Source organism: Apium graveolens, chromosome 10 (assembly GCF_009905375.1).
Source record: "Apium graveolens cultivar Ventura chromosome 10, ASM990537v1, whole genome shotgun sequence".
NCBI classification, from domain to species: domain Eukaryota; kingdom Viridiplantae; phylum Streptophyta; class Magnoliopsida; order Apiales; family Apiaceae; genus Apium; species Apium graveolens.
The window spans coordinates 135982718-136111225 of record NC_133656.1 but is presented as its reverse complement, the minus strand read 5'-3'; the positions used below and the strand labels follow the sequence as shown (position 1 = coordinate 136111225).

General features: G+C 35.1%; 3 protein-coding genes across 3 annotated transcripts; 2 read left to right on the top strand and 1 right to left on the bottom strand.

Moving 5' to 3' along the window:
• Positions 1-15589: 15589 nt before the first annotated feature.
• Positions 15590-56141, top strand: LOC141691038 (uncharacterized). The gene is made up of 9 exons (XM_074495784.1): positions 15590-15722; positions 16109-16606; positions 16676-16970; positions 17300-17480; positions 17688-17843; positions 54550-54790; positions 54839-54987; positions 55099-55395; positions 55452-56141. Exons 1-9 carry the CDS (start codon positions 15590-15592, stop codon positions 56139-56141), a joined length of 2640 nt encoding a protein of 879 aa, XP_074351885.1.
• A 1904-nt stretch (positions 56142-58045) lies between these two features.
• Positions 58046-59779, top strand: LOC141692442 (trans-anol O-methyltransferase 1-like). Its single transcript, XM_074497281.1, has 4 exons — positions 58046-58447; positions 58547-58860; positions 59148-59212; positions 59290-59779. Exons 1-4 carry the CDS (start codon positions 58053-58055, stop codon positions 59590-59592), a joined length of 1077 nt encoding a protein of 358 aa, XP_074353382.1. The 5' UTR covers positions 58046-58052; the 3' UTR covers positions 59593-59779.
• A 223-nt stretch (positions 59780-60002) lies between these two features.
• On the bottom strand, positions 60003-66615 carry LOC141692441 (transcriptional corepressor LEUNIG_HOMOLOG-like). Its single transcript, XM_074497279.1, has 18 exons — positions 66465-66615; positions 65987-66078; positions 65391-65488; positions 65197-65306; positions 64753-65030; positions 64598-64667; positions 64377-64476; positions 63780-63829; positions 63500-63697; positions 62853-62924; positions 62468-62686; positions 62093-62213; positions 61898-62004; positions 61628-61777; positions 61333-61488; positions 61118-61237; positions 60777-60974; positions 60003-60389 (listed from the first exon to the last, which is right to left on the bottom strand). The coding sequence occupies exons 2-18, from the start codon at positions 66016-66018 to the stop codon at positions 60246-60248; spliced, it is 2223 nt and encodes a 740-aa protein (XP_074353380.1). The 5' UTR covers positions 66019-66078; positions 66465-66615; the 3' UTR covers positions 60003-60245.
• Between the last annotated feature and the right edge of the window lie 61893 nt (positions 66616-128508).

Genomic DNA, 128508 nt, shown 5'->3' with positions numbered 1-128508 from the left:
GAATAGTTAATTTAAATTATGGATTTAAATTAATTGATGATTATTTGAATTTTATTATAATTAAGTAAGACTTAATTGAGATAATATAAATTCGAATTAAAAGGAATGTTTTTGCCCATAATAATTAAGTATGACTTAGTTATTAATTAAATAATAGAAATTCGTTTTTATTATTTAATCCAATACCTACTAGGGTTGGGCTTTGCTATTATGGGCCTTTTTAATCAGTCATTATAAATAGATAATGAGAGGTTAAAGAGGCTTGAACGTTTTTTAAGAAAACCCTAGCAGCAAAGAGAGGCAGAGGCAATTCAGATCGTCAAGAAGGAGGCTAGTACATCCATTCCGTAGTCAAGTTCGTGAGACGTTCTTGAAGGTGCTCGTGTGGATACCATAGAGGTGTTTCTCCGAGAGGTAGACACAAAGCGTGATAGCTAGGATCTCCGTTGAGTTCGTAAAAGTTAATCTCTTGAAAGGTATGATTCGTTATCTCCATAATCTGCCCATAATTATACATGGATCCTGTTTTTGGGTTTCGAATTTTTGTTTTATTTACGTTTATCCGCTGCGTTTTATGCCTTCGGAACCCAACAGTAGGCTTCACAGTAGGTGCTGAAGAAGAAGGTTGAGCAGTCTGTGAAGTGGAGAGATAGGATTTGAGATAAGTTCTGAGGGTAGGTTGAGTAGAATGAGAGGTAGGTACTGAGGTTGATGGATTTTGGGTGGTTGGGGGTGGTTGAACATCAGACTAAACAGATCTATAGGTATCAGGATCAGCATTTACCAGGATCTGTTTTACAGACTTAGGAATCTGTAAAGGGCTAACCATTTTCTTCTTAGTATCAGCATTTACCAGATCATTAAAGTACCTTTTTGCAACCTTAAAAGGTGGGGTTTGGGTGCTGACTAACTGAGGTTCATCAGTACAATAAGTGTAAATAAGTTGACAGAATCTAGCAAAATAAACAACATCTCGATCCTCTGTCATCCTATCCCCAATAAAACCAATTAAAGCAGTTGCAAAATCAAAATGAGTTTGATTGATAATTGCATACCCGATGTGCTGACTCATAATGGGAATAGCATCAAAATTCGAACATTTATTTCCAAAAGCTTTGGTGATGCAATCAAAGAAGAAACTCCATTCTCTTCTGATATGAGCCCGTTTCAACTGTCCAAGTTTCGTCAGACTCTTTTCATATCCCAATGTAGCCATAAACTCCCTAAGGGCTGAGTCCTCTGGAACTGAGAAAGTACAATCCTCTGGAAGATGTAAAGCCCTGCGTAATGTACCAGGAGTGACTACAAAAGATGAATCACCCACTTGGAAGATAATACTGGGAGTTCCACGGTTACCACCATCATCAAAAACGCCAGTCCTCCAGAACCTCAGAACTTGTTGACTTGAAAATAATTCAGGCTGAGTTAAGGCGTACCCAACCTCACTATGTGCAAGAAGATCTTGTACAAAGTGCAATTCAGATGGAGCTTCAGCGTGATCAAGAATTGCAGCATAGTTGTTTGGAACAAACTTAGCTCCATCAATGATTAAATCCTTTGGTGCCATGTGAAAAAATTTAGAGTTAAGTATGCCTGATAGGTGTTTGATATAATATCTGTATGAAAACAATGGAAATAGTAAAGTGAAGGAGAGTAAAAGTAAGAAGAGAGATAGAAGATGAAGAAATTAAAAAGATTAAAGAAATCTTCTCTCTGCTGTACTTATACAAAAAAATATTACCGTTGGACACCTGTCAGATATGCAGTAATAACGGATAGTTACTGGGCTCGAGAAAACAGTAATCATGACTTACCCATTTGCCGAGTTTCAAGGAAAAACTGTTCCATTTATCAAGGGAAATAATTCAAATTTTAACCCGTTATCACTGATTGAATTATTTGTCACTGCAACATTAATATTCTAAAAATAAATCATGTTAAAAATGACCGATATAATGTCGATGAATAAGTGCTGACAGAGAATCAGAACTTAACTAAAAGTACAATTTAAATGGTCATCAGAATATCAATCAGGATTTATCAACTCAAGATAAAATAACTCAGAGACACAATCTTGAAGTAAAAACAGTTTTCATTAATATATCAAGTCAATACATTTATGAAATGGAAATTACATCAATACTTATACAAGATTTTCCCTAAGCTTCTAATCCTAACATCAACAGCTTTAGTCCTGGCTAAGAAGCCTGAGATGAAGAAGAACAGGAAGAAGACAAGATTAAGTCATCTTCCTTTTCCTATCTTCGACGAACAAGATGGCGAGTCGTATGATTCGCTCTTACTGACGGATAGCTTCCCGCCTTTCCTCCTCCAGGCGCTCCAGATGGCGATGGTAATCCATCTCGAAGAATAGAAGGTGAGCCAGCACCTCCTGTGGGACAGAGTCCCAGATCTCCTCAGAAATGGCTGTTATATGCCACTCCTGCTGCCACTCGGCACAACTGAGCTCCATTGTGAAGGTTTGTGTGTTCAAAAACATGTTGTATCGAACCATTGTGTTTTTGACAGAAGAAGGAGGATAAGTGTGTGAGAAGAATGTGATGGAAAGACTGATGTGAAGTGGTTGCTTATATAGGCAAGAGAATGTCAGGAGACGCAAAGAAATTGAATGCTGACAGGTAGAATTAATTCGACCTCGTCTCCCTAGACTTTGAAAAAGAATAACAGTCATTGGAAAGAGGAATCATGGTCTAGACCGCACAAGACACAAGAAACAGTGGACTGTTCAAGTAAAAAACCATTAATCCTAATCATAGTGACTATTAATCTTCCACTTCAACATATTTGAGTACAAACTGAGACTGTTATCAAATTTTATTTAAAGATAAGCCAAGTAAAGGATTAGACTGAGAAATCAGAACTTAGACCTATACCAGAACTTAACAGTCATCAGAACATAATTTCTTAACTCGAAAAAGGAATGCCCATCTTAGTAAATCCTCATACAAGTTCTGAGTTATGGACGTCAGAATTTAATCATCAGAACGTGTAACTTAGAACTTTTCCTCAGAATTTGTGCAATAAGGACACACTGTCTGTTTATCGAAAATAACATAGACCACCACAGAAATTTTCATCATTCAGATGGAGTGATTAGTGTGTGCATTAAGCTAAAAACAGACAAAGAGTAAAGTCTGATTCACTGCAGTACATCTTAGAAATAAGGCATAACTAAAATTTTCTAAAGATCTGTCATTGTCCTGAAACCGACTGAAGAATGAGTTTATGCTTGAGTCCACCTCAACTATTTTGTGCTAATTTTATGCATCTTCTGAAATTCTATTTTACAGCGGCTTCTCAGTGTAAGTGAGTCACGACTGTTTATCAAAATTTATGCTATTTTCAGAGTATTTCTCCAGTAATCATAGAGTGTGAAAAGTCACCAAGAAAATATTTTGCTTTTCTGATGCATATTTACTTAATACCAGCAATGCACTTGGGTCGTCCCTTCCACATTTTTACTCTAGATCTCAAAGGAGTACCTGATTTTATTCTTTGATCTTTTTGCTTTTTCTTTTGATAAGAGAGGTCTATCAGCACTTAGTGCATTCAGCAGTTTTACTAGTATCAGAACTTAACAGATGAGTAGCATTATTCTAATTTGTGACTTAGTAATAAGATATACAAAGTGAACTTAACTAAGCTCAATTATCAGAATTTGCTAGTGTCATAAGATTTCCACTGAAATAATTACTTCTTCCATGGAATCATTTGTTTATTGAAGACTACTAGGTCAGTATCTAGCACAGTTATCCTTATAGGATTGAATAATTACTGAAACAGACATATCACTTATCAGAGTTGAGAAATATATATCAGACAACAGTCAGTACTTAAAAATATTTAGCAATTAAGCATAGAATACACAATGAGATTAATTCTGTAAATACTGAGCATAAAGTCTGATAACACAGAACAAGTCTAAGCAGATTTAGAGAAGGAACCTGAAACCATTCCAAGTTCATTTACCAATCTTGTAAAAGTAGCTTCACATAATGGTTTTGTGAAGATATCTGCCAACTGTTGATCTGTGGGAACAAAATGCAATTCCACTGTACCTTCATCCACATGTTCCCTGATGAAGTGGTACCTGATGCTGATGTGCTTTGTCATAGAGTGTTGAACTGGATTACCTGTCATAGCAATAGCACTTTGATTATCACAGTAAATAGGGATTTTGAAATATGTTAACCCATAATCCAGTAACTGATTCTTCATCCAAAGAATCTGTGCACAACAGCTTCCTGCAACAATATACTCTGCTTCTGCAGTTGATGTGGAAATTGACTTTTGTTTCTTGCTGTACCAAGAAACCAATCTGCCTCCAAGAAATTGGCAGCTTCCACTTGTGCTTTTCCTGTCAATTTTGCAACCTGCAAAATCTGCATCTGAGTAACCTATTAGTTTAAAATCTGATTCTCTAGGATACCATAATCCCAGAGCAGCTGTTCCTTTAAGATACTTAAAGATTCTTTTTACAGCTGTTAAGTGAGGTTCTCTTGGATCGGCTTGAAATCTTGCACAAAGACAGGTAGCATACATGATATCAGGTCTACTAGCAGTTAGATAGAGTAGAGAGCCAATCATACCTCTGTAGTCAGTAATATCTACTGATTTACCGGTATCCTTATCCAGTTTTGTTGCAGTGGCCATTGGAGTGGATGCACTTGAACAATCTTGCATTCCAAATTTCTTTAGCAAGTTTCTGGTGTACTTGGTTTGACAAATAAAAGTGCCTTCCTCATTCTGCTTGACTTGAAGGCCCAGAAAATAGCTAAGTTCCCCCATCATACTCATCTGATATCTTGACTGCATTAGTTTGGCAAACTTCTTGCAAAGTTTGTCATTTGTAGATCCAAAAATGATATCATCAACATAAATCTGGACCAGAAGTAAGTCCTTTCCATGGTTGAGGTAGAATAGTGTTTTGTCTATTGTCCCTCTGTTGAATCCACTTTCCAGAAGAAACTGAGCTAAAGTCTCATACTATACTCTAGGAGCTTGCTTAAGTCCATAAAGTGCTTTATCAAGCCTGTAGACATAATCTGGATGTTTGGTATCTACAAAACCTGGAGGTTGTTCAACATATACCTCTTCCTCCAAATATCCATTGAGAAAAGCACTTTTCACATCCATTTGAAAGACAGTAAACTTTTTGTGAGCAGCATAAGCCAAAAATATCCTTATGGCTTCTAACCTAGCAACTGGTGCAAATGTTTCATCATAATCAATTCCCTCCTGTTGAGAATATCCTTTTGCAACCAGCCTTGCCTTATTCCTTGTAATTATGCCATCACTGTCAGTTTTGTTTCTGAATACCCACTTTATACCAACAACAGATCTATTCTTTGGTCTTGGCACTAGGGTCCAGACTTTGTTTCTTTCAAATTCATTCAACTCTTCCTGCATTGCTTGCACCCAATCAACATCTTGAAGAGCTTCTTCTACTTTCTTTGGCTCAGTCTGAGAGAGAAAAGAATTGTATAAACACTCATTTGAAGTACCTGTTCTAGTTCTGACACCTGCATCAGGATTTCCAATTATCAAATCAGGTGTATGTGATTTTGTCCACTTCCTTGCAGATGGAATGTTTTCTCTAGAACTGGATGCTCCCCCATGATCCATGCTATCTTCATTTTCATTTTCTGATGCTCCCCCTGAAACTATGCTCTCTGAGTTGGATTCTTCAGAATTAAGATTTTCAGCATTATCAGAACTTGGCTTATCAGAACTTGACGAATCAGAACTTGAAGAGCCAGATGCATGTTCTGATGTTTCTTGAGATGTGGTAGGATCTTGAGTATGCTCCCCCTGCATAGGTGCATCTTCCTTTAACGTAGTCACCACAGTTTCAATAACATCAGAGTTTAATCCGTCAGAGTTTGTAGTATCAGGACTTAGACTGTCAGGATTTTCAGTATCAGAATATGAGTCTTCATTTTCAAATCTCAGCTGATCATGGTCAACGAAATCTTTAAGACCATCTTCTTGTCATCAAAAGAGACATTGATAGATTCCATGACCACTTTTGTTCTCAAATTATAGACTCTGAAGGCTTTTGTGGAAAGTGGATATCCAACAAAGATTCCTTCATCAGCTTTTAGATCAAACTTTGATAGCTGTTCAGGATGAGACTTGAGAACAAAACACTTGCATCCAAATACATGAAAATATTTCAGATTTGGCTTCTTTTTCTTCACCATCTCATATGGTGTTTTTCCATGCTTGTTAATGAGTGTTGCATTTTGAGTAAAACAAGCAGTCTGCACAGCTTCAGCCCAGAAATAGGTTGGAAGCTTTGCTTCTTCAAGCATTGTACGTGCAGCTTCAATGAGAGTTCTATTCTTCCTTTCAACAACTCCATTTTGCTGTGGAGTTCCAGGAGCAGAAAATTCCTGCTTTATTCCATGGCTTTTGCAGAACTCTTCCATTATCAAATTCTTGAACTCAGTGCCATCATCACTCCTTAAAATTTTCACAGAATCTTTGACCATTTTATCCAGCTGTTTGACATGATCAATCAAGATAGATGCAATTTCACTTTTTGTGTGCAAGAAATACATTTGTGTGCAAGAAATACACCCATGTGTATCTGGTGAACTCATCCACTATGACCAACGCATACTTCTTTTTTGCAATAGTCATGACATTTACTGGACCAAATAGATCAACATGTATAAGATGATAAGGCTCAAGAATTGATGATTCAGTCTTGCTCTTGAATGAAGATTTTCTTTGTTTGGCTTTCTGACATGAATCACAAAGACCATCAGGAGCAAATACTGTGTTTGGCAATCCTCTCACAAGATCTTTCTTGACCAGTTCATTTATATTGTTGAAATTTAAATGAGAGAGTTTCTTATGCCAATTCCAGCTTTCTTCAATTGATGCTCTACTTAACAGACAGATTGCAGAGCCATCAGTACTTGTTGAAAGCTTAGCTTCATAAATGTTACCACGTCTATATCCTTTCAGAACAACTTTGCCTTTAGATTTACTCACAATTTCACAATGTTCTTCAAAGAAATCAACATGATAACCTCTATCACAGATTTGACTTATACTCAGAAGGTTGTGTTTAAGTCCTGAGACCAGAGCTACTTCTTTAATGATGACATTCCCAAGATTGATATTGCCATATCCCAATGTTTTTCCAATGTTGCCATCTCCATAAGAAACACTTGGGCCAGCTTTCTCCACAAAGTCTGATAGCAGGGCCTTATTTCCAGTCATATGACCTGAACATCCACTGTCCAGAACTAGAATATTTTTCCTGTTGCCCTGCAATCATAAAGACCACTAATTATTAGTTTTAAGGACCCAGACTTGCTTGGATCCTTTGGCCTTATTAAGTTTGTTAACATTTGCAGCGGATTTAGCATCAGAGTTCATGTTAACATTTTTCTTATCAGAATTTACATTATCAGACTTTGAATCAGAATTTATACTAGAAGGAACAATGGAAACTTTCTTCAAAGAAGGTTTTATTTGATAATAATCATAGTACAAACTATGATATTCCTTACAAGTATAAATGGAATGCCATAAACTACCACAATGAAAACAAGGATTTTGTGGTTTGTATCTAACTGACTGACTCTTAACTCCTGATTTTGAAGGTAAGGAGTTAATATTCTTATTTTTCCTGCAAAAAGAAGCCAGATGGTTAGAACTTCCACAGTTATGACATGTTTTCCTAGGAGCATCAGGAACAGGTTTATAATCATTGCTTTTATTCACACCTTCCTTTCCATTCCTATTTTTCCTAGGTGATTTTACCTTGTTTGCATTCTTGACATCTTTCAGCTTATGCTTAAGCTGCTTCTTTGTCATTAAGCCTATGTTTACTTCAGCTGTCTTTTCCTGTTTTAGTTTGTCAGAAGTTAATTCCTCTTTAACTTCTGATTTCTTATTATCAGACTTTACAGTTACAAACTTAACAGGTTTTAACTTTGGCTTTTGCTTAACAACGGGCTTAATTTCTTCAGTTCCTTTATCATTCTTATTTTCTCCATAACCTAAGCCCTCTTTCCAATTTTCACTACTTAGCAAATTTTGAGTTGTTCTGCCAGAGTTAGTCCAAGTCCTGATTATCTCTCTTTCCTTTTCTAACTCAGTTTTTAGAGATTCATTCATTTTTAGCACTTCATCCCTAACATAAAAAGCATCATCTCTATCCTTCTGAGTTTGATGGAATATAACTAACTCTTTTTCTAAGAAATCATTTCTTTTCTTAAAAACAAGATTTTCAGAAGTTAATCTTTCACATGTTAAGGTTTGATCTCTATAACTAACAAACATGGTTTTAAGATATCTTCTCAACTCATTAATATCATCAGTATGAAAAGCATAAGTAGTCTGAGGTACCTTTGTTTCAGCAGCTTCAGGACTGCTCTCAGCACTTTCTTTATCAGCATTTGCCATCAATGCATAGTTCTCCTCACTTTCAGAGTCTGAAGTGTCTGTCCAGCTTTTCTGTTTTGTGACAAGAGCCTTGCCTCTGTCACCCTTTACCTTCTTGTAGTCAGGAGATATGTGGCCTTTCTCACCACAGTTATAGCATTTAACATTGGTGTAATCTCCTCTGTCAGACTTTCCTCCTCTGCCTTCAGATCTTCTGAAATTCTTCTTATCAGAACTTATGCTTTTCCTGGAAAACTTCTTTCCCTTCCTGAACTTCCTGTATGCAATCTTTGTGATTCCTTTCACCATAAGAGCACACAGTTTCATCATCTCCTCATCAGCATCAGTCTCAGGCAAGCTTCAGAATCTGAGTCATCATCACTCTCAGAACTTGATGACTCAGTATCAGACTTTATGAAAAGAGCTTTACCCTTGTCTTTCTTTGAGGAAGCTGCTTTGGGGAATTCTTCTTCAGCCTTAAGAGCAACTGTCCTTGACTTTCCTCCTTTCCTCTTGCTTCTTTGTTCCATCTCCAGCTTGTGTGTCTTAAGCATTCCATAGATTTCGTCAAGAGTTGTTTCATCAAGATTGTAGTTGTCTCTTATTGTCGTTGCCTTCAAATCCCAGCATTCAGGAAGAGCTAACAGGAACTTAAGGTTTGAATCTTCAAGATCATACTCTTTATCAACCAATGACAAATCATTCAAAAGTTTGACAAATCTATCATATAAATCATTCAATGACTCATTAGTCTTTGAGTCAAAGTGTTCATACTCTTGAGTGAGTATTGTCTTCCTGTTCTTCTTAATTGTGTCAGTTCCCTGACATCTTGTTTCCAGAGCATCCCATATCTCCTTAGCAGTCTTGCAGTTGATTACCCTGTTTGACATTACATTATCAATGGCACTATGCAGTAAGTGTCGTACCTTAGCATCCTTAGCAATTGATGCTATGTCCTCAGCAGTATAATCACTCTTCTCCTTTGGTACGGTCATTGTTGCTTCACCTGCAACTGCAACAGCGAGTTTGGTTGGTTTTTGAGGACCTTCCTTGATTCTATCAAGGTATTCTGGATCTGTTACTTCCAGGAACATGGTCATCCTTACCTTCCATATGGGATATTCAGATGGTCTCAGTATGGGGACTCTGATGGTCTCATACCGACTCTGAATTTGTGTCTTCGGTGGTTCCTCAGTTTTAGTAGGCTTAGTTGGAGTTTCTGTGTCCGACATGATTGTGTTTGGATCTTTAACTGTATGTATGTTAACAGATAGGCTCTGATACCAATTGTTAGGTCACACACACACTGTAGAGGGGGTGAATACAGTGTATAGTACACTCAAATCGAACTTAAAGAACTTACGTAACAGAAAACAAACTTTATTGAAACAATAAACTCTGTTACAATATGGAACTGTTACCTCTCAGTGATGAACAAATATCACGAGAGCTGCTAGGGTTATATAGAATAATAACTTCGATAATGATAACACTTATAGTGTAAACCCTATGCCTGTGTTTATATACTACACAGTTACAAGATAATCGCTAATTGATATGGAATATAATTCAGCTTCCTAAAATATATCAATCAGATATCTTCTATTCCAAGTATTCCATTCTTCACGGAATTCCTTCTTCATGCATATCTCTTCTTATGTTTATCTCGATCTTCTTTCCTTTAATCAGCTACTGTCCTTATCTGATTGTCCTTCAGCACTTAAGTTCTGATATCTATCTTCTGATGATTATCTCCTGATAATACAAGTACTGATATCCTTAAGTCCTGACTTCCAGTATAAGTACTGATCAACAGTTAAGTACTGATCTATCCTGTTCACACAAGATCTGAAAGCTAAACATAAAACATATTAGCCATGACATTATCAAATATATCTAACAGATTTAATTACATTGAAGGGAGTGCTTCATGTACCTGACTTTCATTTTAATTTAATATCTGTCAAAAGGATTTGTGATGACATGAATTGTCATGTTATATTTTCTGATAACAACTGTTTCTTTTAGGCCCCTTCTCTGAACATGCCTCCAATTCTTCTTGGTAGCATTATCAATGGACTATACAGTACAAAGTGGAGAGTTGCTGGAAATCTTGAAGATCAAATTCATTTTGTACTACAACTAAACTTAATAAAGTGGATCAACCAAAACTTTGGCATCTTAGACTTTGTCATCTTCCTTTTGCTCAATTGCCATCTATTGCTCCAGTGAATTCTATTAAAGAATGTGTCGAATCAACTGTTTGTCAAATCTGCCCAGCCATTAAACAAACAAGACAATTATTTCCTGTAAGCCATATCAAAACCACTGCTGTTTTTTAATTACTGCATATAGACATACAGGGCCCTTATAAACATAAAATGATTACTAGTTGTACCCAATTTCTCACCATTGCGGATGATTTTACTCGTTTTACTTGGATACATTTGATGAAATATCAATATGAAGTTTTTGGTATTCTAGAGAATTTTTTGGTTCATGTCAATACACAGTTTAATGCTAAAGTTTTGAGCATTAGATCTGATAATGTCTTAGAAATAGGTATTGGGCTGACTAAGCTTTTATATACCAAATATGGTATCACTCACCAAACTACTTGTGCTTATACTTCACAACAAAATGGTGTTGTGGAGAGAAAGCACAGACGTCTTCTTGAAACAGCTAGGGTATTGAATCTTTAAGCTAAACTTCCATCCAAATTTTGGGGTGATGGTGTTTATGTGCAACTTACCTCATAAATAGAATGACTTTAAAAAGTCTTGACTTTCATACTCCCTATTTTAAACTCTATAAAGAATCCTCAATCATTGATCACTTAAGGACTTTTGGATGTCTTTGTTTTATCTCTACAAACAAAGTCAATAGAATAAATTTTGATCCTAGAGCTATTGTTGGTGTTTTCATAGGCTACTGTAATAATACTAAAGGTTACAGAGTTTATGATATGCTCAATCAAACTATTCTTATTTCTAGATATATGACTTTTCATGAGTTCACTTTTCCCTTCTCTGTTATCTCTAATAAAAATTACACTCAAAAACAATATCTTGATCATATTTTCTTACCTTTAATGCCATAAATTCCATGTACAGAGGATAATATTGTTCATTCAAATATTTTTTTTGTATCTCACCATTATCAGACTTCTACTCAGTCAGATGTACTTGACTTTACTAATAACGCTAATAGCACATCATCTGAAAGTGTTGGCATTGCACAAATTTCTCAGAATCATGATACACCAGAGGTTGTACAACAACCTATCCATAGAAAATCTTCTAGAACTGTTACTCAGCCTTCTTATTTATAAGATTATCTCTGTAACTCTGTCCAATATCCTCTTCACTGATGTAATTTAATTACTCCATCTTCTTTACCAATTGCTCATCATGCATTGGTTTCCAGTCAGTCTCATATTACAAAACCTACTAGTTATAAACAGGCTGCTAGTAATCCACTTTGGGTTCAAGCAATGGAAAAGGAAATTCAGGATCTTAAAGCAAATAAAATATAGGAATTAGTTCCACTACCTGAAGGGAAGAAAGCTATAGGTAGTAAATGGGTTTATAAAGTAAAGCTGAATGCAGATGGATCTTTAGAGAGGTGTAAAGTTAGGTTAGTTTTCAAAGGCTATAACCAGAAATATGGAGTTAATTTTGAAGAGACCTTTTCTCCAGTAGTAAAAATGAGCATAGTTAGGAGTATATTGGCTTTGGCTGCTAAAAAGGAATGGAAACTTTTTCAATTAGATGTGAATAATACATTTTTACATGAAGATCTGATAGAGGAGGTATACATGAGTGTTCCTGAAGGTTATCCAAATCCTTATAATCTGGTTTGTAGATTGCGGAAATCAATTTATGGTTTGAGGCAGTCTTCTCGACAATGGTCTGCTAAGTTGGCTAATGAATTGATTGATCAGGATTATATTCAATCTAAAAATGATTACAACATGTTTATTCACAAGACAAGATCAACTATCACTATCATTGTTGTATATGTAGATGATATTATCATCACTGGTAGTGATGAATCTTATATTCAGCAGATTAAGAAGCATTTGGATGATACTTTCAGTATTAAAGATTTGGGGTTACTGCATTATTTTTTGGGGATTGAGATTACTTATCTACAAGAAGGAATAATCCTTACACACAGAAAAATACTAAAGAATTATTGGACTCTTGTTCTGATCTTTCTCTGCCCTTGAAAGTTGTCACTCTTTTACCTATCAATATCAAGCTTTCTGTTGATCAAGGAGAATTGTATGAAGATCCAGCTCAGTATGGATCACTAGTTGGTAAACTGAATTACCTAACACATACTCGACCTAATTTGAGCTATACAGTTCAACTTCTTAACCAGTATATACATTTACTTAGAGTACCTCATGTTGCAGCATTGACACATACTCTGAGTTACGTTTCTCACACAGCAGGTCAAGGTATTATGCTTAATGGTTATACTAGTCTAACTTTACAGGCATTTTCAGACTCTGATTGGGCTTTCTGCCCGGACTCTAGAAGCTCTGTTACTGGATATGTTCTCATGCTAGGTAATTCTCCAATTTCTTGGAAATTCAAGAAGCAACATACTGTCTCCAGGTCTAGTTCTGAGGCTAAATATAGAGCAATGACAGCTGCTGCTACTGAGCTTACTTGTCTTGTTCGGTTGTTACAGGAATTAGGGGTCAATGATCTTACTCCAGTTATATTACACTACATTGTGACAACCAGTTTGATATTCACATAGTAAAAAATCCGATTTTCCATTAACGTACAAAGCATATTAAGTTTTTTATTTTATTTTTAATAGGTGAGGCATGCGGGTTCCAATTTATTTACAAGCAAGAAAAGAATCAATAATTAATTGACACATCAGTTTTGAAAAATGACATAGGAGTTCTAGCATTTTTCTTTAATATTTACACACTATTTTTTTAATATAATGACTACAAAATATTTCAAAGTACAACACAACTTGATAAAAGCAATGTTCTACGACTCGCACCAAGTACTCGAATCCAGACCTATTTCTGATTCCATTTTGGTATATTTGGTCATAACTCGATTTCTTACTTTACTTTGGTCAAACTCGGACAAAATTCGAATTGCTCGAAAAAAACTCGGTTTTAGGAGAAAAAAATTGAAAAAAAAAGAGTTATGTTCCGGGAAAAAACTCATAAATGAGTACTAGTTTCTAGTAAATAAATACAATTTTAAAATATTCTTAGTGTTAAAATGATTGTAAAAGGTTAGCCAAAAAAATATAATTATATTGCATATCATATATAAATATATACCAAGTTAAATTTATACTAAATTAAAAGCTAACGTGCACTTAGAATTTTGGAGTTTATATCGATTACTCTTTCGAGGTACTCAAAAATATAATTAATTATCTTATATATTATTTATTAATAAAATATTATAAGTTAAATAAATATTAAAAATTAAAAATTAATATTTTATGTTTTTCGAGTTTTTAATCAAATACTCTTTCTAAGTATTGTAAGAGTACTCTGACTCTCCGAATAGTTATTGCTCCATAACTTCGCAGAATAGAACTGAGTATATCGATTTACAAGAGGCATGCCTTCGTATAAGGACCACATGAATAAGTACTTCTAAATATTGCTATTATAGAATTGACAACTAGCGCACACAAATGTGGAGAAAAGGAGTGTTTTACTACTAATTAAACAAACAAGATAACCTTAAGTCTTGACTTTTGTCATAGTGTGTATGTCATAGTCATTTTGTTAAGTTTTGTTTTTCTTTCCAAAGTTTCTGTCTGACAAAGTTAATCAGTATGGCAAATCAGAATAGTGCAATCCGTGTTATGGAGGAAAGCTTCGCTAACATTCGTTTAGAGGAGGAGAAGCAGGGGGGTTGACATATGATGGGGTTACAGAGGATCCTCTTTCAGAAGTTGATGTCCGATGGTGTTTGGTAGGAAAGTTTTTGACGGATTCCCCGATAGATTTCCAGGCCATGCAACATAAAATGACATCTCTCTGGAAGCCAGGAAGATGTGTGTATGTGAAAGCTCTTGAAAGTAACCGTTTTTTTTCAATTCTATCATGAAATTGATATTAGAGTCATCGAGGGTAGCCCTTGGACCTTTGGCAGGTTTCCATTGGTTTTTAAAAGGTTGAAAGAAGGTGATGACCCACGTTCGATAATCATCAATAAGATAGATCTCTGGGTACAACTGCATAATATGAGCCCTGGGTTTATGTCTCAAAGAGTTGTGCAAGATGTTGGTAACTACATTGGCTCTTATATTGAATCTGATGCTAATAATTTCACAGGGGTTTGGCGTGAGTATCTGAGAGTCAGAGTGTCGATTCCACTGGATAGACCACTGAAGAGAAGAATGAAGTTGAAGAAATCGGAGGAAAGCTAGTGCTGGGTGAATTTCAAGTACGAAGCAGTACCCACATTTTGTTTTATTTGTGGTCTTATGGGACAAAATGAGAAATTTTGCGATAGAATCTTCGATACACCAATTGAGAACATTGAGAAGCCTTATGGGATTTGGATGAAGGCGGATCCAAGGAGAAGGAATAATACAATCGGATCAAAATGGTTGAGACAAGGACATCAGTTTTCGGGAACTAACACGGCGGCGGACATGGAAGCATGGACGGGAAGCAGTGGTGGAACGGAGGTTGCCAAGGATAAATTAAATCCCTTAATTTCAGCAAGTGATAAGATAACGGTTGGAATCAGTAGCTTGAAAGGTGGGATTGGGATAGAAGGAGGAGATAAGACGGAAGTTACAGGATACTTGAATAATTCAAATGACAAGCTGATGCCAAATAATGTGGTGTTAATTAGGCCCAATGAAAATATGGACCACGATTTTAATATAGTGGACCCAAAACGCAGAAGAGTAGAGGATGTCACAAAAATTAGCCCAAATTCAGGAAATAGACATGGTGATACAATGATGATAGAAACACGGGAGGTCTCACAGAACCAAAAAAATGAGCTAAAGGCGGGTGCTCCACTGCAGGCCCCCTTAGAATATGAGTGTTCTCAGCTGGAACTGTCGGGGAATTGGTCTCCCCTCGAATATTCAGTTCCTTAAAGACGTAGTATGTCAAGAAAGATTGGATTTTATTTTTTTATGCGAGACCATGGATAACAGAGGAAAAATGGAGAAGGTGAGAAGAATGCTGCAGTTTGATGGCTTGATTGTGGTTGATTCTGTTGGGAAGAGCGGGGGACTAGCACTGTTGTGGAAACTTAAAGAGCAAGTTAAGCTACGGAGTTTATCTAAGCACCATATTGATGTGGAGATTTATGAAGATGGAAAGGATACTTGGAGATTAACGGGAGTGTACAGAGAGCCAGATAGACAACATCGGAAAAAACATGGGACTTATTGAGGACTTTGGCTAGAGATGTTAATCTACCGTGGTGCGTCATAGGTGACTTAAATAATGTCCTGTCTCAAAAAGATAAATTCGGTGGAACACCTTATCCAAATTGGCTGGTTGAGGGCTTCAATGAGGTCGTGAATGAGATAGGCTTGATTGACTTGGAGATAGTGGGATATCAGTATACGTGAGAGAGGGGGAGAGGTACAGATGCATGGACTGAAATTCGACTTGACAGAGCTTTAACATCTAAGTATTAGCTTTGTTTATTTCCAGGGGTCAAATTATACAATGTGGAGGGCACTACTTCAGATCATAGTCCAATTCTGTTGGTTCCGGGCGAGGTTAAAAGGATAACGGGTAAAAGAATATTTTGTTTTGAAAATGCTTTGCTGACGGAGCCGATATGTAAGCAGTTGGTAACGGAAAGTTGGGAGCTAGGAGTTAATGCAGATATCCAAGCAAAAATCAAACATGTTAGTGACAATCTGTTTCAATGGGGTCAAGAGATAACGGGTAAATTTAGTAGTCGCATTAAGAGTTGTAAGGTGGAGATGAGAAAGCTAAGGAAATATCGTGATACTGAGTCTTTATGTAAATATGATGAGTTGAAAAATATGCTACATCTTATTCTTGATCAACGGGAGATTTTCTGGAGGCAGAGGTCAAAACAGCTGTGGTTTCACTCTGGTGATAAAAATGGTAAATACTTCCCTGTTTCAGCAAGTGTCAGAAGGAGGAATAACCAGATTTCATGCTTAAAAGATGGGGAAGGTAGCTGGGTCGACTGGGAAAGTGGTTTAGCATAGCATATTATAGAACAATTCTCTCATCTATTTACAGCAACCCGAACTGATTGGCTGGAGGTAGTAGATTGTATGGAGTCGAAGATCACAGCAGAGCAAAATGTAGAATTATTTCAACAAGTGTCTGAATTGGAGGTTAGAACAGCTATATTCCAGATGGATCCTGATAAATCTCCAGGGCCAGATGGAATGACCCCGGCTTTTTACCAAAAACATTGGTCGATAGTGGGGCCAGATGTGGTTCACTTGGTGAGGGAGTTCTTTAATAAAGGCACTCTTCCAGATGGTTTAAATGACATCAATGTAGTGGTCATCCCAAGAAGAATAGTCTGGTAAGTGTAAGTGATTTAAGACAGATCTCTCTATGCAATGTGCTAATGAAAATTGTGACCAAAGTTATGGCTAATCGGTTGAAAGTCTTGCTAGATGGTGTAATTTCTGAAAATTAGAGTGCATTTATTCCAGGAAGGTTGATAACGGATAACATTATGGTTGGGTATGAGATGATCCACTTCTTGAAAAGAAAATGTCGAGGTAAGAAAGGGTATATGGCTCTTTAAATAAACATGAGCAAGGCATACGATAGAATTGAATGGGACTTTCTTCGAGAAATTTTGTGCAAATTAGGTTTTGATGATTGGTGGGTTCGCTTAATCCTCAGGTGTGTGACTTCTGTGAAATATACTATCACGCATGGTGCAAAAGAAATGGGCCCAGTAATGCCTTCTCGGGGGCTTAGACAGGGGGATCCCTTGTCCCCGTATCTTTTCATTTTATGTGTGAAAGGGTTGTCTGCGCTTCTACATAAATATGAGAGTCAGAGGTTTATTCAAGGAGTTCAAGTTTGCCGGAATGCTCCTTAAATAAATCATATGTTGTTCGCTGATGACATCTATTTGTTTAGTAATGCAACTGAATCAGGAGCGTTGAAGATGACAGATTTATTGCAGAGTTACGAAGAGGCGTCGGGACAAAGAATAAACTTTTTAAAATCTTCAGTGGTGTTTAGTAAAAACGTGGACAATGATAGAAAAAATAAAATATGACAGGTGCTTCAAATGAGAGAAGCAGATGAGTCTGTAAAATATATGGGTCTGCCTAATCTTATTGGCCGTAATAAATCTGGTGTATTGGGTTTTTTGAAGGATAAAATGAAGAATCGCGTTTCTTCTGAAGGGTTTTTAGCTCATAAACGCAACGAAAACGTAAATTTAAATCTTAAAAAAAACCGAAACCCTCCGCAGGATCCATGTGAAAAATAATATTTAATTCGTAGTTCAGTATGTTTACCTTAAGAAGCTTTACGTTAATGGAAAGATGGAGATCTTTAATAGCGATCCAAGAATGATGAACGGAAATCCCTAGCAGCTGCTCCTCAAGTGTGAAGCACTCCACCGGTATCCACCAAGAGTACAATGTGATGGAGGAGGAAGAGGTTGAGAGAATTAGTTGTCTCCCTCTTGTTCTACTTTAGAATTAGGGTTAATTATTTGGGTTCACACAAATAGGGTTTATAATAGTATATTTATAGGCAAAATTTTCAGCTTAAAATTTTCCATAAAATATTATTATTATTAACCCTTTAATTGATTATTATTATTAACCAATTAACTAATAATTAAAACACCTTTTAATCATTAATCCCTTTTCTAAACACTTTAGAAAAATAATTCTCTCACTTAATCTAACTTCCAAAATTAAATTCTTAATTAATAATATTAAGAATTAATTAAATCTCATTTAATCAATTATTAAATCTGCTAATTAATTATTTATTTCACAAATAAATAATTACCAGCTATTATTAATTAATTCCTCCACCATTAAATCATTCTCCTTTATGGTGTGACCCTGTAGGTTCAATATTAAGCCGGTAGTAGAAATAAATAATAATAAAACTATTTTATCATTATTTATATAAATTCTCTAATTCATTAAATATGATTAATTAATAAATTAATCATATTTATTCTACATCGTGAGGGATACTTCTCAGCATATCGCGACTATCCGGATAATACGAATTCACTGCTTAGAATACCAAGAACCTATTCAGTGAGTAGTTACCGTACAATCAATTCCTTCTACCCTGCAATGTCACGATTAAATACAAGGCATGAAACGTGTGTCAATCCTATCTTATTTAATCATTTGCTTTCTCATTCACTATGCTTAGTTCTATTTAATGTAAATTAGAAACTCCTTTCTAATTTCATTCACTCTGGCCAGAGATTCCTGAACTAGCATAAGTGGATCAGCATTGAACATTCTCTTCCTTCACTTGAAGGGGTAGATCCTTAATTGATCATACACTATCTTCGTGTACAAATTCCTATACCCAGTAGAGCCCTTATAATTGTCCCTGGAGACTAAGAACTAAACCAAAGCATAATTCAGTGTACACAAGATGACTATGATGACCTCAAGTCTAAGGATACTTGTACAACTATCACTATGTGAACAACTGCTGACACGTGAGTGAACTCCATCAGTTGTTCAGCTGTGTGAGTCATGTTCAGTGAACTTATTCTATAATAAGCACCTACATACTAGCTATAGTGTCACCACACAAATGTCTATGAGAAGAGACATCCTTCATAATGAAGCAAGCATAGTATGTACCAATCTTTGTGGATTACTAATTACCAGTTAGTAATCCTACGACCAGGAAATATTTAAGTTTAGAGTTATCATCTTTTAGGTCTCATTATTATGATCTCATCATAATCCATAAAAAGCTTTACTTTAAACTATGGTATATCTTATTTAAACACTTAAATAGATAAAGCCCGCAATAAAACCAAAACAAGTCTTTTATTAATATCAATGAAATCAAAACATATTACATAAAAGTTATTCCTAAATCATCATACATGATTGGACTTAGGACACATCTCTTTCAATCTCCCACTTGTACTAAAGCCAATCACTCTGGTATCTAATACCCATCTTGTCTTTATGACGATCAAAGTGACTTTGAGAAAGTGGCTTTGTGAGTGGGTCTGCTACGTTGTTATGTGTGTCAACTCTCTTGACGTCTCCTCTTTCAATACAATACAAGAAATGTTACCGTGCTCCCACTAACATTTTTGTAGACGCATGGTTCATTTATGTTTCTGATAAAACCAAACTCTTTGATTGTCTCATCAAAACGGATGTTCCATCTACGAGAAGCTTGCTTTAAACCATATATGGTTTGTAGCAGCTTATACACTAGGTGTTCATTTCCCATGGAAAGAAAACCCTCTGGCTGTGTCATATACACTTCCTCTTCAAGTTTCCCATTAAGGAAGGCTGTTTTCACGTCCATTTGCCAGATCTCATAGTCGTAGTAAGTAGCAATTGCAAGCAAAATCTGAATTGATTTTAACAGGGCTACATGCAAAAAAAGTTTCATCAAAGTCAATCCCTTGCCTTTGTCTGAATCCTTTTGCCACGAGCCTGGCCTTATAGGTCTCCACCTGCCCATCTGCTCCAATCTTTCTTTTGTATACCCACTTGCACCCAATAGGCTTAACACCTTCAGGCGCCTCAACCAGAGTCCATACTTGGTTGGTATACATAGATTCCATTTCGGATTTCATGGCACTATGCCATTTCTCTGAGTCAACACTACTCATAGCCTCATTATAGGTCACAGGGTTGTCATCATCAATGATTGACAACTCATTATCATTCTCAATGACAAGGCCATAATACCTCTCAGGTTGGAAAGACACTCTCCCTGACCTACGAATGGGCTGTTCCACAGAAGGTTGTTCAGTCTGAACAGGTGTTTCCACTTGATTCGTAGTAGTTTGTGCTTCTTGAACTTCATCAAGTTCAATTTTGCTCACACTATTTCCTTCAAGGATAAACTGATTTTCCAAGAAGGTAGCATGTCTGGAGACAAACACCCGATGATCGGTATAAAAGTAATACCCTAAAGTCTCTTTAGGATATCCCACAAGATTACATTTTACGGATCGAGATTCCAGCTTATCTGGGTCAACTTTCTTGACATAAGCTGGACATCCCCAAATCTTAACGTGTTTAAGACTCAGTTTCCTTTCTTTCCATATCTCATACGGAGTTTGAGGAACAGATTTGGAGGGCACCTTATTCAGTAAATATGTTGAGGTTTCCAATGCATAACCCCATAGGAATACTGGAAGATTCGCATAGCTCATCATGGACCGAACCATGTCTAACAAAGTTCGATTTCTCCTTTCAGATACTCCATTCAACTGTGGAGTATATGGAGGAGTCCACTGGGACACTATACCATTTTCTTTGAGATAAGCTAGAAACTCTCCATTCAAGTATTCACCACCTCGATCTGATTGAAGAGTTATAATACTATATTTGGTTTGTTTCTCCACTTCATACTTATATTCTTTGAACTTTTCAAAGGCTTCAGACTTGTGTTTCATCAAATACACATATCTGAATCTAGATCGATCATTTATGAAAGCAATGAAGTATGAAAATCCACCCATGGCTTGCGTAGATATTGGTCCACATACATCTGTGTGTACCAATCCTAGCATATCTGCAGCCCTCTCTCCATGTCCACTAAATGGAGATTTGGTCATTTTACCCAATAGACAAGACTTGCATGTAGGATATGATTCAAAATCAAAGGGGTCAAGTAACCTTTCCTTATGCAATGTCCGCAGTCTATTTTCACTAATATGACCAAGTCCGCAGTGCCACAAGAAAGTGAGATTTTCATCATCCCTTTTTCTTTTATTAGTATGTTCAATTTGTAGTAAATTATGCTCTACGTCACATACATACAGACCATTGTTTTGTTAGTGTAGGTGCCCTAGAGGCAATACATTATTCTTTTAAATCTTTATGTCAGTTGATCATTCAATAAATGTATTTATTATGACCTTAATTACTGCGATATTTTGTTAGCATAATAAATGTCCTTAGAATCATGATACACGTTGTATAGTTTAAGTACATGACTTGAACTTGAGATTATATAATATATCATATTCTTAAAGGTCCCTAGTCGAGTATTATTATATAGGACAATAATAATACATAGATAGACTAATATGTTGTTTGACAAGATAACCACATCTCATTGGTTATAAGTATGGGGATACTAAAGTCAATACATAAGTACATGTGAGAGTACATGGTACTGGACAGACCCACAGTGAGATTCTTCAGGTTTAATAAAGTCATAAGAAAGACTCACAGTGATAATGGTGTAATGATCCTTTGACTTGAAATCATTATATTTCTATACGAGGATTGATATACTTTGACTACATTAAAAGTTACTTTTGATCGGGTGATGATAAAAGTGGACATCGGGTATATCATGAGTCGTATGAGAAATATGAATGATAGATAAAGGATTTAACCCTCCTATAATTAGGAGAGATATTATTGGCCTCTTGATTGAGTGAGATTATAAAAGCATGGCCATGCTCAAATAATGATTTGTCTTGATAGTCTACTCATGGATCAAGTAAACCCGGATTAAATGTTGAAGAGGATGACTAAATACATGCCTCGAGTTTAATCTATAATATGTATGGTTAAAGGGATTATATTACATGAAAAACATTAATCACGAAAGGTTTTATCTAATCACGATTTAATTATTATTTAATTGGGTAACAATAATGTATTACTAGATACCGCTCATTGTTTATAATTTTATTAGAGAATAAAATTATTGCCAATTAAATAATAGCCTATAGGGTCGCACAAATAGAGCACTTAATGAAATAGTTAATTTAAATTAATTGATGATTATTCGAATTTTATTATAATTAAGTAAGACTTAATTGAGATAATATAAATTCAAATTAAAAGGAATGTTTTGCCCATAATAATTAAGTATGACTTAGTTATTAATTAAATAATAGAAATTCATTTTATTATTTAATCCAATACCTACTAGGGTTGGGCTTTGCTGTTATGGGCCTTTTTAATCAGTCATTATAAATAGATAATGATAGGTTAAAGAGTGTGTACGTTTTTTAGAAATCCCTAGTAGCAAAGAGAGGCAGAGGCAATTCGGATCGTCAAGAAGGAGGCTAGTACATCCATTCCGTAGCCAAGTTCGTGAGACGTTCTTGGAGGTGCTCGTGTGGATACCATAGAGGTGTTTCTCCGAGAGATAGACACAAAGCGTGATAGCTAGGATCTCTGTTGAGTTCGTGAAAGTTAAGCTCTTGAAAGGTATGATTCATTATCTCCATAATCTGCCCACGATTATACATGGATCCTGTTTTTGGGTTTTGAAATTTTTGGTTTTATTTACGTTTATCCGCTGCGTTTTATGCCTCGAAACCCAACATGTTTAAAATACCACTTCCATAAAGAACGTTATCTCTAAGAATTGAACATTTATTATTCTGAATAACAAACGAAAATCCAGCCAAGTCTAACGTGGAATAGAAATAATATTCCTCACAATTGAGGGAACAAAATAACAATTATTTAGAACAATAGTCTTGCCCGTAGGCATATGTAAATAAAATGATCCTACAGCTTCAGCAGCAACTCTTGCTCCATTTCCCATCCGTAGAATCACCTCCTCTTTTTCAAGAGTCCTACTTCTCCTTAGTCCCTGCAATGAATTGCAAATATGAGAACCACAGGCGGTATCTAATACCCAAATAGAAATTTGACTTAGTGACATATTAACTTCGATCATGAACATACCTGAATCAGAAGCGGTAGTCTCACTACCCTTCTTCTTCTTCAATTTTGTAGGGTAAACCTTGCAGTTCCTCTTCCAGTGCCCCGCCTTGTTATAGTGAAAGCAAACAACTTTGCTCTTGGGGTCTTCAGCTTTTGGTGGAACCGGCTTTTTCTAACCTACTTTCTTCTTCTTGGAAGGGTTCTTCTTCCTTTTCTTAGGATTGGAACCTTCACCAATAAAAAGAACAGAACTCTTCTTAGGGGGGAAATTCGATTCCGCAGTCTTCAACATGTTGTGGAGTTCAGGCAGGCTGACATCCAGCTTATTCATGTGAAAGTTCACAACAAACTGCGAGAACGAACTCGGAAGTGATTGCAAGACCAAGTCTTGGCTCAGCTCCCAATCCATGGCAAAACCAAGTTGTCCAAGACGTTCAATCAAATTGATCATCTTAAGTACATGGTCATTCACAGATGATCCCTCATACATCCGACAACCGAACAGTTCCTTCGATATCTCATATCGAGCTGTCCTCCCTGCCACATCATACAACTCTTGTAGATGCATAAGGATAGTGTGAGCATCCATATGCTCATGTTGCTTCTGTAGCTCAATATTCATGGAAGCTAGCATGATACATTGAGCAACATTTGCATCATCTATCCACTTACGATACACAATATGTTCATCATTATGTGCATCGCTAACAGGTTCAGTAGGATTAGGTGAGTCAAGCACATATTCCAGCTTCTCAACCCTGAGAACAATTCTCAAGTTTCGAAGCCAGTCAGCAAAATTTGGACCAGTCAACTTGTGAGCATCTAGTATACTCCAGAGTGATAGTGCAGAAGACATAACGAATATAGTAAATCTGTAAATGATGAACACATAACAACACTTAGCAAATATTCAATTTCATTTCAAAACACTATATGAATCGGGTCTTTATTCATAAGTGGCTCCCACTAGTTTATCTAATTTATACAACCCCTAAGTGAAAATTAAGTATTCATAATGCTAGTGGGAATAGGGATCCTACATTCCATCACACAACCTCGGCTGTAACACGAAATGTCATGTGATGTTCAATAGGCAGACAACTCTTGTCAATTACATCTTATGTTATTCCCTAATAAAACTTTAGCCTCTTGAATAATTGAGTCACGGCTGTAGCATGACAAACTCAATATTCTAAGTCAAGTCTAACCCAACATTTTGTACAATTGAATCAGTCTCCAATGGCCCACGGTTGTAGCACGTAACGACCTTTAGATTCTAATTCAATGTACACATCTCTATGTAACAGACAAGTATTTCTTATTTCAAAATCAAAGCCCTCGGCTGTAGCACGAAACGACAATGATTTAAAAATAAGAACCACTTTCTACCATGTTGGAAGGCTATGACCGACACAAGCCCGTTATGTCATTAGCCAATTACTACTTGATATTATTTAATTTTAGAGGGATTATATTATGTTACAATCATAATCATATTATAAAGAGATTCTTCCTTTTAAATTAAATATTTCAAATCAATAATCGATAATCAGATGATTCCCAGATCGGGGGGAGCATTGTCAAGAGGCGTCACTTAATACCCCTTTCTTACAGATAGAAATCTGCTTTTGACAGAATCATCCTTTCTCTCAATATTGAAAATTCATATTTAATTACGTGTTTCATAAATACAAGAATCTCATGATTGTATTCATAATATTATTGTTAAGGCAAGAAACGATTCCTATTCTAGATTTTCTAGAGCACGCCTTATATTGATTTAAGTTCACCTAAATCTATCATCGCATGGTAAACATAGGCATATATCTCATATATAAAATTAAATAAACAAGTAAATGTAAAGTGTAATAAAGTAAATGTGTTTGGTTATGGCCCCATCCTATGTGATCTTTATCAAGCTCATGATAAAGATTAAGGTCAATCTAATATGGTGATGGAAATAAATATAACTACTTATTAGATAAGTCTTCTTCTTTGTTTAGACTTCTTGTATGCCTCATCTTCTTCTTTGTATCACCTCCATTGGATAGCCTTCTTGAGTCTTCAATTACATTACATAGATTGAAAGTAAAACTAATCTAATGAACTTACAAGAATAACTCGAGTTACATTCGAGATTTATGATTACAAAGATTGACGACATGCAAGTCGTATTTAAAACCAAAACCAAAACCATTACACTAAGATCGAAAGGTCATAACCATCCACCATGCTCATACAACACATAAAAGCATGTTAAAACACATAATTCGATCTTAACATATCATATTATCCATGATCTAATCATAAAAAAAATATGACAAAAATCAGAAAAATATGAAAAATCAGAATCAAATCAGAAAAACAAGAATCACTGTTTATGGTCAGTAAACGACGTCAAACGCCTTACAGACGAGTCGTTGATAGCTTTGTTCAGACGCTCGTTTACCTATGGAATAGGGTATTCTTTTGCGTAAATCGGACACCAGTCCCAGATTTCAGCAAATCTGCAGCAGCAAATTCAGAATCTGTATCTAATATGATTCTCATAATTAGAACAAACATAAATCATGTGTGACGCCCTCAATCTCGGGGTTAGGAAATGAGGACTCACACACCTTTAATCTAATAATTAAATATGCATAACCCCGATTAACAACTAACATGATAAACATGATTAAGTATGAGACAAGATTACAACTACCAATCATAAAATATAACTTACAAGCCCAAAATATTATTAAATAAACAATATCAATTCCGGCTGGGAACTGACAGATAACCCATTGTATATTTATACACTTCTTTCTAAGCACGAGCTCACTCATAATTACCACTACCTGCTCTGGCAACCGGAAGCCCTCAACACGGTAGGGACCACCAGGTACGCTCTTACGAGCAGTGCACCTAAGCCTGACCATCTTCTTGCTTAACTGCCATGGTTAGATTAAAACAACACAAATGAGTATAAAACTCAGCAAGTAACTGTAATAACCCCAATTTTTGGGAATTTTTGAAACCCTTATGAATAGTGTTTTTGCTGAACGAGAAAACTTTTCATGCCACGCTATGTAGGGGTTCTGTTATTGATCTTATGGGATATTATTAGTACTCTATGTGGTATATAAGTGTATGTAAAGATCGTCAGAATCCAATTCCGAACACTTTGGTTTTTCCCGGAAATCCATAAGATACGGAGAGAATTGAGTATAAGGTAACAGAATAAAAAGGATTTAAATTAAAGGATTATAATAGAGGATCATAAAAAGGAATATAATGTATTGAGAAAGGTTAAGGGAACCTAAGTAATAAGATCCCGGGTATGATCCTTCAAACGATAAACGAGAACGAAAGTTAAGCGAACCGTACAACAGATCAGCGGTCATTAGGCAAACGATTAGGAAGTTAATCAAAGGGATTAATGGGAGTGATGTCATCCAACCAATAGAAAGGAGACAAGGAAGGGAGGATGACATCATAAGGGTGACATAAGCATGACATGGAAGGAAGGAGGTGTGGTTGATTTAGGACCACACAAATTCAAGGGCAAGGTGGTAATTTGCTAAATCAAAAACAAAACCAAGCCAACCAACTAGCAAATCATTTCATCAAAAATCAAAAAAAAATCAGCCAAGGCATTGTTCTTCATATTAGCTCTCGGCTTTTTGCCTTTTTCAAAGAAAAAAATTTCCAAAATCAAGATCCAAGCATCCTTAATTGGTAAGAAAATTCCCTAACCATCTTTATGCTTAGTTATGGCTATATCATGAGTTTAAGCCATTAATTCTTTCTCTAGCTTCTTCATTTAATCAATGAAGAAGACAATGAATAGTGTTTTCAAGTTTTTAACTTGAACTTTTCTTGTTTTTCTTGAAGATCCAAGCTTCCCTAAGGCTTCTCCAAGCTTATTAAGGCTTCCTAGCTCAACCCACCACTCCAAGGAAGGTATACCATTTTCAAACCCTAGGTTCATATATATTATAAGTGATTTTGATGAGTAGGATGTTATGGTATCTTATTGTTATGATTAGAGTTTGAGGTTTGGTATGGTAGTGAAATGAGATGGTAATTTTGTGGTTTTGATTTAAAGAAACTTAAGTATGATTAAAGTTAGGTTTAAGCATATGTATGAATGATTAAAATTGAATTGGTTGGGATTGTTATGATGTGATAAGGATGGGTGTTTGTTGTGTGTTGGATTTGAGGATGGTTTGTGTTGATTGTGGATAGTTTAAAAAATGGGAAATCGCGTAAACATAGCCGTCGTAACGTCCGATTTTCTTTAGACTGTTTTTGTGCATAGCATTAGGACCCGAGAACCCCCTGCTAAATTGTGACCACTGCCATGTTTAGATAGCTCATGTTACGAGCTTCGTTTTGATATGTAGTTCGTTCGATTCCGATTTACGGTTTAGGAGAAACGACCGTTTCAAGTAACGGCGTTTCACGAACGAAACTTTTTCCCTCGCCTTACTTTGAAATGTAGGTTAAAGACCAAAAAGGGTTAATTAATGTATGAAACATTTATGGTAAGTGTGTTAGGCAGTTGGTAAGACACTCGCGAAGGAATCGCTTTAAAACTCGTAAAGGTTAAATTATTAAAAATGGTGGAGCCGAGGGTACCCGAGTGACTTAAGCGAATCAGTGAGCGCAAAACAAGCGTTAGAGTCTAAGTTAGTTAAAGTATAGATTTACAAGTGACTTTGGTTTAATTCCAACTTACTTGTTGTTTATAGGTTACCAGACTCGTCCCGAGCCATTCGTAACCCCCAGTCGCTCAGGCAAGTTTTCTACCCGTTATACTGTTGTTGTGATATATATATGTATATGCATTATCTTGCGATAGATGCATGATGTTTATATTAGCAAATGTTGCAATATATTGAAGCATGCTGCTATGGTATATATATGCATGCCTGTTTCATATTCTTTCAATATATATCTGTTGGTTCAGTTAATAATACCTATGCTAGAGGATAGCGGTAACTTGCATATACCCTTAGTATAGGGACCCAAAGGTGAAAATATTTTCTAAAACCGGGAGTCGAGGATCCCGAGTAGATTTTGTATATATATGGATATGGATATATATATATATATTTATTTATATATGGTTATAGTTTTCCAAACTATTAATCGAATAAGGTTTATTCGATAACTTTAAACTTTATTTATTATTGAATATTATTTCGAATATCATTCGAGGTATTATGACTCAGCGTATTTTATTTATTGAATATTATTTGAATATTCATTTGAGGATCTATGACTCCGATTATTTGCTGAGGTATATTCTTTATTTTATTAAAGAGTAAGGTGTTAATAATCAAACTTATTTTCGATTATTCAAATAAAGATAATACTTTCATATAAGTATATCTTTGGTTATTTAATGTTTATTTCAAGTATAAATTTTAATACTTCTACTTCAATTATTTTTATAAAGACTATTCTTTATGGGAATATTATTTAAGTAATAATATTCAGTCATTTTCTAAATATTCAGGGGACTGATTTACTTCATTAAATCAGCCTTACTCCAAACACTCTTTAAAGTGTTTTCGAGTCTTCAAAATGATTTTTAAAAGTCAGAGCGGATCCCAAAACTCATTTTTTTTATATTTAAGATCTTCCTTTTTAAGGGGATTTAAATACTCGCTCAAAACCTGGGGAATCAGGTTCTGTGGTGTATTTTATATTCGCAACGAGGTTGCAGATTTGGTAAGTGAATTGATTACTTGCCCAACGTTCGGGAAGTAAGCCCATCTCATTGAGTCGGCATAAGCGACAGGCCGGGGTACGGTCTATTATTGTGTAAGTGGCTGGGTGGCAGTCCATCAACGCGTGAGGGGCCGGGGTACGGTCTAGCGCGAGGTCCTAATGCGGCCAGGGTGATGACCGGTGAGGAATTCATCCATCTACAGTAGAAAAGGTTACTTATTGGTATCTTTGCCTGATCAGCGAGATATCGGGTTTATGCCAAAATTCTTTTCCTTTCCAAAATTCATTGGATGTTTCAAACTCTGTTCATACTTTACATAACAGAGGTTCCAGGAAATGTTTAAGAGATATATATATGTGGATATATATATATATCGGGACTAAATAAAGTATCTCGTAACTTTATTTCATTCAATAATATTTCAAAGATTGAATCTATTTAAATCTTGTCTTGTAGTCTCATCTATGTGATGAACTTTTGAAGTTAATTATAACTTGAACGGTGGTAGTTCAAGTAGTATTTGGAAAAAGATATAAGTATATTGGAGTATCTTGTAACTTCATCTTTTAAACTTATATCTAGTAAATGATTATCTTATGTATGACAAAGATTTTCAGAAAAACGTTGAGACAAGGTTAGATATATTAGATCACCTTGCAACGATATTTTTATACAGTTATAAACTGGAACTTTGTGTATATTATGCATGGAAGAGGACTTCCAAGATTTTGAAAAGTATATATGTATATATACTAAATATTTTGCGACTTCATCGCATTAAAATATCAAACTTGGTTCATTTCTTTTTACCAAGACTTTCATGAGTATTATGAGTAGACTCATATACTGTAAATAATTATGCATATTATTTTGGTGGGCTTGCTGCTCACCCTTGCTTTCTTCTTTCATCACACAACAACAGTTAGGAAAGATGACCAGACTCCAGCAGACCCAGCGCAAGCGCGTGGAAAGCGTTCCGCGTCTTCCCGTTGATGTCGTAGCTGCTATAGCTGCAGAGGTAGATCTATTGTAGATTAGACCATCTGCTTTTGAGAATCAATTATGTATAATTATAACTTGTGGCAGATAATGGCAATTAACTGTAAATTTATCAAGTAATCGTTTTGGGTTGTAATAACTTTTAAATTGTGGATTCAAAGACTTGTACTTATTTGAATTTCATCTCTGAGACTATAACGGGTTGTGGTGTATGTTAGTGTGGGGTCACAGCATAAGGTTGGTTATTATTAATTAAGTGAAGTGATATTGTGGAAAGAAAGACCATGACGACCCGGATCCCCGACCCCGGATCTGGGGGTGTTACAGAAATGGTATCAGAGCCAAGCGTTATAAACCTCAGAGATGATGTGACGTTAAGATAATAAGTTCACTAAGATAATAAGAACTCTTGCCAAGTTCATAGTCGGGCTACCTAACGTAGTACTGACAGTTAAAACCCTTATGGGAACCCTTATAAATATCGTGATAGAAGCGTAGTTCGTTATCGTAGACGGTAGCGGGCTTCCGAACCCTGAGGTTGAGGAGCAACATCGCGATGATATTTTATTACTAATTGGAGATCGAATTGTGGATCCGATAGAGTGTCCTAATGCAGGACCGGATGATGTTGATATTGAGGATGTAGCGGTTGAGGATGTTGTCCTAGAAGGGATAGTTGTTGAGGAGGATCCCATGGAGGATCCTGACAGGATTGGATAAAGGACCACTGATGAATTGATGACCATGGTTTGGTCGACTACCAGAGGTAGGATTGGCCGGTCACTACCGGAGGTTCGTTCAAGTTGTAAAGATAGTAGCCCCTTTAACGCGGCTTACTCGTAAGACTGAGAAGTTCGAATGGACAGAGAAATGCGAGAACAGCTTTTAAGAACTGAAGCAGCGGTTGGTGATGGCCCTTATGCTGGCATTGCCGGATGGAAAAGGAGATTTTGTGAAGTGTAGTGACGCTTCGCACAAGGGCTTAGGGTGCGTGCTTATGCAGCACGGTAAGGTAATCGCGTACATGTGAAGACAATTAAGGTAATATGAAATTTGATATCCCCGCTCATGAGCTTAGGCTCGTGGCAATAGTTTTAACCTAAAGATTGGAGGCACTACTTGTATGGAGAGAAGTGCGAGAATTACCTAAGCCATAAGTGCTCTAGTACATTTTCGCGTAGAAAGATCTCAACATATGCCAGAGGAGGCAGTTAGAGCTAATCAAGAATAATGATTGGGAGATTCTTTATCATTCGGGGAAAGCCAATGTGGTGGCTGATGCCCTTAGTAAAAAGGAGAGACTCAAGATGATAATGTCTTTGGGAGAGTTTATAAGAGATTTTGGAAATAGTAGTGAAGGTAACCGGAGCCGGTACCGAAAAGCTGTTTGAGATTGCAATAGAGACCGAATTATTGGAAAAGAGCATACGGTGCCAGAGAAAGATGATAAGGGAATAATGAGGTATTCCTATAGAATTTGGGTTCCGAAAGTTCAAGAGCGTAAGGATGAGAACTTAGATGAGAGCCATAGTTTGAGGAATAAGATTTAGAGCAAACCCTGAACGTGATAGTCAGGGAGGGCGCCATCAAGATAGAAGGAACCCATGACATAATGGAGTGGAAAATGAGGATTTTAACGTATAAGATAACCCCAAGTATGGGAGAAGGATGAAACATTTCATACTAAGGAAACAGAAAGTCGAGTAAGGAAAGGAGACCCGAGACGGTACTCCTATACGGAAATTCATGGACCTGTCTAAAAAGAACTTAGACTACTATCCCCAACCACCACCTTGAGGAAACAATGCGGTGAGAAATTCTTTCAGGGCCTTTAAGTCGCTAAGCCCTTAGAGTTCCAAGGAACAAGTTGAACCAGCCGAGGCAAGAGCCTGGCTAAAGGAAATATAGGAATCATTTGAGATTCTAAATGATTGACGAATCTCAAAAGGACTGTTTTTGTCACTTACCCTCCCAAGAGAGAGACCACCCGCTGGTGAAAGACCAAGAAAGGCACGGAGCCAGAGGTTAGAATAAACTGATTTAAGTTCAGTCAATTATTTTCGGGAAAGTAATTCCCAAAGATAAGGAGATAGTGTAAAAGCTTTGGAGCTAGAACAAAAGTGGACGAGTATGATGAATTATGAATCTAAAGTGTAAAAGTTGTCAAGATTCGTTTTGAGGACACGAATCCAGAATGACGGGATGTTTGAAATCAATGCTTATATTGTGATTGGTTTGTGAAATAATGATAAGAGAAAGGAAAATAAAAAGAAACTGAAGTGGAAAGGAATATAAAGGCAATAGAGTTTGAGGTATGATAAGGGAGTTGGGTATGAGGAAACCCTAAAGACTCGTAGCAATAGAAATAGAAAAGTATGTAATCGTCAGGATGATGATCCACCATGAGTTAAAATTGATGGTTGAAGGCATAAGAGATACATATATTGTACCCCCTTTAAGTTGGGAGGATTCGAGGAAACCTTGAAATAGTTCGAGGGATAAATAATGAGACGCGGATAGACTGAGGAGACAAGAAAGTAAGAAATTAAGAAAATTGGGTGAAGGAAGTGACCTTCAAGAAGGTAAAGTGTAAGACCGGTGGCATGATACCCAGAAAGGGAGACGCCAGATATGAAAGATATCCCAACATTGAGATGACTGTTGAGATAAACAACAAAAGTAAATAAGGAATTATTAAGAAGAAGTTCACGTTGAACATGACCAATATCTTCCAGAACATCCATGTTATCATTACCAAATCAAGAAAGAAAAGTGGATGACCATTGTTATCTTTTGGAGGCCATATGGATTGACCTCAATTTGAATAAGGATGCTATTATGAAGTTAGGTATAGACTATCGAGGTGGGAATGATTGAATAAGACACCCTTATCAGGGATATATGACTTGATTTATCCATGGAAAGATGCAGGTACCTTTTAAAGGTGGAATTAAGGATAGAACATCGGTAACTTAAAATGAATCCTAGGGGAATGCATAAAGGTTGGCATTTCACCCTTAATAGGGATAGTATGAGTTTTGACAGTATGAATTGGAAAGGATTAAGGTAATAACAACCTTTAAGTATCAGTGGAGAAAATTTTTCAGAAACATATAGATAATGGTTCTAGTATTAGTAAATGGTATTTTGATATGCCCTGTATATAGGGAATACAGGAGGAATGATTGAAGGATAACCTTAGAGGTTTTACAAGGAGAAAGGAAATATTCGAAATTCTCAAGAATAAAAATGTTGATAAAGGAAATATGACATAATTATAATGATGCCAAGTGGGGCACGTGTTAAACCACGAGAAAGTATGGATCGAACCAGTAAAGGTCGAAATTGTTCAGGGCAATTAGGACCTAAGATAAAAGATGTTCTAAGTATGATTGAGAGTCAGTCGTGACAGTGATTAACCTCTAAAGATTGAGGCAATAACTTATGGAAAAATGGTGATATTTTTTTTATTTACTCATCAGATATTAAAGAAAAGCATTTTCACATAAGCAGTGATTGAATTGAGGTAGAAAATTTATTTGGAGGTGGTTAAAATGACATTGACTGTAAGGAAATTTTACTATCAGGAAAGGCCAAAGAGGTGGCCGACACTTTAAGTGTAAGAGGACAATTACAGGCTCTCGTGCCAGAGGAATACAGTGATGATGGTTAAAGCTATGCAGATTGTATTATGGTTTGGAAGATTGACATTCCTTCTGATGACTGTGCAATACCCAACCGTAATAGTAGTTGGCAAAGGTTTAATTCGTGTAATCGCCATGAACGGGCTATCTATCTTAGAAGGTCCTATCTGGGGATAAGCCAGGACCATGTTTCCAAAAGGACTAAACGAACCTTTGAGTTAAGTCTTCTATCGAAGGCATATGATTAAAAATGGTATTAACCTGCTATCGTTGCTTTGAGCGAAACTCTTCTGCAATTTTATCTGCTTCATGTCATGTATGTATGTCAGAATCAGGAGTGTTCTTCATGAATCGTGAATGGTGATTATGTTAACTCCTTAGAAGGATTTGATACAACATGTATGGACTCCGTATGGTTAGCTATTAAGACTTTATGGAAAATGAATGACTACAGTAGGTCAGTGGTGGACCATGGTAAAGCAGCAATGATTCTGCGAGTATTGAGCTGATTACAACCGTGAGAGTTGTATTGGAATGGGTGTTGAGATTGAGTACCACTAATCGGGTCGTGGTAGTGTATAAGTTATCATTGATAGACTAATTAAGTAGAGTATCTACCTATTGTATATTTATTCTTTCTTATCAAAAGAGAGTCGTATTATTATACGAGGAAGGTTGCGGTGCAAGCATAGAATTCTAGTAACGATGATGTCTAGAATGAGATCCCAGGTTCGATTTTCGATATCGAGGGAGTTTCAAAGGTAATTGTGTATAAGCTAGAGGAAGTGCATGGGTCCATAGAATGATGGACGGAGTAGCAAATATTTAAGCATGTGAAATGCGATGCGATAATACTCGATGTTGATATAAATACATATATGTTTTGTTCTCCTATGACAAACCTCTATAGTTCAGAGGTAGATTCCAAGCCAGATATTTTATGGCAATAATTTTTTTACATATATATACAATTCTCTTTAGTTCGCTCTTTTCTCTTCTTTTCATTTCATTCATGTAAGCTAAGAAGAACAACCCTTCTAGAAGGGGAGGTATTGCCGAATGACTATCTATCTTTGTGATAGAAGCCTAGTAGGATACCACATGTTGTTTAATTGCTTGTCAAGTACTAAAGGCTGGCCACCTTCTGTACTAACTATGCGATATAACAAGTGTTCATGATCTTAGTGATCTCTCAACAAATTCCTTTACTTCTATTTGATTGATCAAATTTTGGAAAATAGAAACAACTGAAAAAGGAGTAATAAAGTGGTGGTAGTATGCGGAATAGGAACACATTCGTGATACTAAGGTTGACGTGGTTATTAAAAGGTTATAGAACGCTAACAAGCAAAAGTATAACCCGTATAATATTAGGAACGGAAGGTAGTAGCGATTACGAACTGAAAAAGAATGGGTATTGAGAAGCAAGAGCTCTAATGATTGGAAGCTATGATGAGAGTCTGTGTAATAGACTTGAAAGAATTTGGAATGATCACTTAATTCGGATTGAGTTATCTTACGACAATAGATCATATGTCATTATCGAGATGTCGCCTTAGGAGATCCTTGAAGGAAGATAATGTCGATCTCCCTTATGTTAGGATGAAGTTGTAGAGCGCAAGATGCTCGGACCCGCAGTAGTCCAAAGGACCAAGGATATGATAGATCTAATCAGAGGACGGCTGGTAGTAGCCCAAGATGGACATGATAAGTATGTTGATTTGACACGGAAGGATAAAGAGTATGAAATAGGGGACCTAGTAATGTTATAGGTATCCCTTGGAAAGGATTGATGAGATTCGGAAAGAAAGGAAAGCTAAGTCCACCAATTGTTGGACCCTTGGATATATTAAGACATTTGGGAAGTTAGCATATGAGCTAGCCCTACCCCCGAACCTGTAGCAAGTTCATAACGTGTTCCACGTATTAATATTAAGGAAATGTAATTCAGATGCCAGACAAATAGAGGCATATGAGCGCATAGATATGTAACCCGACGTAACCTATATGGAGCAACCAGGAAGGGTTATAGGGTAAAAAAAAGGAACAAGTGCTTAGGAGAAGGAGAAGGATTATCAAACTAGGCAGAGTTTGGTGGTAGAACCACAATGTGGGAAAATTGACTCGAGAGTTAGAAAGTGTAATGCTAAGAAAGTATCCCTATTCATTTCTATCTGATTCCGGGACGGAATCCTTTTAAGGAGGGGAGACTGTAATAACCCCAATTTTTGGGAATTTTTGAAACCCTTATGAATAGTGTTTTTGCTGAACGAGAAAACTTTTCATGCCACGCTATGTAGGGGTTCTGTTATTGATCTTATGGGATATTATTAGTACTCTATGTGGTATATAAGTGTATGTAAAGATCGTCAGAATCCAATTCCGAACACTTTGGTTTTTCCCGGAAATCCATAAGATACGGAGAGAATTGAGTATAAGGTAACAGAATAAAAAGGATTTAAATTAAAGGATTATAATAGAGGATCATAAAAAGGAATATAATGTATTGAGAAAGGTTAAGGGAACCTAAGTAATAAGATCCCGGGTATGATCCTTCAAACGATAAACGAGAACGAAAGTTAAGCGAACCGTACAACAGATCAGCGGTCATTAGGCAAACGATTAGGAAGTTAATCAAAGGGATTAATGGGAGTGATGTCATCCAACCAATAGAAAGGAGACAAGGAAGGGAGGATGACATCATAAGGGTGACATAAGCATGACATGGAAGGAAGGAGGTGTGGTTGATTTAGGACCACACAAATTCAAGGGCAAGGTGGTAATTTGCTAAATCAAAAACAAAACCAAGCCAACCAACTAGCAAATCATTTCATCAAAAATCAAAAAAAAATCAGCCAAGGCATTGTTCTTCATATTAGCTCTCGGCTTTTTGCCTTTTTCAAAGAAAAAAATTTCCAAAATCAAGATCCAAGCATCCTTAATTGGTAAGAAAATTCCCTAACCATCTTTATGCTTAGTTATGGCTATATCATGAGTTTAAGCCATTAATTCTTTCTCTAGCTTCTTCATTTAATCAATGAAGAAGACAATGAATAGTGTTTTCAAGTTTTTAACTTGAACTTTTCTTGTTTTTCTTGAAGATCCAAGCTTCCCTAAGGCTTCTCCAAGCTTATTAAGGCTTCCTAGCTCAACCCACCACTCCAAGGAAGGTATACCATTTTCAAACCCTAGGTTCATATATATTATAAGTGATTTTGATGAGTAGGATGTTATGGTATCTTATTGTTATGATTAGAGTTTGAGGTTTGGTATGGTAGTGAAATGAGATGGTAATTTTGTGGTTTTGATTTAAAGAAACTTAAGTATGATTAAAGTTAGGTTTAAGCATATGTATGAATGATTAAAATTGAATTGGTTGGGATTGTTATGATGTGATAAGGATGGGTGTTTGTTGTGTGTTGGATTTGAGGATGGTTTGTGTTGATTGTGGATAGTTTAAAAAATGGGAAATCGCGTAAACATAGCCGTCGTAACGTCCGATTTTCTTTGGACTGTTTTTGTGCATAGCATTAGGACCCGAGAACCCCCTGCTAAATTGTGACCACTGCCATGTTTAGATAGCTCATGTTACGAGCTTCGTTTTGATATGTAGTTCGTTCGATTCCGATTTACGGTTTAGGAGAAACGACCGTTTCAAGTAACGGCGTTTCACGAACGAAACTTTTTCCCTCGCCTTACTTTGAAATGTAGGTTAAAGACCAAAAAGGGTTAATTAATGTATGAAACATTTATGGTAAGTGTGTTAGGCAGTTGGTAAGACACTCGCGAAGGAATCGCTTTAAAACTCGTAAAGGTTAAATTATTAAAAATGGTGGAGCCGAGGGTACCCGAGTGACTTAAGCGAATCAGTGAGCGCAAAACAAGCGTTAGAGTCTAAGTTAGTTAAAGTATAGATTTACAAGTGACTTTGGTTTAATTCCAACTTACTTGTTGTTTATAGGTTACCAGACTCGTCCCGAGCCATTCGTAACCCCCAGTCGCTCAGGCAAGTTTTCTACCCGTTATACTGTTGTTGTGATGTATATATGTATATGCATTATCTTGCGATAGATGCATGATGTTTATATTAGCAAATGTTGCAATATATTGAAGCATGCTGCTATGGTATATATATGCATGCCTGTTTCATATTCTTTCAATATATATCTGTTGGTTCAGTTGATAATACCTATGCTAGAGGATAGCGGTAACTTGCATATACCCTTAGTATAGGGACCCAAAGGTGAAAATATTTTCTAAAACCGGGAGTCGAGGATCCCGAGTAGATTTTGTATATATATGGATATGGATATATATATATATATATATTTATTTATATATGGTTATAGTTTTCCAAACTCTTAATCGAATAAGGTTTATTCGATAACTTTAAACTTTATTTATTATTGAATATTATTTCGAATATCATTCGAGGTATTATGACTCAGCGTATTTTATTTATTGAATATTATTTGAATATTCATTTGAGGATCTATGACTCCGATTATTTGCTGAGGTATATTCTTTATTTTATTAAAGAGTAAGGTGTTAATAATCAAACTTATTTTCGATTATTCAAATAAAGATAATACTTTCATATAAGTATATCTTTGGTTATTTAATGTTTATTTCAAGTATAAATTTTAATACTTCTACTTCAATTATTTTTATAAAGACTATTCTTTATGGGAATATTATTTAAGTAATAATATTCAGTCATTTTCTAAATATTCAGGGGACTGATTTACTTCATTAAATCAGCCTTACTCCAAACACTCTTTAAAGTGTTTTCGAGTCTTCAAAATGATTTTTAAAAGTCAGAGCGGATCCCAAAACTCATTTTTTTTATATTTAAGATCTTCCTTTTTAAGGGGATTTAAATACTCGCTCAAAACCTGGGGAATCAGGCTCTGTGGTGTATTTTATATTCGCAACGAGGTTGCAGATTTGGTAAGTGAATTGATTACTTGCCCAACGTTCGGGAAGTAAGCCCATCTCATTGAGTCGACATAAGCGACAGGCCGGGGTACGGTCTATTATTGTGTAAGTGGCTGGGTGGCAGTCCATCAACGCGTGAGGGGCCGGGGTACGGTCTAGCGCGAGGTCCTAATGCGGCCAGGGTGATGACCGGTGAGGAATTCATCCATCTACAGTAGAAAAGGTTACTTATTGGTATCTTTGCCTGATCAGCGAGATATCGGGTTTATGCCAAAATTCTTTTCCTTTCCAAAATTCATTGGATGTTTCAAACTCTGTTCATACTTTACATAACAGAGGTTCCAGGAAATGTTTAAGAGATATATATATGTGGATATATATATATATCGGGACTAAATAAAGTATCTCGTAACTTTATTTCATTCAATAATATTTCAAAGATTGAATCTATTTAAATCTTGTCTTGTAGTCTCATCTATGTGATGAACTTTTGAAGTTAATTATAACTTGAACGGTGGTAGTTCAAGTAGTATTTGGAAAAAGATATAAGTATATTGGAGTATCTTGTAACTTCATCTTTTAAACTTATATCTAGTAAATGATTATCTTATGTATGACAAAGATTTTCAGAAAAACGTTGAGACAAGGTTAGATATATTAGATCACCTTGCAACGATATTTTTATACAGTTATAAACTGGAACTTTGTGTATATTATGCATGGAAGAGGACTTCCAAGATTTTGAAAAGTATATATGTATATATACTAAATATTTTGCGACTTCATCGCATTAAAATATCAAACTTGGTTCATTTCTTTTTACCAAGACTTTCATGAGTATTATGAGTAGACTCATATACTGTAAATAATTATGCATATTATTTTGGTGGGCTTGCTGCTCACCCTTGCTTTCTTCTTTCATCATACAACAACAGTTAGGAAAGATGACCAGACTCCAGCAGACCCAGCGCAAGCGCGTGGAAAGCGTTCCGCGTCTTCCCGTTGATGTCGTAGCTGCTATAGCTGCAGAGGTAGATCTATTGTAGATTAGACCATCTGCTTTTGAGAATCAATTATGTATAATTATAACTTGTGGCAGATAATGGCAATTAACTGTAAATTTATCAAGTAATCGTTTTGGGTTGTAATAACTTTTAAATTGTGGATTCAAAGACTTGTACTTATTTGAATTTCATCTCTGAGACTATAACGGGTTGTGGTGTATGTTAGTGTGGGGTCACAGCATAAGGTTGGTTATTATTAATTAAGTGAAGTGATATTGTGGAAAGAAAGACCGTGACGACCCGGATCCCCGACCCCGGATCTGGGGGTGTTACAGTAACTATATAGCAGTTCTACAATATCAAATCACAATATGCTTTACCAATCTCAGAGCATTCTACTTTATTTGATCTAGGTGGCAGATTTCCATCTTTTGGGTTAAGGAAAGGTTTTTGAAGGATAGTGTGGGGCTTTCAAGGAACAATGCTCAAAGCGAGACGAAAGCCGACATTCATCACAAATCATTAAAGGATCAGAATAGATCTTTTGATAGAGGAAAGCAATATTATTTCAATATATAGAATCAATCATATGATCAACAATTTCAAGAATCAGGGTTCTCGAGCTTTAAGCTTCACGATAACATAATCAACTCTTTCCAAAGCAATATAAACCATTTTAATTTTCAAAAATCAATTTACTGAATAAAAGTTTCAGTTCCCTTTTAAAATAATCAATTAGAACCCTTGATTGGATCACTTTATCTTTCCATTTCATTATGTACGGGTGATCAGCCCGTACCGACCTCCATCCGGTCTTTAAGGTAGCAATCGGCATAATTTCAGCCTTAAGTTGGACTAGCCCCGCTAGCCTCTTACCATGACTGGACTAGTCCCACTAGCCTCTTACGTCCCAATCCAATCCATCGGGAATTCATTTGGAAAACCTTGAGTTGGAAAAACAAATAGGTTTTCAAAAATCCATATTTATCATTACCAAGCATTTGAAATCATTCGGACTCTTTCAAGTCGAAACTCATTCTTAATTCAGATTTTAAGGAAACAAAGTTTAGGGAGTGATTCAAAGATACGCAAGGAACAATTCATAAGAATTCTATATCAAGGATAACAAGGCACTAAATTAGAAGGATCAACATTGATTTAGGGATCAATAGGGTGATCAAGAGAAACAGGGTATCATTAAACAGGGTTAACAAGGATAATCAAAGGGTTCAATATAATTTATGGCTTAATAGGTAACTTGAATAGAAAGGACAGATTATCAAAGGGTGAAATCAATAAGCTTATCAATAACACATTATCAAGAACAAGGGTACTTCGAATCAATATCAGGGTTTCATAAAACAAGGGTTTCATACTTAAACATTTCAATACTCTACGTGGTATGAACAACATTCTCTTTATAACCATTTACACAAGTAATCAGAGTTACTTGCCTGAATTTGCTTTCCTGAAGGTTGAACTACTGCCACCTAGTAAATCCTTTCCTTTCCTAGCCTGAATGCCCTCATGCTCCGAATCTACAATAAAACCAAAACCTTAATCAGATTCTCAACTCTCGTTCCCGGAACAATCACTCAATACGATAACTCGACTATATCTTTGACTCGAGTATACGAATATAGCTTATAAACATAAGCACATAGCACATAGCACATAGCATATAGCATAACCCTTTTCTTGCAACTTTTATATCCTTCTACACTTAACAACCAAAGCGTACTCGCTTAACCTTGGCTATTTCTCAATTACACTAACATAACTCTTTTTACGACCATAGCTATCACTTATAGCTCTTAATATCAAACGATTAAGTTTTCCTTTTCGTTTATTCTTTAATTCGAAACATATATGCAAACCACAACCAAGTACATTTAATTTCAATCCTCATATAATCAAACACAACTATATGCAATTCATAAGGGTCATTTACGCACTTAAATTTCATTATTTTCAATCAAGAATCCGAATCACAACATATTAAGAATCAAAATCAACAACTTATTTTGATCATCAAAATTGGAACATAAACACTACCCCATCTTTATCATGCAATCAAGTTCTCACTAGCCATTAATATAATTGATAAAAACCAACTTGATTCCTCTTTTACTCCTTAGAACCCATTCGGGTTTTCCATAAATCAAACATGCAAGTATAGATTTCGACATGCAAAGTTATATACCACATTTCTTTCTTGTTTTAATCCATTATTAAATCATTCTATCCATTACATCACCAAACCATGCATTACTTAGTGACTTCAACTTAATCAATCCATTCAATCAACATGCATTCATTTATTCATCAAATTAATCCTTTTTTAAACTCAATTTCCATTCGGCAAGACTCAAATTTACAACTTAAGGACAAATCAATGACAAATCAATGACATGCACATCTTGATCTTCTTTAAAACTAACATGCAATCACTTTTTAGGCCTTATAAACTTAGTGTTCACCAAGATTAACTCACAAAATCAAATTCCTCTTCTTATTAGCACAAAACCCGAACCTAAACCTAGCATGCAACAACAATTTCATTCCTTTTTAATCCGTTAACCAACCTAATAACAATCCATAATTACTTTAAACAAGTTAACTCAAATCAATAACTTCAAAGATCAAAACCATTCGGGTTTTTGAAGAATGACACATGTAATAATCAAAAATAAGTATTTGGTGTAGTAGAGCTCAGTGTTTACATCATCACTCACCACCGGTTCACCGGAGTTCATCACCGGTGGCGGTGGCTTCACGGTGGTGCCCTCATTCGAGGGTATCCAACCATAAAACCTCCGATTTGTTTTTTAAAAAACAGCAACACTACATGCAATATGATCACAATAATCACAGAAACAAGAATTAATCAAGCAACCCCGGGTCTCGGCTCAAATCGAACGCAAACACACACACACACTTCGCATGAAGCATAAACACACACATGCACATGAATTGAAGCTCTTGTATGGAATAAGGATGAAGATTCATGGAGGGTTTCAAAGAATTAGAGAGGGAGAGACAATATACCGAGAGGAAAAAGAGAGAGAGAGTAGCCGAGAGAGAGAGAGAGTGAGAGAGGGTTCGGGAGAGAAAGAGAGAAAAGAGAGAAGAGAAAGTGAGTGCACAAAAGAAAGAAAAAAAAAGGAAAGTGGGTTATATACCACTTAGAAACAAGGGCAAATTTGTAATCTACTAATTCCCTTTTCATTCTTATTTGTCCCTTCTTTTTAATAAAATAAAACAAGGATTAAATATAAAATATATCTCTCTCGGAAAGTCGAGAATTTTTGAAAATGACATTTTTAATACGTAGGCCTCGAAATTAGCTTTCCAACCATTACTCATAATGAATTTTTGAGCGAACGGTTGATTTTATATGAATTTCGCAAACTTGCTTTAATAATAACATTTTCCCCATAAAATCAATTTAAAAATGCAAAAATCATCAAATAAATTCACTTATCATTTTTAAAAAGTCTCTAGGACCACTACGAAGATAATAGAACAAATCCCATGTTTTTATCTTACTCGAATGATTTTATAAAAATGCACGAAGGTTAATTAAACCTTTATTTAAATCATGTAATTCCTTTAAAATTCACAAAAACAATCACAGATCACATAGCCATGCTTATATAATCACATAACGATTCAATTCTGATCATAGGATTTATCCCTCTTTAGTCTTTATCCTCTTTTACGCATACCGGGTCATGTTCAGCCTGACGGCCCGACGCTCAGTGTTTCGATTACGCTTCTCATTATCTTTACCAATCAACACGTCACGTAGGACGAAATACTTTATTTACTCATTCAATCACACATAATTCACATTTTATATTCTTTAATTTCTTATTAGGACGGGTTCCGATCTACCTGACGGCCCGACACCACAGCTTTACTTCTAAGCTGACTCTTTAAATTGGAACGTTTATATCCACGCTCCTATATTCTAATATACAGAAAAGACAATTAATCAGCACTTAGTCATATAATTATAATCATATCACATAACACATTCTTTATTGACTTAATTACGTCACAAAATTCTCAGTCGTCACAATCTACCCTCCTTAAAAGGATTCTGTCCCCAGAATCTAATCTAAGCAAATAGATGGGGATACTTTTCTTTCATTTCACTTTCTAATTCCTAAGTCGATTCTTCGACTAATGGATTTCTCCACAACACTCTAACTAGAGGTACAACTTTATTTCTAAGCGTCCTTTCTTTTCGATCCAAAATTTGCATTGGCTGTTCCACATAGGACAAATCTGGTTGGATTTCCACTTGTTCCAACTCGATCACATGGCTCGCATCAGCATTATACTTCTTCAGAAGAGATACATGAAACACATTGTACAGATGTTGCATTTGCGGAGGTAGCGCCAATTCATACGCCACTTTCCCAACTTGTCGGAATACTTCAAATGGTCCAATGTACCTTGGACTCAGCTTTCCTTTATTTCCGAATCGAGTTAAACCTTTCCAAGGAGATATCTTTAATAAGACTTTGTCTCCAGTTTCGAATTGCACATCTTCCCGTTCTTTATTTGCGTACTTTGCCTGTCGATCTTGAGCTGCAATTAATCTCTTTTATATCATTTCGACTTTTTCCTTCGTTTGCTGAACTAGCTCTGGGCCAATTAACTTATGCTCACCAACTTCGTCCCAATAAGTAGGGGATCTACACTTTCTTCTATACAACGCTTCATAAGGCGGCATGCCAATACTCGCGTGATAATTGTTGTTGTAGGAAAACTCAATTAAGGGCAAATGATCGTCCCAATTTCCTTTGAAATCTATTGCACAGGTTCGCAATATATCTTCAATCGTCTGAATTGTCCTTTCACTTTGTCCGTCTGTCTGCGGATGATATGCCGTACTCATTTTCAATTTCGTTCCCAAATGATCATGGAATTGTCGCCAAAATCTCGAATTAAACCTTGGATCTCTATCAGACACGATAGATATAGGAACTCCATGACGCATCACGATCTCATCCAGATATAATTTGACCAACTTTTCCAATGAAAACATTTCATTTATCGGCAAGAAATGTGCTGACTTTATCAACCGATCGATTACCACCCAAATCATATCATGATTTGACTTTGTTTTGGGTAATCCTACCACGAAATCCATTGCTATATGCTCCCATTTCCATTCGGGTATGTCCAATGGCTAACGCAATCCGCTTGGCCTTTGATGTTCCGCTTTGACTCTCTGAAACGTATAACATTTACTTATCCATTCCGCAATTTCCTTTTTCATGTTTGGCCACCAATAATTTCCTTTTAAATCCTGGTACATTTTCGTACTCCCAGGGTGAATTGAAAATCTTGAGTTATGCGCTTCTGGAAAAATCTCGCGCTTTAGTTCCACAATATTAGGTATCCAAATACGTGAGTTAACACGGTATATACCTTTTCCATCCTTTTGAGCTTTAATTTCTTCTCCCGTCAAACTATCCTTTTCGCGATTCATCACTTGCTCTTGACAGCATCGAATCTTTTCCAAAATTTCAGGTTGAAACAACATTGCATATATAGCTTCACTTCCACATTCTGGAGTCTGCACCTCTATTTCCATCTTGTCAAAGTCCTTGATTAATTCTTCCGATGACGTTAACATATTCAACCTTTCTTTTCGACTTAAAGCATCAACTACCACATTTGCCTTTCCAGGATGATAGTTTATCGCACAATCATAATCTTTGATCAATTCCAACCATCTTCTTTGTCGCATATTCATTTCTTTCTGAGTAAAGATATACTTTAAACTTTTATGATCCGTATAAATCTTGCACTTTTCCCCGTACAAATAATGCCTCCAAATCTTAAGGGCAAACACAATTGCTGCCAATTCCAAATCGTGCGTTGGATACTTTTGCTCGTGCGGCTTGAGTTACCTTGACGCATATGCTATTACCTTCCCGTGTTGCATTAACACGCATCCAAGTCCTTTATATGAAGCATCACTAAATATCACAAATTCCCCTTTGTCATCTAGTAATACCAACACCGGGGCGGTTACCAATCTCTTCTTTAACTCTTGAAAACTTTCCTCGCACTTTTCTGTCCAAACAAACTTCTCGTTCTTTCTCGTCAATTTTGTCAACGGAGTGGCAATCTTAGAGAAATCTTGCACAAATCTTCTATAGTATCCAGCTAATCCCAGAAAACTTTTGACTTCCGTCGGAGTCTTGGATCTTTCCCAATTCATTACAGCTTCTATCTTGGCTGGGTCCACTTTAATTCCTTCTTTATTAACTACATGATCAAGAAATTGCACTTCCTTTAGCCAAAATTCACACTTTGAAAACTTTGCATACAGTTTCTCTTTTCGCAGAATTTCCAAGGAAATCCTCAAATGTTCCTTATGATCTTCTTCCGTCTTTGAGTAAATCAGTATATCATCGATAAACACAATCACGAACTTATCCAAATACTGCTTGAATACTCTGTTCATAAGATCCATAAATCCAGCTAGCGCATTCGTCAAGCCAAATGCCATTACCAAAAACTCATAATGTCCGTATCTCGTTCGGAACGTTGTCTTGGGTATATCTTCCGCTTTAATCTTTAACTGATGATGCCCAGATCTTAAATCAATCTTTTAGAAACACGAAGCTCCTTTTAACTGGTCAAACAAGTCATCGATCCGCGGTAGAGGGTACTTATTCTTGATTGTCAACTTATTTAGTTCGCGGTAATCAATGCACAACCTCATACTTCCATCCTTTTTCTTTACAAATAACACCGGTGCGCCCCACGGGGATACACTCGGTCGGATCACTCCTTTGTCCAACAATTCTTGCTACTGAGTTGCCAATTCCTTCATCTCGACCGGCGCCATGTGATAGGGAGCTTTCGACACTGGTTCCGTACCAGGGGCCAAATCAATCGTAAACTCGATCTCTCTGTCTGGAGGTAGTCCAGGCAATTCATCAGGAAACACATCCGGAAAATCTCTTACTACCGGAATATCCTGGATCTTCACAGATTCTTTCTCCACGTCCACGACATGAGCCAAATAAACTTTGCATCATTGACGTATTAATCTTCTTGCCTCAATTGCCGTTAGAAATTTCTTCTCTTGCCTTTTTCCTTTAAATATCACTTCCTCACCATCCTTGGTTCTTAACTTCACCTTCTTACTTTTACATTCTATTTGCGCCTCATGGTTTGATAACCAATACATTCCTAGTATAACCTCAAATTCTCCTAACTTAAAAGGAATTAAGTCAGCAGAAAAGTGCCGACCTTCTATAGACACATCACAATCAGGACAAATCTTACTAACAACAACTTTCTCTTGATTTGCTACCTCTATAATCATATCAGGTTCTAGAGGGTACACAACATAATTTAACTTATCAAGAATACTTTCAGAGATAAAAGATCTAGTTGCTCCAAAATCCATCAAAACTTTTACTTCTACTGAGTTTATAACAAGCATACCTGCTACCACGTCCACCTCTTGCACCACTTCTTTCATTGTCATGTTAAAGGTTCTAGCTCTGGGTTGAGCTGATGGTGCTGGGAGAGACGGTGGTCCAGCAATTCTGAGAACATTAGCCTTCTGAACAGGCTCCTTGCAATTCCTGGCCATATGGCCCACTTTGCCACACTTGAAACATGTCGAATCAGGCTTCCTTACTCCATTTGGACATTCTGAAGAGTAATGCCCCTTCTGGTTGCACTTAAAACATGTTATATCCAGCTTATTACACCTCCTCGGGTGTCTCTTTCCACAATTCCTGCATTCTTGCATCTGGGGTCTGCTATCCTTCCCCGGTTATCCAACTTTCTGGAAACGGTTCTTCTGAGATCCATTATCGGGTCTAAACTTCTGGAACTTTTGGTTCTGACTTCCACCATTCTTCCCAAACTTCCCTCTGAACTTTGAGCTTCCTTGCTCTTGCTCAAAGCTTTCAAACTTCCTCTTTCTTCCTTCATTTTCTCTTCTTGCAGCTTCCCGCTCACCTTCCACTATCATTGCTTTCTGAACCAAAGCAACATAATTCTTGATCTCCAACATTGTTATTTGACTCCTAATCCACGGCTTAAGTCCCTATTGGAACCTCTTAGCCTTCTTCGCTTCTGTATTCACGTACTCAGGTACGAATCTTGACAATTCCAAAAACTTCACTTCATATTCTGCTACTGACATTTCCTCCTGTCTAAGATCCAGAAATTTCATCTCCAACTGATCTTGCATATAGCTTGGCAAATACTTTTCCAGAAACATCTCAGTGAACTTCTCCCATGATAAGTCTTTGCCTTCCAACAACGTCTTAGAAGACTCCCACTAGAAACTTGCTTCATCTTTCAGGTAATAACTTGCGTACTGAGCTTTCTTGTCGTCCTTAACTTCTGCTAACTCAAAAGCTTTTTCCATTTCTCTCAACCACGAATGAGCTTTAATTGGGTCTGGCAAACCTAAGAACTCTGGGGGATGAACAGATTGAAAGTGCTTGAAATTTGCAACTTTAGGGGCCACAGGTTGTTGCAAAAGCTGAGCAAGTTTGCTCATCATGGTGGTTTCTGGGTTTATTTCTGGGTCTTGGGTGGGGATTTCTTCTTCTTGGTGATCTGGTGAGTTGGCCATTTCTTACAAACCTGATTGAGCAATTATTTAGCAATACGATGTCATGGCATATATATATAACAACAGTTTCTATGAAATCTCTTTTGTGGGTTTTAGGTTTTACCCAATTTGCACATGCAATCCTATTACTACATAATTCTCATATCATTGTTGTTTTATCATGGCACAGAACACGGTTTTATGATCTTTAAACATGGTTACACGAAAACATGGTTGTATTAAAACATGGTATTGAGAACAACTTATAAGATAATCAAGGTGCACAAAGGAAAGCAAGATAATGGATTTATTTAAACAAGGGTACATATTCTGGATATCATAAGTTCTGAGATAAGGTACAATAAATAGCAGGGTTAAACAGAGGAAAAACTAGAAAACATCCCCCTATCTACCCCTAACTTCCATCTACTACTACTACTACAATACTGATCTAAAATTACAACAAGATAAATGAAAAAGGGGTCCCGGCATCTGACCAAGTATCCCAAAGCCTACCGGTGCTGAAAAACAACAATCTACGGGCTCAACCAACAGTCCCGTCTAATCATCTAGAATGTCTCTCAACACAACCAACATCCAGCGAATGATCTTATGCAGCCTCCGGGCCTCAGCATCAGCATCAGTAGTGGATGGTCCCTCATCCAATCTCCTCCTGGAAACCTGCTCCACCAACTGAATCCTAGCTCTCCACTCCCCCATCACCACTGAAGTCCTCTGCCTAGAATCCCAAATCAACCAATCTACCAAAGCTCCCAACTCAGGAATGCGGGAGTACACAAAGTCTCAATCCTGGGCTAACTTGCCACCAATACTGACAGGAACAGTCTTAGGCATCTCCGACTCTGGCTCAGGGGCAGGGGTCTCTGAATCTGGCCTCAAGGGTAAAATCTGCATGGGGATCTCACTACTCTCAGAAGGGTCCTCCTCTGGGTATGAACTAACATACACAGGCTCCTCTGGAGAGGGTGGAATGGGGTCCACAGGGGTACCAGTCAAACTAATCTCTGAGTCTGAGTCACTACCACTACTAGGATCCTGAGAGAAAACACAAAACAACAACCAAGAAACAATGTTAGGGTTAAATAAAGCTTCCAGCTAACTCACACCCTAACTCTAGTTTCCGCTTTATCAATAAACACTTTCTTTAGACTATACATAATAGTCTAACTCAACTCTATATGAGTCGAACTCTCTCGCGATATAGATATATTCCCAAAATACCCCTTTTTAAATCCTAACTTGTCTCAGGGACTAGATCATGTGGCTCTGATACCAACTTGTGACACCCTCAATCTCGGGGTTAGGAAATGAGGACTCACACACCTTTAATCTAATAATTAAATATGCATAACCCCGATTAACTACTAACATGATCAACAGGATAAAGTATGAGACAAGATTACAACTACCAATCATAAAATATAACTTACAAGCCCAAAATTATATTAAATAAACAATATCGATTCCGGCTGGGAACCGACAGATAACCTATTGTATCTTTATACACTTCTTTCTAGGCGCGAGCTCACTCATAATTACCACTACCTGCTCTGGCAACTGGAAGCCCTCAACACGGTAGGGACCACCAGGTACGCTCTTACGAGCAGTGCGCCTAAGCCTGGCCATCTTCTTGCTTAACTGCCATGGTTAGATTAAAACAAAACAAATGAGTATAAAACTCATCAAGTAACTATATAGCGGTTCTACAATATCAAATCACAATATGCTTTACCAATCTCAGGGCATTCTACTTTATTTGATCTAGGTGGCAGATTTCCATCTTTTGGATTAAAGAAAGGTTTTTGAAGGATAGTGTGGGGCTTTCAAGGAACAAGGCTCAAAGCAGGACGAAAGCCGACATTCATCACAAATCATTAAAGGATCAGAATAGATCTTTTGATAGAGGAAAGCAATAGTATTTCAATATATAGAATCAATCATATGATCAACAATTTCAAGAATCAGGGTTCTCGAGCTTTAAGCTTCACGATAACATAATCAACTCTTTCTAAAGCAATATAAACCATTTTCATTTTCAAAAATCAATTTACTGAACAAAAGTTTCAGTTCCCTTTTAAAATAATCAATTAGAACCCTTGATTAGATCACTTTATCTTTCCATTTCATTATGTACGGGTGATCAGCCAGTACCGACCTCCATCCGGTCTTTAAGGTACCAATCGACATAATTTCAGCCTTAAGTTGGACTAGCCCCGCTAGCCTCTTACCATGACTGGACTAGTCCCACTAGCCTCTTACGACCCAATCCAATCCATCAGGAATTCATTTGGAAAACCTTGAGTTGGAAAAACAAATAGGTTTTCAAAAATCCATTTTTATCATTACCAAGCATTTGAAATCATTCGGACTCTTTCAAGTCGAAACTCATATTTAATTCAGATTTTAAGGAAACAAAGTTCAGGGAGTGATTCAAAGATACGCAAGGAACAATTCATAAGAATTCTGTATGAAGGATAACAAGGCACTAAATTAAAAGGATCAGCATTAATTTAGGGATCAATAGGATGATCAAGAGAAATAGGGTATCATTAAACAGGGTTAACAAGGATAATCAAAGGGTTCAATATAATTCATGGCTTAATAGGTAACTTGAACAGAAAGGAAAGATTATCAAAGGGTGAAATCAATAAGCTTATCAATAACAGATTATCAAGAACAAGGGTATTTCAAATCAATATCAGGGTTTCATAAAACAAGGGTTTCATACTTAAACAGTTCAATACTCTACATGATATGAACAACATTCTCTTTATAACCATTTACACAAGTAATCAGAGTTACTTGCCTGAATTTCCTTTCCAGAAGGTTGAACTACTGCCACCTAGTAAATCCTTTCCTTTTCTAGCCTGAATGCCCTCACGCTCCGAATCTACAATAAAACCAAAACCTTAATCAGATTCTCAACTCTCGTTCCCGGAACAATCACTCAATACGATAAATCGACTATATCTTTGACTCGATTATACGAATATAGCTTATACACATAAGCACATAGCACATAGCATATAGCATAACCCTTTTCTTGCAACTTTTATATCCTTATACACTTAACAACCAAAGCGTACTCGCTTAACCTTGGCTATTTCTCAATTACACTAACATAACTCTTTTTACGACCATAGCTATCACTTATAGCTCTTAATATCAAACGATTAAGTTTTCCTTTTCGTTTATTCTTTAATTCGAACCATATATGCAAAACACAACCAAGTACATTCAATTTCAATCCTCATGTAATCAAACACAACTATATGCAATTCACAAGGGTCATTTACGCACTTAAATTTCATTCTTTCAATCAAGAATCCGAATCACAACATATTAAGAATCAAAATCAACAACTTCTTTTGATCATCAAAATTCGAACATAAACACTACCCCATCTTTATCATGCAATCAAGTTCTCACTAGCCATTAATATAATTGATAAAAACCAACTTGATTCCTCTTTTACTCCTTAGAACCCATTTGGGTTTTCCATAAATCAAACATGCAAGTATAGATTTCGACATGCAAGGTTATATACCACAGTTCTTTCTTGTTTTAATCCCTTATTAAATCATTCTATCCATTACATCGCCAAACCATGCATTGCTTAGTGACTTCAACTTAATCAATCCATTCAATCAACATGCATCCACTTATTCATCAAATTAATCTTTTTTTAAACTCAATTTCCATTCGGCAAGACTCAAATTTACAACTCAAGGACAAATCAATGACATGCACATCTTGATCTTCTTTAAAACTAACATGCAATCACTTTTTAGGCCTTATAAACTTAGTGTTCACCAAGATTAACTCACAAAATCAAATTCCTCTTCTTATTAGCACAAAACCCGAACCTACACCTAGCATGCAACAACAATTTCATTCCTTTTTAATCTGTTAACCAACCTAATAACAATCCATAATTACTTTAAACAAGTTAACTCAAATCAATAACTTCAAAGATCAAAACCATTCGGGTTTTTCAAGAATGACACATGCAATAATCAAAAATAAGTATTTGGTGTAGTAGAGCTCAGTGTTTACATCATCACTCACTACCGGTTCACCGGAGTTCATCACCGGTGGCGGTGGCTTCACGGTGGTGCCCTCATTCGAGGGTATCCAACCATAAAACCTCCGATTTTTTTTTAAAAAAAACAGCAACACTACATGCAATATGATCACAATAATCACAGAAACAAGAATTAATCAAGCAACCCCGGGTCTCGGCTCAAACCGAACCCAAACACACACACACACACACTTCGCATGCAAGCATAAACACACATGCACATGAATTGAAGCTCTTGTATGAAATAAGGATGAAGATTCATGGAGGGTTTCAAAGAATTAGAGAGGGAGAGACAATATACCGAGAGGAAAAAGAGAGAGAGAGTAGCAGAGAGTGAGAGAGGGTTCGGGAGAGAAAGAGAGAAAAGAGAGAAGAGAAAGTGAGTGCACAAAAGAAAGAAAAAAGAAAGGAAAGTGGGTTATATACCACTTAGAAACAAGGGCAAATTTGTAATCTACTAATTCCCTTTTCATTCTTATTTGTCCCTTCTTTTTACTAAAATAAAACAAGGATTAAATATAAAATATATCTCTCTCGGGAAATCGAGAATTATTGAAAATGACATTTTTAATACGAAGGCCTCGAAATTAGCTTTCCAACCATTACTCATAATGAATTTTTGAGCGAACGGTTGATTTTATATGAATTTCGCAAACTTGCTTTAATAATAACATTTTCCCCATAAAATCAATTTAAAAATGCAAAAACCATCAAATAAATTCACTTATCATTTTTAAAAAGTCTCTAGGACCACTACGAAGATAACAGAACAAATCCCATATTTTTATCTTACTCGAATGATTTTATAAAAATGCACGAAGGTTAATTAAACCTTTATTTAAATCATGTAATTCCTTTAAAATTCTCAAAAACGATCACAGATCACATAGCCATGCTTACAGACAACAATTTCACATATATAATCACATAACGACTCAAGTCTGATCATAGTATTTATCCCTCTTTAGTCTTTATCCTCTTTTACGCGTACCGGGTCACGTTCAGCCTGACGGTCCGACGCTCAGCGTTTCGATTACGCTTCTCATTATCTTTACCAATCAACACGTCACTTAGGACGAAATACTTTATTTACTCATTCAATCACACATAATTCACATTTTATATTCTTTAATTTCTTACTAGGACGGGTTCCGATCTACCTGACGGCCCGACACCACAGCTTAACTTCTAAGCTGACTCTTTAAATTGGAACGTTTATATCCACGCTCCTATATTCTAATATACAGAAAAGACAATTAATCAGCACTTAGTCATATAATTATAATCATATCACATAATACATTCTTTATTGACTTAATTACGTCGCAAAATTCTCAGTCGTCATATCATGTATATATCAGTATATATACAGATTACATAATCATCTTATGATTATACAACTCACATGAATATCATATATTCAAAACCATACATATATAAGCATATTATATCAACATCAAATCATGGCGAATCACGTACATGCTCATATATCGAAAATAGTTAAACACATAAACGAATTAAAAACTTTTCGCAAGTAGCTCTGATGCCATTGAAGGGTTTTTAGCACATAAACGCAACGAAAACGTAATTTTAAATCTTAAAAAAACTGAAACCCTCCGTAGGATCCATGCGAAAAATAATATTTAATTCGTAGTTCAGTATGTTTATCTTAAGAAGTTTTACGTTAATGGAAAGATGAAGGTCTTTAATAGCGATCCAAGAACTAAACCAAAGCATAGTTCAGTGTACACAAGATGACTATGATGACCTCAAATCTAAGAATACTTGTACAACTATCACTATGTGAACAACTGCTGACACGTGAGTGAACTCCATCAGTTGTTCAGCTGTGTGAGTCATGTTCAGTGAACTTATTCTATAATAAGCACCTACATACTAGCTATAGTGTCACCACACAAATGTCTATGAGAACAGACATCCTTCATAATGAAGCAAGCATAATATGTACCGATCTTTGTGGATTACTAATTACCAGTTAGTAATCCTACGATCAGGAAATATTTAAGTTTAGAGTTATCATCTTTTAGGTCTCATTATTATGATCTCATCATAATCCATAAAAAGCTTTACTCTAAACTATGGTATATCTTATTTAAACACTTAAATAGATAAAACCCGCAATAAAACCAAAACAAGTCTTTTATTAATATCAATGAAATCAAAACAGATTACATATAAGTTATTCCTAAATCATCATACATGATTGGACTTAGGACATATCTCTTTCATCTTCATGGAAGAAGGGTTGGGTATCACAAGCTGGGCGAGAAGTCTTGATAAAAAATGTGGCACAAGCTATGGCAACTTATGCTATGAGTTTATTTCTTTTGCCGTTGGAAATTACAAGAGACTTCGAGAGAACATTATCGAGGTACTGGTGGGGAGAGAAGGGGAATGCGAAGTCAGGGATTCATTGGATGTGCTGGGATAGAATGAGTAAACATAAGTTGGAGGGTGGGTTGAGTTTCAGAGACTTCTAGAGTTTTAATATCGCTCTGTTAGGTAAACAAGGATGGAGATTAGTTTCTAGACCTGAAAGACTATCGAGCAAAATTTATAAAGCCAGATATTTTCCGAACGATCATTTTTTCGAAGCAGAGCTTGGTAGCAGTCCTAGTTTCATTTGGCGAAGTATCTGGGAAGCTAAGCAGGTGGTTAAGGCAGGAGCTCGGTGGAAAGTGGGGGATGGTAACCAGATTAAAATTCTGAATTAGCCATGGTTGTTTGATAATATACACCCGTATATAACAATTGAGCTGTAGGGTTTGAGTGAAGCAACTGTGTCGTCTTTGAGAACCGAAGATGGTCAACAATGGGATATTGAAGTAATTGAGAACCTATTCAACAGTAGAGATCAACAATGTATTTTAAATACTCCGGTAGGTGGCAACGGGTTAACAGATGATTTATTTTGGAATGAAGATCTGAATGGCGAGTATACTGTTAGGATTACGTATAGGTTGCTCCAAAAGCAAAAAGGGCCTCATTTAGTTGGAGGAAGCAGTGAATTATGGAGTAAATTCTGGAGAATAAAAGCTCCTCCTAAAGTGTTGAACATGGTGTGGAGAGCAATAAATCACTGCTTTCCAACGATGGTTAACCTGATTTGCAAAAGAGTTCCAGCGAGGCTTGTCCGTTCTGTAATGGTAGGGCTAAGACAATTATTCATGTTTTAGTCACTTGCCCGTTTGCTAGCCAATGTTGGATGCGTAGGGGTGGAGTTAATCCAAGTGCGGATGTGTATGCTTTTGAGGAATGGCTTCAACAAATTTTGGATCGTATAGGAAAGGATGCCCATGGAGAGATAGTAACTATGTGCTGGAGTATATGGAAGGCAAAAAACCAGTTGGTGTGGGAGAACAAAAGGAGTGAAGTAAATCATGTAGTGTTTTCGACAAAGCATTATCTTGCAGAGTGGAACAAAGCCCAAGGGAGTTCGACGAAGGCTCAGTATCGGGATATAATTCAAGGAGACGGAGCAAGTTCTTGGGTCAGGCCAAAACAGAATACAGTCAAGGTAACGGTCGATGCCGCATTATTTGCTGAAACTTCGAATTATGGTTTTGGTTTTCTAGGCAGGGATGATGAAGGTCTAGTTGTGCAAGGGAAGTCAGAAGTGTTCGAGGGAGTGGTTAGACCGGAATTTGCAGAAGCTATAACAGTAAAAGAAGCTTTAAGTTGGATTAAATTTTTCGGTTGGAGGGAGGTGGTGCTGGAATCAGACTGTTTGGTAGTGGTGCAAGCTATCCACAACAAGCTAATTCTTCGGTCTCCTTTTGGTGGTATCATAATGGAGTGTCATTGAATGTTAGCAAAGTCAAACATTGAATTATTTTTTATTACATGATCTGCCAACCTAGCCGCTCACTATTTAGCGAGAGAGTCATTGTTATGTCCAGGTCGTAGTTTCGATAGGAGGTCTGTTCCTGTCGGTTTGGAGTCTCACCTGTTAGCAGATTTGTTTGAGTAATACAATCCTTTTCGTCAAAAAAAAATATCGATTTACAAGAGTGAAGGCCGGGCCCGGTCCACAACTGAGCAATGAACCTGCAGGCAGGCATGGAGAGCATTTTAAGAACTTACTTGTTCCGTTCCGATGAATTACGTATCGAAAGTATAGTTTCATAATATTTTTTTTAAAAAAAAAATTGAATAAAGGTTTAAATATAAAATTTTATTTTAAAAAAAATTAAATAAATATTATGACATTATACTTTAAAGAAATATTGAAAAACGTGTCAAAAATAATGTATAAAATAGAATACAATGAAACAGTTCGTGTTTTGTTTGTTGTTGTGGTTGGTGAAGCCTGTACAAAAAGGAAGTCTACTAAGCGTGTAGATCATTAAATTTAAATTTTGGTTGTAATTCAAATTTGTAATTAAATCAAACTTTTTGGTTATATATATTTCATATATGTAATTAAGATAGATTTTTATATTCCGGCAAAAAAAAGATAGATTTTTATATTTATTTAATCAGTATTTCCAATTGAAAAAAGCATAATTTTGAGTGTAAATTAAAATTAGTTTTTCCTATTAAATATAGTTTCTTTTTTAAATATAACATTTTTTTAAAAAATATCAATCAATGTTCCTTGTAACATTTTTATTTTAGGGGTTTTTTTGAAAAATACAAAAGCCAAAAAAAAATTGTATAAATATTGTCATTTTTAAAAAAAATTACGAAAATACATTTTTATTTGTAAAAATATTATTTTCCAATTTTTTTACAAAAATATGGTTTCTTGGCCACTAAATGCAATCTCGACTAATTTATGCAATCTCAAATGTAACAAAAAAATTCGATGTAAACTAGTTTAACATCTTGTTGATTTTATTTACATTGTATTTTTACAAATATTTTCGAAAAATAGTAAAATCACTTTTTTTAAAAAAAAAATAACATTTTTGGTAATTTTTTCTTATTTTATCATTAAATAAGAAAGAATGCCAAAATACACTAATTTTCAATTTTAATTGTCCAAAATGCCGTTATGCGTAAAGTTCCGTGCTAAATATAGCATGCATATTTAATTTTTCAAAAAATTATAATCTATTTTGACTTTATTAAGATGCGTATTCATTTCAATTTAAAAAAGACAAAATTAAAAAAAAAATTGAATGCGTATATATGAAAACATACAAAATTTATAAAAAAAATTGAATGCGCATATATGAGACGCCTAGGGAGAATATTCAGGTTGGAATTTTGCGCATAACGATAAAAAAATTGGTATTTTAATTTTTCACCCATCCATTTAATAATAAAATATGATATTATGTTTAAAAATAAAACAAACTAACCGTAATTTTTTTAAAGTAACCTGGTTTTAAAATGATTTCACCCACTTAAACTCCTACTCTGTTAATTAAAATATGTTATCTGTTGTTAAATGACAGGCAAAATATTTTAGTAATGGCTTCAACATTCCTCCTTCGTGAACTAACTAAGTTTAAGGCACACTTGAACAACAAACAAGATCTTACCAACAACGTTATGCAGATAATTCAAAAGCTTCCAGCTAAATGCATTTTTTCTCCAAAAAGTACTAGAACAATATTCATTCACCTACTCTGTTTTATCATCTGTTTTAACATTATTGAGACCTTCAACGGTCACTACCAGTAATATATCAAGCAGTGCAACTAGTCAAAAGTTAAGTCTATAAATAGGCAAGTAGAAAGTAATATTTGAGGACAAGAAAAATCAGAAAATGGCATCACATGATCAAGAAGCCTTTTTAACTGCTATGCAACTAGTAAATTCTTCAACTGTGCATGGTGTTTTAAGTGCCTTTTTCGAGCTTAATGTTTTTGACATTATCGCGCAAAAAGCTGGCTATAATGGCTACCTTCATCCTGATGAAATTGTATCAAACCTTCCTACCAAGAATCCCGAAGCCTCAGACATGCTTGATCGTATGCTTCGACTACTTGCTAGCCACTCCATCATCAAATGCAAGCTTGTCAAGAATATTAGTGGCAATGCTCTGCTCACTAGATCATATGGCTTAACTTCGGTTTCTCAGTATTTTGTTCAAGGTCAAGATGGACCTTGTCTTGTTCCTTATCACCGCTTTTGTCATCACAAAGAAATGCAAAATAGTTGGTACGTTTAGTTTTTTGGCCTGCTTTCTTTTATAATAGGTATATAAATACTTGCAGCGATTAACGACTGTTTGTACAACAAATCATTCACAAATTGCAGGTATAAACTTAAAGATGCAGTTCTTCAAGGAGGGATTCCATTTAACCTGGCTCATGACGGAGCAAATGTGTTTGAGTATTTAGAAAAAGATAAACATCTCGCTAGTCTTTTGAGCGAAGCAATGAACAAGTCTATTGCTACTTCCATGGACATTCTTCTGAAGATGTACAAAGGATTTGAGGGAGTAACACAAGTGGTGGATGTAGGTGGTGCACATGGTGCAACCCTAAGCTGTATTGTTCCTTTAAACCCTCATGTCAAGGGAATTAATTTTGACTTGCCTCATGTGGTTAAGGATGCACCTCAACTGCAAGGTACTCACAACACCCTTAATTTATTTGAATCACTCATATGGTTGTTCCCTTGTTCATGTAAAACTAAACATAACAATATCAAAACAATGTGATCTCTGTCATCATGTATTTGATGAAACCGGATTCTTCCCGCAAACAACATTTTCATTCATAGAATAGGGGTCATCAGATTTGCGTACATGTCACCTTCCCCACACCACCATATCTACTTCTGAGTGAGACATCGTAGATATGTTTGGTTTGCTTACTTGTGGCATTGCTAAATTTCTTACACATAAATTTATCAGGTATTGATCACGTTGGAGGTGATATGTTTGTAGCAGTGCCTAAAGGAGATGTTGTAGTGCTTCAGGTACGCGCAAAGCAATAGTTTGGTTTATTTCACTAATTGGGTTATTCTGGCTAACTCTCGGTAAATGAATTACACAGAGGGTACTTCATGACTGGAACGACGAAGAAAGCGTGAAGATTTTAAAGAAATGCTATGAAGCTATACTAGAGTATGGGAAAGTGGTCATTATGGAGATGATACATTCAGAGCTACCGGAAAATGATGTGATCGCCAAGAACACATCTCAGGGGGATATACGCATGATGGTTGTAACCCATGGGGGCAGAGAGAGGACTGCCAAAGAATTCCAAATGTTAGGAAAAGAAGCTGGATTTGCAAGTTGCAAGCATATATGCGGGGCAGATTTATACGGTGTTGTTGAGTTGTACAAGAAATTGTGAATTTCTTGTGCTCAACTTCTTCACAACATGCTTTCATTTTCAATACTCAAGAAAATTGAATTTCTTATATGTTCATGACATGCTTCTGTATGTCATGACATCAGATTGTATCAAGATTGTCATTTCTTGACCAATCATATGTCCTATTTCTTCTAATGTCCTAATAAACTGCCAAGTTCTTTGTGTTCGTATGGTTTTTGGTATAATCATATGTACCTAAGCAAGTCTAGGTTCAAATTAATGGCGATTATCCCCAAGTCCGTGAACAGAAAACGTATGCCTGGCGGGGAGGGGTGATCATTATCTGTACACTTACAGGGAATCAATAACACATTACCATATCGTTATCTACCAAACTGAAACCAAAGCCAGCAACATATTGTAGCAACTTATAAAATGGAGTTATAAACTGAAAAACCCAAAACGCAATCTAGTTGATAATATCCAATAGCATTATTATTTTCCTAATCTTATTGTTGATATTGATAGCAGAGAAGATTCTAGTAATCTTAATCTTCTGAAGAGCTCACTAGTTGTTGCTCTCCAATCTCCTAATTTTAAACCAAAACAAAGTTGCAGGTATAATATCTATAATTAACGCTACGAACAGAAAACATTTCATACAGATGAAAGATACTCGAACTTTACATAACTTATTTCCACAACTTCACTGAACTGTCATGACTTGCAGACGCAACCATTCCTGTTACAGGGGACTGTGCTAAAGCAGCAATAATATCTTCGTGCGCTGGCACTGTCATGCTTTTGTTCTCAGCCATATTCCACAACTCCAAAGACTGCAGAGACAATTTTCACAAAAAACTGTTAGCAAAATACTATTACTTTCTTATCCAATCAATGTATAAAGGCAAAAGACAAATTATATAGTGATATTTAGAATCCACCAAGTCTCACATCTAGATAATAATTGATTGTATCGAAGTACGCCAATAACAACTACATTAACCGGTCCAGTCATTTGCAAATTTTCGAATAGAAGTAACAGTAAGTGACAGATAGCTTATGATATGGTTTTTGGCCAAGCTAGTTAGATCATAAAGGCATGAACTAGAAGTGCCCCCAGCAACTTATTTTCCCAAGAGACTAAAACATAATGCTAGACGAATAGCAGAATTTCTCAGTGCAATATTTAAAACAAAGCCGCAGGAAACAAAGAAATATACCCTCATTCCACCTATCACCAAGAGAGCTGAATAGCTTGGATGGAAAGCACACGAATGGAACTCGTTCCCGTTCGAGCTAAGTTCATGAATGCATTCCCCAGAAGTCAAAGACCAAACTTTCACAGATTCCTCACAAATGGAGGCCAAATAATCACCATTTAGATCCCAGCTGAGGTAGTTAACCACGCTGCCATGTCCCTGATAGAACACGTCAAGGTAAGATAAACAGGTGGCAAATCTAAATATAATTAGCAATGAGAAGATATGCCTAGAGGGTCTGACCAACAACGTTGAAGGTTTAGAAAACACTAAACACCGACAAATAGCATCAAATGCCAAACCTGGAAAGAATGTGTTTGCATGTCAGTTTCAACATCAAAGATTGACACAACTTTATCTGATGCTGCTGCTAGTAGGCGACCACTTATTGGTTGAAATCTCACTTGCGAATTACCTCCTTGCTGACAAGAGCAATATATAGAAAATGAGAGACAAGTTACAATTTTAATAAAATCCATATTGTCTGGGAGAAAAAAGGTAAGCTTCACGGACCAACCTTTGAAACTCGAGTACATGAAAATGGACTGATGTTCCAGTAACGAATTTCATTGTTACTATCACAGAAGCAAAAGGTGTCATTCTTCTTTGGATGAAAGTCTAGAGATATAACTGGAGAGTTGTGCCCAGTATAAGCATGCAGACAGTAGCTTGGCTGCTTGAACAAGTTAGAGGAATTAGCAAAAAAAAGTAACACGTTTAAGGTGATGTAATAAAAATATCTCTGATGGTTCAACGGTTGAATACTAGTCAGAATAACAAACAAGTATACACAATTGAGTGCAGATAATTACATTAGCCGCATCCCACAATCTCACAGACTGGTCATATGAAGCTGTTAGTAGCTGAGTTGTATTGGGCCTGAAACGGACATCTGTGATTACGTTCTCATGTTCTTTAGGAGTGCTCTCTGTTTGCAAGGTATCCATATTCCAAATAACAGCCTGTCAAATTACCGAAACTTATTTACACACACACACATATATACATATTCTTTCACATTGACTGTGTCGTAGCAAAAGAAGAGACAGTAAGTTTTGAAACATCGTAGTGTTTCTAGTTACCTTATAGTCATGTCCGGCACTAGCTAACAGTTTCCCATCTGAAGAAAAATGGCAGCCTGTAACTTTATTTCTGGTCCTTATACAGCCAACTTCTCCAAAGGAGAAACCTGATATGGGACAAAAACACAATAAAGTCAACAGTTCTGTGCAGAACCCTGAATCTCCTAAAACACATTCAACAAGGTAGTTCATTACCTTTAGAAGATTCAGTTTTATGTTCAGTATGATTTTGTTTAACTGTGCCATATAAACTCCTTCCATCTTCTACATCGTTAGAGAAAAAGGAGTCGACGTCTCCAAAATGTTCTATGTCATCCTGTAATATGGAATGTTTATAATTTACTAATGAGTTGGATATATTATCACAAGCTTGATACCCTATACACACACATTCTAAGAACATACTGCACGTTTGATCAATCATTTCACTTGAACAAAGCAGGCAAGGGTGAAGATTTGAGAATTTACCCAACATTGGTAGTTTAGATGAGTACTAGGAGTATCTTTAAAGATGCATACTAACACTAACACATAAAGACTGTGTGTTGTGTGTGAAATAGAAGGACCTACCAAATGATTCGCAGATGATGCAAGACCGGCTGTTTCCGTACCATACATCAACCCTTTCTGTCCACTGCTTACATGCTGCAGACTGCTGGCAGTTGTTAGGCCATCTCCCAGGGTATGAGTTGATGCCGGGGAATTCGGTGAGGGACCCGCTGTATTTCCAGTACCATTACTGTTAGCTGGGCCAGAGGACGAGTGTGGTTTCCTCTTTCTGCTGCTAGTCTGCATAGCGATAGCACAACATAAGCACCGATTAAATTTCTATGATTAGAAATTGTGCCTCACCGCAAGTTGTGTTGGTAGAATAGAAAGTTTTTCTAGTATCTTTTTAACATCTTAGTCCTGGCACACAGAAATTCCTATTAGAGATGTGCATAAGAAATCAAACCTGTTGTAATTGCTGTTGCGGTAACTGCTCATGTTGTTGAGAGGATGACTGTGGAATTTGGGTCATCTTCATCTGGAAAACATAGAAAACGGAATCAGAAAATATAGCTACTAAAATAATGCATTAATTATAGTACCAGATCAAGCTTTTTCTTTTTGTTCTTGGCATGTTTTCTATACAAGTTGAGAAGCATTTGGTCTTCATAGTCAAGCTTTGCATGCTATAAATTATAATAAGCAGCAAATAATTGACAAATATATGTAACATGTCTAGGGATCAAAACACACAAGACATTGGTATAAACAGGATAATATAAAAGGAAAAAGTAATATATATTACTTTTGAGTAATCTTTTAATTCCCCTCTGAAGATCAACAATAATAATATACAAGTCGTATCAAAGTGTGCATTCACCGCTCCATCTACCAGTTGATGTTAGCTCATTTTAATAAATAAAATACTTGATATGAAATACACAAAATGCATTTCAGTGGATTCGAAGTGCCACACACACACACACACACACACACACACACATATATATATATATATTATGTGTGTGTGTTAATATTTATATTCTTAGCCACTTCACTCTTATATTGTTCTTTTGCCTTTGGTGAAATAACAACATATAGATCTGTTCTTACATGTTGAGCATCTTTTACATTCAATCCACCCCGTGGTAACCCACCAAACCCGTAGTTTGGTGAGTTTCCAAGACCACCTTGTGCCTGAGCTTGTGCTAACGCTTGCTGGTTTGGTGACGCCAAGACAAATTGATTCTGATTCTGTAGATTTGGCCGTGGTACTTGTAGACCAGAGTTCGGCCGTAGTTGATCGATTCCCTGAATATTTCAAATGGTCCCGCATACTCGTTCATATTATGTGAAAGAATATAGCATTTTACCAAAATTTTGTAAAACTTACCGTTAGAGGCCAGCCCTTCAATGGAAGACCATTGAGCCCTTGATTTAGTCCTGAACAAACAGCAATGCAATTAAGTGTATATGTATATATACACACACAAACACACACACACACGACCCATTCCTTCCATCCTTTTCTTTTTTTTTGCAAAATCAATTCAGAAGTTTTACAATAGAAATAATACAGCATATATTTCAATTTACCACTCACTGCCCATCACCATTAAAAAACGTTCAGCAAACAATTGTGCCAATTTTAATAAGGTAAGGTATAGGTAAAAGTTTTAAACATTCGTGTCATCAACTAAAATGGATTAGTGAAGTGATTCCTTCATACTTTCAGATAAGTTACAGTTTCTTTGCTTGTTACAACATAATATATCTATATATATATACATATATATATATATAAATTCTCTCTCACACACACAAATCCTCAACACAGGATTCTAAACGACAACCTCTACCACTGGAGTAATGAGGGTTACTACCGCTGGGGCAATGCCCTATTGGTAATTTCCGATTCATTTAACCACACAGTAATTGCGGTTCTTTTACCCACAAGGATCTCTACATAGAAAACATCTAATCATGTTACCTGCACCACCTGATCCCGACTGTGACTGCAAGATTGCTTGTCCATATATTGACGGCGGATGTGATGGAAAAGATTTCTGGTTGCCCAGGTTCACTTCAGTCTATATGTCCAATAAGTATCAATCAGTCACAAAAAAATTAACCAGAAAAATAGACAAACTTGCAATACCGCAAGAATATATGAATCGTAAATTATAAAGAGCATGTTCTTTAATTACTTACATTTGCCATTTGAGGACGCATGTGCTGCATAGACCCAGGCATGCTCCCAGAATTCGCATGAACCGACTGGCTGAATCAACAACAAGAAAGCCAATAAAACAACTAATTTAACCTTTCTATATCTTATCAATATAGTACAATTCTATTGAATATACCCTTGTTGATTAGCTGCAGATCTGATACGGGCCACTTGAGCATTAATTTGAGCAGGTGATGCGTCTGATACTACTGGATGAGGATGTTTCATTTGCTCTTCGTACATTTTCATAGCCAAAATACTGGCTGATGGTTGTCCAATCATTCCCTCAGAGTTCATAGCATTTACTGGGCCACCGAGGGGAGAATGATTGGGATCCCTTCGTTGTAATGGTGCACTCCGTTGCTGCATAAGTTGCAATTGCTGTTGGTGCTCCCTTGCTTTGCTTTGTTGTGTCTAAAAAATCATTAAACAAAATAGCATAAATAACACGATCAATCATACAAAAAACTTTTAAGTCAATTCTCCCTCTCGGATATAAGATTTCCAATTAAACAAATGTAAAACAAATATGCCAAATTAGATCAGCCCCGGCAAGAATCATTTAAAATTCTATAAACACCTCAATGTAAGAAGCAGCAGGCTCAGAATGCTTCTCATTTGTCCTTGCTATGAAAATGTCCCAAAAAACAGACCACCACTCAAAGAGAAATCCTCCAGGCGCATCAATAGCTGCAAAATCAAAATCTTATTCAAGAGTAATTCCAATAAAAAAGAAAGTAAAACCAAACTTTAATTTGATCAATAAATACATACCTACGGGGTCATTTGCAACCTTTGCTTCAATCATAAAAGCTTTCGCCGTTGTTTGTAGATTTCTTTTCAGTAAGTAATCATATATATAAACATCAAGCCTAAACACCAACAAAACCAAAAATCGTAACTTTAACAATCAAGATTTCAACTTTTCAAGCCAAACACACACATACACAGTATGAAAAATTTATAAACATACATCTGATACACACACAATCACACATTCATAAACATACATCTGCTGGACACACAATCACACACACACATATGAAAATTTTATAAACATACATCTGATACACACACAGTCAAACAATCACACACACACATAAAAAGTTTATAACCATACATCTGATACACACACACACATGAAAAATTTATAAACATACATCTGATACACACACAATCACATACACACACATGAAAACTTTATAAACATACATCTAATACACACACAATTACACAATCACACACAAATAAATAAAGTTTATAAACATACATCTGATACACACACAATCACACATGAAAACTTTATAAACATACATCTATACACAAACACTCACTCACTAACACACATATGAAACAAAATATATACATACATCTTATCAGCTTCCCAGTTACTCTGTGCCATGGTAGCCTTCAATTCCCAACACCAAAAAAGTCAATCAACAGTCTTGAAATCAATTAAAACCTGCAAAATTAAATCAAAAATCAATCTTTAAAACAAAATTCACCTGAGAAAAAAAAACCCAAATAAATCAAAACCCTGCATTTCCAATAAAATCAAGATCCCCTCATCAAAAACACTAATTCACAACAAAACCCCACAAGTAAAAATCAAAATTTATCGAATTAATCATCTCAAAACCACAAATTCACACTAATCTTATCCTCATAAACACACACACACATACAAACACAATTCTTATGATTATATTCACTGAATTTAAATGGTTTATACACAAATAAATGAAGATACAAAATTTAATCTTGAGAATGTAAGTGGTAACAAAAGAATTAATCAAAATTAATACAAAAAATGTACATGATCATGATCAAGAACAGAATTATACTTACAAGGGGGTTGAGGAGAATGTGTGTATAGCAGAACTGCAGTTGAAGAAGTGAAGCGCTCGAGAGGAGAAAATATCAAGGTGTATGACAGAGCTGTATGTAACATGTGTGTGTGTATATTTATACTGAAAAATATGGTAATGGGGACAGCAGAAACAGCAGTTTGGGCTCTGGGTTTTCCGAGTTGGACACGGTGTTTTGTGTTAAACTAAGGTGGTAGGCCCATGTTGTCTTATTTAATTGTTGTATTGCCAATATTTGAATTCTTATGCTATTCATCGACTAATTATGAAGTTTTTCCGATCAATTAAACATATTCGGTATATCTTGGTTGTCAAATTACTTGATCGGGGAATTGGAGTTCGCCGTTAATTTTGTTTTTATTGAATATTGGTGTTGTTGGAAACTAAAGGTAATCGATTCAATTTATGAAGCGTAACAATTTAATTGATCGCCACTCTTGAGTGGTCGAATTGAGATTACCTATTTTAATGGAGCTGTTATACAGAAGTTCCCGCCATAATCATTTAAAAGTTCTTCATTACTTTTTTTTACGATTTGGTGTTGTTTTATACGATGACAGTGAAAATTGATTCAATTTATAACGCGTAATAATTAAGTTAGTCGAGGTTGAATATAAAATAAATTACACACAATTAAAATTACGTATATAAATGGAACAGTTAAACAAAATTTCGCGCCAAAATTTGTTACGAGTTAGTCATTATTGTTTATATATATATAATGAAAATATAAACCGGAACATACCTCTTATCATTATATTTTAAAACTAAGGGTTTGGCTCAATTCAACAACTACCTCAAATTTTAAAGTGTCTAAAAAATTAGTTATATTAAACTTCAACAAAAGAAAATATCTAAATATGTAAAGTATGTAATGTCAGGTCAGTGGATTTACGACTGTTATATACTTAAAAAATATTATAATTGAAATAAAGAACATGAACATAATCGAATCGATCATGTTATCAATTTAATTATGATGCATAATAATTTGAATTAGTCAAAACTACTAAATGTTAGATGAAACGCATTTGTTTATATTAACATTGGAAGATTTAAAAAAAAAATCAACTCATTCCAAATTGTTGACGCTGCAAATTAGAAATACAATTTTTTCCAAAATCTTTTCAGTTATGAAGATAATTAGTGTATGATTAGATATATATTTGTATGCAATTATTTTATTAAAAGGAGTTACTTGTATTAAAATTATACTGATTTTTTTCTCATAAAACATACACGTATATTTTTAATTTTTACTGAAATTTTTTGTAAAATTAAATTGTCCATACGCCAAAAAAGAGAAAAATATTGATTTGAATAACTAAATCTGTAATAAATGAGTTAACTAAAATGGAAAAATATATACATTATCATAATTAATTAAATATTTGACCCTACTTGTATGCATATTGAGCAAATATATGTGTATATATAATATAAATATCTGTTTATATGTATGATAAAATTGAAGTTAAAGGTATAATGTGACGCCCTCCAAACCCGGGGTCTAGATTTGGGGGTCACTCGCCAAATAACCAAAATAAAATAATCACAGCGGAATAATATAATAAATATGACCCCTTGCATGCAACTGGATCGATCACAGGTTATGGTATGAAACAGGCACTATTACAAACCAACTGATATTACAAACCATAAGTCTAATTAGTTTTACAACTTATTTAAATTTTATTACAAACCTCTAGACTAATTAAGCGCCCCAAACTGTCTATCTGGAAATACACCAACTATCTACAAGCACATAACTTCTAGTCCGACCTGGAACTCAAGCTTGCCCTGGCCTAGCTGGAAGAATAAAGATATGAAACAAGTATGAGCGAAAGAAATGCTCAGCAAGCAATATAAGATGTACTTGAAATGATAAACCACATTCTGATAATAACTGAACAATAGGATAAAATCAGTAATATTTGATCAATAATAAAGCTTCACAAGCTATCAACAATAAACGATGATTTTTAGATTGGAATCTAACTCCGACGGACGTACTATCACATGATGATCAGCCCGTGTGATAGCACAAGGTCATGATTCATAGAAACATGTCCCCAAAATACGAGTACTCAATTAAAAAGGCAATATACCTGCCTGTGGCAAAAATGGTGTCATAATATTTCATATAACACATCCGTCCCGGTCACTTACGCATTAATCCAATCCATAAAATATTTTGATCAAAGGAGCCGAATCAAAGGACATCTTTAACCATATAACTCTCCATTTCTCATGGTCCAGAGTTATCTCAACAATCGATGGCGAAATAACCAGAACAATTAGTTATTCGCTAATCCCAATTCAATGTTCCATTGTATAGAGTAATTTATAGCGAAATATATAAAACGTTTAACTATTCTGAACTTAGAATAGTTTGGAAATTGAAAGAATATAATTCAGAGACAATATCAATTGAATGATAAATGAAGATATAATATTTGCATAATATGATTCAAACTAAACGTCACTTGAACAATAAGTGAAGTTAGGGGTACTTGCCTGGTATGCTCAATAACCTCTTACTATAACTCTGCTTATAGCTGCTGGCTATTATCTCCGTCTAACACTTGACTGCACTCCTTGCTACTTGATTCTATAAATAAAAGGACCATCTTAATTGACAGAACTAAACTCAATCGACGTAACTATACGTCTTGACATCTACCCGATCGTATATAACTAAGCATGACATTTTAAAACTGTAAACAAATAGCATATATATCACGTAACACATAGTCATGGCATTCATATAACACGTAATTACATATTTCATGTAACACGTAAGTCAGATCATTAAAAGATACGCCTCAGTACGTTCAGAATGAAAATCAGTTCAATATTAACATTTATCGATCAAATACTGACTCAAACGAATACACAAACCAAATGACATTGCAATACATTAGAAATTAGGTCTCAAAAGTATTTTTATTGGATGCGCAATATTTTTCTGAGTTTGTACGCGTTCGTTTCATATTAAACGGATAACAGTTGATTTATTATGAATTTTTGATTATTTTTCGGAATTAAAACGATCTCCGAATTATTTTATAATTAAATAATAGGGCTCGAACACTCGAAAATAATTTTATAAAAATTATCGAGCCTGGAAAATAATTTAAAATAATATTTTAAAGTTCGAAGCTATTTTTCGAAAATTTTAAATCAAAAATAAATAATTAAATCTAATTAAATAATCAATTAAAATTAATTAATGACTAATTAAATTAATTAATCAATTAATATTTAAATTAATTGACTAATTAAATAATTAATTATCAACTAAAATTAATTAACTAAATAATTTGGATTTATTTTTGAATTAACATAAATTTTCAGAATTAAAAATTAATGAAATTTTTGGAATTTAAAATAATTAAAATAATTTTATAAGAATAATTATAAACAGAAATCTAATTTTTGTAAATTTCTAAAACATAAATCTGATTTTTGTAAAACAGGAGAACTACGGGGGTTAAATGGCAATTTATCCACCCCGCCGTCGTCTCCGGCGACTACACCGGCGGCAACTTCGCCGGCCACCTATTTCTTGTCCTGAACTTCGCATAAAACTGCAGATTAGTAGTCCTAGTGGCCAGGAACTTCACCATGGCCTTGAAATCTCCAAACAATGTTCCAGTCGACGGGAAAATCGACTGGAACTTTTCCGATGCCGGCGAGCTTCGCAACTCCGGCGAGCTCAATCCGGTTATCCTCTGTCTTCCAAACTTACATCAATTGATTCCTGGTTTAACGATCTATCTAATGGTGCAATCAATTTAAACAAATAACCCCCACAGCAAAAACGCCTAAATCCAATTAAGAACATTCAAAGCTTCAAAACCCTAATTTTCATATCCGAGAATCAAAGCCACTTTTCTACATGATGCAGAGCTCAAAATCTGACATATTATATACCAAATTGACCAGAAAAACATGTTCTATAACATGGAAGCATCAAATCACATCAACAACATCAAGAACAAATTTTCATGATTTAATTATTAAATAATTCGAATATAAATAATTAAATAAGAAAATTACCGTGATTTCTGGGCAGAAACTGATGATTGATTCAGAAAGAAGATTTCGAGAGCTTCGTTTTGATATGCTGCACGCCCGAATCGGAGTTTGATAACGCCTTCGTTCGTGTGTTTGATTCTCGGGAACGTATCGGTTTCTCGGGTTTTTCTCTGTATTTACGGTATTTTAACTGGTTGCAAATGAATAAACGGAATAAACGAAATAAGAAATAGGCTATTTATATTTATGGAATATTGGATCGTTCTGGATCATTTTGGATTGTTAAATTAGTTGCTTAGCCGCTAAGTAACTGTAAAAATGATACAATTCAATACCAGAATTGGATAATTATTAAAACCGGGCTTTTTATAAAACACCATATACGAAAATAATGTAAAGATATCCCGTCTTTTAAGAATACGGGTTTTGTTGATTACCGAAATGATTATCGTATCGAAAAATATTGCGCCGGGCCGCGCACGGGTCAAACCGTAATCCGGATCGAAAAAGTCAAAACACGGAAATTGTCCGAAATTACCAGATTAGGTTAGGAAGGAGTTTTCAGAAGAGTTTCGGGTTGCAAAAACGCAAAAATGGTTGAAGTTGGAAGATTCCCGGCTTTATAAAATAATTTTATAATTATTCTGAAAATAATTAATAATTTATAAATCATTATAAAATCATATAACACTCCAAAAATTACCAGAAAAATACCACAATTATCTATATTTTATTCTGGACATATAAAAATTCAAATATTCAAATAATGTCACATATAAACATTCAGACATTAATTCCACTTTAGATAATTCACCAAAATTCACATAAAATCACATAAACAATTCCGAATAATAATAATAATATTTGAAAATATATGGGATATTACAATCTACCCCCTTAACAGGATTCTGTCCTCAGAATCAGCCTAGGAAAATAAATGAGGATACTTGGATCGCATTTCGCTTTCCAACTCCTAGGTCGACTCTTCTACCTTGGGATTCTTCCACAAGACTCGTACTAAAGATACAGATTTATTCCTAAGCACTCTTTCTTTCTTATCTAAAATCTGCACTGGTTGCTCTACAAATGATAGATCTGGTTGGATCTCGATTGGCTCGTATTCTATCATATGGTTCGAATCAGGCAAATAATGCTTCAACATCGACATATGAAACACGTTGTGAATATGCTGCATGTGAGGTGGTAACGCTAATTCGTAAGCAACTTTTCCCACACGCTTCAAAATCTCAAAAGGACCAACATAACGCGGACTTAGCTTTCTTTTCTTTCTAAATCTTGATAAACCTTTCCAAGGAGAAACTTTTAATAGCACTGCTTCACCAACTTTAAATTCCATATCCTTTCTGGCAGGATCAGCATATTTGCGTTGACGATCTTGAGCTGCTGTTAATCTTTTCCGAATGAGTTCTATTTTCTCTTTTATCTGCTGGATCAATTCTGGACCCAAAATCTTTCTTTCACCAACTTCTTCCCAATATATTGGAGATCTGCATCTTCTCCCATACAAAGCTTCGTAAGGCGGCATTCCAATGCTGGCATGATAACTGTTGTTGTAGGAGAATTCAACTAATGGCAAATGCTCGTCCCAACTTCCTTCAAAATCTAGCGCACATACCCTTAACATATCTTCAATAGTCTGAATCACACTTTCACTTTGACCGTCTGTCTGCGGATGATACGCGATACTCATGTTCAGCTTCGTTCCGAGACAATCTTGGAAACTTCTCCAAAATCTTGAATTAAATCGAGGATCTCTGTCTGAAACTATGGATACTGGAACTCCATGTTGTGTCACAATTTCTTTAAGATATAACCGTACCAATTTATCCATTGAGAATCTTTCGTTGATAGGAAGAAAATGCGCTGACTTTGTCAATCTGTCGATAATAACCCAAATAGCATCATGATTCGCCCTTGTCCTCGGTAATCCAACTACGAAATCCATCGCGATATGTTCCCACTTCCATTCTGGAATGTCCAATGGTTGTATCAGTCCACTGGGCCTTTGATGTTCCATTTTGACTCGCTGGCAAGTGTAACACTTATTTACCCATTCTGCAATTTCCTTCTTCATGCTTGGCCACCAAAAGTTTTCTCTTAAATCTCGGTACATCTTTATACTCCCGTGATGGATTAAATATCTGGAGTTGTGAGTGTCTCGAAGAATTTCATCTTTCAGCTCGGCTACGTTGGGTATCCATATTCTGGAAGAAAATCTTAATATACCTTTATCATCCTTTTGACTCCCTATCTCTTCTCCTGTCAAACCGTCTCGTTCATGGCTCATTACTTCCTCCTGACATCTTCTTATCTTCTCTAATAATTCTGGTTGAAAAGACATTGCACACAATACCTCTTTAGACAAACTTGGGATACTGACCTCTATTTCCAGCTTCTCAAATTCCTTGATCAACTCCTCTGATGAAGTTATCATATTCAACCTTTCTTTTCTACTCAGAGCGTCGGCCACTACATTTGCTTTACCTGGATGATAGTTGATAGTACAGTCATAGTCCTTGATTAGTTCTAACCATCTTCGTTGTCTCATATTCAACTCCTTCTGGGTGAAGATATATTTTAAACTCTTGTGGTCCGTGTAGATCTCACACTTTTCCCCATAAAGATAATGCCTCCAAATCTTCAATGCAAACACTATAGCTGCCAATTCAAGATCATGCGTTGGATACTTTTCTTCATGTGGTTTCAATTGTCTTGAAGCATAAGCTATCACCTTGTCATGCTGCATCAAAACACAGCCCAATCCTTTGTACGACGCGTCACTATAAATCACAAAATTTCCTTGTTCATCTGGCAAGACTAGTACTGGAGAAGATACTAATCTATTATTTAATTCCTGGAAACTCTCCTCGCACTTCTCGTCCCATTCAAACTTCTGATTCTTCCTGGTGAGCTTTGTCAACGGTGTAGCTATCTTTGCAAAATCTTGCACAAATCTTCTGTAGTAACCTGCCAATCTCATGAAACTTCTTACTTCTGTTGGTGTTTTTGGCCTCTCCCAGTTGATTATGGCTTCAATCTTTGCTGGATCCACTTCCACTCCTTTATTGCTAATCACGTGCCCAAGAAATCGTACTTCTTTTAACCAAAATTCACACTTAGAAAACTTTGCGTACAATTTCTCCTGTCGCAGTATCTCCAAAACTATTCTTAAATGCTCTACATGCTCCTCTTCTGTTTTAGAATAGATCAAGATGTCGTCTATGAACACGATCATGAATTTATCCAAATACTTCTTAAATACTCGATTCATCAGATCCATGAAAGCTGCTGGTGCGTTGGTTAATCCAAATTCCATCACTAGAAACTCATAATGCCCATATCTGGTTCTAAATGCGGTCTTCAGAATGTCTTCAGGCTTGATCTTCAGTTGATGATATCTGGATCTTAAATCTATTTTAGAAAACCATACAGCGCCTCGCAATTGGTAAAACAAATCATCGATCCTCGGCAACGGATACTTGTTCTTAATGGTCAGCTTATTTAGTTCTCGATAGTCGATACACAATCGCATACTCCCGTCTTTCTTCTTGACAAACAATACTGGTGCGCCCCATGGGGATACACTGGGTCTTATAACTCCTTTCTCTAAAAGATCTTGCAGCTGAGTTGCCAATTCTTTCATTTCCACTGGTGCCATCCTGTACGGAGCTTTAGAAACTGGTTCTATTCCGGGTGCTAGATCAATTGCAAATTCAATTTCTCTATTGGGAGGTAATCCAGGTAGATCGTCTGGAAAGACATCTGAAAATTCGTTGACAACTGGGATTGCTTCTAGTGTTGGAACTTCTTTGCTGTTGTCTACCACATGGGCCAAATATGCTTCGCAATTCCGGCGCAATAACTTTTTCACTTGAGCGATCGTTAAGAACTTCTTCTCTTGCCTATTTCCTCGAAATATCACCTTCTTCTTACTACCCAAGGTCTGAAGTCTTACTTCCCTATTCTTACAATCAAAATTGAGCATTATTTTCTGACAACCAATCCATTCCTAAAATAACATCAAATTCTCCCAACTTAAAAGGTATCAAGTTGGCATAGAAATGATGTCCTCCTACCTCAATATCACACCTCGGGCACACTCGGTCGACGGAAACTTGATCCTTGTTAGCTAATTCTATTATTAATGCTTGTTCTAACAACTTAACTTCGTAATTCAAGTTATCGGCAAAATCTTAAGAAATAAATGATCTTGTAGCTCCAGAATCAAATAAAACTTTAGCATCTACGGAGTTGATTGGAAGCGTACCTGCAACCACGTCTGAACTCAGAACAGCATCTTTCATAGTCATGTTGAATGTCCTGGCCTTTGGCTGGTCCTTTGCTAGTGGTCCTTCAATCCTTGGCACATTCTGAGATGGTTCACCTGTAAGCCTTGGGGTGTTGCTCGTCGTACCTTGTGCTGGGCAATTCCTGGCGATATGTCCTGGCTTTCCACACTTATAACATCCAGTTCCCATATTTTGACCTTGAGTCTGATTCTGATATACATTAGCAAAGTGTCCTTTCCTGCCGCACTTGAAACACGTCACATTAGCATTACAATTCCCAAAGTGCGTCCTACCACAAAACTGGCAATCTGGTACTGGTGGACGATTGGGTCTCTACTGGTTTGAATTCTGAAAACGGTTGCCTAGTCCTCCATTTCCTGATTGTGGTCTTCTGAATCCCACATTCCTATTACCCTGAAATTCTGACCTTTTGTTGAAGCGGCCCTGAAAATTACCTTGCTGCTGACCTCCTTCTGAGGTTTCTATCTTCCTTTTCTTCCCATCCTTTCCTTTCTGAGACATGTCACTCCTACTTTCGATCACCATTGCTTTCTGAACCACTGCCACATATGAAGTTAATTCAAACATGGCCACTCTGTTCTGAATCCAAAACTTCAATCCCTATTTGAATCTTCTTGCTTTCTTTTCATCTGTATCAACCTGGTCGGGCACGAACCTTGCTAATTCAGTAAACTTAGCCTCGTACTCCGCCACGGTAAGATCACCCTGGGTCAGGTTCAAGAACTTAATCTCTATTTGATTCTTCATATACCTCAGAAAATACTTCTCCAGGAACAACTTTGTAAATCTCTCCCAAGTTATGAACTCACCTCCTTCCAATGCTCGCGTAGATTCCCACCAATAGTTCGCCTCGCCCTTTAGAAAGTAGCTTGCAAACTTGGTCTTCTCCTCTGCTCCTGCTCCGACTAATTCAAAAGCCTTTTCCATCTCCTTGAGCCATGCATTGGCTTCCACAGGATCAGCACTTCTATTGAACTCAGGTGGCTTCACAGCTTGAAACTGCTTAAAAGTCACTATAGGTGGTGCTGCTGCTTGCTGCTGCTGCTGCTGCTGTTGTTGCTGCTGCGTAAGATGTAACATCTGCTGCTGCATCAGTCCCAACATCTGGATAATCGCTGGATCTGTACGGCTCTCGGTACTATTCTCTCCTGAATTTTTTCTTTTCTTTGGAGCCATTATTCTGGTAAGAAACAAGCAACATATATAATAATCTGTCAAGCATTTTGTCAAATAGGTAGCAATTCCTTAGCATATCAAAATTCTCAAAAATTATCTCCTTTCAAAATATTATAAACTTGCTACCATATTAACACAAGCGACATAATTATCACATAATCCTGCTTATTATCTCGAGAATAATAACACAAAGAAAATTTACTCCGAATTATCCAAACCTTTTAAATCCTTGCTTGAAATCTTAACTAATCTAACAAAATAACAGGGCAATAACACAAGGCCTAAAGCTAAACGCATAACAGGGAACTTAGATAACTTAACTATAACCTAACCCAATAACCTAAATTTAATCCTATAAAAGCTAAACTACACGCGCCTATCTTATGTGATCTTCCTATGACTCATCTATGACAATCCTACGCCTGTTTCAGTGACCATAACATGTGGCTCAGATACCAACCTGTGACGCCCTTCAAACCCGGGGTCTAGATTTGGGGGTCACTCGCCAAATAACCAAAATAAAATAATCACAGCGGAATAATATAATAAATATGACCCCTTGCATGCAACTGGATCGATCACAGGTTATGGTATGGAACAGGCACTATTACAAACCAACTGATATTACAAACCATAAGTCTAATTAGTTTTACAACTTATTCAAATTTTATTACAAACCTCTAGACTAATTAAGCGCCCCAAACTGTCTATCTGGAAACACACCAACTATCTACAAGCACGTAACTTCTAGTCCGACCTGGAACTCAACCTTGCCCTGGCCTAGCTGGAAGAATCAAGATATGAAACAAGTATGAGCGAAAGAAATGCTCAGCAAGCAATGTAAGATGTACTTGAAATGATAAACCACATCCTGATAATAACTGAACAATAGGATAAAATCAGTAATATTTGATCAATAATAAAGCTTCACAAGCTATCAATAATAAACGATGATTTTTAGATTAGAATCTAACTCCGACGGACGTACTATTACATGCTGATCAGCCCGTGTGATAGCACAAGGTCATGATTCATAGAAACATGTCCCCAAAATACGAGTACTCAATTTAAAAGGTAATATACCTGCCTGTGGCAAAAATGGTGTCATAATATTTCATATAACACATAGAAATAGCCCTCCGCTGGACCGTCCGTCCCGGTCACTTACGCATTCATCCAATCCATAAAACATTTTGATCAAAGGAGCCGAATCAAAGGACATCCTTAATCATATAACTCTCCATTTCGCATGGTCCAGAGTTATCTCAACAATCGATGGCGAAATAACCAGAACAATTAGTTATTCGCTAATCCCAATTCAATGTTCCACTGTATAGAGTAATTTATAGCAAAATATATAAAACGTTTAACTATTCTGAACTTAGAATAGTTTGGAAATTAAAAGAATATAATTCAGAGACAATATCAATTGAATGATAAATGAAGATATAATATTTGCATAATATGATTCAAACTAAACGTCACTTGAACAATAAGTGAAGTTAGGGGTACTTGCCTGGTATGCTCAATAACCTCTTACTATAACTCTGCTTATAGCTGCTGGCTATTATCTCCGTCTAACACTTGACTGCACTCCTTGCTACTTGATTCTATAGATAAAAGGACCATCTTAATTGACAGAATTAAACTCAATCGACGTAACTATACGTCTTGACATCTACCCGATCGTATATAACTAAGCATGACATTTTAAAACTGTAAACAAATAGCATATATATCACGTAACACATAGTCATGTCATTCATATAACACGTAATTACATATTTCATGTAACACGTAAGTCAGATCATTAAAAGATACGCCTCAGTGCGTTCAGAATGAAAATCAGTTCAATATTAATATTTATCGATCAAATACTGACTCAAACGAACACACAAACCAAATGACATTGCAATACAATAGAAATTAGGTCTCAAAAGTATTTTTATTGGATGCGCAATATTTTTCTGAGTCTGTACGCGTTCGTTTCATATTAAACGGACAAACGGTTGATTTATTATGAATTTTTTATCATTTTTCGGAATTAAAACGATCTCCGAATTATTTTATAATTAAATAATAGGGCTCGAACACTCAAAAATAATTTTATAAAAATTATTGAGCCTGGAAAATAATTTAAAATAATATTTTAAAGTTCGAAGCTATTTTTCGAAAATTTTAAATCAAAAATAAATAATTAAATCTAATTAAATAATCAATTAAAATTAATTAATGACTAATTAAATTGATTAATCAATTAATATTTAAATTAATTGACTAATTAAATAATTAATTAACAACTAAAATTAATTAACTAAATAATTTGGATTTATTTTTGAATTAACATAAATTTTCAGAATTAAAAATTAATGAAATTTTTGGAATTTAAAATAATTAAAATAATTTTATAAGAATAATTATAAACAGAAATCTAATTTTTGTAAATTTCTAAAACATAAATCTGATTTTTGTAAAACAGGAGAACTTCGGGGGTTAAATGGCAATTTATCCACCCCGTCGTCGTCTCCGGCGACTACACCGGCGACAACTTCGCCGACCACCTATTTCTTGTCCTGAACTTCGCATAAAACTGCAGATTAGTAGTCCTAGTGGCCAGGAACTTCACCATGGCCTTGAAATCTCCAAACAACGTTCCAGTCGACGGGAAAATCGACTGGAACTTTTCCGATTCCGGCGAGCTTCGCAACTCCGGCGAGCTCGATCCAGTTATCCTCTGTCTTCCAAACTTACATCAATTGATTCCTGGTTCAACGATCTATCTAATGGTGCAATCAATTTAAACAAATAACCCCCACAGCAAAAATGCCTAAATCCAATTAAGAACATTCAAAGCTTCAAAACCCTAATTTTCATATCCGAGAATCAAAGCCACTTTTCTACATGATGCAGAGCTCAAAATCTGACATATTATATACCAAATTGACCAGAAAAACATGTTCTATAACATGGAAGCATCAAATCACATCAACAACATCAAGAACAAATTTTCATGATTTAATTATTAAATAATTCGAATATAAATAATTAAATAAGAAAATTATCGTGATTTCTGGGCAGAAACTGATGATTGATTCAGAAAGAAGATTTCGAGAGCTTCGTTTTGATATGCTGCACGCCCGAATCGGAGTTCGATAACGCCTTCGTTCGTGTGTTTGATTCTCGGGAACTTATCGGTTTCTCGGGTTTTTCTCTGTATTTACGGTATTTTAACTGGTTGCAAATGAATAAACGGAATAAACGAAATAAGAAATAGGCTATTTACATTTATGGAATATTGGATCGTTCTGGATCGTTTTGGATCGTTAAATTAGTTGCTTAGCCACTAAGTAACTGTAAAAATGATACAATTCAATACTAGAATTGGATAATTATCAAAACCGGGCTTTTTATAAAACACCATATACGAAAATAATGTAAAGATATCCCGTCTTTTAAGAATACGGGTTTTGTTGATTACCGAAATGATTAGCGTATCGAAAAATATTGCGCCGGGCCGCGCACGGGTCAAACCGTAATCCGGATCGAAAAAGTCAAAACACGGAAATTGTCCGGAATTACCAGATTAGTTTAGGAAGGAGTTTTCGGAAGAGTTTCAGGTTGCAAAAACGCAAAAACGGTTGAAGTTGGAAGATTCACGGCTTTATAAAATAATTTTATAATTATTATGAAAATAATTAATAATTCATAAATCATTATAAAATCATATAACACTCCAAAAATTACCATAAAAATACCACAATTATCTATATTTTATTCTGGACATATAAAAATTCAAATATTCAAATAATGTCAAAACATTCAGACATCAATTCCACTTTAGATAATTCACCAAAATTCACATAAAATCACATAAACAATTCTGAATAATAATAATAATATTTGAAAATATATGGGATATTACAAATAAAGTACATAATATTAAAACAGAAAAAAGTATCTAGTTTAGGTTATATTTAACATGTATATGAAATTTATCATTTCACTTATAAGGGGTGTATCCAACTAAAGCTTTAAAGATTTTTTTTCAATGTAAATATCCAAGAGCATTCGATTTGAATTCTCGATAATCCATTGAAATTTAAAAGTATTTGATTTTTATTTTAAAATTCTTTTAAAATATTATGATATTTAATCAAGATCTAAAAAATAATTTAAATCTTTTGATATTTAATCAAGATCTAAAAATAATAATTTAAATCTTATGATTTAATCAAGATCTAAAACAATTCATACCAATCTAATGATATTCAAGAAATTATGTTTTTTAATTAAATAAAATGATTATTTTCAAGGAATTTGTTTGTACTTTTCACATGTTTTGAAATCCGGGTAAAATAGATTAGATTTGAAGAATTTTTTCAAAAATCAGCAAAATTCTAAATAGACTCTATTGGACTTTACATTGTATATCTGCTCAACTTAACAAATAATTAAAATTAACAATAATCTTTAAAATTTATCAATTTTTATTGGTCCACTACAATCTTTCAATCTGAATTGAATATCTAAGAACCATAACTAATACTTTTTTTATAGTTAATTTCCATTAAATATTTTTGATATCAAGATTTTGTAATGAATCTTTAACAATAATTTTTTTCATAAATAATAAGGAAAGAAATCAACTAGATTTGAATCAAATATACTCCATTAACAATAGAAAAGGAAAAAAAATCACAAGATTTGTAGTGAATATTTATCAAATATTTTTTCCAAAAACTTAAATATTACAAATTTCTTGTCTCTCAAAATCGAGTAACCAAATCAATAGTTTAGATTTGGTATCACCGATATCCAAATTCGGTTTAGAGAAATGTCGCAGTCCCCAAAATTGTTCTAAACTATTAATGTTTAAGTTGTATACTTGGTAATTATCCTCATAATAAGTCGTCATCGACATTTATACATATGTCCTCACAAATTAAAACGTGATAAATATCATATTACGTCGTTTAAAAATAATTTTGAGAACGAATTTGGGGTTATTTAGCAATACTTTTTGATTTAACATGTACAAAATTTATTTAATTTAATAAGAAATAAGTACATTCTGCGCACGAACTTACGTATTTTCACTATGTGTTCTACACATGATTTTTATGTATTTTAACATTAGATACAAGACATAAATAAGTTCAAATACCGATCTTTCGAAGTTCATGTGCAGAATTTATCTAATTTGATAGAAATAATTACGTTTAGCATATGAATTTACGTATTTGCACAATATAATTTACATGTAAAATTTCTATTTCCATTACGGAGCTTTCAATTTCATAATTTACATATGAAATTTCTATTTCCATTACGGAGAATTAGTTTTATGTACAAGAAAATACAAATATATATAAACGAAAATACATAACAATGATTTTTTGTGAGGCAAATACATAACGATGATATACGAGGAAATTATCATTTTATTTAAATAACCCAATTATATTAATAGAATGATAAGAAGGGCAAACATTTGCTACTTTTGAGAGGCCTAATCCTTGCAAACTTCTGGGTAAGACCTCCGACTCCTTCAACCGGACTAACCACTACCGAAAAATAGTCGTCATATTTCATATTTACATTCACTTATGCCACATTAAGAAATGTGTTCTATTTGTTTTCCTTACCAAGTAATCGGAATATATTAGAATTAAGTGTGTAAATAATTTAAATTATTCATAAGATACTTGAACTCGGTTTATAAAAAATTAGTTAGAGCTAAAGCTATCTGTAATCTTTACTGGGCCGAGTTTTAGTTTCAAGTAATTCAGTTCGTAAGGTTTGTGAACCTAATCAAGCCTTTACTATTTTTTTTAATTTTTATATATTATAAATATATTTTATATAAATATTTAATGATTTATTTATATATATATTATATTTAATTGAGCTAAACCGATTATTATTTGAGTTTTGTTAATATTTGGTGAAATTGATTTGAGTTTTTGAACCAAACTCAAATTAGACGAGGTTTGAGCTTAAATATGAGTGCTCGATCAAACTTGAATTTGAACTCAAGCCCAAAATTTTTAATAGAAATGATTTGCTAAACAATATATGATACTCTTATATACACTTTATATATTGATCTTTTGTAAACAATTTTTATCTAATTCGTCAGTTCTAGCTATTTCTTTCTAAAATAAAGCTGAAAATGACAACATGAAGGTATTAAAACATAATTTAAAAAAGTTGGATTTTAAATATCACATATTTTTAAGTTAATATTTTAAATTCTTTCAAAATTTGGTAGTATTTAGTACTAATTTTAAAAGTTATTTGAAATCTGGGTGTTTTTAATTTAAAGTTTAAAAAGTTAAACATAATATGTTGGTAATTTTTTTTTTGAAAAGTTAAATAATTCATTAATTATAAGTTATATGACATCAACAATAATAATCAACATTTATAGAACACATTACAAAGATCAAATCAAGATTTTTTAAACTAAAACTATCATCGTTGGACAAATTTTTCATTGTGGTGCATCTCCCGCTGATATTGCTGGAATTTACAACATTCATGCAGAAATAATCTAACGATTTTGTAAATCCGTGAAAATTGTGTATAATGGATTTGTCAAAATATGTCCAAAAAAAATTGACCATAATCGCAATATCATACAACCTCTTCTCAATGAACCATGATTATAAAGTCTTGTATATCTACGATCTTGGACGTTAGAACACAAATAAAGTGTCAACAAAGAGAAAACAAACAAAATACAATCAAACACTAACAAGCCCACAAAATGGTAAAATATAAATACTCTCAACAAGGAGAGAGATTTATTAAACAACATAAAGATAAAGTGGGAAAAAATAAAATGAGGCTTGTCGCCAACAAAAAATAAAGTCAATGATAACCCTAAATTGAATACGAGTTTGTTGGAAAGAAAAAGAGAGCTGGTTGTTGTATTTATAATATGTTGGTAGTTAGTTTATACTAGTTTTCATTAGTTTACACCCATGCGATGTAAGTATTGTTTTTAAAATTATATAATTTTTAAAATTTATTTTAAATTAAAAAATTTAGATATGAATTATTATTTTATTTTAGCGTGGATAAAAGTATATTTTATTTTGTTATAGTTGGCCTACTTATTGTTTGATATTAATTTTATTTTATCTTGAATTAATTGTATAAATCTTTTTAGCACATATTGATAGTTTATGTTGGTTTGTTTTAGTATGACACTATTATTTAACATATTAAATTATCTCTATTTTCATTTTAATAAAATACTACATATATTTTAGATATAGAATAAACCTCGTAATTATATAAGCATGTTCTATCAATCAAGTAATTATATTTAGTTTTTTTAAGAAAAAATATTTTAGCCCATGTTAAATGTTATATTGTTTAGCCCATGTGAGTAGTATGTATTATTTTATTTTAACCCGATTTCATTATATCAACAAACAAATTATCTTTCAATTATAATTTTGTTTAACCCGGTTTAATAATATAATTTTGTTTAACCCGATATAGCAAATACAACTAACTATGGTCAAGTATTCTCACAATTATTCCTAGTATAATTTAAACACTTATATTTTAATAATTAAAATCAATATAATTTAAACACTTATATTTTAACAATTTAAACTCATATATACGAGGATTGAAATAAAAAAAATTGAGATTGAAAAATATATGTCCATAATTAAATTGATGCTGATTTAAATTAGTGGCCTCGGAAAAAACACACAAAGTCACATAATTATACATAAAGTGATATAGACTTATTTACACTATTTTAGCATTCAACATCTTCATTAAATTCAAATTGTTTATAAGTTACTAGCATAATAGATAATAGCATGTGCGAGGAACGGACCGTTTACAAGTACAGTAGAAACTCTTTAAATTAATACTCGTTGTTATTCCTAGTGGACTAACAATGAGATTTACAGAAGGGGGGTTGAATGTAAATCTCAAAACTTTTTCAAGTTTTGAGCAGTTTTAAAGACTTTGTGTTCAAGATAAACAAGTGTGTGAATTGCTTTAAACTAATACAGACAGATATATATTCAAGCACTAATGTAAAGAACACTATAGACCTAAAAACTTTTCTGGTGGATTGTTGTTCCACCAGAGATGGTATTTCAGAAAATCTGTGATTCAAGATGTTGATCACAGCTGCGTCCTAGTACAAACTAGATAATTTTTCTCTCAAGATTTTTCTAAACAGCACTGGAAAAATTCTTATCTAATTACTAGCTGCTACTTGGTTTATATATCACCAAGTGTACAAGTGAAGACAAAGATAAAAATACAATAATAAAATAAGTTCTCCACTTGTTTCTTCTCCATATCACTCAAGTACTTTGTTGACTATTGCCTCTTTGTACTAGAGTAGAACGGCTGCTTTTTCTGATGTTCCTGAAATTAGGCTTCCACATTTCAGTTATCTCTGTCAACCCACGTGCCTCTGTCTGCTGTTACAACTACCACTTATCAACTGCTGTTTAACAGAACATCCATTGAAGCCTTCATCCGTTGATGGCTTTATCCGTTGATGTGTTAGCAGTTGAAGCTCTATCCGTTGAAGCTTTAGAGACATCCGTTGAAGCTATGTTTCTCATCCGTTGAAGGTCTTTAAGATATCCGTTGATACCACTTCATTTATACAAAATTACAAGGCATAAAATATTTACAATTGGCCTTCCTATTTGCATATCTTCTAGTAGTCAACATGACTTATATTTTCTCTCAACTTCTAAGAATTATATCTTAAATACAGAGACTGAAATGTGCTACAACACTAGACTTATTTCTAAGTAAAGCTGCACCATCAACGGATAGCCAAAGTGGTCTTATCCGTTGAGGCTACAAACACTAAACTTCTACTTAAGTGTTTTGTTAAATATATCATCAAACTAATGCACATATATTCCTAACAATCTCCCCCTATTTATGTCTATAAGAATTGTAGACATAAATTCAGGGTTAACTTGATGATAACAAAACACTTAACTAATATATGGATTGAAACTAAGTAGAAATTTAAAAGTGCTGCAAAAGTGTATGTACTAGGAGATAATTGAAGATTTACAGAATTTCCAAGGGTGCTCCTCTAGTCTGAGCAAATCATCTTTTTCTTCTTTGTTCCCTTGTTTTCTTTCCTAGCCCTTTGTCATTTTCCTCAATTTGGAGTTGGAGTTGTCTGTAGAATTCAGCTTCATCTTCATCACTGATATCCAACTTAGATTGCATTTCCTTGAGAGTTTCATTGCTGGCAATCTTGAGTTGGTCTTCAAGTCTGAAAAATCTTCTGACTCCTTTATCATCTCTAAATTCCATCAACCAATGAGGTGATTTGTGGATTGTAATTCCCCTTTCTTGAATGAGTAAAGTTCTGGGCAAAGCATTGGGCTCCCTCCAAGTTTTCCTTATGTTGGCAATCTTGTTGAGAATTTCAGTCTTGGCAGTCCTGGTAAAGCCAGAATCCTTTTGTATGGCTGAAAAGACTCCGATCAAGGTACAGTAGCCTTCATTCAGAATCCTGTAGAGAGGCCATGTTCTTTCCCCAACTCCTTTGTATCTGAACACCAATCTCTCTGGTAGCTGTCTGTAGGCAGCTATTCCCCTTACATCCTCCAGCTCATCCAGATAGAGTTCAATGTCTGAAATTTCTTTTATGTCACAGATGTGAACATAATCATCTTTAGAAATGGGTGGCTTAGGCTTAGGTTTTTGTTTTTGAGTGAATTTCTTAGAGGTTAGGGGAGGTGTAGATTTGGATTTTCTTTTCTGTTTCTTTGGTAGTGGAAGAGTGGTTAAAAAGGTAGGCAATTTGATGGTGTCCCAATCAATAGGTTCCTCTTTTGGGATGATTAGTTCACCATGGATGTTTATAGTGGGATCAGCAACACAAGGTTCAGGTATGGAAGGTAGTGGTTTAGATATTGATTTCGTTTCTTCAGTGTTATCTTCACTCCTTCTATGTGCCTTGGCCTTTCTTCTATTTCCCTTCTGCCATTCCTCTCTTTCCTCCATACTCTCACCAAATATACTCTCAAAAACCTCATCTAGGTTTGCAATCTTGTCTTCACCCCTGACTTCAATTCCTTTCTCTCCTTCAACTTGACTTGACTTTAGCTGTTGTTCAAGCTTTGCTTGTGCTCTTTTGTCAGCCTTGAGTTTTTCAGCTTCTTTCTTCAACCTTTTGGTTTCTTCCCTCTTGGCCTTTGAGAATTTGGGATGTCCTTGCATCACACAGATACTCTTTCCCTCTCTAAAGATAATGGCCATTTTCATTCTTTCAACTATGTCCTTGGTCTCCTTGTACTTTATGATATTAGCACCCAAAACTTTGTCTTCATCAGGCTTTGGAAGTGGAAAGTCCACTTCTTTCATCTGAGCAAAGTCTAGGGGGTTCTTTGTGGAGTCCTTGCTGGATCTAGTGTTGGGCTTGAGAACTATAGGTTTTAGATTTTTGAAAGAAGTCTCTCCAACCTTATTCCTCCTTTCTGGCTTGTGCTCCATAATGATTGGTTCAACCTTTGTGCTATGTTTCACAGATATTGATTTATCTTGTGTTGAGCCAAACACTTGTTGCACCCTTTCATCAATTCTCCTCCTTTGCTCTTTCACTTGAATTTTAGCTGCTGCTAGCTGGATTAGGTCAATTCCATCAGGCTTTCCTTTTATTTGCATAATTGGAGAAGTAGTGATGGCAGGAACTAACACTTTAGATATCTGGATTTTTGTACATGGCTCTCCTTCCCCTTCCCTTTTTCTCTCCCCCTTTTTATTATCATCAAGGAGAGGGGTCAAGCCTTGTGCCTTTGCCAGCTGCATAAGTAGACTTGTTTGAGATTGTTGGTTGTGAAGAATGCTGGCCACATAATTTTCAATAACTTGGACTCTGTCTTCTAACTTAGCCAGCCTCTGTTCAGTATTTGAATCCTTTTTCAATCTCAATAATAAGTCCTTCATTGTACCATATGGCATGACTGAATCCAATTTTTCAGAATTGTAGGATTTCAAGTCAGCAATATCCTTCTTGAGTTCATCCACACTCTGATTCTGGCTTACTTGCTGCAACTTCATGAGATGCAGTGAGTCCAGGTGAGCTGTAAGGATTGCCTTGGTACCAGCATGTGAAGTTTTCTGAATGGCCTGTTGGATAGTACTGATTTGTTTGACTAAGGAGACATTGAATTGCCCTGGTGTAGACTCCTTTGTCAAGGCCCATTCAGGTAAATTTGGAATAGAACTAGGGCTTTCATCTCCCCCTAAGTTCATGCTTCCATCAAAAGAAACAGAGTCATCATCATCAGAATTTACTCCAAATTCCTCAGATGGCTCACCAGCTGTAGAAGGCATCTTGTTAATAGCAGCTTTATCCCTTTGAAGAGATTCTGTTGTATGTACTAGATATAGTGTCTTTTCTGCCTCCTCATTGCCCTGAGCAGCCAACAACTGATAGGCTGACACAGGATGAGTAAAAGTGTCAGCATCCAAGGAAATGTTATCAATTACAGCTTTGTAATGTTGCTGAAATTGTCTTTCCTTTTCAGCATCATCCACAATCATTGACTCACTAGCAATGGCTGGATCCACCCTTATATCTGCTGTACCTGCCTTTCTCTCTTTTTCTCTATATTCTTGCATCAGGGGCTCCCCCTGGCTCACACTCCTCACTTCCTCACCTTCACCTACTAAGGTGGTACTCCTCTCACTTACTTTTGCCATGCTGGAAGAAATAGCATGCATATTTGAGCTCTCAATCTCTCCTTTTGCCTGGGTGCAACCCAGCCTCTCACTCAAATTGTCACTCCCTTCCCTCAGTCCTAAAAGTGATTGTACAGTAATCATGTCTTCTACACTTGGAATTGTTTCAGTTGTGTGTGTAGAGACTATCAACGGATATGGAATAGCCGTTGAAGGTGACACTGATGGTATCAACGGATAACTGCTGTTAAGCTTATCCGTTGAAGAACAACCACTTGTCAACGGATGAGTGATATCCGTTGAAGAAGGAAAAGAAGTAGAAATTGAAAGTGATATAACTGTTGAATCTGTGTGGATTGATTTGAGTTTTGGTGACACAGATCCTTCAATTACATCTGAAAGAATTTTCGGGTGATCCAACAAATCATCTAAAAGATGATGATCACCTGTTTTTGAGTGGGGCTCCTCCCTGAGTTGTAAAGAGGGAGAATCAGGAATTGATGGGAATAACATATCCACATCCAGAGATGGTGATGAAGTGTGTGTTGATTGATGTGTGTTAGTTGTGAGAGAATGGGGTTGTGACTCCACATTTGTTGGAGCCACATCAAACTGAGTTTGAGAAGGCATAGATACAGATGGATGTATCTGTGCAGTGTGTGCACCCTGTGTAGAAGATTGGGTTCTAGCCCTCTTTCTTCTAATAAAAGCTTTTGTTGGTGAGTGTTTGGCTTCTGTGTCCCTCCCTCGTTTGTTCTGTGTTCCTGGTTGGGAACTATTTTCAATAGTTACATCCTTTTGGGAGAATGCAGCTAGGGATGTGCTAGTAACCTTTTCAACCACCACAGCTTTTTGAGAAACTGTGGCTTGGCTAGCTTGGGAAACACTTATCTCTCCTTCCTTATCCTGGGGGTTTCTTTGATGTTCACCCCTCCCCTCACCACTCACACCCTGTTCACTCCCCTCAGGGTTAAGGGTATGTGTTACAACTATTGTCTTTTGAGAAACAATAGAGGTGGTTTTCTTTGTCTTTGATTTTGAAAGTTTAGTTTTGGTGACCTTGGTAGGAATCTGTTGGGGCATTGTCACAGATTCCATGGGCACACTAGAAGATAAAGAAATAGAGGGGTTGGAAGAAGTAGGAGTTGTAGAAATAATTACTTCACTGACCTGAGGTGCATCCATGATTGGTAAATATACCAATGGTACACTGCTGTTGAGATCCATTCTCAATAAATCTGCAAGAACTCTTTTCTCTTGTGCCCAGCACTTGAGTTTATTATTCTCATTGGTTATGACCAAACCTTCAGCAATATGGTTAGCCAATAACATAAAGAATCTAACATAATAGATGTTATTAGGTCTATTAGCTTTGTTACCTAATCTAGTACCCAATTCTAGCATAACATAATTACTAAAGTTAAAATACCTATCAGAAACAAGCATATAGAGCATATTAACAAGAGATGAAGTTATGGCATTAAAATTACTAATTTTCCCAGAGAAAACCTTGATAAAGGCATCCCCAAGAAAACTCCATTCTTTCCTAAGGCCTTTTCTTTTAATACTCCCTAAACTAGCAGAGTTAAGAGAATAACCTATGGAATCTAACATGCTGGATACATCATTATCAGTATGTGGTGTCATGGCATTGTTCTCAGGCAATTTAAAACATGCTAGTAAATCATCACAGTTAACACAGTGATTTTTACCTTTGAGAGTGAAAGAGATGGTCATATCTATGGAGTTGAACTCAGCAGTTGTCCAAATCTCCTCAACTACTTCACAGTAAATCGTTGGGGCTTCCAGCATTGCATAGCTAAGTTTACAGTTTTTGATGAAGTCCATCATTTTGTGATAATCTGAGTGGGCTTCATTCTTTGCTACCAAAGCTATGAAATTGTTCTTCTCATAGATGAACCCAGATTGAGACATAATTTTTACCACTGGTGCCATTGTTGTAAGTAGAAATTGCAGAGAATAACTTGAAGGTTTTGCAGAGAGTAAATGGTAAAAGCTTTGAAGTTTCAAGAAAGCGTAAAGTAAAAATGAAAAATCAGAAGGGCTTATATACTTTCTCAAATTAAAAAGCATAAATAAAAGATTAATCAATAAATATATGTAAGTGAGTTTCAGCCGTTTAAGAATAAACTGTAAGTATTCTAAAAACTACCTTTAAAACAAATACATACAGCTGTATGTATGAGTATCAACGGTTAAGAAAATAGAATCAACGGCTGTAAGACACCTGAATCGACTGATGTGACATTTCAATGGATAAAGTAAACTGTCATCCGTTGAAAGGTACTTCAGTTTTATCCGTTGACGGATAAAAATTCCAGAAATGTATATGTCTTTCAACGGATAATGAACATCCGTTGATGGAACAATTTTGACTTTCAACGGATAGGAAATACCCGTTGATGGAATAATCTGTGTTAAAAAGTTAAATTTGTTCTAGCAACTAATACATTTCAGGCTTCAATTCAAATTGCAATTAAGACATAAATTTTATGAGTAATTAAGCATACCTAGCTCACTTACCAATCTTGTGAATGTTGATTCATCAAGTGGCTTGGTAAATATGTCTGCAATTTGTTGTTCACTTGGAACAAAATGTAGTTCCACTGTACCATTCATGACATGCTCTCTGATGAAGTGGTACTTGATATCAATGTGCTTGGTCCTTGAGTGCTGCACAGGATTCTCTGTTATGGCTATGGCACTTGTGTTGTCACAAAAGATAGGAATTCTATCAACATGAAGTCCATAATCAAGGAGTTGATTCCTCATCCATAATACTTGAGAGCAGCAACTTCCAGCAGCAATGTACTCAGCCTCAGCTGTAAAAGTAGAGACTGAATTTTGCTTTTTGCTAAACCATGATACAAGCTTGTTTCCCAGGAATTGGCAGGAGCCTGTTGTACTTTTCCTGTCTATTTTGCAACCTGCATAGTCTGCATCTGAATAACCAATTAGATCAAAGCCAGATTCTCTAGGATACCAAATACCTAAATTTGGTGTACCCTTCAGATATCTGAAAATCCTCTTGATAGCAATTAAGTGAGACTCCCTAGGATCAGCTTGAAATCTAGCACACAGACATGTAGCAAACATTATATCTGGTCTACTGGCAGTTAAATATAAAAGTGAACCAACCATGCCTCTATAACCTGTAATGTCCACAGACCTTTCAGTCTTATTCAATTCAAGTTTGGTGGCAGTGGCCATGAGAGTTTTTGCAGATGAACATTCCATTAAGTCAAACCTTTTTAGAAGATCATGAATATATTTAGTTTGACTAATGAAAATTCCATCACTAACTTGTTTAACTTGTAAACCAAGAAAATAGGTTAGTTCTCCCATCAGGCTCATTTCATACTTACTTTGCATTAGCTTAGCAAACTTTTTGCAAAGTTTATTATCTTTAGAACCAAATATTATGTCATCTACATAAATTTGAACAAGTATACTAGAGCCATTAACATTCCTAAAGAAGAGAGTTTTATCAACAGTACCTCTAGTGAAGTGATTCTCCAAAAGGAATTTTGATAGGGTTTCATACCAGGCTCTAGGTGCTTGCTTCAGTCCATAGAGTGCTTTCAACAGATAATACACATAGTCTGGAAAATTTGGATCTTCAAACCCCGGAGGTTGACTTACATAGACTTCTTCCTCCAATTTCCCATTTAGAAATGCACTCTTGACATCCATTTGATAGACTTTGAAATTGGCATGGGCTGCATAGGCTAGAAAAATTCTGATGGCTTCAAGTCTTGCAACAGGAGCATATGTTTCATCAAAATCTATTCCCTCTTGTTGAGAATAGCCTTTAGCAACCAATCTGGCTTTATTCCTTATGACAATGCCATTTTCATCCATCTTGTTTCTGAATACCCATTTTGTGTCAATAGGACTCTTGTTCTTTGGTTTGGGTACCAGCTTCCAAACTTTGTTTCTCTCAAATTGGTTCAGCTCTTCCTGCATAGCTAATATCCAATCTGGATCCAATAAAGCTTCTTCCACTTTCTTAGGTTCCTCCTGAGATAGAAAACTACTATACAGACATTCATCTTGAGTAGCTTTTCTTGTTTGCACTTTAGATGATGCATCACCAATGATCAGTTTAAAGGGATGACTCTTGGTCCATTTCCTTTGAGGTGGAAGATGTGCTCTAGATGAGGTGGCCTCAGTATTGTCATGATGTGAGACAGAGTGTTGATTAGTTGAAACTCCCCCTGAGTTGTTGGTTCTTTGCAGGGAATTTGGAGTTCTATCAACTGATGATGTAAATCGATTATCCGTTGATGAACTATGATCAACGGATGCTTCATTTTGTACTTCAACGGATGATGCACTATGTCTTTCAACGGATACTGCATTGCCTCTATCAACGGGTGCAGAATTTTGTGCATTATCCAAGGGCATATTTTGAATCCCTTTTGAAGTGTCATCTCCATCAATCTCCTCTTCACTATCATCACAATATATCTCAATGTTATCAAATTTGAGTCTCTCATTGTGTCCCTCATCTGTTAGTCCATCAATCTTTTTATCATCAAACACAACATGCACAGATTCCATAACAATGTTGGTTCTTAGATTGTAGACCCTATAAGATTTTCCAGCTGAGTAACCAACAAATATCCCTTCATCAGCCTTTGCATCAAACTTCCCTTTATGGTCAGATTGATTTCTTAGTATAAAGCATTTACATCCAAAGACATGAAGAAAGTTTAGAGTTGGTTTTCTTCTCTTGAACAACTGATAAGGAGTCATGCCTTTAGTTTGATTGATCAAAGAAATATTCTGAGTGTAGCAGGCACAATTAACAGCTTCAGCCCAGAAATATGTTGGTAACTTTGATTCTTCAAGCATTGTTCTGGCAGCCTCAATCAAAGATCTGTTCTTTCTTTCAACTACCCCATTTTGCTGAGGTGTTCTTGGAGCTGAGAACTCATGCATGATTCCATTTTCTTCACAGAACAGCCTTATTGACAAATTCTTGAACTCAGTTCCATTGTCACTCCTGATATTCCTAACCTTCAAGTCAGGATGATTATTGACTTGCCTGATGTGATTGATAATGATTTCACTTGCTTCATCCTTTAATCCAATAAAATAGACCCATGAAAACTTTGAGAAATCATCTACAATCACTAAGCAATATCTTTTTCTTGCAATTGACAATACATTGACTGGTCCAAATAAATCCATATGTAGCAGCTGTAATGGTTCATCAATTGTTGTTTCAAGCTTCTTTTTGAATGATGCTTTCCTTTGTTTGCCTTTCTGACAAGCATCACACAAACCATCTCTTGAGAATTCAACAAGAGGAATTCCTCTGACTAAGTCCTTTTTGACTAGATCATTCATTGTCTTGAAATTCAAATGGGATAGCTTCTTGTGCCATAGCCAACTTTCAACTGGACTTGCTTTGCTGAAGAGACAAGTAATAGATTCTGCATCTGTAGAGTTGAAGTCAGCTAAGTACACATTTCCTTTTCTAACTCCAGTTAGAATCACTTTGTTGTCTTTCTTACTGGTGACAACACAGACTTCTGAATTGAAGGAAATTGTATTCCCTCTATCACATAGTTGACTGATGCTCAGTAGGTTGTGCTTGAGACCATCAACTAATGCAACTTCATCAATGATGACATTCCCTGTTGAAATCAAGCCATATCCCATAGTAAACCCTTTGCTGTCATCTCCAAAGGTTATGCTAGGGCCAGCTCTCTCCTTAAACTCAGTGAGCAGGGAGAAATCTCCTGTCATGTGTCTTGAACAGCCACTGTCCAAGTACCATAGATTTCTTCTTTTTCCCTGCACACCATAAAATCAATCAAGTTGATTTTGGTACCCAAGTTTCCTTGGGTCCATTCTTGTTAGCCTTTCTCCTAGACTTCATTCCTCCTGCATCTTTAGACTTAGGTAACTTTGAGTCAACCTTGATCTTAGATGTAGTTGGTTGAGGTGTAGGGTTAGTCACAGAATCATTTAGCACATTTGGAATTTGATAAGGCATGGATTGTGCAAGCATGTTATTCCATATTGGCATATTGTATGGCATTTGAGGCATACTAAATGCAGCAAGATAAGGATTGTTAAAATATGGCATGTTTGCAAAATATGCAATGGGATTCTGTTGAGACATAACAGGCATAGCATGCAGAGGTGATGCAGACATATTAGGCATGGAAGAGGGTACAGGTATGGGAGTTTTCTTAATAGATTTGCAATTAGCAGATAAATGATTAACACTACTATAATGCACACAGCTTTTTCTAGGAGCATACTTATCAGGTGTGTAATTGTTATGTTTGTTAACCCCTACCTTCCCATTTCTATTAGATTTCCTTTTAGTTTCCTTTTTATCCTCAACCACTTTGAGCCTATTCTTTAACTGTTCTAAGGTCATGTGTCCTATATTCACCTTACTGAAATCTTTGGATGTGCTTGCTTCTTCTTTGACAAAGTTCTTGGAAGTTGAACCAAACTTTTTGTTGAGTTTTTTTAGATTTTCACTATTAGAAACATCTGCCTGTTTTAATTGAGGAACCTTCAATGGATGCTCCTTTTCTTCCTTTAACGGATAACTTTCATCATCCGTTGATTCCACATCCGTTGACAGCCCATCAATTAATTCCAGTTTCTTTTTGTTTTTATCCCAGGCAGTCTCATAGAATGATTCAATTCCTTGGACCTTGGAAATTTGAGCACTAACATCCCTAGATGTCTTCCAGGCTTTAATCACCTCTTGCTCTCTCTCTAATTGATTGGAAAGTATTTCTACTTTCTTAACAGATTCAGCTAGTTCATTTTCAACAGATATACAATGTAGCTTAGTTTTCTCTAGGTCAATCAACTTATCTTCTAACACAGCATTTCTATTACTTAAAAACAGATTGTTCTCTTTAATCCTACTATTTTCTTTAGCAAGAGATTTAAGAGACACACGTAAATGATACAATTCAGTAGACATGTCATTAAAAGCATCATTGCACTCTTCTTTAGTAAGCTGTGTTAAATCAGTAGTGATTACCTGATTGCTTGATGAACTAACTTCATTTTCCTCAGAATCAGCCATGAGAGCTAAGTTGACATATACCACATCTTCATCCTCTTCTTCTCCATCAGCTGCCCAGTCTTTTTCTTGAGTAATGAAAGCCCTCTCCTTTTGCTTGAGCAGATCAAAATATTTCTTTTTGTAATCTACTTGGTCAAATTTCTTCTTTTCAGAAGTTGGCTTTCTGCACTCACTTGCAAAGTGTCCACTTATACCACAATTGAAACACTTGAACTTGGATTTGTCCACCATGTTCTTATGAGGTTTAGTGGCTCTAGTGTTTTTCCTAAATTTCATCTTTGCAAATCTCCTGGACAGAAATGCAAGATGCTCATCAATACCATCAGAGTCATCTTGGCTGGAGTTGTCTTCATTTTCAGCAACTTGCTCCTTACCCTTGCTTGATTCTGATTTGCTTGTGCCATCTTTGGAGTTTGATGTAGATCTCACAGTTTCTTGTCTGCATTCTTTCTCGTTTTCAGCTACCAAGGCAACTGAACCTCCTTTCTTTCTTCCCTTCTCCAATACCTCATCCTGTTCCAGCTCTAGTTCATAAGTCTTCAAGATTCCATATAATCTTTCAAGAGTGAAGTCCTTATAATCTTGAGAGTTTCTCAAGGAGACAGTCATGGGTTTCCATTCCTTTGGCAAGGATCTTAAAAATTTAAAATTTGAATCCTTCACCTGGTACACTCTACCATACAACTTCAGTCCATTCAACAGCTTTTGGAATCTATTGAATGTGTCATTTAATAATTCATTTTCTTCAAAATGAAAATACTCATACTGTTAAATGAGAAGTTGCATTTTGTTTTCTTTTACTTGTTCTGTACCTTCACACAGTAGCTGAACTGTGTCCCAAACCTCTTTGGCAGTTGTGCAATTTATCACATTATCAAACATATCCTTGTCAAGACCATTAAACAAAATGTTCATAGCCTTCTTATCCTTGTGGACTTCTTCTGTGTCTTCCATTGTCCATTCTGCTCTAGGTTTTGGAATGGATTGACCAACAGCAATTGTGGCCGTAGCAACTGTGGCTACTTTGTGGGGAATGTGAGGACCATTCTCAATGCAGTTTACATAACCTTCATCTTGGGAGAGTAGATGAAGGTGCATTTTCACCTTCCAATGGTGATAACTGTCTTTGTCAAGAACTGGGATTTTTACTCCAATATCCTTCTTACTCATCTTTGTTAGTTTCCAAGATCTTTAAACTCTTTGTGTGTCAAGAGCTTGCTCTGATACCAATTGTTATTCCTAGTGGACTAACAATGAGATTTACAGAAGGGGGGTTGAATGTAAATCTCAAAACTTTTTCAAGTTTTGAGCAGTTTTAAAGACTTTATGTTCAAGATAAACAAGTGTGTGAATTGCTTTAAGCTAATACAGACAGATATATATTCAAGCACTAATGTAAAGAACACTACAGACCTAAAAACTTTTCTGGTGGATTGTTGTTCCACCAGAGATGGTATTTCAGAAAATCTGTGATTCAAGATGTTGATCACAGCTGCGTCCTAGTACAAACTAGATAATTTTTCTCTCAAGATTTTTCTAAACAGCACTGGAAAAATTCTTATCTAATTACTAGCTGCTACTTGGTTTATATATCACCAAGTGTACAAGTGAAGACAAAGATAAAAATACAATAATAAAATAAGTTCTCCACTTGTTTCTTCTCCATATCACTCAAGTACTTTGTTGACTATTGCCTCTTTGTACTAGAGTAGAACGGCTGCTTTTTCTGATGTTCCTGAAATTAGGCTTCCACATTTCAGTTATCTCTGTCAACCCACGTGCCTCTGTCTGCTGTTACAACTACCACTTATCAACTGCTGTTTAACAGAACATCCGTTGAAGACTTCATCCGTTGATGGCTTTATCCGTTGATGTGTTAGCAGTTGAAGCTCTATCCGTTGAAGCTTTAGAGACATCCGTTGAAGCTATGTTTCTCATCCGTTGAAGGTCTTTAAGATATCCGTTGATACCACTTCATTTATACAAAATTACAAGGCATGAAATATTTACAATTGGCCTTCCTATTTGCATATCTTCTAGTAGTCAACATGACTTATATTTTCTCTCAACTTCTAAGAATTATATCTTAAATATAGAGACTGAAATGTGCTACAACACTAGACTTATTTCTAAGTAAAGCTGCACCATCAACGGATAGCCAAAGTGGTCTTATCCGTTGAGGCTACAAACACTAAACTTCTACTTAAGTGTTTTGTTAAACATATCATCAAACTAATGCACATATATTCCTAACACTCGTTAAATTAATAAACTTTCTAAAATAATAAATTTGTTTGGTCCCGACTTGGACCAATGTAAAAAATTATAAAACTCGATAAAATAATAAGATAATAATTTTTCGGGAAATCCCGTTATAGTTTTTAGTCCCAAGAAAATCATAAATTAATAATTCATAGGAACTGAAATAATATATTACACCTTATTGAAATATGGTTCAATAGTTGTCTATTTTATTTTAAAGTTCAAGTCTATTTGGAGCTCATCTCTAACTTTTCTTATTGCATCCAATAACTCAGGTGTTGTATTTTTGTATTGTATCATAAAGTTGTGAAGAGTATTCGACGCCATAAAAGCTTCATTTCTCGTAACAGACTCCAAAGACACTGTATTATCTTCGTCGTCATCATTTGTATTGTCCTCAATAATAATACCCAAAATATCTTCTAAACTCTGAACCTCAGAACATGCTTCATTTTCACCTGGGTAGTTTATTAGATTGTTGATATCCATCTTATTACGATAGCTACATTGATTGATCATAGTGTGTTTGATATTGTTCCTTGACTAACTTTTAACTAAAACTTTCCCTCAAGCCATCTCTACAAGTCTTTTTGTGTGCTTGCAGGATTATCTCTCTTGTACTTACACAACTCCTTACGTATTTGATCTGACATAGTTGATTTTGCAACACCTTTTAGATGAGAAGCCATCTTGTGAGATATATTTTGAATACTCTAACACGTTGATGTAATTTATATATGCCAAACTTGTTTGAGAATACATTGAACACATTCATTAATTTTGTTTACATTAATTATACAGTACAACTTCAAAAGTCATTGTTAATTTCCCAAGGTTACTAATTACGTTGAATCCCAAGGTTCGTTGATTCTAAGAGGTATGTACATTATAATATGTTAAAAACTCTTTAAATTAATAATTATTAATTTATCGATAAATTAATAACTCTCTAAATTAATAAATTTGTCCGGTCCTGACATTATTAATTTATAGAGGTTTTATTTTAATATCAAAATGCAATGTATATAATTTTTGAAATGTCAACCTTTTGCGGTTAAAATATATTCTCGCACGGGCCAATTACAAGAAATATTGGAATGCAGTGTATATAAGTTTTGAAATGTCAATCTTTGGCGATTAGAAAATAAAGTATGTAATCCCTAATAATTTAATTAAAGTGTACAAAAAATAACAAAGAAAATAATTTAGGCTTAATGATTATTTAGACGCTTAACTGATGATTTATTGTGTTACATTTATTTTCCTTCTTTTTCGTGATTTGACGATTCTGGTTGTAACAAATAGTTTTATTGTACGTGATCTCTGAGTTAATTATGTTGTTGTGTATTATAGTTTGCGTAGTTCCAAATTATACGAGTCTAAGATGATGAAAATTTATTGCATATGAAGTAGAAGATGTCTTAACCCAATCTCAAATTTCTCATATTGAAATGTCGGTATAATATTTTTAAATTCTTTGCAATAATGTTAATTAGCAAATATATGCATATCTACTATTTATGCATAAATATATGCTTTAGAATATGACATTGTGTGTGATAGTATTGGTGTTAGGCCACGTATTATTTTTTAGTATATAGACTAATGTACCGTTATTTTAATCATTTTTCATTTTGTTCATGAATGATTTCAACCTTTTTATATATAAATTCAATAATTATATATATTTGCTTCCTGTGCCAAATTTTTATAAATTCGATAAAATTTTCATAAATATTAGTACTTAAATTTCTAATATTTTAATATTATAATTAAAAAAATAGTACAAAAATTTCCGTGATCAATATAATTATTTTTTTATTAATTAACTTATAATAAAAGTCATATTTTTAGTGTGTGCATGAGTTTTATTCATATATTAAAATTCAAATCTGAAAATAAGTCTAGAATAAAATTAAATTATTTCCTACCAAATAAACAAGTACAAAAAGTACCGTGTTTCATTCACATACATCTAAATATATGTAATTTTAATTATATGAAACAGTATATAATTTATATTTTTTAATAAATAAAGTATTGTTAAAAATCGTTTAAGTCGATACATTTTTCAAATTACATTAACTGCTAGAATTCTTTTTTATAAAACTGTAAAAAAAATCTTATAATTTTATATGAATTATAAATTAGAATTTAAAATTTGCTCTTTAAGGAAAGTTGGTTGAGTATAAAGCCAGTAGCTTTACTAATTATGTTTGAAGTGAAACATAAAATATCCTGCTATCTACGACTCACAAATATTATGTGAATTATTAATAACATATGTGACAATATGGTGTAGTGGTACGGACATTTATTTCTGAATGTATATGCTCGTGCTCGATTTCAAGCAACAACATATTTTTAACTAAATTTTAGATATGGGAGCAAATTAGTCATTTCAACTGAATAAAATATCTCACTAATTTAATACACATGTTGGTGTATTTTATTGATAACTAGCATAATAACACGTGCGAGACACAAGTTATTTTCTAGATTTTTTTGTACCCCATACAATTATATTAATAAAATTCTTGATCATTTTCTTATTGATAAATATTGTAGAACATCTAAAGCATATCAAATACAAGTTCAGTATCTACCAATGTGTATGATTTTCATATAAACATTAATAACGTTCATAACATTTTTAATATATCTCATTAATTATAATACATATTTTTCTTGTTTGTGTCGTGTAATTCGTATTTACTAAAAGAATACAAGTAGGGTAGTGACTGTACTAGTAAAAGGAAAAAATTAAAGTTAATCCATCAAATATTGTCAATATATTTATTAAAAGAAACTAAAAATTAACATATATGTATATTGCAGAGTCAAGTAAAATTTTTTAGTTTTGGTAAAATAAACCCGGAGTAATGAGATATTTTATTACTAAAGTCATTACTAATTTACAACTACCTTGTGTAATTTAAAAGAATTAGTAATGCGTAATTAAAGTCGTCAAGACCTGCAATTGTAATATTCAACAAAGTAGAATTTACACTACAGTCAATTAAGTTTATTTTTTTATGAAAAATGTTATTTTTTTAATTCAACGTTTATGTTGATTTAATATAATTGCTGATGTCTTAATTCATTAACTAAAGTGTACGTAATTTTTAATCATCTCTATTACACAAAGTTAGTTTTATAAGATGTCAGATAAGTGTCAATTCATAAATTAAAATTGACATAATCTATTTAGTTTTTAACATATATGGTAAAAAAACTTAAATTTAATTGGTCATTCTTATTTTCACAACATAAAAGACTTTTGTTATTTTCTTTTAGTATATATATCAATAATTTTGAATACACCATTAAAATTGAATCTTTTAATATTGGTAAAGATAAAATCACATGTGTGTGTATGTATGTAAATTATTATTTATTATATTTTCGAGTAAATTATGTTGGTCTCATTTATTTATATGCTAAATATCTTGGTTATGTATATATCTAATAGTTATTCAATAAATTACTCAAATAATAACTATTTCTGATTATTAAAAAATTATAATTATCTAATAAATAAATTACAATTATTTATATATAGTAGTCGTAGTAGCACTGACAATCAAACAATATCTATTTTTACTTAACAGAGCATCAGCCATGGATGCGACATAAAAATAATTTATATATCGTAAAAACTAACTACTGCTATTCAGAAGTTTTTTTTCAAGAATCTGAAGATAAGTTTCTACTAATATCATCATTCAAATTATTTTAAAGTTTCTTTCATTTATGATTCTAATATTGTTAGGAATATGTTGTGTACTTGATGATAACTTGAACAAAACACTTAGTAGATTTTATTTAAGTGAAATTGTAGCTTTCAACGGATGATCAATCCAATATCCGTTGAAAGAGTAGCTTATGTAACAATAAGATTAGTAGCACATTTCTGCATACTTAAGTAACTTAGTGAACTAGATGTAGTAGAATATTTAAGTCATGTTAACTACTAGATTGATATGCAAGATAGGTTGGTTAATTGTAAATATTAGATACCTTGTAATCTTATATAAATGAAATGGAGTCAAATGCCAAGAAGACAGTCTCAACGGATGATTCACAAAGTTTCAACGGATCATAAACATAAGTCTCGACGGATGATCAACCTGAGTTTCAACGGATGATCAATCGGAGTTTCAACGGATGATCAGATTCAAAAGAGCAGTTGATAGTGACTTGACAGTCACATGCGTTGGTTGTATGCAAATGGAATGTGGCAGCCTAATTCAGATTTTAGAGAACAAAGAAGCATTTCCATTTCCATGCTAAATTGAAGATATTCAAAGATGCTGGAAAAGAGAAGTGAAGAAGCATGAAGTTAGACTAAAAATAATTTATCTTATTTATTTTGTCTTCTTTTTATGTAATTTGGTGATATATAAACCAAGAGTAGCAAGTTGAATAGTATCCAAGTTAGCAAGCAATTTCTAGAGAAATAGATAAGACATAATTTGTTAAGAATTTCTCTGGATTTGTAGATTCAACTTGTAAGCAGCTGTGTACTATTCTGTAACACAGAGTTCTCTACTAAATACATATCTCTGGTGGAAAAGTTCAATCCACCCGAAAGTTTTTAAGTACTTGTATTTAAATAATTTGTATTTTGATTTCTATACTTCTTTTATTCCGCACCTTTGCTAAATCAAACACAACTATATATATTTATTGAAGAATTGTTCTTAAAATTGAAAAGAAGCCAGGATTACATTCAACACCCCTTCTGTAATTCTTGTTTAGATTGTTTGGAAATAACAATTGGTATCAGAGCAAGCTCTTGAAGAGCAAAGAGTTTAAAGATCACAACAACTAACAAGATGAGCATAAAAGATGTTGGAGTAAAGATTCCATTTCTGGACAAAGATAACTATCACCATTGGAAGGTGAAGATGCACCTGCATCTCCTATCTCAAGATGAAGCATATGTGGACTGTATTGAGAAAGGTCCACATGTCCCTATAAGAGCTGCTACAGGAAATGAAGCATCTGTCCCAAAGCCTAGAGCAGAATGTTCTGAACCAGACATTGAACAAGTTCGTAAGGATAAAAAGGCCATGAATATTCTGTTTAATGGTGTTGATGGTGACATGTTTGACAACATCATAAACTGCAAAACTGCTAAGGATATCTGGAAAACAATTCAAGTTATATGTGATGGAACTGAGCAGGTAAGGGAAAACAAAATGCAACTCTTGATTCAGCAATATGAGCATTTTCATAGTGAAGAAAGTGAGTCACTCACTGACATTTTCAGTATATTTCAAAAACTACTGAATGCTCTAAAACTGCATGGAAGGGTCTATCAAAGAAAAGACTCAAACCTCAAATTCCTTAGACTCTGCCAAAGGAATGGAAGCCTATGACATACTCATTGAGAAATTCTCAAGATTACAAGAAGTTCACCTTGGATAGACTGTATGGGATTCTCAAGACCTATGAGCTTGAAATAGAGCAAGATGAAAAGCTGGAGAAAGGAAGAAAGAAGGGAGGATCCATTGCGTTAGTTGTTGAGCAAGAAAAGGAGAAGAAGACAAATGTTGAAGCTGTTGAATCTGCACCAAACCATAGAGTTTGTGAAGGCAAGGGAAAAGGGCTAGTAGCTGAATATGAAGACAATCTTAGTCAAGATGACATGGATGATATAGATGAGCATCTTGCATTTCTATCCAGGAGATTTGCCAAGCTCAAATTCAAGAAGAATTTTGGATCAGCCAAGTCAAACATAAACATGGTTGATAAGTCTAAATTTAAATGTTTCAAGTGTGCTTGGCAGGTCATTTTGCTAGTGAATGCAGAAAGTCTGATTCTGGTAAAAAGAAGTTTGAGTCTGTTGATTACAAACAGAAATACTTTGAGTTGCTCAAACGAAAGGAAAGGGCTTTCATCACACAAGAAAATGACTGGGCTGTAGATGGATTAGAAGAAGAGGAAGATACAAGCTATGTCAATCTAGCACTCATGGCCAAATCAGATGAAACAGAAGTCAGTTCATCCAGCAATCAGGTAATCACCACTAATCTAGCTCATCTATCTAAAGCTGAGTGTAATGATGCTATAAATGACATGTCTACTGAATTATACCATCTACGTGTTACACTCAAGTCCCTCACTAAAGAAAATACTAAACTTAAAGATAACAATCTGCTTTTAAGTGAAAGAAACAATGTGCTAGAAACTCAATTTGTTGAGTTTAAAAAATTAAAGATAGAATGCAAGATTGATAAAGATGAACTAACTGAATCCTTAAAGAAAGAGGAGATTTTAAGAAAGCAGCTTGAACGAGAACATGAAGTAATTAAGGCATGGAAATTATCTAGAGATGTCCATGCTCAAATTACTAAAGTTCAAGGTATGGAATCCTTATGTGATGAAGCCTGGAAAAAGAGTAAGGAGAAACTAGATTCTAATTTGGTAGAAGGACTTTCTACGGATGTGGATTCAACGGATGATGAATGCCATCCGTCGAGAGACATAAAGGATCATCTGTCGAAAGACAAGGAATTACATCCGTTGAGTGAGAAAAAGCCAATTAGCAAAGCTAAACTAGCTAAGCTAAATGAGAAATATGGATCAGTTTCTAAGAACTTTGTTCCAGGAGAAATAAGTCAAGTGAACAAGAACAAGAGAGTCAATGTAGGGCATCTGTCTATCAAGCAATTGAATGACAGATTGGAGAAAATTGAAGTAAGAGCAGAATCTAAAAGGAAAAACAATAGAAATGGGAAAGTAGGAATTAACAAACATAACAACTGCACACCTGATAAATATGCACCAAGAAAAATCTGTGTTAAGTGTGGTAGTGTTAATCACTTGTCTATTAATTGCAAACTTGTTATGCCTGCTCCCATGTCTGCACCACCTTCATTTCCTAGCATGCCTACAATGCCTGTAAATATTATGCCTGCACATAATTTGAATGCACGATTTGCTATTATGCCATTTGCTCAAAATCCTTACTATGCTGCATTTAGTATGCCACAAAAGCCATTTAACATGCCATACTCACAAACTATGCCTTTCCATGTTAATCAGCTTGTGCATGATAATTCTGCAATGATGAATGGTTTTAAGGACTCTACTCAACTGACTAAAGATGAACTTCAAATACCTAAGTCAAATGAGGACAAGTCTAAGAAACCTAAGAAAAAGGCTAACAAAACAGGACCCAAGGAAATTTGGGTACCAAAATCAACTTGAATTGATTTTATTGTGTGCAGGGAAACATAAAGAATATTTGGTATTGGGATAGTGGGTGCTCAAGACACATGACTGGAGATTCTACCCTACTCACTGAGTTCAAGGAGAGAGCTGACCCAAGTATCACTTTTGGAGATGATAATAATGGTTATACTGTGAGATATGGCTTGATTTCAAAGGATAATATCATCATCGAGGAAGTTGCCCTAGTGGATGGACTCAAGCACAATTTGTTGAGTATCATCCATCTTTGTGATAAGGGCAACTCACACAGTAACATTTAATTTTGAAGCTTGTGTTGTGAAAAACAAAAGAAGCAACAAAGTGGTTCTCACTGGAGTGAGAAAAGGGAATGTGTATTTAGCTGACTTCAACTCATCAAATGCAGAATCTGTCACTTGTCTATTTAGCAAGGCAAGTCAAGATGAAAGTTGGCTATGGCACAAGTAGTTGTCTCACCTTAACTTCAAGACTATGAATGAGCTAGTCAGGAAAGATTTGGTAAGAGGTATTCCTCAAGTGGAATTTTCAAAGGATGGACACTATGATGAATGTAAGAAAGGAAAGCAAATACAAGCATCATTCGGAAAGAAGCTTGATTCAATAATTGAAGAACCTTTGCAACTGTTGCACATGGATTTATTTAGACCAGTCAATATATTTTCCATCTCAAGAAAAAGATACTGCCTAGTAATTGTGGATGATTTCTTAAAGTTCTCTTGGACATATTTTCTAAAATCCAAAGATGAAGCTAGTAAAATCATCATCAATCACATAAGGCAAGTCAACAATCATCCTGTTTTCAAAGTAAGAAGAATCAGGAGTGACAATGGAACTGAGTTCAAGAATTCTGTGATGAGATCATTTTGTGAAGAGAATGGGATCGTGCATGAGTTTTCAGCAGCAAGAACCCCACTATAAAATGGTATGGTGGAAAGGAAAAAGAAACCTCTTATTGAAGCTGCAAGAACAATGCTAGAAGAATCAAAGTTACCAACATATTTTGGGCTGAAGCTGTAAATATTGCATGCTACACTCAGAATATTTCTTTGATTAATCAAGCAAAATGCATGACACCCTACCAATTGTTCAAGAATAGGAAGCCAGCACTAAACTTTCTTCATGTCTTTGGCTGTAAATGCTATATCTTAAGGAATCAAACTGATCAGCATGGGAAGTTTGATGCCAAAGCAGTTGAAGGCATTTTTGTTGGATATGCAATTGGAAAAGCATATAGAGTCTGCAATCTCAGAACCAACATTGTTATGGAATCTGTACATGTTGTGTTTGATGATAAAAATATTGAAGGACTGCAAGATGGAGATTTCCATGAAACCATCAAATTTGGCAATGTTGAGATAATTTGTGAAGACAATGATGATGAAAGTGATCAAGAACAAATATCTAAGGACAGTGCAGAAAAGTCTACAACCAATAAAGCACATAACTCAACATCTGTTGAACCATCAATATAAATTGAGGGCCAATATAGATCACAATTAGAAAGGACCCCAACTACAAGTCAAAGATCCACAAACTCAGGGGGAGTTTCTTCTAATCAAAATTCTGTCACACATCAAGACAATAATGAGGCCTCTTCATCTAGAGCTAATCTAACACAATAGAGGAAATGGACTAGATCACCCATTTGAACTAATTATTGGTGATGTATCTTTGTTAGTCGCTAAACACGCGCTAATAATACACGCAAGTATACGAGTTTGTAAGTAGTATAGAATCTTTTCTAGTTTGTTCCCACATAGACTGTATTGGTTAACTGTTTAATTTATGCACCTAAGCAACAATGTATGGTTATTATCCAATGCTAAGACGAATAACAAGTTGAGATTGTTTATAACTAAGAATTACGCTAACAATTATAATTACGAGAATTAGATTGATTGAATTAATATATATGACGAACATGGGATTCTAACTTCATTAAATACTTCATTCAATAGACTTATTGTTCTTAACCTTAGCATGCAATGGTGATGATACTAATCTGATAACACGAACTGATAAACGCCAACTTTCGTTGCACGAGTACCATTCTACCAGACATCCACAAAAGAGATAGAAGCTGAATAGGCACCAATTATATTGAGACCTTATATGTCTATAGAATTTGACAACATAACGGTTTAAGCACAAGTTATCTATCTTGTTTACATTAGGCAAGTAAGATGGTTAAAATTACCTACAAATCATGCATGACAATTACATGAACCTATGCTAGCATGGCAAGTTCTAAATCCTTAAATTCACTGTCGCTTCATTAAGAATTAACACACTATCTTATAAGTTCGCGACGCTCATAAGACGAATACGCACAACCAATACTAGGATATCATACAATCACCACATACTAAGGCATCAAACAATTTATCTAAAGAAATCCATAAATAAATCCGCTAGAACCCCACGATAACGATTAGCCCATAATCAGACTCATCATCAACTTGGATTCCGATGAAAACATGATATATAAAATGTAGTCTTTATACAAATAAATAAAACCAAGTACAAACAAGAATATAGGTTCAGCAAAATAAGAAACAAGCATTCAAATTACAACTCAAAACAAAGATTCACAAGAATAAACTAGATCATCTTCGCTTTTGTTGAATTGTGCTAAAGGTCTCTTGTCGTCTTCTCCCTGCGCTCTGGTCCGTCTCTTTATTAAAATGATCTAATATTAATATATATTGCAGCCCTCAACAATCTGGAAGCCTTCCCTTTTAGAATTGTATTAGAAACAGGATTCCTGAATTCGGCATCGGCGCGGGCGCGCTGTATTTCTGGGACCCCGGCGCGGCCGCGCGCTATCACAGCGCGGGCGCGCCGTCCTTCTGGGAAAAACTCAGATTTCTTCTTAAATCTTGCTACTTCGAGCCGACTTTCCACGAGCTTTTATTCCAATACCACCTGGACACCATATTAGCACCAAAATAATGCTAATTCACCTGATTACCTGAGTAATGCCTGAAATGCAAAAACACTAGAAAACATATTAAAACACTTAACAACTTGAGTACATATGCATCAATTCAAAGCTAATTAGAGCAAAAATAAGTGTCATAAATGCCACTCAACAATCTTCTAGAGTGAAGACAAGAAAAGCAACTCAAGAGGAATGTATATATAGCAGCTATCTATCTTAGGAAGAGCCTAAAAAGGTAGAGGAAGCTCTGTTGGATCCTGATTGGGTTTTAGCTATGCAGGAGGAGCTAAACCAATTTGAAAGGAATAAAGTTTGGAAGTTGGTACCCAAGCCTAAAGGAAAGAACCTATTGAAACTAAGTGGGTGTTCAGAAATAAGATGGATGAAAATGGCATAGTAGTGAGGAACAAAGCTATATTGGTTGCTAAGGGCTACTGTCAACAAGAAGGAATTGATTTTAATGAAACCTTTGCTCCTGTTGCAAGACTTGAAGCCATCAGAATCTTCTTAGCCTATACAGCCCATGCCAATTTCAAGGTCTATCAAATGGATGTCAAAAGTGCTTTTCTAAATGGAGATTTGGAGGAGGAAGTCTATGTTAGTCAGCCTCCTGATTTTGAAGGCCCCAATTTTCCAGAATATGTCTACTATCTTTTGAAAGCACTTTATGGATTGAAGCAAGCACCTAGAGCCTAGTATGATACTTTGTCAAAGTTTCTTTTAGAAAATGACTTCACAAGAGGTACTGTTGACAAAACTCTATTATTTAGAAATGTTAATGACTCTAGTATACTTGTTCAAATTTATGTAGATGATATTATATTTGGTTCTACAGATAAAAAACTTTATAAAAAGTTTGCCAAACTAATGCAAAGTAAATATTAAATGAGAATGATGGGAGAACTAACTTACTTTCTTGGTTTACAAGTTAAGCAAGTTAGTGATGGAATATTCATTAGTCAAACCAAATACATTTATGATCTTTTGAAAAAGTTTGACTTAATGGATTGCACATCTGCAAAAACTCCCATGGCCACTACAAAGAAACTTGAATTAAACACTACTGAAAAGTTTGTGGATATTTCAAGTTATAGAGGTATGGTTGGCTCACTTTTATATTTAACAGCCAGTAGACCAGATATAATGTTTGCAACAGGTCTTTGTGCTAGATTTCAGACTGATCCTAGAGAATCTCATTTAATAGCTATTAAGAGAATTTTCAGATATCTCAAAGGAACACCAAAACTTGGCATTTGGTATCCTAGAGATTCTGGTTTTGATCTAACTGGCTATTTAGATGCAGATTATGCAGGTTGTAAAATTAAAAGAAAAAGTACAACAGGAACCTGTCAATTTCTGGGATATAAGCTAGTATCCTGGTTCAGTAAAAAGAAAAATTCAGTTTATACTTCTACAGCTGAAGCTGAATATATTGCTGTTGGTAGTTGTTGTGCTCAAATTTTATGGATGAATAATCAACTGTTGGACTATGGTCTACAGGTGAATATGATTCCTATTTTCTGTGACAACACAAGTGCCATTGCAATTACTGAAAATCCAGTACAGCATTCAAGGACCAAGCACATTGACATCAAGTACCACTTCATTAGAGAGCATGTTATGAATGGTACTGTGGAACTTCATTTTGTTCCAAGTGAGAAGCAACTTACAGATATCTTTACCAAGCCACTTGATGAATCCACCTTCACTAGGTTGGTAAGTGAGTTAGGTATGCTTAATTACTCTTAATATGTTTTTATGTTTAAGCAGTTTGAATTGCATCCAGAATAATATTTGATATTTCTTATCAAAAATGTAAATTGTGGCTAAGTCAGAATTTACATTTCGATGGATGTTCATTATCCGTTGAAAATGAAGATCCGTTGAATTTTATTATCCGTAGAAATATCAATTATCACTCTGGGTACTTTTATCATTCTCCGTTGAATTGCACTCAATCTTAGCCGTTAATTTTAAGCATCATCTGTCGAATTTACTTACAGCCTGTATGTATATTTCAACGGATAATCTTAGAATTTTGACAGTTTTCTTTATTTTTGAAATGGCTATTTTGGGCTAATTTGATTGGTTACTTTATTTACTTTTTAACTTTTGACAGTTTATTTCTGAGTAAGTATAAAAGCTAATTTCATTTCTATTTTTTACTTTTATCATTCTCAAGCAATTTCTCTAGCTCTCTTCTTCTTTAAATCAAATACTCTCTTTCTGCAACTAACTCCAATCACAGAAATGGCACCTGTAGTCAAAATTATGTCCTCAACTGGGTTTATCTATAAATAGAATAACTTTGTGGCTTTGATGAACAAGCAAATTCCAGCATCTGAAGATTATCACAAGATGATGAACTTCATATTGAACTGCAAATTGAGTTATGCCATGCTTGAGTCTCCAACCATCTACTGTGAAGTTGTCGAGGAAATTTGGACTACAGCAGTGTTCAACTCTAAGGACAAAACTATTACCTTCACCCTCAAAGGTAATGAACATTGTGTTAACTGTGATGCTATTGAAAAATGCTTTAAACTGCCTGAAAATAACACACTTGCTTCACACACAAACACTGATGTGAGTAATATGCTAGTTTATGTGGGCTATGCTCTTGATGCCACTAAGTTAGGTGATGTTAGGAGATTGGGTCTTAGAAAAGAATGGAGTTTTCTGTGTGATTCATTTATTATAGTGTTTTTTGGCAAAATTAGCAATTTTGATGTTGTATCTTACTCACTTGTTCACATGATTTATATGCTCCTTAGTGATAAGTACTTCAATTTTAGCACTTCTGTTATGTATGAGTTAGGGAGTAAATTAGGGGATATTAAGAAGAGGTCTAAGAATATTTATTATGCTAGATTCTTCATGATGATTGATAATTTTGTTTCTGAGAATCTCTCAATTGAGAACCCAACAAACAAGTTAGATTGTTGGGTCCAAAAGAGAAGAGTTATTGCTGATCTAAACAAGAAAAATCACCATAAGGATGTTCCCCTTGTGTACATGCCAATTATGGAACAACCTCAGGTAAGTGAGGTAAACATTTCTGTCCCTACTACTTCCCAACTTATTACTTCTTTGCAATTAAATGTGGCTATGGCACCTGTGACAATGACCAAACAGGTGCCTACCCAAGCCATCAAACCAACAGTTTCCAAATCCAAGTCAAAGAAAGCCCCCTCTAGTTTCTTTCAAAAGAGACTAGTTGTAAAATCCACTAAAAGCCAAGAGGGGAATGTGAAGGGAAGTGAGACTGGTGAGGGACATGGTGAACATCAAAGAAGCCCTAAGAATAAGGATGGAAAGGTGAGTGCATCCCAGCCTAGCCACACTACAGTTTCCCAATAAACTGTAATGCTTAACAAGGATATAAGCTCATTGCTAGTTGCATCCTCCCAAAATGATGTGACTATTGAACAAATCTCTCAGCCAAGAGCACAGGCCAAGAGGGTTAGGGACACAAGCTCACCCCAGACTTATGTCAAAAAGAAGAAATCAAAAACCATTGGGGATACACAGGGTGCACACACTATGCCTACTGCAGTCAAAGACTCAATTCATGCACCTTCTCAAAGTCAGATTTATATGGCTCCAATAAATGTGGAGTCATAGCCAAAATCTTTAGTTATAGAAGCACCCAATACACCAAAATCACCCACAAATTCTTAGGATGTGGATATGATTCACACATCAATTCTGATTCTCCATCTCTAACTCTCATGGAGAAGCCAAAATCTACAGCAAGTGAGGATTATCTTTTAGATGATTTGTTAGCTCACTTGTCGTTTCTTTCTGATTCTACTGAGAATATTGTGCAAAATCTCAAATCAATCACCACAGATTCTACAGTAGTTTCTACTCCAAAATCTGTCATTTCTACTATCTCGACGGATATTGTTCATCCATCAACTAATGATTGTATCTCGACGGATGTGCTTCACAGCAGTCATCCGTTGAAACTTTCAACTACTATTTTGACGGATGTTTCTCATCCGTTGAATATCACTACACCACTCCAAATTTCAACTACAGTTATAAGTGCAGATGATCTAGTTGTTGTACAGTCACTCTTAGGATTAAGGGAAGGGAGTGAACAAAGTGAGAGGCTGAGTTGCTCTCAGGAAAAAGGAGAGGAAAAGAGTGAAAAACTGTAAGTTATTTTTTCCAGCTTGGCAAAAGTAAGTGAGTGGAATCCCACCTTAGTAGGTGAATGTGAGGGTGTGGGGTGGGAAGCCAAGGGGAGTCCTTGATGCAAGAAAAGAGAGATCATGAGAGAAAAGCAGGTACAGAAGAATGGGAAGAGCCCATTGTAAGTGAGTTAATTAATATCAACGAGGCTGAAAAGAAACACCTATTTCAGCAAGAGTATCAAGTTCTCTTAGACTCTGTTTCTTATGAAGCTGAGGCATTTACTCACCCTATTTCAGCTTATCAAGTTTTGGCTAAACAGGACAATATGGCTGCTGAAAGAATGCTCAACTTGGTGCACACTACTACTTCTACGTAAAGGGCCAAGGATGTCATCACAGCCATGCCACCCACAGCTAGTGATGATGTCGATTATCAAAATGGTGGTTCTGAGGATATATTTGGAGATGAAGATGATGATGAAGGAGAGTTCATGGATATAGGGGGAGAAGCAGGCCCCAACTCAAGATCAAACATTCCATCTTGGGTGTTTTCCAAAGCATGTGATGAGCACCATTTCAAATTCACTCTTTCTCATATCATTCAGCAAACTCAGACAACCCTTCAAACTACTACAAATGCCAACACTAAGAGACTTCTACAAGCACATCTGAACTCTCTCCAACTATATTAAATTCAATCTCTCAAAAAAAATCTAGATGTCACTGAGCTAAGACATAAATTGATCAAGTCAAGAAGGATGTTATTGAGAGATTGGAGGCTAAGTTTCCTAACACAACCATGCTAGACATCAACAGACAACTTAGGAAAAATTCGGATCTAGCCAGCAAGGTGGACTCCTTAGACAAAAGGCTCAAAATCCCAGAAACATCAATTACTGAAATCCATCTATATCAAGCCCAAAAAACTCTTCTACTTCAGAAACTGGTGGCTGCACAAACTTCAACCTCCACTAAACTTGATGCTAACAAAAATGGGGAGAAAGACTCAATTGTTTCAGTTAGCCAGGGGGAGTCAACAAGTGAGGGGGAGAAACTGCTAAACATACAAGTTAGCAAGGTGATTGTTCCAACAATTGCTTTCACTAAGCCACCAGCCCTGGACATCATTGATTTGATCAACATAGCAGCTACTAAGTTGGAGTCTAATGACAAATTTAAACAACTCGATGTAGCAACACTTGAGCAAGAGCTAGATGCCAAATGGAGGAAGCTTGATGAAAATATCAAGAAGAAATTTGGTCCAATTGAGAAGCAAAACAAGGTCTTTTCTCACTTCTGCCAATTGAGACAAATTTTAGCTAATGAAATGAGCCTAGGAAACATGGAAAAGGGGTCAACCCTCATTAATCAAGTCTCCAAAGGCTAGTGTGATCTTTCAACCGAAAAGGAATTATCAAATAATTAAGACAAAAATCCACTGGACCTATCTTATGAAACCCCTAGGCCAGATGAAAAGAAGCTGCTTGCAAGGTCTATTGCCTTATCCAAAGTTCCCAGAGACACGGTGTCAAAGAACATAATTTCTAAGATCTACAGGAATGGTAAACTAATCTTTGTAGTGGCTGGACATCCATAGTTTGCATAGGCTAAAAAAGAAGAAAAGGTGAGGCTTAAACAACAACAAAAGCAAGCTGCTTTAGAAGCCAAGAACCTAGCCAAGAAGCCTGTAACCACAGAAGTTACATTGCCTATTGTGATAACTGAAAATATGGATGAAGGAAAGAAGGAAGAACCAAAGCAGACAAAGAGGAAGTTTAGATACAAAATCCATGCAAAGAGGAAGATAGATTTCAATGAAGATAAGGAAGACTACATGCCAACCTAATGTACAACTTCAAGTCAATCAGTCAAACCTACTGTGAAAGAGGCTGAATTCAAAGTTGATCCTAACATCACCTTTCATGGTGAACCTGTTGTTCCTAAGGATGAACCTATAGATTGGGACAGCTTGCCTCTTCCTAATCTAAATCTTCCAATCTTTGCCAAACAAAGGAAGAAAAAGAAAAGAGTAGTCAAAACAGTCAAGCCTGCCAAGCTTCAATCCAAGCAAGTGGACAAACCCAATCCTAATGTTAACAAGGGAAATCAACTCTATATATGTGACATCAAAGAATTTTCAGACATAAATCTCTATCTGGATGAGCTAGAAGAAGTCAGATCTATTGATGCCTACAAGCACCTTCCAGAGAGACTAGTCTTCAGGTATAAGGGTGGTAAAGAGATTACATGGCCACTTCACAGAATTCTCAATGAAGGTTATTCCACTTTGGTGACCATCTTCTCTATAATCAAGAAAAACTTTGGATTTAATAAAGTTGCCAAGAAAATGGTGCTAAACAAGATTGAGGAGATAAGGAATAGCTGGAGAGGACCAAATGCACTCCCAAAAGTATTGACAATCTCTTTTACTAGAGATAGGGTGCATTTGAGGCCATACTGGATCATGAAGTTCAAGGATGAAAAATACATCAGAAGATTCTTCAGATTGGAAGATAAGCTAAAGATTGCAAGTAATGAAACTCTCAAGGAGATGCAAGAAAAACTGGATCAGACTAATGAGGATGAATCAGATTTTTTCAGAAAACTCAAATATCAGATTGAAGAGAATGATGTGAAGCTGGGAAAGAAATCAAGGTAGTCAAGGAAATGATCTAAATTTGCTCAGTCTAAAGGAGCACCTTGAAAATGATCTATACGAAACTCTACAAATCTTTCTTTGTGAGAATTTTCAATGAACTGCAAAACTTGTAAATTTTAATCTACTTTATTTCATTATGTATTCATAGAGTGTTTTGTTATCATCAAGTTTCTCTTAATTTATGGCTACAATTCCAGTAGACATAAATTGAGGGAGATTGTTATGAATATGTTGTGTACTTGATGATAACTTGAACAAAACACTTAGTAGAATTAATTTAAGTGAAATTGTAGCTTTTAACGGATTATCAATCCAACATCCGTTGAAAGAGTAGCTTATGGAGCAATAAGATTAGTAGCACATTTATGCATACTTAAGTAACTTAGTGAACTAGATGTTGTAGAATGTTTAAGTCATGTTAACTACTAGATTGATATGCAAGATAGGTTGGTTAATTGTAAATATTAGATACCTTGTAATCTTGTATAAATGAAATGGAGTCAAATGCCAAGAAGACGGTCTCAACGGATGATTCATAAAGTTTCAGCGGATGATCAACATAAGTCTCGATGGATGATCAACCTGAGTTTCAACGGATGATCAATCTGAGTTTCAACGGATGATCAGATTCAAAAGAGCAGTTGATAGTGACTTGATAGTCACATGCGTTGGTTGTATGCAAATGGAATGTGGCAGCCTAATTCAGGTTTTTAGAGAACAAAGAAGCATTTCCATTTCCAGGCTAAATTGAAGATATTCAAAGATGCTGGAAAGAGAAGTGAAGATGCATGAAGTTAGACTAGAAATAATTTGTCTTATTTGTTTTGTCTTCTTATCATGTAACTTGGTGATATATAAACCAAGAGTAGCAAGTTGAATAGTATTTAAGTTAGCAAGCAATTTCTAGAGAAACAGATAAGGCAGAATTTGTAAAGAATTTCTTCGTATTTATAGATTCAACTTGTAAGCAGCTGTGTACAATTCTGTAATACAGAGTTCTCTACTAAATATATATCTCTGGTGGAAAATTTCAATCCACTAGAAAGTTTTTAACTACTTGTATTTAAATACTTTGTGTTTTGATTTCTATACTTCTTATATTCCGCACCTTTGCTAAATCAAACACAACTATATATATTTATTGAAGAATTGTTCTTAAAATTGAAAAGAAGCCATAATTATATTCAACACCCCCTTCTGTAATTCTTGTTTAGATTATTTGGGAATAACAAATATTTATTTTTATAATAACTTGATAACATTGCATATTATTTTTCTAAAATCAAATATTTTAAATTTGATAAATTTTCTTGAATATTAGTTGAACTTGTTAATCTTTTCAAATTTTTGATTAATATTAGTTTTTTTATTTAGATAGCATAATATGGATTAAATAAAATAGTACAATACATTATAGTTTAAATATTTTTTCAAATAATTCAAAATAGTTGTACAATATTTTCCAACACTAAATATTTTTTCGTAAATTTATTATTGCTAATTTTAAATATATTTTTTTTCAAAATATTTGAATGCTATAATTTTTCAAGTTTATATATATATAGTGAAGTCATACAGGGACCACCTTTATGTTAGAGACCTTGGAGACCACTTATATTCTGCAACTAAAATCTTGAATACAAATATTTGTAAACGTATTATTTTTAGAATTATGTTCTACAAACATATTTATTTTATTCAAAATTTTGAATATCATACATGTAATGCGTGTATAACATTTACAAAATATTTTATTATACGAAACATGTTTAGTTTGCAAGACATTTGTTCAGTTTGCAGAACATACACATTCGACTTATTAAACTTAAAGTATCTTCAACAATTTTAATGAATAAATAATATTCGTAGAACATACTTCACAAAGTAATATATTTTATAGTATTTTGATAACAAAACATAGGTGGTCTCCGAGGTCTCCAATGATATAATGGCCGGCATAAAACTTTACTCATATATATAGGCGTGTGTATGTGTTATGTTCTATTGAGTCCTTGTTTTTGGTTGAGTACGGGAGTACATATATGTTCTGCAAGTAAAATAGTATATTTTTTTTGTAAAATATATTATAATGTAAATCATGTTCTACAAATATCACTATTTTAATAAATATCTTTCAAATCTCATACATTTGACAAGTTGAACATTGCAGAACATATGATTTTGTAGAACATGATCAGTTTGAAGAACATACGTATTCACGTTGTAGAACACGTAAATGTTCAACTTGTTGAACATTAATGATATAACACCATAACACACGTTTATATCATGTAGTTTATTATTTTAGTTTTTAAATTATTAGAAACATAAAACCTGAATCATTAGATTGTATTATAATATAAAGTTAGGATTTTGGACTCCAGAATACCACAAAAATAGGGACTTTATGTATATGTTTACTTATAATAATCATATCAAATTGAATAATTTAAAATTTATAATTTTTCTCACAAATATTTGAATATAAATATATCTTTAATTAAATAATACAATAAATAAACTATATTTTTTATGAAGAAGCATAAAATAACTTACCATTTTCAAATAACGTGTTAATGAAAATTATAAATTTTACTTTATAGTTGTAGTTTAATTTTTTCCAAAGAGAATGAAAAATAGGACTTTAGGAGTACCTCCATATAAATTCATCATCATTGAATAATATTTTAAACCTATTTTTTTTAAAGTAAAACATTAATAAATAAATCAATTTAGTATATCTTTGTATTTTTAACGGAGCTTGCTATATCTCATGTCAAATTTAGAATATATTTAAATATTGGATCGAGTTCTAGAAATAATAATGTAAAACCAGCCAGTTAGTAATTTTGATATATAATATCAATTGACTTGATGGTATAAAGATCTCAAAGATATTAATTTTAATTAATATAAGATATTATAAAATTTATCCTTATTAATAAGATATTCTTGTCGAGCTCGTAATTTAAATTTATTAAAACTATATAGTGATGATGTATTTTCGGCTGGGTCATGTAGTCAAAATTTGAGTATTTTTTCAAAATGGGTAAAATTCTGATTTCGAAACTATTAATTTTGATACATATTATCAATTGACTTAATCATATAAAGACCACAAATATATTAATTTTTATCAACGTAAGATATCACAAAAATTTCCATTATTGATAAGATTTTCCAGTCGAACTCGTAATTTAAATTACACCTAGATAGTGAAGTGGTATTTTCGAGCAGGTCATTTAGTCATATTTTTAGTATTTTTTGAAAAAAGGTCAAGTTCTAATTTTGAATTCGAAAATAAACCAAAATACACTAACTATAACTTATCTAAATATGTAGTACACATATATATTATTCATATAAGTGTATCTCTTTTCAACATATAAAAAAATTAATTATATGTACAATTTATCTTTTTATTAAAAAATATATATTAAAAAATGTACGAGACATATTTTTCAAATTAAAAATAATTTAATAAATAAGATAATGATTTGAATATGTACTATACTTTGTTAGGTCACACACACACTGTAGAGGGGGTGAATACAGTGTATAGTACAATCAAATCGAACTTTAATAACTCAAGTAACAGAAAACAAACTTTATTGAAACAATAAACTCTGTTATAGTATGAAACTGTTACCTCTCAGTGATGAACAAATATCACGAGAGCTGCTAGGGTTACAATGAATAATCTTCTCGAATATGATAACACTTATAGTGTAAACCCTATGTTTGTGTTTATATACTACACAGTTACAAGATAATCGCTAATTGATATGGAATATAATTCTGCTTCCTAAAATATATCAATCAGATATCTTTTCTTCCAAGTATTCTATTCTTCATAGAATTCCTTCTTCATGCATATCTCTTCTTATGTTTGTCTCGATCTTCTTTCCTTTAATCAGCTGCTGTCCTTATCTGAACGTCCTTCAGTAATTAAGTTCTGATATCCATCTTTTGATGATTATCTCCTGATAATATAAGTACTGATATCCTTAAGTCCTGACTTCCAACAAGTACTGATTTATCCTGTTTAAGTAAGATCTGAAAACTAAACATAAATCATATTAGCCATGACATTATCAAATATATCTAACAATCTCCCCCAACTTGTAAATTAGCATAATATACAAGTTTAACAGATATTTGATGATGTCAAAAATATTAAGTACAAATGCATAAGAATTAGAGTAGATAGCTACAACTTACAGTCCTTAAAGCTTTACCAATCTTTAACATCTGATAACAACTTCAGTCTGTATTCATATCAGAATTTAAGTAGTTGTAGATCTTGACTTGGCTTCATCTTCTGATCTCTCTGATGTCAGGAGTTGTTCTGAGATAGTTCTTTAACAAACATCTCTCAGTATATCTGAGTTCATCAATCATCCTTCTTTTAGCATCTTTAAGTTCTGCAGAATCTTCACTAGTTTGAAAGATTGCAGCCCTGAGATCATTAATTCTAACTTTTCTTATATCCTGATCCAGTCTGATCAAATATGCCTTATCAGACTCAAGATTGAATTCCACAGCCCTATAACCCAGAAAGCTAGTTATAATCTTAGCAGTGTTGGGCTTCATTTCAACTATATCACCCTTGTGATCTCTGTACTTTGGAAGATATGTGCTGTCAAACTTAACAGAATAAAGCCTTTTCTGTCTCTGAATCTGATTCTTCAAATAGTTTGCAGCATTTTCTGTTATTTTGTCATTCACCTGAAGTAAGAATAATACATGCTCCAGTTCTTCAAAATACTTCAATGGAATGGCATTTTCCCTTATATGATAAACCCTACCATCTGTCATGAAGTACAACGGGATATGTTCTTTCAAGTAAGTATGGTAAACCATTTGCACAGATTCTAGTTGATTCAATCTCTCAGGAGTTGCTCCAATACCTGGTTCACTCAAGGAAGTTGGATCATTGGTAGTGTTCTGTATTCTTCTTTCATCAGCACTTCCCAATCCAGTTTTGTCTCTTGCTTCCTTTCCAGTAACTACTCTTGCTTCAAAACCACTTGTAGCAGTCTTCAAAGGTTGAGTCTGTTTGGCTTTGGTGAATCCTGGTAGGAGTGTCTTTGATTTATCTTCTGATATCAAGTTAACTTGAGCTATGTCAGAGGTTACTTGCTTCTTTGAAATATCAGAACTTACTATCTCTTGACTCTGAACAACTTGAGCCATGTCAGAGGTTGTCTTAAAAAATTTTCTTGAAGTCAAAGCAAGATCATCATCTTCATCAGTAATTTCTTCATTCACACGAGGCACATAAACCTTGATAGGTTCACCAACTTTTTCTTTGCCCTTGGACCTTGGATCTATCTGAGGTTGTGATTTAGCCATGATTGCTTCAGAATTTGTCCTTTCTTTTATCACAATGCCTTTGAGTTTTGGAAGTTTCTTTTTACCAGAAGCTTCAGATTTAGATGTGACCTTTTCTAATTTAAGTCTGGCTTCTTCTTCCATTAGACTCTCCAAGTCCATTCCTGGATTTTCTTGAAGAAATAACTGTCTTGACATTTCTTCATCAAGATCTAAAAGTTCATCAGAACTTATCCTTTTACTAGTAGCAGAACTAATTCTTTTTCCTGGATAAGAACTTGTCCTGTGACTTGTGATTTCAGCTTTTCTTGATGAGAAACCTCTACCTTGATTATGACCTCCACCCATTCCAGGGTTTACTTGATCATCCTTTTCATCATCCTTCCCCTTCAGTGTCTTATCAGTTTTGCATTTGGACTTAATTACTTTCTCCCCCTTTTTGGCATCAGCATGTAAGAGAAGAGAGACAGGCAATTCCACTGAGGCTTGGATTTCATTAAGTTGAGATTGCTGAGAAGCTTGATTTTTCAGAATATCATCAATCTGAGCTTGTTGTTTCTCTTGAGTCTTCTCAATATAAGCAACTCTGTCAAAGGTAGGTTGGAAGAATTTTTTCTTGTCAATCTTCTGAACTTGTTCTTGCTTCATTAATTCTTCCTGAATTTTATGTATCTCTGCATGAGTAGTTGAATGAAGTCCTTGTAGATTTTTAGTACTCAATGCAGTGACTCTAAGCTGTGTTTTGAAATCATCAGTGATTAACATCTCATCAGCTTTTGTCAAGTGCTCAGCAAGATTCTTTGCAGATGGAACACAGGTAACTGAGTTCCATTCCATAGTCCACTCCTGTCCTGCAGGAGTTTCACTCCAAGGCACTGGTGCTTCTCTGGTAACAAACTTCTTAACGAGTTCAGATTTAAGAATAGTTTGTTGAGGTGCATGTCCTGAAGAACCTGCTTTATCAGCATCTGCATTTGGAGCAGCATCACCAGTATCTCCAGTATTTGCAGCAACAGAACTTTCAGAATCAGCATCTTATGATAAAACAACAGTATGAGAAGCAATTGAGGCTTCAGCATCATCCTCTAAGTGCTGATCTGGATTTAAGTTCTGATCAACAGCCATATCCTGATGCTCACCTATATTCTGATCATCATCATCTAGATGTAGAGAAGGTGTAGTAGATAATTCTGGAGTTTGAGTAGCATCAGTAACAGGTGTTGTTGATGGATTAGTTGTTGTTGGAGCTTCTAAGTAAAGTATTTCAGGCACAACCAAGTTCTGGATATCAATTTCAGCACTTGTGCCTGGATCAACAGGAGATACAGACTTTTGAACAGGAGACACAAATGGTGTGTTGGCCTTTTCAGTAGTAGCTTCCTGAGTTGGAGTTGATGGAGAAGCAGTGGCTTTAGCAGATTCTGGTTCTTGTGAGGTATAACATGGTTTAATGTGCACAAGAAGCAAGTAAAAATGACTGTGCATGTACGGGTACCACTATCCCTAAATATAGTGACTGTTAATCTTCCACTTCAACATATTCTGGTTTAAACTGAGACTGTTTTTAAATTTTATCCACAAATAAGTCAAGTAAAGAATCAGAATTTAATATCCGAACTTAGACTTATATCAGAACTTAACAATCATGAGAACTTGATTTCTTAACTCGAAAAGTGAATGGCTATTTCTGTAATTCTTCACACAAATTCTGATATACATTCTTCAGAACTTAATCATTAGAACGTGCAATAGAACTTGTCCTCAGAATTTATGCAATCTGACACATAAACTGTTCATCTAAAATAGCATAGATCACCACAGAAATTTTCATTATTCATATGGAGTGTTGAGTGTGTGCATTAAGCTAAATATCAGACAAAGAGTAAAGTCTGATTCACTTCAGTACATCTTAGAAATAAGGCAGAACTAAAACTTTACTAAAGACCTGTCATTATTCTGAAGCCTACTATTGAATGAGGTCATACTTGAGTCCACCTCAACTGTTTTGTGCAAATTTTGTGCATCTTTTTAAATTCCATTGTACAGTGGCTTTTCAGTGTAAGTGAGTCACGACTGCTTATCAGAATTTATGCTATTATCAGAGTATTTCTCCAGTAATCATAGAGTGTGAAAGGTCACCAAGAAAATATTTTGCTTTTCAGATGCATATTTACTTAATACCAGCAATGCACTTGGGTCGTCCCTTCCACATTTTTTACTCTAGATCTCAAAGGAGTACCTGATTTTAATCCTTGATTCTTTTTCTTATTCTTTTGATAAGTGAGGTTTATCAGCACTTAGTACATTCAACAGATTTACTAGCATCAGAACTTAACAGAATAGAAGCATTATTCTAGTTTGTGACTTAGTAATAAGATAGACAAAGTAAACTCAACTAAGCTCAATATCAGAATTTGCTTGTGTCAATAGATTTCCACAGAAATAATTACTTCTAACATGGGATCCCTAGGTTATTAAAGACTACTAGGTCAGCATCTAGCACAGGTATCCTCATAGGATTGAATAGGTACATAAACAGACATATCACTATCAGAGTTTAGAAAGTCACATCAGACAACATTCAGTACTTAAGCAATTTTTAATTAAGCACAAAATTCACAAAGAGAGTAATTTCTGTAAATACTGATTATAAAGTCTGATGCATCAGAACAAAACTAAGCAGATTTAGAGAAAGAACCTGAAACCATTCCAAGTTCATTTACCAATCTTGTAAAAGTAGCTTCACACAGTGGTTTTGTGAAGATATCTGCTAGTTGTTGATCTGTTGGAACAAAGTGCATTTCCACTGTACCTTCATCCATATGTTCCCTTATGAAGTGGTACCTGATGCTGATGTGCTTTGTCATTGAGTGTTGAACTGGATTACCTGTCATAGCAATAGCACTTTGATTATCACAGTAAATAGGGATTTTGAAATATGTTAACCCATAATCCAGTAACTGATTCTTCATCCAAAGAATCTGTGCACAATAGCTTCCTGTAGCAATGTACTCTGCTTCTGCAGTTGATGTGGAAATTAACTTTTGTTTCTTGCTAAACCAAGAAACCAATCTGCCTCCAAGAAATTGACAACTTCCACTTGTGCTTTTCCTGTCAATTTTGCAACCTGCAAAATCTGCATCTGAGTAACCTATTAGTTTAAAATCTGATTCTCTGGGATACCACAATCCCAGATCAGCTGTTCCTTTAAGATACTTGAATATTCTTTTCACAGCTGTTAAATGAGGTTCTCTTGGATCTGCTTGAAATCTTGCACAAAGACAGGTAGCATACATGATATCAGGTCTACTAGCAGTTAGATAGAGTAGAGAGCCAATCATACCTCTGTAATCAGTAATATCTACTGATTTACCAGTATCCTTGTCCAGTTTTGTTGCAGTGGCCATGGGAGTGGATGCACTTGAACAATCTTGCATTCCAAATTTCTTCAGCAAATTTCTGGTGTACTTAGTTTGACAAATAAAAGTGCCTTCTTCATTCTGCTTGACTTGAAGGCCTAGAGAATAGCTAAGTTCCCCCATCATACTCATCTGATACCTTGACTGCATTAATTTGGCAAACTTCTTACAAAGTTTGTCATCTGTAGAACCAAAAATGATATCATCAACATATATCTGGACCAGAAGTAAGTCTTTTCCATGGTTGAGGTAGAACAGTGTTTTGTCTATAGTTCCTCTGTTAAATCCACTTTCCAGAAGAAACTGAGCTAAATTCTCATACCATGCTCTTGGAGCTTGCTTAAGTCCATAAAGTGCTTTATCAAGCCTGTAGACATAATCTGGATATTTGGAATCTACAAAGCCTGGAGGTTGTTCAACATATACTTCTTCCTCCAATTCTCCATTGAGAAAAGCACTTTTCACATCCATTTGAAAGATAGTAAACTTTTTGTGAGCAGCATAAGCCAAAAATATCCTTATGGCTTCCAATCTAGCAACTGGTGCAAATGTTTCATCATAATCAATTCCCTTCTGTTGAGAATCCTTTTGCAACCAGCCTTGCCTTATTCCTTCTAATTATGCCATCACTATCAGTTTTGTTTCTGAATACCCATTTTGTACCAACAACAGATCTGTTCTTTGGTCTTGGCACTAGGGTCAAGACTTTGTTTCTTTCAAATTCATTTAACTCTTCCTGCATTGCTTGCACCCAATCAGCATCTTGAAGAGCTTCTTCCACTTTCTTTGGCTTAGTTTGAGAAAGAAAAGAATTATAAAGACATTCATTTGAAGTACCTGTTCTAGTTCTGACCCCTGCATCAGGATTTCCAATTATCAAATCAGGTGTATGTGATTTAGTCAACTTCCTTGCAGATGGAAGGTTTTCTCTAGAACTGGATGCTCCCTCATGATCCATGCTGTCTTCATTTTCATTTTCTGATGTTCCCCCTGAAACTATGCTCTCTGAGTTGGATTCTTCAAAATTTAGATTTTCAGTACTATCAGAACTTGGCTTATCAGAACTTGACGAATCAGAATTTGAAGAGCCATATTTATGTTCTGATGCTTCTTGAGATGTGGTAATATCTTGAGTATGCTCCCCCTGTATAGGTGCATCTTCCTTTGGCATAGTCACCACAGTTTCAATAACATCAGAGTTTAATCCATCAGAGTTTGCAGTATCAGGACTTAGATTATCAATATCAGAATTTGAGTCTTCATTTTCAAATCTCAGCTGATCATGATCAATAAAATCTTCAAGTCCAGTAATCTTCTTGTCATCAAAAGAGACATTGATAGATTCCATGACCACTCTTATTCTCAAGTTATAGACTCTGAAGGCTTTTGTGGAAAGTGGATATCCAACAAAGATTCCTTCATCAACTTTTAAATCAAATTTAGATAGCTATTCAGGATGAGTCTTAAGAACGAAACACTTGCATCCAAATACATGAAAATACTTCAGATTTGGCTTCTTTTTCTTCACCATCTCATATGGTGTCTTTCCTTGCTTGTTAATGAGTGTTGCATTTTGAGTAAAACAAGCAGTCTGCACAGCTTCAGGCCAAAAATAGGTTGGAAGCTTTGCTTCATCAAGCATTGTACGTGCAGCTTCAATGAGTTCTATTCTTCCTTTCAACAACTCCATTTTGCTATGGAGTTCCAGGAGCAGAGAATTCCTGCTTGATTCCATGGTTTTTGCAGAACTCTTCCATTATCAAATTCTTGAACTCATTGCCATTATCACTCCTTATTATCTTTACTGAGTCTTTGACCAATTTATCCAGTTGCCTGACATGATCAATCAAGATAGATGCAGTTTCACTTTTTATGTGCAAGAAATACACCCATGTGTATCTGGTGAACTCATCCACTATGACCAAAGCATATTTCTTCTTTGCAATAGACATGACATTCACTGGACCAAATAGATCAACATGTAGTAGGTGATAAGGCTCAAGAATTGATGATTCAGTCTTGCTCTTGAATGAGGATTTTCTTTGTTTAGCCTACTGACAAGAATCACAAAGACCATCAGGAGCAAATACTGACTTTGGCAATCCTCTCACAAGATCTTTCTTGACCAACTCATTTATATTGTTGAAATTTAAATGAGAGTTTCTTGTGCCAATTCCAGCTTTCTTCAATTGATGCTCTACTCATCAGACAGATTGCAGAACCATCAGTACTTGTTGAAAGCTTGGCTTCATAAATATTACCACGCCTGTATCCTTTCAGAACAACTTTGCCGGTAGATTTACTTACAACTTCACAGTGTTCCTCAAAGAAATCCACATGATAACCTCTATCACAGATTTGACTTATACTCAGCAGATTGTGTTTAAGTCCTGAGACCAGAGCTACTTCTTTAATGATGACATTCCCAAGTTTGATATTGCCATATCCCAATGTTTTTCCAATGTTGCCATCTCCATAAGAAACACTTGGGCCAGCTTTCTCCACAAAGTCTGATAGCAGGGCTTTATTTCCAGTCATATGTCCTGAACATCCACTGTCCAGAACTAGGAAATTTTTCCTGTTGCCCTGTAATCACAAAGACCACTAATGATTAGTTTTAAGGATCCAGACTTGCTTGGATCCTTTGGCCTTATTAAGTTTGTTAACATTTGCAGCGGATTTAGCATCAGAGTTTATGTTAACATTTTTCTTATCAGAATTTACACTATCAGACTTTGCATCAGAACTTACACTAGAAGGAACAATGGAAACTTATTTGATAATAATCATAGTACAAACTATGATATTCCTTACAAGTATAAATGGAATGCCATAAACTACCACAATGAAAACAAGGATTTTGTGGCTTATATCTAACAGACTGACTCTTAACTCCTGACTTTGAAGGTAAGGAGTTTATGTTCTTATTCTTCCTGCAAAAAGAAGCCAGATGGTTAGAACTTCCATAGTTATGATACGTTTTCCTAGGAGCTTTAAGAACAGGCTTATAATCATTGCTTTTATTCACACCTTCCTTTCCATTCCTATTTTTCCTAGGTGATTTTACCTTGTTTGCATTCTTAACATCTTTCGGCTTATGCTTAAGCTGCTTCTTTGTCATTAAGCCTATGTTTACTTCAGCTGTCTTTTCCTGTTTTAGTTTGTCAGAAGTTAATTCCTTTTTAACTTCTGATTTCTCATTATCAGACTTTACAACTACAAACTTAACAGGTTTTAACTTTGGCTTTTGCTTAACAACAACATGCTTAATATCTACAGTTCCTTTATCATTCTTATCCTCTCCATAACCTAAGCCCTCTTTCCAGTTTTCACTACTTAACAAATTCTGAGTTGTTCTGCCAGAGTTAGTCCAAGTCCTGATAACCTCTCTTTCCTTTTCTAACTCAGTTTTTAGAGATTCATTCATTTTTAGCACTTCATCCCTAACATAAAAGGCATCATCTCTATCTTTCTGAGTTTGATGGAACATAACTAACTCCTTTTCTAAGAAATCATTTCTTTTCTTAAAAGCAAGATTTTCAGAAGTTAATCTTTCACATGTTAAAGTTTGATCTCTATAACTAACAAACATGGTTTTAAGATATCTTCTCAACTCATTAATATCGTCAGTATGAAAGGCATAAGTAGTTTGAGGTACCTTTGATTCAGCAGCTTCAGAACTGCTTTCAGCACTTGCCTTATCAGCATTTGCCATCAAAGCATAATTCTCCTCACTTTCAGAATCTGAGGTGTCTGTCCAGTTGTTCTTCTTTGTGACAAGAGCCTTGCCTTTGTCACTCTTTACTTTCTTGCAATCAGGAGATATGTGGCCTTTCTCACCACAGTTGTAGCATTTGATATTTGTATAATCTCCTCTGTCAGACTTTCCTCCTCTGCTTTCAGATCTTCTGAAATTCTTCTTATCAGAACTTGTGCCTTTCCTGGAAAACTTCTTTCCCTTCCTGAACTTTCTGTATGCAATCTTTGTGATCCCTTTCACCATAAGAGCACACAGCTTCATCATCTCCTCATCAGCATCCGTCTCAATCAAACTTTCAGATTCTGAGTCATCATCACTTTCAGAACTTGATGATTCAGTATCAGACTTTGTGAAAAGAGCTTTACCCTTGTCTTTCCTTGAGGTAGCTGCCTTGGGGGATTCTTCTTCAGCCTTAAGAGCAACTGTCCTTGACTTTCCACCTTTCCTCTTGCTTCTTTGTTCCATCTCAAGTTCATGAGTCTTGAGCATTCCATAAATTTCATCAAGAGTTGTTTCATCAAGATTGTAGTTGTCTCTTATTATTGTTGCCTTCAAATCCCAGCATTCAGGAAGAGCTAACAGGAATTTAAGGTTTGAATCTTCAAGATCATACTCCTTATTAACCAGTGACAAATCATTCAAGAGTTTGACAAATCTATCATATAAATCAGTTAATGACTCATTAGCCTTTGAGTCAAAGTGTTCATACTCTTGAGTGAGTATTGTCTTCCTATTCTTCTTAATTGTATCAGTTCCCTGAAACCTTGTTTCCAGAGCATCCCATATCTCCTTTGCAGTCTTGCAGTTGATTACCCTGTTTGACGGCACTATGCAGTAAGTGTCGTACCTTAGCATCCTAAGCAATTGATGCAATATCTTCAGCAGTGTAATCACTCTTCTCCTTTGGTACAGTCTTTGCTGCTTCACCTGCAACCGTAATAACGAGCTTGGTTGGTTTGTGAGGTCCTTCCTTGATTCTATCAAGATATTCTGGATATGTAGCTTCCAGAAACATGGTCATCCTCACCTTCCATATGGCATATTCAGATGGTCTTAATATGGGAACTCTGATGGTCTCATACCGACTTTGAATTTGTGTCTTTGGAGGTTCTTCAGTTTTGGTGGGCTTAGTTGGAGTTTCTGTGTCAGACATGATTGTTTTTGGATCTTAAACTGTTTGTGTGTTAACAGATAGGCTCTGATACCACTTGTTAGGTCACACACACACTGTAGAGGGGGTGAATACAGTGTATAGTACAATCAAATCAAACTTTAATAACTCAAGTAACAGAAAACAAACTTTATTGAAACAATAAACTCTGTTACAGTATGAAACTGTTACCTCTCAGTGATGAACAAATATCACGAGAGCTGCTAGGGTTACAATGAATAATCTTCTCGAATATGATAACACTTATAGTGTAAACCCTATGTCTGTGTTTATATACTACACAGTTACAAGATAATCGCTAATTGATATGGAATATAATTCTGCTTCCTAAAATATATCAATCAGATATCTTTTCTTCCAAGTATTCTATTCTTCATAGAATTCCTTCTTCATGCATATCTCTTCTTATGTTTGTCTCGATCTTCTTTCCTTTAATCAAATGCTATCCTTATCTGAACGTCCTTCAGTACTTAAGTTCAGATATCCATCTTTTGATGATTATCTCCTGATAATATAAGTACTGATATCCTTAAGTCCTGACTTCCAACAACAACTGATTTATCCTGTTTAAGTAAGATCTCAAAACTAAACATAAATCATATTAGCCATGACATTATCAAATATATCTAACATGTTTAACTTTATATCTCAAATTCAATTGTTTAAAACCAACTCTACTAAATCTTTTAAACCGAGATAGTGATTATGAATTTTCGGCTGGGTCATGTAGTCAAAATTCGAGTATTTTTTTTAAATGGGTAAAATTCTGATTTC

Excerpts from the sequence above, each read along its gene's own strand:
- LOC141691038 (XM_074495784.1), top strand. The coding sequence starts at position 15,590 with ATGGATAACAGAGGAAAAATGGAGAAGGTGAGAAGAATGCTGCAGTTT. Across the intron at positions 17,481-17,687 it reads GGTTTATTCAAGGAGTTCAA|GTGCTTCAAATGAGAGAAGC; the intron begins GTTTGCCGGAAT and ends AAAATATGACAG. Across the intron at positions 54,791-54,838 it reads GAGTAAACATAAGTTGGAGG|GTAAACAAGGATGGAGATTA; the intron begins GTGGGTTGAGTT and ends TCGCTCTGTTAG.
- LOC141692442 (XM_074497281.1), top strand. The coding sequence starts at position 58,053 with ATGGCATCACATGATCAAGAAGCCTTTTTAACTGCTATGCAACTAGTA. Across the intron at positions 58,861-59,147 it reads GGATGCACCTCAACTGCAAG|GTATTGATCACGTTGGAGGT; the intron begins GTACTCACAACA and ends TAAATTTATCAG. Across the intron at positions 59,213-59,289 it reads GAGATGTTGTAGTGCTTCAG|AGGGTACTTCATGACTGGAA; the intron begins GTACGCGCAAAG and ends TGAATTACACAG.
- LOC141692441 (XM_074497279.1), bottom strand. The coding sequence starts at position 66,018 with ATGGCACAGAGTAACTGGGAAGCTGATAAGAT. Across the intron at positions 65,489-65,986 it reads AACTGGGAAGCTGATAAGAT|GCTTGATGTTTATATATATG; the intron begins GTATGTATATAT and ends GTTGGTGTTTAG. Across the intron at positions 60,390-60,776 it reads TGGTGATAGGTGGAATGAGG|TCTTTGGAGTTGTGGAATAT; the intron begins GTATATTTCTTT and ends TTGTCTCTGCAG.